The sequence below is a fragment of the Labrus bergylta genome, chromosome 10, assembly GCF_963930695.1.
Source record: "Labrus bergylta chromosome 10, fLabBer1.1, whole genome shotgun sequence".
Taxonomy (NCBI): domain Eukaryota; kingdom Metazoa; phylum Chordata; class Actinopteri; order Labriformes; family Labridae; genus Labrus; species Labrus bergylta.
In genome coordinates, this window is record NC_089204.1 from 18,262,308 (window position 1) to 18,406,486 (window position 144,179).

The following is a 144,179-nucleotide window of genomic DNA, read 5'->3' on the forward strand; positions in this document are numbered from 1 at the left end:
AAAAAAAAGAAAAGAACTGAAGTCGCTAAATTGGAGAAGGCGATGCTTTTGAGGATTTTAGATGTCAATGCAAGAAGAAAGAGAAAAAATAGAAAATCTTTCCAAAAAAAAAGTTTTTCAAGGCAAAAAAAAGACCCAATACTTATTTGGTATCCATATGACCCATAACTCTGTGTTTGAGCTGTTAAAAATACACATTCAATGAAAATGTCAAACCTAGATCTCAGCACAGTGTAGGTTTATGAATGAACCCACCAGAGTCTGACTCACCACCTCTTCTGTTGAAAAACGTGTGTCGCAAAAATGAAAAGTACAGCCATGGCTCATTCAGCAGGAAGTAATCTGTTGTTGTGAAATAGGAAGAGGGTGTATCCATGGTTACCTTTTGTTTGACCCTTTTGTAAGCAGCTGCCAACATAGATCTGAGATACACTCATCCTCTGAACAGAAAACACTGAATAACTCTGTCATTCAAAAAACTCCCCAAGAGTCTTTGTCATTTTTGACTGGAACTGTTGCACAGTGTGTACTTGTAGTGAACCTGTTTAAGAGGAAAAATCTCAAACTAAATCTACTTTATATCGAGTATTTTCTTGTTTATACATGAACTCTGTTTCTCGTTACACACTACAGTATAGAAATTATCAACTCATCTAATTTAATAATGGTGACCCCTTATAGTTTTACGAAATCCACAATATTTTGAAATCAAACTATGTTTTAACTGATGACCACTGTGTTCAATTATATTCTCAGTCACTTATTTACATCTTAAGTGCCCTTATATATTTACAATTACTTCCTAGTGGGTATTAAATTCTTTATTAACAAATTATAAACTGTGCCTAAATAGGACTCTGTCTGCAGTTTCACAAAACATCTCCTATTTAGGAACGACAAACTTTTTCTGAGTAATACCACAAGCAATCATCTAGTTGTTAGCAATCAGATCATTGTGTGAAATTCTGTGCACACATGGCGGATTGCTGTTCAAAGATGACTCACTGACCTGCTAAAATAGGAAAAGAGAAATGAAAGTCCTGGCCAAGCAGATCACAGCACACTGGTGCAAAACAGCTAGGACATCAAGTGATCTGTAAACCCATAGCTACAGGACTCTGACATATCTTTGTTTGTGGTCATCACACACATCTCTGTTTTAGCAGCCAGATATATTGCATTTTTATTTTTGTATGTGCTACAATCTATTTTTTGCTGAAGCAATAACTTCCCTATTAAAGTCAGTAATGTTTATCTTGAACTAAATGAAACTCAATAACTCCCAGTACATTTCGATGCAAATACTCAAGTACATTTTCTTTGAATGCAGGGATTGTTCTTGTTATAGAGTATTTGTGGTATAACTCAGGTTAAGTATAAGATCAGGCCCATAAAAAAATGTTGTCAGTTGCTTCAACAACCGCATAAGCAGATAACATTTTATCATGGACTGGGATGTTTCGTAAGCTTAACTTGAACTTGCATTTTCTTTGCCCTGCCTCAGATAAGAGGATTGGTGAGAACAAACTGAGGGGTCAATGCTGGTTGATATTCCTTGATATGTTGGGTAAACATGCCACTCTTTCAAGTGCATTTATAATTCAGCCAGGGTTTTAATTATAACATATTTTTTAGATGAGCTTAAAAATAAACATGAAGCATAGAAATGATAATGTTCATGTTAGTGAGGCAATATCAGGAACACGTTTTTGTGTTAGCATCATTGACATCTTTTAAAACACTTCTTAAATCTCACTTTTATAGACTTGATTATATGTGATGTCATCCTCTTATTTTTTTTACTTTTTCTAGCATCTTTTTATTTTCACCATGTGTACAACAGCCAATACTTTGAAATAAACATGCAAACACAACTGTACACTGGGCATCACCAAACTCTCACTCCATTAAATAAAAAGCCTACGGCAAAAAATACACATAAATAATCAAATAAAAACATTAAATTAAATTGAATTAAATTAAATTGAATCAAATACAAATCAGGCACCTACTGCCCATTTTCAGTTCATAAAAATATAATGAAAACAAACATGTACAAAAACCTGAATTGACAGAGAGGGGGTTGATGCATAAATGTTCCTTCTCAAATCTTTGACAGTTTGGTGAATATTAATATATTTTTATTCTTTAATAGTGTTAGAGTCGATACATACATTTAAAATTAGTTACCTTAATTTTGTTACTTGTAAGTTTTTTCGACAATTATTTTTATTACTTTCATACTTTCCATCAGTCAAACTGACAAATTTTTATCAACCAAAATAATACCATAACACTTTTCAAGAGTGAAATCAGGATCATGAGATATTTACCTTTATATCCCAAGTGTCAGGAAGGGGGATTGGGACGCAAGTGCGGACCCAGGTGTCTCAAAGTTATCCCAGAAGGATAACCACAAAATCGCAATAGCAATAGATTGGAAAGGGGGGAAGAAACAACAAAACTGTTTAGAGCCACAACAGGCTTCCTAACCTAAATAAGGCACTGAAAAGGATTAAATAAACCACTGCTGCCAAGTAGCTGACTCAAATACAAAATTGTCCAGGAGACCCAGAAAACACGAAACAAAAAGCAAAGGCTGCCAGGGAGACCTTTGATAACAGGAGTAGGACTGGAGTAGACACAAAACTATCCAGCACCCCAAGTTAAACACTGGGAGACCGGCAACGGAAACCTTATGTAGAAAGTTCTTAGTTGGTGTTTATACGTAGATACACACAACCACTTGAGAAACCACAGGGAGAACCACTCACTACCTCTGAAGGTGAGATAATGAGTCAGCACAGAGCACTGGAGACTCAGGGTATATGAAAACTCCCCACACCTTAATCAAAGCCAATTAGTGCCACACACACCTGATTGCAATGAGTTGATTCTCTCACCACTCTCACTGAGCAGAAAGAGTGAGTGCCCTCACACCAAGACACAACAGAGAAAACACATAAAATAAAACAAAAAAAATATATATGAAAACAAACAAAAAGTTTATATATATATATATATATATATATATATATATATATATATATATATATAAAAAACATATAATACGTTTTTTAATCCCCAGATGTTTTCTCCAAACCTTAATGAATGACAGAAAATTGCGTCTGGATAATATTTCATAGAATTCCACAAATTTTACCTTTAGTTTTTAATGAGCACAGCTATACATCTTCTACTTGAGACAAATAAAACTTCAACTTATTTTTCATTTTTCATTGATAAGTGCAAGGACAGAATTTTGAATTTGATATTAGAAGAAATCTGCATTAGGATTATTTTACTGTTTTTAATTCAATGAATGAGATGCAGTTGTCTTGTTGCCATTTCATGATTTAATTTTTAAATTGCGTCTTATTTCTTTTATATCATTTTTGCTTTATCTCCTTTTTTTTAATCCCTTTTTCGATTTTTTTTCTTTTTTTCTTTCTCATTCATTTGTTTCAAAATAGCTGTTTATTGTTTTTTACTTCTTCCTGCTTATTTATTTGACTGCTTTTAATTACTTCTACCCGTTCTCCTCTGTAAATTAGACTATATAATTGCACGTATTCACCATTAAGTGGCTGACGTGAAACTGAAGATGACTACAACTCCCAGCATCTCGCTGGTTAACGGAAGCGGGGATCTTTGGCAGATGGTTGCCTCGTTTGATAATCGCGTTGCACACCGACTGAAGACCGAGACGGGCGGTCATATAGGCTACAGTTTAAATTCAGGTTGTAAAAAAAAAAAGAACACCGCCCTCCGGGAAGTGCAGTGACGTCGAGTTAACGTAACGTGTTACTGTTGACGACCAACCACCGTGTCGACGTGCGAGTTGTCATGGTTGTTTTGTGGCTGTTGAACATAGCTTAGCATAGTTAGTTTATAATAAAGCGGGATTTAACGTGTCCTACGCATCAATGAAACCTCTTGACTCAGACGAGGAGGAAGAGGAGCAGCTGGGTGCTTATCATAAGGAGCTGAGACGTACGTTAATGTTCTACACTGCTACATTTGCTAACTAGAGAGTCAAGCATACAATGGATAAACGTGTAATATAAATGCGAGGTTCAACTTTGATGTTTTCAAAGTACTTGAGTTTTAACCATTGAGTTGTGTCTTTGAATCTGGGATACCCAAGAGGAAAGGGCAGGACATGTCACTTCCACCTGTTGCTCAGTCAGCCTGTCCTGCAAATGAATCCTGATAGGCTACTTCTTCAGAATAAGTCATTCTTTGGTGTCAAACTCAAATTTCAGATTGCTGACACAACTCATAATCTCTGACGTATTTCCAAAAGCAAAAGCCAGAACAGTTTTCCTGTACTTGAAGCCAACTGCATGACTTCAGAAGTGACATTAAACACACCTTTTTCACATCACACGTTTAGTTTTTTTTCTTATAATAATAATAATAATAATAATAATAATAATAATAATAATAACTTTATTTATATAGCACCTTTTAAAAACACAGGTTTACAAAGTGCTTTGACAAACAGCAAGAACAAAGCAAACTAAACCAAACACAGAAAAACATTAACAACAGTAAGAATATAACAGATGCAAAACACCAAAAATAATTAAATACAATTCAACAGAAAAGAACCCAAAGTGCACGATACACAACCAGTCACCTAATACACCTGTGCTTCCTTCACAGTGTCTTGCCATGATACCGGCTTTGAATTAAAAATAATAATTGAACAGGCATTTTGATTTGTGTTAATTGTGTTTTTGCCTGCACAAAGCTGATATCGATTTGATGTTAATTATTTGATAACTTCTGCATTAATAATATTAGAGAATGAAATATAATATGAAATATATTTGATTAATATTTACAGTCTATGGTCTCCACTAATTCAGTTTTATTAATTTGTTGTTTTTGGAAAAGTTGGTTGTCCAATCTTTTAATTGTTTAATTTAGCAAAAATCAACGTCCTGCATCTTTATCTGTCATGGGCCGCAGCAATAATATATACTGTTGGACACTGGTGTCTTATCTGTGTTGCTTTCAGAGCGAGCCAACCAGAGCATACAGCAGCTAAGCAGTACTTTAGATCAGCTGTCACCCGATGGAGAAGAGGTGGAAGGACCCAGAGGCAGCGATGGCAAAGTCTTCACCGCCATGTCCGAAGACGAAAAGGTTGCATGGAGCCAAAAGACACAGAGTGAAGCAGGTGACTTAGCAACAAAGCTGTTTGACTTCTGTCTGAAAAAGATTATGTATTGCAGTACCTGAGGATTTCCTTACTCATTATCTTGTCCTATGTAAAATGCTCATGTTGTGTGTGTGTGTGTGTGTGTCCGTGTCATTTGCAATTTTTAGTTAATCAGCTGAAGAGCATCTTACTGAAGCAGTGCAAAGATAGTCCTTCTTCTCTCTCACCTTCAAAGAAACATTCTCCATCCAAGGTAGAGCATGCAAGCCAATATTTGGCTAAATATAAAGTAGACCTACATTTTTTATGATATCATTCATTTGCCTCTCATTCTGCTGCTTTTTGCCACATTTTTAATTATCACTCTACTTTCTTCTGTTAGAGGACACAGCAGGAAGGAAGGGGCAGTTTACCTGCCTTTCAGGATCTGGTCCCAATTCACAACCAGTCAGAGTACATCCAGCACCTGGAAGCTGAGGTCAAATTCTGCCAGGTATGTAAGCAAATTAACGTGTGTCTGTGTGTTCTTGTATTGATTTTTATTTATTTATGTGGGGCTGATTTGGATAGATTTGAAATATTTCCTCATCTAACTTTAGGAGGAGCTGCAGGGTCTGAAACAGCGGATCAGAGTGGTGGTGGTGGAGAATGAGAAGTTGCATTCAGAACTCAAATCCAAAGCTGTGAATGATTCTCTGAAAGACTATACCATTGGAAACGCCACGGTAATGTCTGTGTGTGAATATCAGATGTTTTGAGTTGTATTGGTTGTGGTACTGTTTGTAATGTATATACATTTGAACAATTCTACAATTCACTTAGCGGACGCTTTTATCCAAAGCGAGATTTAACATCATACATTAGGATAAAGAGCATTATTCATGTATAATGAATTGATAGGACAGCTGCCGAGAGACAGGGAATGTGGGAAGGAGAGAGTGGAGCAGAAATGCATCATAGGGCCAAGACTGGGAGTCGAAACATTGGTCGAGCTAGAGCCCCTGAAAAAGGGGCACCTGCTCTACAGACTGACCTAAAACTGCACCCTAAAACTTACATTGTTTAAATGAATGATCTTCTTGGGAAAAGTGGCTCAGAATCTGTCCTGATGTGTTCTTTAGATGAACGAGAGTTTGGCAGCCAATACAGCCCACAGTGTGCTGCAGAAAGCAGAACACACCACATTGAAAAACGAACTGGTAAGGATGATGGATTTGTTCTCTCCTCTACTCTTGTTACTGCCCCCTTCTCCCCCTCCATCTCCAATCCTCATGGTTCAAAGCAGCCATCACATTTTTTCAACATCATAGGTTTTTGTGTTGTGTGTTTCTAGACAAGAAAAGCTAGACTGATTCTCTGTAGAAAATATGAAATAGTTTTTGTTTTTCGGTTGTTAAAGGAATACCATTTGGATCATAATGTACTATGCATTTAGCTGCAGTTTACTTCCAGTGAAATACTGATATTTTAAGATGCAAAAAAACCACCAAACCAAAAGCAATGTATACATGAATGTCTCCAACATATTTTTATGGAAAACTGTACTGATTCACTGTTTTTCTAAAGTTCTTACCCTGTTGTTAAATGTATTTGTTCACCAGGAACAATTGAAAGTGATCTACCAGGCCCAGATTGAGAGCTTAGAGGCTCAAGTCATCTCCCTCAGGTCAGTGTCACTACCATCTTTTTTTAAACTCAATTTTATGCGTCAGCATGAGAAGAGCAATGCTTCTTTCCCTCCCTGACCCATTTTCTCTGTTTTTTTTTTCATTTCCATCTTTTGCTTCCATCCTCAGGAAGGATCTGTCGATCAGTCAGAAGGAGTGTGAAGAGGTCAGGGTTCGTCTGAGACACAGGGAGAAACAGGCTGCAGATAAACAGAGATCTGACAGGGCCCCACATGTTGAAGGACTGTGTCTGAAATGTGCACAGCATGAGGCTGTGTTGGCTGGGACTCACACAAATCTGCATTTCCAGGCTATTGACAGGCTCACAAAGTTAGTGATAATATTAACATGTACCCAAATACTTTCACTTTTAAAACCAAGTTAGCCACAGTATTCCTGGTGATATAAAAATAATTACCTTCATGTGATTTTTACACTTGTCGTGCACTCTCTTGTTTGTCAAACTCTTAGGGAGCGTGATGAGTTACTGGTGGCTCTGCGGACCGTGCGGGCTAGTCAGCAGGAGGCGCAACAGAGGGAGTGGTCAGCCTGTCTCCAGGTCAAACAGGCTGTGGAGATGGCGGAAGAAGCAAATCTGTACAAAGCTAGGGTAAGAGAAGCCTTTATACACACCATTCTTCTATTTGCTTAAAATAATATATTTACATTATTTCCACTTGTACATTTTGTTTACACTTCATACTGTGACCTGTTACCTCCTGCACACCCTTTTTTATCTGTCTGTATGCATGCAGGTGGAGGTGCAGTATCAGCAAATTTCAAGGGAGCTCGCTCGCCAGAGGGAACAACGAGAAGAAGAAGCACAGGCTTTGCAGAAGAGACTGGCTGAGGCCAGAGAGGAGGGTCGAGCTGAGGCTCGTAAACAGAAAGAGGAGCTGGCGCATACAGTAAATGATATTATACATATGATGATGATACATCATAATGATACAGTTTGATTTAATCCCTTTCTTAATGTGTAGAGAACTTTTGTATATGTATTTAGATACAGCATTGTACTTAAATGGTGTTTGAGAAAACCATGATTATCGTTCAGAAGTAAAACGTTGATATTACTTTACTTTACGTTGATATTGACATTGTTTCATGAATAGTGGCAGTTCTATTAGAAGCCTTTTAAAGAGTCTGATGTTAGTGATTCAATTTTAGAATCTAAATGCCAAAATAAAACTTGCTTGTGGGTCTGTTCTTTCAGTTGTCCAGCCTCTCCCAGCAAGTTGCGGAGTTGGAAAGCCAGCTCGACAGAGCTCAAAGAGATAAGAGCTCGCTGACCAATCAGCTGGAAGATACTCTTCATAAACTAACCAGTCAGGAACAGGACAATACTAAGGTATACTGTTGCCATTGTGCTACCAAATCTTTCTTTTTTTTTACTCATTGTTGCTTAAGTTACCTTAAGCAATTTGAATAAACATAGTTCAATACAACTTGTTAATAAGGCTTTTTATGGTCTGCATCTTTTAATTGCAATGCATTTTTTAAGCCACTAGATGGCAGCAAAGGTTAATCTATTTATGCTACGGTAAATTCAACATAACTTCCATTTCCCCACATACACCCATAGATTTACAACATAATATTATTTAAACTTGTATAATTCTCTTGAATTGAACATGAAACTCAGTTATTTAATTTAAAGTTAAGTAGTGACAATTTTGCCCTGTAGTCAGCAAAGTTGTGCATGTCCTGCTTAAGTGTCTTGACCACACAGTATTAATAACTTACTGATGATAGTTGGGCCCTGATGTTTGATACATATTGAGGGAAATGACCAAACACATTTTCAGTGTCCCAGAGTCACAACATTTAAATAAGTGGTGTTTTTTTACTTGCTCCAATAAAAAATAAAAAAAAGCACATAGAATAGAAACTTAAATTACTTTCAGTTCTAATAGAGATAGTAGAATAGTATTTTATTCACTTATTTGAGTGCTTTCAGGAGGAAGGTGTTACTCATATACTGTATTTAGATCATTCAAATATTAAGTGAATAGCACAGTCTGACTACATTTAAATACCTGCCAAGATAAGGAAAGGGAAAGGTGATAAAAAATATGTTCTCATGGTGAAGGAAAAGGGAAAAGACAGAATTAACTTTTGGTTTATCAAAGGACTTTCTGTTTTTAATTGTTGCTCATCATCTTTAGGTGTGTGTGGATCTACGTTATCTGCTCAGCCAAGCCCAGCTGAAGAAAGAGGAGACAGAGAGAGAACTCAGAGAGATCAAAACCAAGACCAGCAGACAAATGGAAAAGGCTGCACAGGTACAGTATATCAGCTTTACATCCATTGGTTAGTGTCAATTTTTCAGATCCATTGGACTATATCAGTTGTTTTCTTAGATAGCGAGTTGTACTGTCAGAAAAGTATTTTTTCTTAGGATCCCCATTAGCACCAGCTTGTGCATTATTCTTCCTGGGTTCCAAACCACATACAATCATACTTACTTATACACAAATCATTTAGTGGGAAGTCAGAATTTTGTACTGAAGTTTAAGAAATAAAATCAAGAACTCCTAAAATATTTTTTTATCATTAACAGTTCGACCAAGCATCAGTTGTCTGATAAAAATAGTAAGTAAATATGCTGTGCAATAGAGAAAGACATCACAGTTACACTTTTAAATTACACACGGTCTGTAGAGTGCCTCATAAATTGTTTTCAGACTTGCACTCCTTAAAATTTCATAGAAAAATTTGGACAGCTTGTCGCTGAAATCTTCCTGTGTGTTCACACATATCCTTCAAAGCGGGAGACTTTAATGTCAGACGGAGTTAGTTTCTCTAAGCGCATAAGGTGGGTTGTTTTGAAAGATTTCCTCACCTCCTCTTCGCTCTCTCTGACCATCTCTGCGGGACAGGAAGTGGAAAGGCTGAGCTCAGAGCTGGTTGGCTGTCAGAGGCATCTGGAGGCTGTCCAAAAGGACGGGAGCCAATGGCAGGCTGAAGTCCTGAGCCTAGCAGAACAGCTGGCAAATGCCCAGCGCCAACTGCACCTCACCAGGTAGTACCTAATCCTATTATACATGCCACCACACTCACATGTACACACACATGAACACACACACACACAGCACTCCCCTCTGCCCAGCTCCTGCCCAGCTCAGCCCAGTCCTGTCCAGTTCAGACCAGCACACCAACTGTACCGCACCAGGTAACACCTAATCCTATTATACAAACCACACACACACATAAACACACATAAACACACATGCGCACCGCTGTGCCATGGTCCCGGTACCAACTGGACCTCACCAGGTCACCTCTAATCCTGTTAAGCATGCCACAACATAATGCAACAAACACACTAGCACACTTACACACACAAACACAGTGCCTGGTCTTTGCCACCAGGCCAGTGCCCAGCCCAGCAACAGCTCCAGCAGAGCCAAAATGACGCCAGAGCCCTTCTTCTGTCACACACACACACACACACACATATATAAAAAGGGTGGCTGATGGTCACTGGACAGCCTGGCCTCGGTGCCACCTGCCAGTGCCCTGCACCCCTTCTCACGACAGGCGCTACCGGCTACCCTCCCTCCTACCTCCATATTCTTTCCTTTTCATTCTATGTCTGCATCTTTCTATCTTTTCCTCTCAGTTTTCTATATCACTTGGTATGCTCTTCTATTTATCCCACCTGTTCATACACTCCACTATGATATATTTTGCGTGCAATTCTCACCTCTAGCACTTAGCCGTCCATCCTTTTATCCTCTTAACATTTCCTTTCCCCTTTTTTTCCTTCCTCTCTTTGCCGTAATTTTCCTTTTTTCCTTCCACTCTTTGCCGTATTTCTCCTTTTTTCCTTCCTCTCTTTGGCGTAATTCTCCTTTTTTTCCTCACTTTTCTTTTACATTCCTCCCTTTTTTTTCCTTCCCTTTCCCTGCCATCCGCTGGCTGCAGGTCCCCTCAACACCAGCCACTGCCACACTGCCAGGGCCATGCCAGCCCATGCCAGCCGCCCAGGGCACTGTCTCACCCCCGCTGCCCTCAGCCGAGGTGTCTGAGATGGGCACAGATGTGGCGGTGGTGCCCTGTGGTGCTTGAGGCTGCGGGGATGCAAGTTTGTGTAATCGGCATGTGTGTGTTTGTCCGTTGGCTTGGCAATGTGTGTGTATGTGTCCACTGCAGCCCCTGGCTTGATCTGTGTTTAAGTGTGTTTGTCTATCAGCTGGCCAGCGCTAATACAGAAGCTGCAAGCCGAGCAGTCGTGTGTTTTAGGGGATGAGGCTAGGGCTGTGTGTGTGTGTGTGTGTGTGTGTGTGTGTGTTCGCAGCCAGCTGTGGAGAATGACATGCATATTAATATGGCAACATGATGACTTTGACCTGTACGAGAGGAGCCACTGGACGAAACCATTTAACTGCCATGTGTGCGGGTGTATGTGCATGAAAGAGTTTATAGTTTTATCTCTCTGCAGATGCTTACTGGGTGTTTGACAGCTGTTGACTTGGCCGAGCATGTAGCCATTCAAATTCAATTTTTGGCATTTATTGGTAAAACCATTTCTGACACTGATATTTTATCCGTAGTTTCCTGCTTCAGAGAAAAGTGAAGTCTGAGTTTTATAAAATCAAATTTAACGTCAAACTTAGGGTTTAAACTTTTTTTAAATCACAGTTGTGTTCAATAAATTAAACAGCAGATACAGCACAGGAACTACTTTTAAAGGCTTGCATATTGTGTTCCAGGGAGAGCCTGTAATATTTTATAAAATAGAGTCTGCAGGCCTCCATTTCTATGGCGCTTATTTTGCTAAGTGGAAGGGTTGCATTAAGTTTAAAAAACAAACGAACATATCTTTAAGTGTCTGAAAAAATATCTTTAAATCACAGATTTAAAGATACTTTAGGCATTGTACTATTGGTACATGAAGACACAGGAAGGAATTCCTGATTTAGGTCCACCTTAAGCGATATGCATATAGACACATCTCTGAATACAAAGGTATGGTTGCAATATTAGTGCAAAACTAAGTGAATTTACAAAAGGGAAATTGCATGACTATTACTTCCAGTCTTGATTAAGTATTTCTGAGCATTTCAAAGTGGAGATGACTTTAATAGATTATGTATGACTCACGATTTGGGTTGGCATTTTAGATTAGTTAGAACACTTTCGGAAATGTGAAAATTGCTTAAAAACCCACATCATTGATTGTGAAAGCAAAGAGTCCTCACACATCAAGGATCCATGTTGATGTTTGTCTTTAAACATAAAGAACGTAGATATAAAAATCATACATTAAAACCCAGCACTGTGTCATCAAACGTTTTGAATATCATAGGAAAAGGACAGTTTCAGCTGGTCAGGTTACCAGTTAACTCAAAGTCCAGCAGTTGTTAATACTGAACAGACAATTTTTATCACTCAGGGTTAAACCGTTCAACTATTTTACCCACCAATGTGTGTTTGCAGGGATTAAAAGATCCAACTTTACAGTATGTTTTTGATAATGAAGGAGGACGTCTCACAAAACAGGACAACTTTTATTTTTGGAGCAGCTTGTAAAGCAAGCATCAACTTAAAACACCCACAACCACACACATCCACATGTCACATACACACCTGCTGAGCTTTGGTCACAGCCTTTGGACGGCCTCAGGTCAGGGCTACGTTTAGAATTTTTCCCTTTTTTCCTCACTCGTCATGTTCTTTTTTCCTTTTTTTCCCCCCTGCTGTTACAAACTTAACAAATAAAACATTGAGTGAGTCTCCCTATGCTCTCTCTCCCTCTCTCTCTCCCTCTCTCTCTCTCTATCTGTTGTCCTTCTGGGGTTATTCCGAGCTACATGTAGTTCATTCGTAGTCATGCCTCTGTTTGCCCTCTCTTGTTCTATACTACAGAGCCATGCAAAGTCTTTGTAGTTGCTGTGTTCTGCTCTGTGTTACCGTTTGTGTGTGTTGATAGAAAGAGTGTGAGATTCACAGTAGCGAGGCTGGAAGGCGTTTGTATGACCAGCCTTGGAAGGCAGCTCTTTGATTTTGTCCCTGCAACTTGCTTACTCCCCTCTTTCATTCTGTCCTCCTCTTGTGGCCCAAATGATCACAGCCCACCTTCAAACAGGGGACATGAAGCACAAATAGCCTCTGCTTGATTTTGGATAGCCCTACCTTCCTTCTGATTAACACATACGTCGTATGCACACATACACACACACACACACACACACCCACACTTGTTTGTACAACTGCACGATTGGAAATGTGCACAGTGATACTCACATCAGTCCAATCCACATGCCTGTACACACAGGCACAAACACACACTCACACACACAGATGCATCCACGCATCCGGGGTCCCATGGCGGCTGGTGTGCTGCGCTGCGCTCCAGGATTGGATCATCAGCCAGCTGTGAGTTGGACAGCCCAGGATCCGTCCTAATCCCCACCACTCTGTTCACATCCCTCTCATGCACACACACACAAACACACATACACACTACAGTCCCGGCCCCAGCCCAGCAGAGGGCTTTACCAAGTTTGTTTGTTTGTTTGCTCCTGTCTTTCTTCACTTTCTTTCTTTTCTTCTTTCCTTGTCTCCATCCGGCCTCATCTCTCCCTGTGTTTTGATCACAGATCCCAAAGGCCACAGTGAAAACTGCCCAGCATAACTTCTGTCTCGATACATGCCAGATAGGCGTGAATGGGTAGATGTGTGTTTGCATGTGTTATTGTATCTGTGGATTGTTGAGACCTGCGTGCCTGCTCTCCAGTTTGGACGAGTCTGTCTGGTCTGTGATTGACCAAATCTTCCATCACTTCTATTATCCCTATGAAATCAAATATCCATGTTCATGAGGATGCTTGCCTGAAGCTGAAGATATTTGTTAACTGAAAACAGTTACTCTGAAAAGTTAACTTGCTGTCTTTCGCTCTCCTAGAACTTGAGACTGTCCATGTCCAAGCCATAAAATCTGTTGATTGATATGAGGTTTTACTTTACACACATGTAAAATAGGTATAGGTAAAATATTTTTTCTAGAGGTAGAGGTAGATAGTTTAAGCTAGTATTCAACAATATGTTTGATGTTGTTGATATTAAATTATTATCTAAATATATTTTTTCGGGGCGGGGGGGGAGAACAGTGTCCTTCTTCTGCATGATCTTCAGAACCATAGTTGTGAGAATAATTGTTTCTTTAGGCTTAGCCTTAGTCTAGGGTTAGGGTTAGCTTTAACCTGGCTCATAGATGCTAAGTAGTTGACTATCTACTGACTATATGAACCATAGTTATGTATTGTGATAAAAATTGCATTACGCTTTTCTCAACCACTGCAGCAGTTCTGGAACCCAATACAGGTATCATTATGCTTTGCTCTGGATTTAATCACATGCTTGTAGGTGCATGAGAAGCAGCAGACAGTTGCAGAGATTATTTTGAGTCAAGCTGTAGAGGAAGCTATTGGTCCAGTAAAGGTCTTAAGTTTGAGGTTAGCCCAAGGGGACTGCTCCCCCATCTTCCACTGAAGGCAGAGTCTAAAATTGACCAAATTATGTTTATTTTTTTATTTTTATGAACATATTTTTATATATATTTATAACATTTTATAAGGTTTCGGAACACATAACAATACAATGGCATCCTACAAGTTTCCGATTAAGCCACCCATCCAACCCCTCCCCCTGCCTACTCCATCCCCACAATGACCAAATGATGGGTTTAAATTCAACTTCTCCTATGAATCAGAAAAAAGCCAATTAAAGAGGTACAGGTATTTGATTTAAAAGATAGAGGTATTCAGAAAGTATCCAACGTTTGAGATACCAGAAAATATCTAGAACATGTCCTCTTTCTGATCTGTGGGTGAGGAAGTTGAGACTGCAGCCTAACAGGTTAATCATTGTAATAGATGTGTTACATTGTTTAAGAACTGATTACATCAGATTCTGAAACAGTTCTATTGGCCATGTATGTAGGCACATGCAAGGAATTTGAGTCCGGGTTTTACATTCCTGTCAATGAACAGGCCAACAGAATTTTACATTACACAGAATATACAGAGACCATCAATACAGTACTAAATGGGGCCATCAGTTCAAGAAAAACAGTTATTGACTGATTACTAATGTATATGTCTATGTTGATAAGTCAGTGGGTGAAAAAGAGGCAGGCAGAGACAACAAGGGCATTCTGATGTCTTTCTGTGACCCTGAAATTAGAAGATGGATGCTGAGAAGCGGAGAATTAAAAAGCTCAAGACCAACCGCTGTGACTTTTAAATACAAAGTTTCCCAAACTCTATTAAACATGTCACGCTGCTGCTCCCTATCTCTGTACGTCTACCTAGCTCTCTCTCTCTCTTTTTCCTCCCCGCAGTTGTCGATTGTGATAGCAAGGTCTGGAAAGGCGGTGAACGGAATCTGTGTGTGTGTGTCAGGGCGGAGAAGTGTAAATGAGGAAGGTGAGGCAACAGATGCCGCGTCCCGCCAGAGGCTCGCTTTGAGCAGGGAGTGAAATCTGGGCGCGACAAAACTGCTGCAAACCAACTCGGCGGGAGGCCCTTGTCCAATCACGGCCCGGAATAAAAGGGCCGGGGCGCCATGCAGGCTGAAGTCACTCAGGAGAGGTGGGGGCCGTAATGAACCTTCAAGTGCTGCCAGCGAGCACACACTCACACACACTTTAGCACAGCATCTTTCTTTCTACCTGGCATTAGCAGTGTCACAACTGTCACCGCACACATGCACGCACACAACCTCTAAAGCAACTGTGTGCACGACTTTTTGTGTGTTTGTGAACACATCCATGAAGCAGGCTTGTGTCATGACGTTTGCGAGCGTGCGGTTAGATGAGTCTGTGTGCATGCCTTTGTGTTAAGTGTTGATACCTTTGGGCTACACCTGTGTCTGTGAAGTTTGATGTGTGTGTCTCTGTGTGGCAGCAGCGGGGCAGTGCCAGGTATGAGGCTTGCTGTGTGATTTTGTGTCTTTGCGCTTGTGTTTGTGTGTGTGTGTGCTCGTCTGGTCGGCAGCCATGTTGTTGGGTAGCAGATGGCACCATGGTTGGCAGGGGAGGGGCTGCTTAGCACAACTAATCAGACAGTTACGGATAGGGCAGCTGGGAGGGCCGTTGGCCAGCCATGTGTGTTTGTGTGCGCGTGTCGATGTGTGTGTGTATGTGTGTACCACAGAGTGCCATGATGTTGACAGTGGTGGGCCTGTTGGCCCGGTGACGAGACCTTGCCGCGTTCTTCTCTCCTCGCTGTCGGAGTGCCCTATCTGCCATCCTGCCTTCTCACCTCTCTCTCTCTTGCACTCTTGCTGTCTCTCTTGCTCAATCTGTTGAGATCTTCCCCGTCTTTTATCTTTCTTCAGTTCCTTTGACTCTCCGTCTTCTTTTGTCTGTCTGTCAAACTCTATGACTCTCTGCTGCATCTCTACTTCTCCAGTCTTTAATTGTTCATTTTCGAAGTTTCAGTTGTTGTGACTGTAATTAAAAGGAATGTGTATGTGTACAGACATAGAGTAATGGAAGTTATTTTAGTAAAGTTTATAAGCCTCCTAGTAATATGTCTGCAAGAGGTTGTAGTGAGCAGGTATGTTAACAGAGTGGGGAAATAGTGCAGAACATTTACCTCAGTGAATTACAGAGTACAGAAATGAAGTGTAAAACTTGACGTCAAGACAACAACAAAAAAGTAAACTGTGCCACTTTGAACATGAAGATCACCGTGGCAAATAAAAAACAGCAGCAGTAAATAAAGAGGTGGTGTGTAAACCCAGAATCCGACACCCAGAAAGACTCCACAATGGTGACTCAGTGAGAGCATCATTGCAAGAGATAATCTCCCTCTGTGTGGTGCACATGTGAAATGCAAGTACCTTAAAACATCAGGTCCTGAATATCCTGATAAGAGTGCTTAAGATACAGGCCTTAAATTGTGTGTTGCCTTGTAAGCAGATAAGACTTCTATTCTGGAACTGTAATTTTTTTTCTTTTCTTTTTTTTTTTACAATTTACCGTACCCGTTATACTTACACTGTACCTATCAAGATGTCTTTACCTCTTTTGATGACGAGTAAGTAAAACTGTACTTTTATACATTTTTGTGGCATCTCCCCATGATGAGCTATCAATGTCAATTGTCCTCTACTATTTCCTCTGGATGGTAAAGGCAGAAAGCTGCAAGGAGACAAGAAACTTTTTATTTCTCAAAGTCCATCACCCATTTGTCTATCATATCACAACCTGGAACATCCTAAACTCACTTATTGTCTTTAGAAATATAATAGAGAATGAAGTATGCATAGTATGAATACAACAGTGGAGAATCCCACACAATAAGTACTGGGATTATTAGACAGAGCTGTATATTCTGTCCGTCCTGCAGGCTGGAAAAGGGTAGAATAGACAGATCGCTGACTGGGAGACCCCAGGCAAGATGGAGGCAAATCTGTCGGCTACAACTGTTGTCACCCCAGCCAAGTGTGCCCTGGGACACTGGCCTACATACACACACTACTCCTGCTGGAGAACAGAGAATGAACGGGCGAGCACCAAGCCTCTGCCATCACTCGACAAAACAACTCTTCACCTCTTCTACAGAACGCTTGTCTTTTCGTACCTCTAATAGAGTACACACATCAGTCCACATCTTCTAACTATGCACATACCCGATGGATTTTGGAATATCATAAGATAATAGAACATGTTGGAGCACCTGCTTGTTTGAGTTTTGGACAACAGTTTTACATCAGTTTTATTTAAGGGGGACTGCATTGTTTGTTTTTGTGACCAAATTTGTGTGTGTTTCGTGTCAGTCATTCATCTGGTCAACTTTTGTGCCTTCACAAACCCCTGCTGTGAGGGTGGCACTCTACATTGTGCCCACTGCCCATCAGGCACAGCTTTTATCCAACATGACAGAACCTCTCTCTGCTCTGCCTTTACCCCCATTTCTCTCTTTTACCTGATTGATCTGTTCTTTTTATCTTGTCGTCCTCTTCATGTTTAGCCTTCATATAGCTTCTCTTTGTTCTCTTTTTTTTCCACTCTTGCCTTCAATCCATCCCCTTTTTCCCTGTCTGTGTGGGCACAGCAGAACCAAACAGCGTCACAAAAGGTAGAACAGCAGTGCCCCCATCAGTAGATTGTTTCAGGAGGTGAACACAGAGGCAGGAGCACAAGACAGCAGGGAGGGGGAAAAGATGCGTAAAGGTGGCAGCAGAGTAGAGATGCTTTTGAAGGTACTGGAGTAATATCAAAAAAGAGTTAAAGGGCAGTTATGGAGAAAACTGTTTTATTTTAGAAAAAGATGTGATTACAGATGGAGAGAGGGTCTTTAAAGGCTTGTATAGACTTGTACATAAAGCAATTCAGTGGTAAGGATTCAAGTTGGATTTTATTATTTTTAGGGCATATGATTACTTTTTTAACCTGCTGCATTTTGTTATATTCATGCACATTGTTTTACATATAAACTGCAAAGCTATAGTTATGCATATTAATGTGCTACTCATTCCAAATGAAGGGCTGTGTTAACCGGTTTGAAAGACACTAGCTATGTTTACATGGACACAAATAATTGGAATAAAAACCTAATGAGAATGAAAATCCTTCATGTACACACGTAGATCAGAAGAGACTGATCCGATCCAGCTCATTCGGAAAGCACTTTAAGTCTGAATGAGACGGGTGGTTTATGGTGATCTTTGTTCAGATAAATATCCATGTTACACCCTTTGATCTGATTGTGTTTTACTGGTTGGGGTAAAATTGTTCTTACTGCGCATTCTTCCCCTTTCGTCAATTGCACATGTCTGAGGGTCCTGCAGACTTGCACTCTCCCCTGTTTATTGGTAAAGAGCAATTATTTACTGCTAAACTTGAAGCTTAATTAGGAAGAGAAGATGTAAACAATGTGAGAAAAGGATGAAACACGCATTCAAAAATCCCAGACACGAGAGAGGAGAATGAAAACGATGGCGCGCAGCGAGCGGGAGAGTAGAGGAGCAACATGTGGAGACGTGCAGCCGGAGTCAACTTGCATGGCCACTCTGGCATGCTTACCAAAAAACTTGACCGGAAATAATAACAGAGGAATCAATACACAGAGAAGGGCTTGAATTCTGCATAAGTAAGAATTTTTCTCCGGAGAAAAGCTGTGACACACACCCTTTGACAGAAACACGTGCCTGACGTGCGTGACGTGCCTAAGAACCGAGATCAATTTCAAGTTAAAACACATTTGTATTGATCTTAACAAGAAGTAACAGCTTTTTTGTGGCTGCTATTTCAGGTCACTTTAGACAGGCCAGACAGCTCTACGCATGTCAAAATGGTTTTATTCTGATTAAATGCATGATGCATGGACATGCACGTCATAATCGGATCACTTTATTTAGCTTCCATGTAAACTGTGAAGTTGGAATCACCATTCATTATGTTTTTAATCGGATTGAAGAAAAATTGGCACATTTGTAAACATAGCTACTGACATGACCCTGATGGTGGTACTATAAGACTAGCCTGTTGGTAAGTTGATGTGATTGAAGACACAGAAGAAAAAAAAAAGGAAAGAGAAGGGGGAATATGACAGTTGTGGATAGAAGCGTGTTTAAGAGAGAAGAGCAGGAAGTTTAAGTTGCAGAAACAAGTTTGTAGCTATGACATTCAGGCGGCAGATCAGGGCAGAGGACAAAAGCAGGGAGGCCGGTATGTATATGAAGGCCAGCACCGGATGGGCACAAGCCCCCCTACAGTCCCATCTCCATCCCGAGTCCCCCCACCCTGCTGAGTTAAAAAAATGCCTCTCTTTGTTATCAACCTCAATAGCTAGCTACCTCTCTCTCTAGGCATCTGATCTGATGGCCCAGGAGCCAAAAGAGGAGAGGAGAGGACTGCAGAGGGTCTGTGAGAGATTAAAAAAAAAAAAACAGAGCTTGGGAAGTTAAGTTTAGTTGTAATGGACGATTTCACAGAAGATGACTTGGGCGAGTTAGGAGACGAGAGAGAGATGCTGCTTGTTTCTTCCTGCCAGTTGCCCGAAAGCTCATAACAATGTGTGAAGGCTGAGGGGCATTTTGAACGACATCAGGTGTGTCTTATGTGTTAAGTGAATTCAAACACAGGTGACAGAACACTCCCTATGGTACCAGCTATTAGTTTGCACACCTTTATTTCACTGCTTTGCTTTGATCCTCATCTGAAACTAACTCTGAAAGCCCTCCGTTTTTGTTTTTTTAAGAACAAATGCATGCAAGTCAAAATATTTGATTGCACTCTGAGCATTTTTTTTTTTTTTTAACTTATTATGAAACAGACGCTCCCCTGCGGACAAAGAACGTTTTTTGTTTTTGAATTGAATTGAAGTAAAAACGGATGCATCTATGTGACATACAGAAGCAAGAAGAGCCACTGAAAGAATATTCAATATGTCTTTATAGTTGGTAAATGCCTGTCAATGCTGCTACCTGTCCTACATAGCATTTTACAGCACGCTGTCGCACAAGCTTTTTAAAAATTTCCACAGCAAATGTAGACATCGAAGCATTGAGTTAAAATCAAAAAGATTTTACATTAAAGAATACTGAACAAGCATATACAGTGAAGAGATAAGACTCTTGTTCCACAGGGACCACCAGTGTAGACACAAAGTAAAATGTTCTTACACTTTGATTACAATTAGAATTTTAAACCTTTTTTAATTATTTAGTTGTGTTTTTTTTCCCCAGATCCTTCTTTCATGTTTCAATAATATAAATGTATCTGATGTCCAATTAGACACAACTGAAGGCTGGTATTCTGATTGAAATAATTAATTTCAGGCAATCATTTACCTTCACAGCTGAAATCGAATCGACCCCCGGCACTGCCACATATGCTACCCACAACTATTTCTGTAGGGCACAGATTTGACTCTGACGTCGGGTCCTGGGTTTCTGGATAGGGTCAGTATGGGAGCATATTGTACGTATGCTGTGTGTTTATTTTTAAAAATCACAGATGCCTGCGCTGCCAGTCTGCTCTTCCTGTGTTAAGACCATCAGTCATCTGTGCCAATTAAGACTTTTAAATTACTTTCACTCTGTGTTGTTAGCAGAAAGGAGATGACAGAGGCCAATCGGCAGCTAATTACTTAAATTACTAAATCTAGAGCTGGATTTTTGTCTGAGGGAATGTGTGATGTGGCAACATTTTGTTCTCGCTGAGGTTTGAGCATTTGTAGCTGTCTGTCTGTTCTTGCATGCCTTTATTGGTATGTTGTTGAATATGATATTTCAGGAGAGTTATTGTCCATACTTTTCATGTCTGTGTTAAAGGAGGGGGTAAATTACATTTTCTTTAATTTAACAGTTGCAGTATTTTAGTTTGTTTCACGGCATGATTGGCTCACCACTGACCTTGGTGGCAGTGGGTTGGGGGGGGCTTAAGCGCTCCTTGAAGAAGAAAAGAGGCTTGGGCCGCCCGCTGTAAACAAAGTTGACTTGCCGACAGATGGATTGAATGACAGAGGGGCGAACTGAGCCAGGAACGGGCCTGGCAGCATTGCACTGAGCAGAGAGAGGGAGGGAGGGAGAGATAGGGAGAGATAGGGGGAGGGGGGGGGGAGAGAGAGAAGAGGTGGCCAACAGGAGAGGAGGTGTGAACAGGTGCAGGGCCGCTGAAGGAAGAACCAGCAGATGGAGAGAGACACAGCCAGTTTAGTTACAGGAAAAAGGGTGGGAGGGAAAAAAGGAGGGAGGAGGGTGAGATGGAAACAGCAGAAAAAAAGAATCGGAGCAGAGATGAGAGCGCTCTGGACGGATGGATGGACAGACCGAAAGGAAGATGCGCTGGGAATGGAGTTAAAGAGCGGTGTGGCTGCATCAGGCCGCCTCTGTGTTTGATGTGTTTTGTTTTTTTTTCCGTAAAGCGGAGCAGCAAGATGAAGGGAGGGGGTGTCAGAAGAAAAGTGTGGGGGCAGAGTGATTAACTTACATCACCCCGAGGTTCAATAAAAATGTGCTAAAACACATTGAGGTGCGTGGTACGGAAAATTGTGTGATGTCTGAAACAATTCAGATGTTTATTGTACGCAGCGTCAATAATATGTGGAACAGCAAATATTCAATATGTCACTTTATTTTCTCTTTGGTGCACTCATCTTTAGTTGGCAGTGGCAGTAAGACGGGCCTACACAAGGCCTCAGTCTCGCTGCCCTTCAGCCTCACACACACACACACACACACACACACACACACACACACAAGCAGGAATCTTCTTTATATTTCTGCGAATCAAACTGTTGAATATTAATGTAACCTGATTGATGCAGTCTATCATAAATAGCCGTGGATCCACTGGAAATCCTCCACAAATATGAATCATCACGAGTGTCACCATTTTTCAGAGATAAGTATATCGTAGTAATTATACAGCAAAGATTCAGTTCATCTCAGTAATATACTATTAACATCAAGTCCCAACATGTTATAGTTTGAGCTAAGAGGCATCTGTCAAAGGAATTGTGATTTGAATTAGTTTTTTCAAAATTATTTTAAAAATATAATTCTGTGCTAACAACAATTATTTAACATTTAAACTCTTAAATTGAGCTTACTCGCAGTCATTCTCAGGCAATACAGAAATATACAATTGAGTGCCGATATAAATGTTACATTCAAAACAACGTTCTATGAATTATCTGATTATTATTAAGCTATATAGAGAAAATCCTCGGGTAGAACAATAGGTGCAGATGGTGCGCTGTGATAGAAATAGTAATATTTGTCTCCTCCGCAACTCTTTGCAGGGATCATCAATGTCTCGAAACCATCAGTTGAACAAAGCTTGTGTGTTTGTGTGTTTGTGCTATAGGCTGCGTTTACAATCTGTTCACCTGTTTATTGCTTTCACACCTGTTATTTTGTAACACAGAAACGTTGAGAATGATTATGAATATGCATTGGTTTGAGAATGTTGTCTCAAGTTTTTTCATATAGTTTTTGGTACCAAATTCATATAAAAAGATTTAACCCTTTAAAAAAACTGAATGCTTTCATAGTCACACAAGTTGAGGAGAGCGTCAGTCATGTTAATGTTTGCTAGTCGTTTGAAATGAAGAAATATAAAGTCCTATATATTTTCTGTGTTGTGTGTGTGTGTGTGTGTGTGCGTGCGGGCCTGTGTGTGTGTTCATATAATCAAGACTTAAGTTTGTGAGCATGTGTATCTTTGGTGATACTGTGTTTATTGGGAGAGAGTATGGTCTCCTTTAGTTTAGTCCAAACAGTGGTCAGTAGTGTCTGGCGTTGGCGAATGTCTCCAATTCCTCCAAGTCCACCGTCTGACTCCAATTTGTGCTCGTTCTCTGATAAACCGCGGCATTTGGTGGTTCTGGCGTGGGATGGCGGGTGCACCATGGGGTGCTGCAAACTCCGTGCTTGGTCAGGCCCTGGCACCCCACATCTAATGGGCAACAGCTTGAATAGTGCCCACTTAGGCAGGCAGTGCCGACTGGGCCCCCTCTTCTTCCTTGCCGCTCCAGCCAGCTAGCCAGCCAGCCACCGCCTCTGCCACCTCCCACTTACCCAGCAGCCACTGTACCTGGCCGCAGCCCCAGAGCCATTCCAGCCTACCTTAGGCCGCTGGCCCATGCCGCTCTCGCCATACTTACCAAGCTGTCCTACACTGCATCAGGCCAGGCATATACAAACAGGCCCAGCTATCCGCTAACTGGACATTCAGTCAATTGCCTCCTAGGCCCAAACAAGAGTTCCTGCCACAGGCAGCAACCCAGAGTCCATTCCCCAATTAGCTGGAAGGCAGATTATTGTCCGGGGAGAATTATCCAGCTCCAGACCCACATATTCAGCCTCTGCTCTGCCCGTTGTCCTTACCGCTTGCTCCAGGGCTTGGCTCTCCACTGACATCTCTCTTTTCTCTTTTTTTATATTGAAATTTGACAGCGCTCATCAGCAGCCATTTTGTGACAGCATTTTGAAAGTAAACAAGTTACATTGGATTGATGATACAAAATGGAAAGAGGGACACAACTTAGCCTGACATGTAGCTTCAGTTTGATCATTGATGAAGCATTCAGGATCTTCTCCTTAGGATTTGAACTGTCAGGCCTCGGTCATTGAGTTGAAACTGGTTAACACTGGAAGGTCCAGAGCCTAGTCTGTTGTTTTTAACTTTATTAGGTTGTTCTTGTATATTGTTGGTTAAGTAGAGCAGCGAGACCTCACAGATGCCAAATGTGTAGCTCTCTGTGCTTTTTGCTTTTCTGTCCTCTCCTGTTTTCTTCACTCTCCTCTTCCTCACCACCTCTCTATTGCTGACTGCTGGAACTTTCTGGCGATCTGTCTGATGCTAATTGGTGGGTAAACAGGTCTGGTGTGAGTCCCCCCCCTCCATCGCACACACACACACACACACACATAGACATACACAAATACACACGGCCCCCTGGAACCTCTTGCAGGACCAAATGGCTGGCAACGCCTGCCCGCCATCTCCCGCTGAGCCCTGGTGTGCGCTTTGGTGGCTCAGGCTGCTGTTCAAGCCCAGCGGGGGTTCATTCACTCACACACACACACGCACACACTCATATGCGTACAGACACACACAGTCTCCTTGTGTCCCCTGCACACCCGCCACCCGCTTTCACACCCCAGACAGCAGGACAGCAGGAGAACACACACACACACGAAGGAACAGACAGACGCGGTCACTTTAGAGATGCAGGCCAAGCGCTGTAGGGGAGAAAAGTTTTCACTTAAACTGGAGAATTCTCTCTTCATTAGCGCCTTTGGACTTCAGGAAGAGTTCTGTTTATTTGTTCGCTTTTTCCTGTCTTTGTAGTTTTTTCTTTTCTTTCCTTCTTTGTCTCTTCCTCTGTTGTTTGGGTACATTTGGACTTAGCTGAGTTAGAAAAGTTTGGCTCGAACAGGAGTTGAATGCATGTTTTTTAAAGACCACAGGGAGAAGCACCTACGTTTGCATCATACCTGCACAGTTTCTGTTTTAAGACAAATTAAAGTGCAGAAAAAAGTGATCCAATTACAAGTCGGCATTGTTGTCGAGCTAAGAATTTGTGTCATGCAGTCATCAATATGTAGACCCTGTTTATGTACATTTCTCATGTTAAAGATACGATCAACTGATTTAGCCTTGCTGTAGTGTCATGTGTTCCAGCTTTAGTTTATTTTATTTAGATATAAACTGTACAGGAAACACACAGGACAACAAGAGGCTTCAGTTGAACAATGTCACAGAGCAGATTGATCTTTGTCTTTTATTTAAGTCTCAGAAACCAATTCTTCAGTTTTGTCCATACAGCTAAAGTGTGAAGCGTTAAGATTTTAGAAACTGCTGTGCCATTAACTATTGGTGCATTAGTGCTTGTGTGTGTTTCATAGACAGCTGCAGTATCACTCAGGGGTCTTGAAGCTTACACTGTCCCAACACTCTAACCCCCCCCCACACGCACTCCCCCGAGCCTTTCTTGTCATTGTGCTTTCTTTAATTCTGTTATTGTTAAGTGTGCACTCTCCTTCTGAGTTCTCTCTCACCTCTGTGTTCACTTCCGTCACATGCATCGAAGCTGTCTAATTTCTTTTCTGGAAGCGTGTTCTGGTGGGAAGTATTAGCAGCACACTGATCTATCGTACGCTGATCTCACCGGAGATTTTACTGTAAACCGTTAAAGCACTGATGGCCTTTCATACTAATATGGAAATAGACACAATCTTGAACATCTCACTCTGTGTCAGTGTGCATGAGCAGGTTTTTAAAGCATCTCTTAGATTTACTGTTTGTGATGTGTTTATTTTTGTGATTACCTGTTTAATTATTTACATCACATATTTCACCTCTAATAGAAACCCTGACAATAGCAAATGCTTCAATTTACATACAATTACAAACAGTTAATCCACATGATCCCATTATTTTTATACAAGTTTGTATGAGTTAAGCCTAAACTGCCAATAAAGATGACATAAAATGATTTGTTTTTAGACTGCAGTTGTTTCCCATGGGACTTAACTCTGAAATGTTTTTTTTCATGCTTCCCCGTCAACAGAAGATTAGCTATCAGTCATCTGAAGCACCAGCTGACATTTATATTCTAGATCAGGGGTTCCCACATTTTCGGCCTGCATCTCCAAAAATAGCATTGTAAGACATGTATAAATCTCACTCGAGGACTCTAGTTTTATTTTGAATTGAACTACTTTGTATACATTTAACAAAAATAATGGATAAAATATGCTATTTTGAATCAATCTAAAATGTTATTAGTGTTTTGGGAGGAATCTCGAGCCCCACCTCTCGGTGTCTCCTGAACCCCCGGTGGGCCCCGATCCCCCCTGATGGAACTACTGCTCTAGAGGATTACTGATTGTACACATACTGTCCGTACTTGTGCATATAAAAAAGCAGCATGCTATCAAATTGCAATGGTTACACTTTTTCCTAGTTACATTTTTTTTTAATACTTATAAACATAAGATGGATGGTTGTGTTTTAAATGTTTGTCTTACAAACCGTTGCTTCTCCACAGACAGGACAGAGAGAGCGCAGAACGGGCTCATGGGGAGGAAATGGCGTCTGTAACTCTGGCGGCGCGGGAAAAGGAGAGAGAGCTAAATGTGCTGCTGGAGAAAACGGAGGCTGAACACCAGCTGAGAGGTCAGTTCTCCACCCACGGAGGTGCCACCAGGCTGGCTACAGCTGTAGACTGTGCCAACAATTTCTGTCCACATTTATAAAGGCCTACTGACTTCTTTCCACCTCCCTGACTTTTAAAGAGAGTCAAGGATCTTCTGTGATGTTTATGGATGATATCAGTTTTTTTGAAAGCCTTCCTTTCCCCCTCCAAAAAGAGGAACGTTTCATTAAGAGTCTAGTGTTGTGGAACATCACCCCTGATGTCCACTCGATGGAGATGCTTCAGTTGTACCTCAATTTGCTCACATCTTTTCACTTTCCAAATAATCACTGGAAAAGTTAAGACACGGTTCACCTTCAAACCTGTCAGTCATTATCCACATGTCATTTAGAGTTGCTTTGTCAGTTTCCTTTATTTTACAAGACAAATTAATATTTGTAGGTAATTTATGAACAATTGGAAAACATAAACTCTTTGTCAGAGTTGCTCCTCTCCCTGTCTTATCTTCATGTTCGCTCTGATTTAAAAATACATTAATGTCATTTGATAATCAATTCAAAATGTATCCTAAAAGAGATGATCCACTCCTGGTGTGGTGGCCACCCAATTACATGGAGACCAAACAGATAATATAACGAAACAATCATAACTGAACAGGCTTAAATATAAACGAAGAGTGTCTTTATGTTACTTCAGCGGGGTGGATTTCTGCTCGAACCAGGTCATGAACCGGCATCGTCCAGTTAAAAGCATAATTTTCCTTTCCGTTTTGCCACCTTTCTATCCTGAGTTAGAGGTGATGGGCAGGAACAGAAATCATTTTAGCCGAAGAAGATTGAACCGCAGTGACCTCCAAAGTGCAGAACAGAGCAAAAAGAGCATGAAGAGGAGACGGGAGAATAACAGGGCAGAGCAGAGGGGAGGTGATGGGAGCAGAGCGAGGGACCCCGCTCAGAGCTCCCTGTCTGTCTGCACAGCAGAGCTGCTGCTGCTAGCACATCTGTTGCACCATCTGGATCCCCCCCTCACACACCCTCCTCACCCACACTCAACCACCCTCCCTTCTCCTATCTTTTTATTTACCTGTGGTTCCCTTCAACAACCAGGGAGCCTGCTGGTACGTAGAACAAAGATGGAGGGTATAGAGGGAGGAATGGATGGAGGGAGGGGTGTGAAGGGGGGGTAAACAAAGGGTTTGTTTCTGGCGTGTGTCGGAAGCACACATGTTGTCTAAAGAGAGCTGACATCAGAGCACAGCAGGAAACTGTGGATGGGGAGGGGATGGAGGGGTGGACGTCCTTTAGTAGCTCGCATCACTTCCTCTCCCCGTGCAACCCAACAGACGAGCTGGATAATTAGCTTTCTTGCTCTCCAAATCCCGCCTCTCTGTCCATCCGTTTGTCCTTCCATCCATCCGTCCCCCCCTCTCCCTTCTTCTCAGCTCCCTCCCACCTTTTTTTTTTTTCATGTTTCTTTTTTGAGTAAACGCGTACAGAGCAGCCTCTAGATGATATCAGATATTTGCTTCTCTCCATCCCTCCCTCCCCGCCATGCTTCTTCTCTCCATCCCTCCCCTCCCTCGTTTTTTTTCTGTTTGTTTCCAGTGCCAGTTCTGCTGTGTTTCTGTGTCCCAGGGTTCTTTTTGGCCTACGCACGGCCAGACGCATTCAAAGCCTGTTCAGCTAATTAGCATTCTTCATGCAACTTTTCCAGCACTGACCAAACTTTGTTGAGTGTACGCATGTGTGAACGTCTGTGAGTTTTGTGTTGTTTACTTTCACACTCTGTAGCACCCAGTTTCTGCCCTCCATGCATTACATATGGCAGTAATCTGGAGACAGAGACTGGAAGACAAAGGTTAGTGGTGTCTTACTTTAGAGACAGTAACAAGTGAATCATAACACCCTTCAAGATACTTCCCCAAGTCATGTACTTTACACATTTTATTCATGTTACTGTTAAACAAAAATCCCCAAATTGTTAATTTCTAATTTCTGCTAGTGAAAATGTTTTAATGTCCTCGATCAGTTCTCTTCCTCCACTTTTAAAAATCTCCACCTATACCTACTGTATGCATAAAAAAAACAACTCTTGACAAGTCTGAGCTACTTTTCAAAGACTGCGAGTCCTTGTTGTTTTTTTGGTTTCAGTTGACTGTAACAGAATGCCGGAGCAGGTGGATCATTCCCTCCATCCAAAACGGCAGCCATTGTTATTTTAAAAGAGCAGACATATGTTGGAGAGTGGAACGTGGATCATTTCAAAGGAATGATGAAAGCCCAGTGTTGGATTGTTCAGAAAGAGCCCCCCATGAGCGGATGAGGACGTGGCAGGAAGGGTGGAAAAGGAGAAAGAAAGCTCTTTTCAAACAACAATCCCCCTCTTTTTCCTCCATCTCGTTTTACCCTCCGCACACTTTTCATATTTCTATTGTCTCTCTGTACTTCTGTTTTTTTTTTCCTCTGTACATTTCCGCCTGCTGTTTGAACACTTTTGATTTTCATGTGAATGTCTGTTGACAAAAGCATTTTTGGGAAGACATTCATAAAGACATGTGTCTCAAATTTTCTGAACAGTATTAATTACAATACATTTTGTTGTTCAGATTTCACATTTACAAAGATGTTTTCCTCTGGTATGGGAAGATTCTGGTTGCTTTGCTCTTGGAAATGTACTCTTCTGAGTTCATAGATGTAGCCATGATGCTTAGAAAGCAATATTACTCACCATTAATAAAGTATTTCAGTTAGTGTGTTGGACCATCGTAGCATGAAACTGACAATGTATCTGTTTTAATCATAGACTGGACACGTGACTGACATTCTTAACCTGAAACTGCAAACTCAGCTGGTGTCATACTTTGTTTTCTGCACTGACATTCATCAAACACAAAGATAACAATATAATATGTTTTTATTTTTATATTTTTTAATGGTTGTTTCTTTGGTCAGACTTCAAATGGTCAGATTTTATTATTCTCATGCAGCATGTAATGGTTTGATTTCTTTCCACGCGTAAGGCCCTGTAGCTTAATGAAGGTTAAGTGTTGTTGAAGTGTCCTTTTTCTTTTGGCTGACGGTTGAGGACGCAGTGTCATGACCTTTAATATAATTATCATTTTTCACACTACCTCAAAACCTTTTCAATGTTGCTTTTTACACTGAGCTGTCTGTGTCAATTGGAACAGAAGCTAATTTCCAGATGTGAAGAAAAAGGTCAAATAAACAGCAGCCAGCTCAGTTTTAGATCAAGTTTGAACAAAGTTAGCTGAATAATTTAATATTAAGTTGTTTCAAAAAAGTTTGTATACTTTGGGTTTGGCTCAGTTTTTTTAAGGAGTGAGTGTTAACTAAAGATAGAAGAAGAGCTAGAGGGCACATTTACTGTAAAAACAAACAAACAGAGATTCTAAAGGCAGAAGAAGAAGAAGTTATACTTTATTTATCCCTGAGGATCCTATGGACATGCATTAAGATGTCCGGTGTCTCTCCAGAGACGGAGAGTGAGGGGACTACACACCGACGACTGCCCTGGAGAAGTTGGGGGTTTAGTCCCTGGCTCTCTGCAGTGCTCAGGACTGGCTTTTTAACTTTGCTGCTAGTTGATCTTTAGTGTTGGTTCCTGGGCCTGGGTCTTATGTGTATCCAGGATACATGACAGAAACTTAAAGTGCACAAAATCACCGCCCGGTTGTTGTTGTTGTTGTTGTTGATTGCAGTTGGAGAGTTGGATGGTCTGCTGAGTTCCCAGAATTCCTTGATCAGGAAACTGAAGGAGGAGTGTTGCTCGCTTGGAGTCGGATTGGAAGAAGTGACAGAAAACAATAGGTCTGTATTTTCTCTTTCATTCTTTCATCAACTCTCTTTTTTTGTTTGCTTATTATTTCACTCTACTTTTTTCTGCGTTTGAATTGACCTAATACCTCTTGTTCTAGTTATTTTTTGAATTACTCACTTGTTTATTCGCGTTGTGGGACGTCCGTGTCATCATGTTATGAAGCCTCATCTCTCAGGCTGTTTGGACAGAGCATGTCAACACACTACACACTGCCTTTCAGTCTGACCTGTTTTCTTGTTAACCTGATGCTACAGTAGTCACAGCAGGCCTGCACAGCTCTCCATCTGGGCTGCCTGTATTTCTGTGTGTATTTGTGTGTTTGTATATTTGAGTGTGTGTGTCGTATGTGTGTGAGAGTGACCCTGGGCCCAGTGTCCTGTCAGCTGTTGTAGCTGTGCTGCACATTAGTCACATGACAGCCCCCAATCTGGCCCTGCCAGACCTCGCCGGCCTCAGCAGCCACACAATATACACACAACAAAGTACCCTTTTTGTTATGGATGGAAATCAATATCAGATATACATTTACGTGTGCAGTTATAGATACAGTCCCACCTTCAAAAGCTTTTTAAAAGGTAGCATTTCATGTACATTCTAACATACTGGCATGAATGCTCGTCCCCTGCCTCTGCCGCCTGGGTGTGTAATGTAGTTTAGCAGCAGTGTGGCGTTGGTGTGTTTTGTACCTCAGGCTGTTTGAGCTCCTGGAGTCTAACCCAGTGTAGCGGTTAAAATCCTGCTGGACGGCCTCAGTCAGGCTAAGTGAGGTTACACACATAGTTTCAGCAAGATAAATGAGAAAAGTGTGCTCAAGTGTTTTTCAGCTTTTAGTCTGACTGTACATTTTATGTGGCGCTCTACGAGTAACAGTGTAATGTTGTTTATCATAAAGTGGAAATAAAGTAAATTAGCGCTATCGGTGGTCAAAGGGATTGATGACAGAATTCATCTTATCATTCTCTATCCTGGGGAAGTATAAAGGGTGAGCTGCAGTTTCTGACCATGGAAAACTAAAGGCTTTTATTGTTTGGATTTCTATTTTCTGCCTTTGCTTGAATTGCTAACTAGCTACAGTACAATTTACGACAAACAGCAAAAATGGCATCCAAAAATCTAAGTGTAGAGGGTGTTAGTTTCTTACCATTTCATTGTTTTGTATTTATCCTTGATCACACTCGTGAATAACTCCTGAAGTTTTTGTAATGATTGTGTGATCACAAACAGTTTCTCACTCAGGCTTTATCTCCTGTTCCTGAGTTTCTCCTGTCGGCCACCTGGTGTATTTTTTATATAAAACGTCACAGTGAGCTGATGTGAGAACACAGCATGATGTGATCCAGAGAATTCTCCTCTAGCGAGTGGGAGCAGTTGATGACTGTTATTCCCTGTGATTGGTGAACGACGACCACAGACTGTTTGAACATGCCCATTGCGATCTCTGTGCACATAAAGAAAACTGCTGCATTACGTTTTCTGTCCGCTCGTTTGTTCGCCACTTTTTTTGTGAATATTGTGATTCTGTCGAGCTACACAAAGCACTGATATATTTATCAAGTATTCTCATTATAGCGCCGTATAGCGGACTCTCTGGACTCTTGTCGTCTGCCATTTCTGCGTCGCTGTCCAACATGGATAGTTTTCTGCTGTGGGGTGCATGTGTGAACGACCAGATCAGGAGAATTTCAGAAACAATGCTCCTGAAATTCTCTAGAAATTCTAAGGAGTGCATTTTGAAAACATCTTTTTCCTCACAACGTGATTGTTTGTTCTGTTATTTCCTCCCATATTGTGAATTATATTCTATGAAGATGTTATACGTTTGAATGTATTTAGTATAATTACTTTTTTTTACATCTACTTGCATGGCTGTGGTACACTTACAGTATATGGAATGTGTTAAATCTGTTGAAACAATGCTGATGTGTGTATGTGCAGAGGTAAGATGGAGCAGCTCGCCCTGGAGAAACAGCACCTCGAGGAGACAGTGAAGAGTCTGAGAGCTCGCTGCTCAGACATGGAGGAACAGTGTGTCCAACACGGCCGCATGCACCAGCGCATGAAGGACAGGTAAGAAAAAACTGCACATCCTCTGTATACATGTTACAAATCACCCCTTTAAAAAAACAGACAATTTGTTCCTTTGTGAGGAAATGTACGAGCTGCACTACGGCAAACATTACATAAGATTTAAACAAGTTTCAATTTTAATTTAGTCAAGAAGGTAATGGTTTCAGTATTTTTCTTTCTTTCCCCCCAAAACCTTTTGGACTTAAAAAAAGAAAAAAAAAATTGTCATGTGTTTAAAGATTTTCCTTCAACGTGTGAGTTTCAATCAATTCTGGATTAGAATTTCCAAACTGCTTAATAGTTTGCATCTGGCTGCAGGTTGTACAAATAAAACCGTTTAATTCACAATCGTTTAAAACCCCCTAGCAGGTGACCCTTCTCTCTCTGTGCATCAGCAACATTTTCTACGAAATCACACTTTACATTCAATTGTTCTCACATTAAATAACAGAACATCTCTCCTTTAATGCATTTAAAACAACACAAGGATTAACTTGTCATACATTGTCATCATTTATTGAGAATGATTGACACTGGGTGGTCACTTTGTGAACATTTTCTAGCTTTCCAAGTACAACCTGCACATTTTAAAGCACATGAAAAGGTTTAAATTGTTTAAAATTAAAGGTTCAATTTATATAAATGTTCAGTATCCACCAGCTCCATCACTAACTGTTGAGAAGGATCACATATATTCAATATAATAATCAACAAGCTGTACAAAGTCTTTCTAGCTACATCCACAGTACACGTCCAACTCGGTCTCACATTTTTTTCTTCTTTTGTAGAGTAGGGCTTTTTTGGTATAGAACTGAAACAACAAGCCAATTAATTAGCCGATCAAGAGATCATATTCCGTGCAGTCTGAGTCATTTGAACATTTGAAAACTGCTGGATATTTAATTTGTTTACAACTCACGCAGCAGATTATTAACAGGCTGTGTGTCACAACCTTTGCTAAACACTTTCGAATGAGCCTGTTTTGAATGTTTTGAATATTCAAAATGATCCATGCCATCATGAACATCTCTAATTTGACTGAAATTGAACATACTTGTTGTTAAAAAGGATTGGTTGAATTTAGAATATTTATACTTTTCAACACGACTCAATCTAAAGGATGATAATATCATGGTTTGAAACATAATGTCAAAGAAGAGTGGGCTTAATGCATTGATTGAGTTATAAAAGCTGCAGTAAAAAGTGGGTCCATCTTAGTCTTGAGCCCTGTGTGTGTGTGTGTGTGTGTGTGTGTGTGTGAGAGATGTCGGGGTCTCTTTGTCCCTAAGTGTGGAGCCCAGTTGGTGTGTGCGTCTCCACAGGACGCCTGGCATACAGCCTGGCTTTCCCTACGTGGGCGAGGATGTGTGGGCGTTGTTGCCCCACTCTGCAGGATCCCTACCCCGCTGCCCTCCCACCTCCCCTCCAAACTCAACCTCCTTCTTACGCAAAACCAAACACACACACACTTACTTGCTCAACCTCTTTCTCCTGCTCCATCATTGACACTACATATTGTCTACCACCCACCGGTGTTAACCTGTTGGCAGTCAGACGCTGCCAAAAAAAAAACAAAGTTTACCAAGTCACAGCTGTCCCCTGCTTGTGTGTGACTCTCTTTGCTCTTTGTGTGTTTCAGAGAAAGAAAAATAATCTAGGTTGTCACGGAGTGTGAATCATATGAATATTCTGTATGTTTGTGCACATATGTTATAGCGGTATTTGTGTGTCTATGTGTATGTGTATGTGTATGTGTGTGTGTGTGTGCTTTTGCGTGTGTGTATGGGCTGCTATTGCATGTTCTCAGGAGGTTTAGCAGAGTAGGAATCTGGCTGCCAAAAGTGGATTGGCTGGGAAGTTGGCATCTAACTTCTCTCTTTTCCCAACTGAACCACGATAATCACTCTTGGCATTTAGTGAGTTTTATTTTCTGCTTTGACACTTACTTGGTTGATGAATCCTCCTGATATTTAAAAATCTCCTGAGTTCAGTTCTACATGAGGTCACTTTTGAATGACTGTTGACCGCTGCCGCTTGACCACATGTTTGTGTTAAATATTTTTGGAGATGATTTTGATAGAAAGCGAGTTTGCTCAGGAATGCATCTATGAGTTCTGAGCATTAAGTGAATGTATTCTTGGATTGTAAGTGTCATATTTGAGGTGATTTGTTGTAAAGAGGCCGAGTGCAGAGATGAGGGAGAGACGAGGAGGCGAGAGAGGAATGACTCATGTTTACGGTAATCCACATTGCAGCTGGTGCTTGGTTTTAGTATGTATATCTGGTACTGATCGTACTCCAGGGGCAAAAGTAAAAAACTTGAAATCTGCCACATATATTTTCTTATCAGAGTAGTTTTAGCTTTCAGAAATAAAAAAAATAGATCTCACAGCATTTAGGACATTTAGGCCAAGCTGTTTTACAGCCATGTATGGCAGTATGTGCTGTCTGAATTCAGCTCTAGAGGCAGGACTGAACTTTGTAGATCTCTATTTGTGTGTGTGCGTGTGCAGTAAATGTTTCTAATGTGTGCATATTGGTTGTAGAAGCGGCTACGTCAGTCTCTCTACATATGGTACTCTTCTCAAATCGCATTGCACGCATGTTCTTTGTAATCCTCATCGTGTGTGTTTGTGTGTCTGTTTTCATACATAGGGTATATGTTAGTTGGTCCCTGCAGGCCCTGAGCACTCGGTGTGCGCCCTGCTATACCACTTGGGGGTTAAGGTGTACGTGTTAACAAGCTGGTGCAAGTGGGTTCAATATCCAGCGCCCGCCCCTCCCCACAGCCTCTCCATCGGCCTGCAATCTGTGCTGCGAAGAGTGGCAACAGCGCACCACGCACAAAACATTTGGAAAATCAGCTTGATTTATTTTTACATGGGCAAGCTGAATGCCAAACTACACAGGGGTTTTAGCACACAATGTTTTGCCTTCAACACTTAATTATTTATTTCACTATGTCTGTGTGTTGTTTTTTCCTTTTTTTTGCCTGAAAATGAAGGAAAAGAACAGAAGGTGGGGAGATGGAGCGGGAAAGCACATAGTAAGGGAAGAGCTCCACTTTATGTAAATGATTCATTTAAAGGCAGTTTAAAACAATCGTATTCAATATGTAATGATTAAGTAATAATCTTTTAGTTTAGCATCTATTTAACGTAATGAAGACAACAGACACTGCTCACTCATTTTATTTTAACTTAAGAGATCTACTACTTTCTTTTTAAGAATTAGTATGTTATATTTGATTCAGTTATGACACATCTTTGAATCATCAAAAATAGGAATTCTCTTTTACCTTTAGTAAGGTGAACAGAGTTTGTTTCCTGGTGAGGGCAGGTTGTGTTATGTTATAAAAGCAATTAATATACAGAAGTTGAAAGACAGATTTAATTGATGGATGAGTTTTATCACGATTCATCCGAAGCAGAATACAGAGATGTCAGAATGCCAGTACAAAAATAATCTGAAATGTTCAAAAAATCAAATTAAAAAAAGGCTGTTGTCATGGGATCTGTTTGAGTAGACCGACATCTTCACCAAATCAGACAAAAGGAAAAAGCTGAGTGGTGGGCATTTAAGAAAGAAACACATCAACGTTTATTGTTGTAATTAATGTTTGAAGTGTTGTAAAGGTCTTGTTAAGTATTTTCTGGCTCGTTCACATTGTTGAGTCGATGTGAACAAAATCTTCAGTCATAAGTTTTAAAACCGGATCTTTGTGATGAAGTGTCTGTGATAACAAAGTTACACCTTTAATGAAAATAACAACATTTATCCTCAGGCCTCAGCTTAAAAAAAAAAGAACATTTAAAGCATCTTTCTTTTTATATAATAGTAATCTCTGTATATACAGGAAACAAGACTTGAAGATATTAACCCTGGTATTAAGAAATGATTTTCTTTTCCACAATATATTCTGGGAGAAATAGAGAGAAAAGTTTCACTCTTGATTACATTTTCCTTGTCTCTGAAATGTAACTGTCTCCTCTTTTGCTCATCTCTCTCTTTTCTTCTCCCTCTCTTCATCTCTTTTCCTCTGTATTCCACTTTCCATTTTGTCTTTCTTCTTTTATTCTTAACTTTCCTCCTCTTTCTCACTGTCCTCCTTCTCCCCTCTGCATTCTGTACTAAACACCAAGCAACCTTTTTTCACCTCACAGCTGCTCGCAGGCTGTTTTACCAATTATCACTATGCATGTACGAACTGAGGTCACACACACACACACACACATGCACGCACACACTATCGACAGACCGATATAACACCAACATTTGCTTAACCACACACATTGACAGCAGAGTGTGTTTGTCAGCCCAAGGTTTGTGTGTGTGTGTGTGTGTGTGCGTGTACTGTGTGTATGTGTGAGTGTTCATATGAGCTCCCAGCTCACTCTGCAACCCTTTAAGGCGAGCAGCAACATATACGCAGATGTGCCTGTAGATCCACAGGCTTCACTGGGCCATATGGCCTCCACCAAGAAAGATGGTGCGTGCGTCTGGAGGAAGGAGGGAGGGATGGAGCGAAGGATGGAGGGCCATGTGTGGTATGAGCTGTGCAAGCAGTTGTTGAAGTATGTATGCCTGTGGATGTGTGTGTGTGTTTGCACCAGAGGCTCCAGGAGATTGGTTAATGGAACAAATGGTCGCGGCGGGCCGGGGAAGAAGGAACAGGCTTGCTGCTACCGCGGGCGGACAGCGAGCCCCAGGCGAGGGCTGCTTCATCTGGGCTCATGCCACACGCACAACGCGCACACACACACACACACACACACACACACACACACACACACACACACACACACACACACACACACACACACACCCTCTGTCAAACCCTCCTCTCACCCCCATCCCCACCCCCCATACACACAGTGTGCTGCCATGCCCCAGAAGCAAAAGGACGCTCGTTGCAAAAACTTTTCATTTGCAAATGAAGCTGGCAAAGGCTGGGCAGAAGAAACAGGACAGCTTTCATTTGTGGTGTGTGTGTGAGAGTGTGTGTGCGTGTGTGTGTGTGTGTGAGTGTGTGTGTGTGTGTGTTTACTGAGTTACAACTGTGTGTGTGATGAGACATACTGAAGGATAAAGGGAGGATGGCTATGTGAAAAAAGACAATGAAGGAGTCACAAACAATCATAGACTTCAAAAATTAATATTTTTCTATCACTCTCTTTTCCTCGTCCACACAGATACATTTCTACTAATGATATAATAATACACATGTGCTGTTTTAACTATGAGACATTTTCCATAAAACAGCGGACATGACTTGTTGGCCTTTTTCTTTTAGAGGGAGTGAATGTGTCACAGAAATGGCAGTATAGAACAATAAGATCTTAACGTGTGTGAGAGCTTCCTGAGCTTCTTTACATTTTCTGAGCGATCTTAAAATTTGGATGTTTAACTTGAAGTTGTGCATTAATAGTTTTTGAAGTGAACTACTTCATGACTGCAAATGTAGGGGCATCTCAAAAACAGAGTAACGGTTTCGTCCGCTGATTATTCTTTTCATTTCCCTCTCTCACTCTTGTTCTCACCTCTGGATGGCGCTGATCAGTCGTTCTCGCTTCACCTTCATCTTCTTCTCCTCCTCTTCTCATCGTCCCTGTCTCTGCGTTGCCCAGCTGGCTTCTGTAGCCAGAAGCGACTGCAGGGCGGCCTGCTGAAAGAGCATTGTCAAACGGTGGCTTTACAGCTCTATCAAACACACACACAAACACACACACAGACGCACAGATTTGCAGCTCAGATGTCGGGCTGTAGCCAGAGGCTTGCAAGCTGGAGCGTTAACTGTGCAAAGCGTCACATCTCTAGCCCCAGTCAGTGACACTTGCTAACACTACTTTATAAAAGTACAACCAGAGAACGAGTGCAGAAACACCTGCCTCTTCTTTGGAAAAATGTTGAAAGTCACAACAGTTAAATCACTTTGATGCCGGGAAAGCAAAGGCGAGACTTAAAGGAGGTCTTGCGGCAGCAAACTCGTAGGCATTGAGAACTGAAAAAAAAAAAACAGCCTTCAGCTGAAGGAAAAACCTCTGTTACCCCAGTGATGAATGACACTTCATCATCCAATGTTTTTTAAAGGTCAAATACAATTCTCATATCCCTCTTTGATACTTTAAAGAGGGATTTCTTAATAGAAATATATGCTCAGGTTTTTTAATTGCCTGTGTTTATTTTGCTTGAGTTCAGTTTGAACTTTTCCAACCCTCACACTGATGTTCAGTAACCCCGTCATAGAAAAACAAAAAATCATAAAACTCAAAACTGCGTGAAGAAGTCTCGTCAGACCAAAATCCAACTCATTTTTACTTTCTTTTGGCTCTTAGGTTCACATTGTTTATTTACAGAGGAGAACAAACAGACCTGCGTGGAGCCTAATGAGACAAAACCAGTCTGTGGCTTCTAGATAAATGGTGGAGTTACATTTTTACCAATATGAAAAAAACAATCATTTAAAAAAAAAACAATTTGAATTATTATTTTTTTTTTTTACAAGAAACCACATCCCACAGTTTTTCATTAATTTGTATTTGACATTTTTTTGAATTTGGGTTCCTGTTATCTCACTTAGTGTAAACTTTCAAAGACAATATTCACTCCGGACGCATCCTCCCAAATCAGTGAAAACAATGAACCTGATGATTATTCTGATGAATTGTTGATTAAGCAGGTTTTTAGTTCCGATACACTTTCAAATAGGAAATGTTTCAGTTTACAATTTTACAATAAAATCACTGAGTATAAAATATCAAAAATCAGAGTAACAAAATAGAACTCATTAATAAAAAAAAAAAAAGATCGTCCTTTTAAATCGGACAAAGATCTTATTTAGAAGCCCTTTGTTTTTAATTGAAGGGGAGAACAGTTGCTGTTGTCCCTCGTTTCATTTTGAGCTGAGCCCCGGGAACAAGCAGTCAGTGCTGACCTCAAATTGACTAAACAGGCTCAATAAGACAGATATGTTCCAGGTAAGTCATACTAAAATACGTACTGATTTGATCTTCAATCTAATATTGTCTTTTGTACTTTTCCCCTCTCACCACTGCGCTCAGCTCTGCAGAAGAGCAGCAGGCAGAGACAAAAAAAGACAAAAGAGGTTGTCACACAGGGAGCATCACAGATGATTTTTAAATATTGATTTATCAGTTGAATGATTGATAATCTTCATGTTGTGTTTGCCTGCTGTGATGTGGCACTGGGAGGTTACTAAGCCCCCCTTCAGTCGGCCAACATTTGTCTCAGGACGGGAATTCTTTAGTGTGAATTTAATCTTTTATCAGAAATGAAAATCCAACCAATGCTGCCTGTTTAAAAAAAAACAACAAAAAAAAAAACAGTCCTTCCAGTTTAGAGAGATTCAGTTTTCCTGATTGAAAACGTAATCTGATGTCATGACATTCAGAATTGAATGCTTAAATTGATTTGAAGAAATAACCCTGAACAACCGTGTTAGATTTTTTTCATCAAGGCCAACATCACAACCAAAAATTTAAAACAATAAAAAAAATTCTTATGCTTTAGAATTAATGATGACATTTGCAATTTAATCTGTCTCAACAAGATACCTTTTTACAAATGGAACTATACTGTATCTCTTATCAGTTTCTAGGACATTAGGTTGCTGGACTTTTTTGTGTCTTGTATTTCTTGATGTGTTTTACTTACAGAAATGTTAACGTGTCCTGAAGAGGAACATTTACCGTCAATAAAAAGTCTCTTTGGGTCATTTTCAGACCGAATTTAAAAGAGAGCATAAGCGGAGAGTTCCAGCATGGACAAAGTCAGTTAAATGAAAAGACAGGTATCCAAAAAAAAACAAAAAAAACCAGCATGAGCAAATCAAATAACTACGAGGAGTCGTCAATCAGTCTCTTCCTGATCAAAACACACAGTGTCACCGATCGTGTTCTCATGTCAAACGTTCATGTTAGCAAAAGCAACAACTGGCATGACAGGTTGGTGAACGAGAGAGGAGCATGGCCTTAAGGCACACACACACACACACACACACACACACACACACACACACACACACACACACACACACACACATTCTTGAGTTCAGTTGTGTGCAAGCCAAGTTTTAGCTAGAGTGCTAGGGTGTGAGGGTGGTGGTGGGCCTGGGATTGGGGCGAAATATGGTTTTGTGTGTGTGTGTGTGTGTGTGTGTGTGTGTGTGTGTGTGTGTGTGTGTGTGTGTGTGTGTGTGTGTGTGTGTGTGTGTGTGTGTGTGTGTGTGTGTGTGTGTGTGTGTGTGTGTGTGTGTGTGTGCGCGTGTGTGTATGCGTGTATGCATGTGTGTGGCAGCTGCGGCCTTCATGCCCCTGGCAGTGTTGTTGTAACCAGGCAAGCCAAGGCCGTCTGCCTGCATTCTTCACCCCCTAGGCCCCCTGCTTGCTACCCACAATCACACTCACACACACATGGACAGGCATGCAAGTTCACTTTGTCAAATGTTTTTTTTTTTTTTTTTGGATAATGTGTTGAGGTTGACATTTTTCATTTACTTTTATGCTTTCTATTTTCCATGATTTAAAGCAGATTTGAATGTGATTTCCCATATTTTTCCTGTTTGTGCGAGTCTACTTACACATTCACTTACATCACAGCCAGTCAAAAAATATATATTTATATATTTTTTTCCACAAATGAATAGAAGCTCTCCATAGTTAGCTGGATGTGAATCATGCGGAGCAGTTATTTTTAGAAATACATGCGTAATGTCGTTTGATAATGTATGCACCGACCAATAAATATTGTCTTTAAAGTGACACACTCCACTAGCTGATTTGTTTAGTAATAAAACCGCACACATACATAAAGGGCTTTCAATGACAGGGCTGAAAGCTGCTTCCAGATCTTCTCTATCTATTACCGTCTCTCCGTTCCTCTTATGTGACGTTAGCACTATCCCTTTGGACTGAGCCTTTAGGACATATGCTGCCACCTGTAAATAAATATGCAAACACAGACAAACACACACAACAGAGTTTAGACACTAGCTGTGGGCTACGACTGATGTATACCACAGAGAGGTAACTGTGTCTGTGTGTGTGTTGTAATTAATCTCCTCAGTAGCTGCAGTCAATAGAGAATGCGGCGGTTTGAGGTGCAGATTGTGAGCAGAGTTTGATTATTGGGCTGTCAGGGGAAATTACTGCAAACTGCCTCGCAGCAAAACTTGCTTTTTTATTATGTCTGCTGCTGGAGAGCAAAAAAACACGCTCACAGCCATGTCTGCTCTGGAGGCAGGTATTTTTTTTTTTTAGAGGAGTTATTTCAGGGAAGATGTGTTTGTGGTGGGATCCAGCAGGTGGTGTCCTTTCACTGGGTCAGTGGGGAGGCTCGCCTTCTTTAACACCACCGCCACCACCCTCCTGTCAAACAGTAGGTAGCAGCAGCAGTGCGCGGTAGGCGGCTGGGAGTGAGATGACGGCTGTAGCCTCTTTGTTTCTCCGTCCCCGACCTGCACCTCACACCGCAAACTGTCAGCTCCCATTTTTCACCCGCTGCAGATCCTCTTCACCTCCACATCCATTTATCTGTCTCAGCCGTCAGTCCATCCATGAATCCAGCCAAGCTTCCTTCTTTGCTCACCATTTCCAGGCAGCGGGGCAGAGGCCAGCCAGTCTGCAGTGTGTATGTGTGAGTGTGTATGTGTGAGTGTGTGTGTCAGTGCCCGAGCATTAAGCCGTATTAAGCCCTAATTAATGAGTGTGCCAGCTGATAGAGGCCAGTTATTGGATTTGCTGCTTTAGCTGCTGGAAGGAGCGCTGCCGCAATCACACCACAGACACACACACACACACACACTCACACACACACACACACACACACACACACACACACACACACACACACACACACACACACACAGTCGTCTAATCACACCCACACACATCCCCCCTTTCGAGGCAGGGTGTGCAAGGTGAGACAAGGGTTGGATTAGAGTGTGCGTGTGTGTGTGTGTGTGTGTGTGTGTGTGTGTGTGTGTGTGTGTGTGTGTGTGTGTGTGTGTGTGTGTGTGTGTGTGTGTGTGTGTGTGTGTGTGTGTGTGTGTGTGTGTGTGTGTGTGTGTGTGTGTGTGTGTGTGTGTGTGTGTGTGTGTGTGCTGTATAAGAAGGCCAGAGGTTGGCCGCTCTCTGGCCAGACTGGTGTGTGTGTGTGTGTGTGTGTGTGTGTGTGTGTGTGTGTGTGTGTGTGTGTGTGTGTGTGCCAGGGTTCAAGCTTTACTTACTGCATTACATAAAACTGCAGCTTTATACATCTCGGGCCACGACCCGACACACTGATTTACTGGCTGTAAATCCTGTTCGGCTCACTCACCGTCAGACGTGTGCAAGTCTGTTGGCTTTAAGCGGCTGAGTTTGGACTGAGAAGACAGGAATGTGTTTAATTTGCAGTAAAAATGTTGTACAGTTGGAGCCGTTTCTCCTAAATAATTACAGCGTACTCATTTTCTCTCTGCAAATTGAGAACACATTTTTGCAGTAAGTTCTCATTAAGATCAAAAGTTGTCTCTCAGATGTGATGAAAATCCAAATAGCCTTGTTCTGAATGTAAACTCCATCAATTCTACAAAATCTAAAGGTTGTTTGGACTGAGGCTGTGAAGGAGTTTTGCAAAGTCTGAAAATCACCCTGGTGACATCATCAGTTATTGTGGATTAAGTGGACATACCTGTGTTAAAAAAAATTGGGATGTAAAGTTAAAAAAATACATGAATGTTTCCCATGATGCATCTTACTTTCATTACACTCTCCACATAGTTAGCTGAGAGTGTGAATTTTATTCCACACACGTTGGACACTAAAGGAAAACATTTTGAATATGAAGTGTCTACCCCATTAATCAAACCCATCTCTGAAATGATATACTAACTTATATTTGAAACGTTGGCGATTAACAGATGAGTTTGGCCAGATAACAGGAAACATTTTCTCACATTTACCTCAAATTGGAATCTCATCATGTTGATCATTTGGATTTTGGTAACGGATCAGCAAGGACGTGGTTCTTGGAAAGTGATGTTTGTGGTACATTTTTGGAGTGTAAATTAAAAAAATTTCTTCTCAACATAATGAAACGGACGGACATCCTGTGACAGATTTCTGAAAACCATGTTGAGTAAAGCCAAATCGATTTACAGTCATTAATAAATGTAGATTATAAGCGCGCATTTCTTTTCATCATCAGTGTTCGATGTCTGTAACGATCGGGATGTGTGAATCAATAATAAAATGAATCCTCTCTGAGATGTCACATCAGTCTCCACCAGCAGTGTAGGTGTAAAACTTCTGTTGGCAAACGCTGTTGATGTATCTCCTGTTTTACAAATGTGGAGTAGATTTCAGCGCTGGCCTGTTGTTAGCATGTAATATATATTCTTTATGGAGAAGCTTTTTTTTTGTAGGTGCTTCTGAATGTGTCAAAATCAAAATCACAGGTTGTGATTTGAAAACAAAGCATTTTCTCAGCAGTACTCAGATGATTTAGGTGGTGTGGAGCTAACAGCATTCAGTCAACACTTTATCAACACTTCCCTCATCAAACATTTACAGCTTCAGGACAACAGGCTCTGCTTCTGACCTTTAGCTCCTCTCCTGTGTGTGTGTGTGTGTGTGTGTGTGTGTGTGTGTGTGTGTGTGTGTGTGTGTGTGTGTGTGTCTTGTGCTCACCACTGCGGCTCTCTTTCTGTGTTACTGTGACGTGGCGACGGCCTGCTGTGCCGTGCTGTGCTTCTGGCGTAGGAGGGCGAGGGAGAAGTGGAAGGGGAGAGAGAGAGGGACGTTGGATGCTCAGGAATATGAAGCGGGGAGGGGGGGGAGTCTTTGCTCTCGGCGTCCAGGACTGGACAGCGTGTCTGAAACAAATCCCAAGCAGGGTCCTCATACAGGAGAGAAGAGAGTGAATGGTTATAACTGGGCCTGAGCAGGGACGACGGATAGTAATGTCGAAGTTATTGAAGATCATCTTGGCGATAGAGGAGGGGGGGAGTTCCTGAAGATGTGGGACAGTTAGGAGCAGGATCAAACCGTGTGGTGGGGAATGAAGCAGTGCGGGGTGGAGTGAGGACAGAGTGGGGGAGGTGGGGAGCAGATTGTGGAGGAGAGTTGGGATGTTCGCCTCCCCCGTCTGTCACACACAGGCAGCCCTGCCACTGCCAACATGACCAGCAGGGCAGGGGCATCTGTCTCCGCCCCCCAGCTACCTCTCTCTGTCTCCCCCTGCCCCGAGCCTCAACAACCCCCCCTTTCTTCATCCTCTTTATCACACTCTGTGTTCCTGCCCTACTTGTCGCCTTCTGAACCTGTTGAAACAGAGACGGAGAAATAATAACTCTTAACAAAGTGAAGGAGCGAGAAACTTTTTCTCGTCCTCTCAGGCTGCACACGAGCTTTCAGCAGTTCAACAAATGGTTGGTAGCCGCGCCTCCGGCCGTTTCGTTTTGATTGTTATTGACGGTAAACTCCTCAGTACTTCACTGAAAAATGTTTGTAAGACATGATCCTTACTAATATAATTTCATGACTTGAAAGATGTTTGAATGGAAACCACTCTACTGTCCTATCATGGGCCCGTAAGACAATGATGGAAAATCGAAAAGATTGAAACTATTCCCCAAATAGGAAAGACATGCATGTTGTATCCTTTCTGAGCAAAGGTAGAGAAGTGATATCAGGAAAATGCACTTAAAAGGATCACAGCATTAAGTTGTTATATGCAGAAGAAATGCCTTTTCATGAGTATGTGTATTATACATTCTTTCATACAAATGCATTCATGTGTAAACAGCATTTTACTGTTGAAGTAAAAAAGGCGGAGCTTCTTTCTCTTGTTTATGAAGTGTAAAAATCTGTTGATTCCACTTTCCATCTCCGCCCCTGAAACTCATTAAACACGCTCACTATTTATACAGCACAACCCCCAACAACCCCCTGAGCCTCTCAAATATTACGACTGAAATGAATGTGAAGGGAGGGGAAATTGACAAATACTCAACAAAGGGTAAATATTGGAGCGATCTCTCACCAAAGAATAGATGTTGCAGCACCCATTTCTCCGTCAAACCTCATCAGTCATCCTTCAACTGAACTTCCTATTAGTATCTAAACTAGTGAAATCTAACCACACATGCATTAATGTTAAAATATTTTAATGTATCAATGGTTTGTCAGAGGACCTACTCATTTGGATTTAGAAATGTAAAGCACATTGGCCAGAAATCATTACTTACCAATTTATACTTCGACCGAAACTTTGTGAATTATTTATGCTTACACTATTTTCCAGCGATTCAATGATTTTAGGCAGGTGAAAAAAAGTCATGGATTTCAGAGCTAGCCAAGATCTCTAACGTTGTGCCTTAGATCATGGACACATTCAAAGTACTCACTATTTCAGGTTATTCCCGGGTTAATTCATAAATGAGTCTTTCTTCTGTTTGTTTTTAATGTGTTTTAAATGTACATTATTTAGGTTTAAACATTATACTGTGACTGCAGGTTCCTGTTTCTAATCCATCGCCTTTCTAAAAAAAAAAAAAAAGAAATCAGGATCTCTGTGATTTTCGCCTGTGAAGCTGTTAAAAATCATAAATGACATCTTTCATCATTTAGGGATAATCTTATATATTTGATTTAATCTAAATCCGCAGATTCATTGATAATGATTGTACGGTGCTGCTGACCTAATCAGACGGATACATTAGCCAGTAGTTTACTGTCCACTGTCAGTTTAGTGTTTCACTGTTTTCCAGCTCCTCGTCTTGCGCTCTAAATCCAAAAAGCACACTGCTGTCACACTCCTGTAAACACCGCTGATCAACACAAAGTCCGGTGATATTAAAAGCTTTTTGTGGATCCAGCTCTCTTTCAATATTTACAACATTTGGTTTTATATCAACCAGGAGGGAACGTTCCTCACACAGTTTCAGTCAATATTGTGTGTTCCGTGTGCGTGCGTGTGTGTGTGTGTGCGTGCGTGTGCGTGTGTATCTTGCAGACTGCAGCAGTTGGACCGTCACTGTCAGAGCAGCGCCCAGCAGGTGTGTGAGCTGCTGGCCAAACAGAACCAGCTGATGCAGGAGAGAAACACACTCAGCGAGGAGATGCAGAGCCTACACACAGAGGTACACACACACACACACACACACACACACACACACACACACACACACACACACACACACACACACACACACACACACACACACACACACACACACACACACACACACACACACACACACACACACACACACACACACACACACACACACACACACACACAAAGCTCACCTCGTACATACCGCGATGAGTGTATGACTCTGTTACTAAATAAATAAGTGATGGTGTCTCTTCTCTTGGTGCACAATATAGCTGAATGATTACTTAAATAAAATCAGTAAGAAGACGTTTGTCCCTCCATGATTCTGTCTGGTTCTGGGTTTACTTATAAACATTTTGTCTGACTTTGGCTCTGATTCATTACCAGAAAGATAATGTGTTTAAAGCGCTTTGATACCACTTTTATTGAGTTGTGTATCTGTCTCTGTGTGTCTTTTTAGCTGCCAAACATGAGATGAGTCGATGGTGTGTCCACCTGAGTCTGTCCCTCCTGTCTTCCTCCTCGGGTCTCAACAAAATGTTCCGTAGGCGAGAAAAATATCAAACTGTGATTGTTTTGGAGCTGGTTGATGTGCACAGAGAGAAGTGTGTTCATCCTTTTTGTATTAGTGTACAGTGTATACACACTTATGTTTACACACATTTGGATCAGTTTGTATGTAAATTTGACAAAACTCTTACTGCATTATATATAGAGCAAACATTCATTCGTTAAATGTTCCTCCAGAATACAAGTGGTGCACTTCTATGAGCTTTGGCAAAGTCCTTAAATATCATTTCAAATGTTTGAGATAAACTTAACCTAAACGGAGGAGTGACTTACATTTTGTAAGATAAACATCATAAATGTTTCATCATGTGGACCGGGCTGATTACAAAACAAGTGGACACTTTGGCAGCAGATTGACATAGTGCTTTATTGAAGCTGTCTGTAAGAAGGAAAATAATGTGCATCCCTATCATATACATTTTATGTGTAAAAATACTAAGGATGTACAGTGTAAAAAACAGCTTCATGTTGATGGTAATTTGTTGTTGTCACATCCTCACGGCCTCACTGGCCAGCAGCACTGCATCCTAACAGCATAAGGGACAGAAAAGGGATGTTTGATCGATCTGCCCGGTTTCACCTCACTGTCTCAGAGTCAACATCCTCTCTGCGGAGCTTACCTCGGCTTTACAGTGATCCAGGGAAACATGGCCCACTCTGTGAACAGCTGGCATCTGTCCAGAAATGTCTTACACAACTGTAAAGCTACAGGAGATGGATGTGAAATAAAATCTGTTACATTTTTGTAATATTTGTACATTTTTGCCATTTTTGTTTGCTGCTTTTAAATAAATGCATCTCATGCTTGTTGATGTAAATGATGGTAGAAGTCTAAGAGAGAAGAGAGGGGAGGAAATCTGTCGCAGTCATGAGGTCAAATACTTTCCGAAATCCTCCCGAACACCAGAGCCGATGAGCGCAGTGTGTGTTTTATGGCTGACACAGATCAATACAGATCAGCCGAGGTCTTTGAAAGGATTTACACATCATTCAAATACTACTGGAGTCAGATCTGTCAGTGCTGCGTCAGATATCTCGCATACTATCAGTACAAAACAGTAAAGCTGTGACAAGGCTAAGACTGAACTCCAGAGTCCGGTATAAAAAAACAAACTGTTTGAGACAGAGGTAAATTACTGACCTATGTGCCAACAGTTGATTGATGATAATACATTTCATTCATGTGGATTTACCTTCATTGACTGAGCCTCAGCTTCTCTGTTAACACTAGTTGGGAGTAAAACTTGTTTGTTTTTTTACTTGGTTATGACCTCAGAATCAGCTTCTACCATTGTTGCTGCCAGTAAATAAACTTGAATGTTGAGGAGGATGTAATAAGTGGAGCTGGAGGCTAACTCAAATAAAAAAACTTTTCAAAACAGAAGCTGAGAAGGAGTCGGATACATCTGAACATTTCTCTTTAAGTAGACTGACCAGTGACTGAGCTGTGCAGTGGTAGCACTGACTCGTCTAGTGTGAGGACACAATCACACAGGTCTTGCCAACTTGTAGCCATCAGAGCAACATCAAAACTTTTGGATGTATGAGAAGGGGAGATGTGCTTTAAAAATCCTCATTTTCTTAAAAACATAAAAAAGCTAAAAATCTTCCTTTAAAGCAAGGCTGAATCAGTTTTATATGAATCATATAAAAAGTGATGGATGTGGAAGTGCTGTGGCCAAAGCTACAAAGCGGTATTTTATGAGCTCTGGTTTCTAATGATTTTGGCGTTAAGCGTGCACATACAACTAGAACTCCTCAGTCACTCGCAGACCTGGGTCAAATCAAAGCTGAAATCCTTCCAAATACTTGGGAGCGTTTGCTTGAGCCTGTCGAGGGTGCCAGCTGGGTGGGATTCGGCTGCTTGGGCTGTGCCAGACAGGCTCAATCGATCACAGAGAAGTACTTTTCATTAGAGTTCTGAGTGCCACTTTGACACAGGACTGGTAGTGCGGACAGAGGAGGACTACAGCATGCAGGCCAGCGCCATCCTTTTGTACTCTGTGCCATAAAGCGCCTTTGCAAGCTAACAGCATTTTAATGGATGTGCAAGAGTAAAGCATATGGACTTCAGAGCAGCAGAAAAACAGGTAATGTGTCGTATGAGACATATCTGCAAAGAAAAAAAAATGGAGGCATTTATTTTAAGAATAAAATCTGACGCCTTATACTGCAGAGTGAAACACCACTACACCCCCTTAGAACAAAATGACACAAAATAAATAAAATAGAAAATAAATTCAAGTTATTCATCATTGATAATAATAAAGACATTCAAATAAATATATTGGAGAACAATTTCCTCTGTAATAAGAGCACATCCCCTGGTGCTCTCTTTCTAATCTGGGTCGGGGAGATATTGAAGGTGAAGTTTTTCCACATGATTTCACTCAATTTAGAATTCACATTTTAAAAATACATTTCTCTTTTTTTGCATTTTTTGGCTTTTGAAGTGCTGGATGTCCAAGTTCATGAATAATTCTGCGCTAAAACCATAAGGCTTACTGGCGATTGAAGACAGAGAAATTGAGGGGATTTTCAATTCTTTTTGGTTTGACTGGAAGACATGACGATGCAAACAGACAAAGTTTAAAGTGGATAACTGACATAACACATTTAAGACAGGGATGGGTCATCCCAAAGCTTTACATTTAGCGGGGGGGGGGAAATGCTCTTCTATATATTATCCAAACTTACAGGAAAACACTGAGCTACCTCACATGATGGCTCTTGTTCAACTCTCTCCTCTTCACCTCCTCTTCACTTACAGGAAACATTTACACTTACAGCTCAGCACTGAATCTCTTCAATCCTTACCTGACTACATTCACTCCTCTGTGCTACACTTGTTTCTTTCTGCTCAACATCCTCTTCCCGTCTTTCTTCCTGAGCTTTCCCTCAGTCTTCCCTCCCACACTGCTGGGGTAAGAGGAAACATGGAGGAAATCGGGGTCAACATCTAATCAGCAGCAGTCAAGGTAAACACCTGTGTACTTGAATAAAGCTGAAGAAGAAATGGTTGATAAATAAAAAGAGTAATCTATTCTGCCTGTCTTTAATGTGTCCTGTCACCTCTCCCCTGTCACATTTTTGGTCACAAAACAACACAAAAAAACATTTAACGAACAATGGAGCAGGAAGGCGCTCTGCTTTCCCTCCTACATTCTTCAGCCATTTTTGTTTCTTGAGGTTGCCTTCTTTTCCTCTCAGCCCTAAGAAATTATTTTTTTTGTTTTCTGTAATAATGTAATAACAATAGAAAATGTTAAATATAAAACCAATGAGTAGAACAATAAATAGAACATATATATATATATAGCCTTTGTCATAATTGGTGTAAACCAATAACTGTTGATGCGTACCTCACCTCCTAATAATAATGTATTTTTTTTATCCTTCATAAGAATCTCACAGGAAACAGGAAATCAGCTGTTACCTCACTCATCAGTACATCTTAAATTACCACATTATAAATAATTCATATCATTCTTGGAGATTTGTCACCTGTACTCTCTCTCCTGTCATTACAATGCCCAACCTGCCATCCTGGACTTCTGCTTTCACTCTGGTGAATCTGTTCCTGCTGCAGTTTCCTATTTCCTGCACACAGACAGAGAGGTACAGCTGTGTGGTTTCTAAAGCCATGACGACAATATGTCACAGTAAAGCTTTCTGTCATTGACACAAAGTATCGTTTCCTTTTAGGACAGAAGACATTTAAACGGGACTGGGGAAGTAAATCAAATAAAATAAAATAAAAACTCTGGGGTGGAACATTCAAACGATCTGTTTTCCTCTTATTTTCACCTCTTCATTCATTGATATATTAACCACCTTGCACTGCATTTTGGAATATGAAGTAAAGCTTATGGTGAGGAGCTACATTCCCCTTGAACTGCTATGCTTTGAGGTGCAGTCTTAAGCACAAACCCACACACATGCATGACACCCTATCATCATGTCACGCTACAGTGCTTATATGCATGAGCTGTACATTGGGAGCAACACTTGTTCTGCAGCTGTACAAGCATAGATGTTAATACAGGTGTTTGATGTGTTGCTGGCGCATGTAAGATGATCTGCAGCATTAAGCTAAAAGTGTAGCACCAGGTTGTAGTAGTAGCAGTAGTATAGAAGTAGCAGTAGTAGTACCTGTATTAGTTGTAGTTGAAATAGCAGCAACAACAATAATGAATTGCACTGAGCAAAACCTGAGTCAAATCCTGCTTGACAACATGAGGTGTTTAAGGTTCTGCTCACTGATGACAACTGTTTCCTCCATTCCCGGCAGCCCCAATCAATCCCAGAATCATTTCTAGGAGTATCTGTCGGTTTGTAAAGCCTGATATTCATCCCATACTTGCAGTTAGGGTTTGAATGACTTAAAGTGTGGCTGTATGCCACAGAAATGCCTCCCTAAATATGCATCAGTTGCTGCCTCACTTCATCAAAAATGTTGTTTTCTTTAAGAGGGGGACTGGCAACATGTCAAAGCACAGCAGGCCAGAGGTTATGCTCCTGTCTTTAAAGGGACATTACTGAGTAAATGATCACAACACAGTCCAGATCATCTTGGGGTTGCAGTGCAAGACTATTGAGAAACATAGTCAGAAAATCTCTCTAAAGGGGGATAAAAAAAAAAAAAAAAAGGTAGACTGGAGAGGTGAAAAAGAGAGGAGGGGGAAGAGAGGGAAGGAAAAAACCCTTCAATTCAGGGTCATTCAGGGTCAGTCCATAGCTGTGGGTCTTTATGTCCCACACTGATGACCTCAGAGACCAGCTGTGATGATGTCAATGTGATGGACAGTTCATTCCCGCCCACTGGCAGAGTATGAGAACTGAGGAAAGTGCGGCCTTCTCTCGTTGTCCAGACAGTCCATCCCGTCCTCGTCAACTAAAGGAAAATGAGATCATTAACGACTTGATTTCTCTCCATTTGTAGTCACTTTTATGACAATAACAACGCAACTAAGAAAATGTATGACTTCCGATGTTTTTTTTTTTTTTAAGATTTATTTTGGGCTTTTCGTGCCTTTAATGCAGAGGGAGGACAGTGGATAGAGTCAGAAACCAGGGAGAGAGAGCAGGGAATGACATGCGGAAAGGGGCCACAAGTAAACCCGGGCCTACCGCTCGAGACGAGAGTCTCAACACATGGGACGCGCACCCTAACCATTGCGCCACCAGCGCGCCCCATGACTTCCAATGCTAATTGAATTAATTTAAAAGCATTATCAAACAAACCAAACCACAACATTACTGTGCTTTAGATTTAAACAGAAAATGATGCAATTAACAAGTGCCTCTTTGATGAGCCAATCTCCCGCTAACTGACTGATGTGCGACCTTCAAAACAAGTGGAACCTCACGTTAGCGCAGAGAAACACGTCGCTTCTACTCATGCATAATTCAGTGCCGAAGCATTTTAAAAAGTGGCATCTTTTTTTCAAAAGCCTGTGAAGTGCTGCATGTGCCCCGAGGACTATTACAGACACTTGAATAAACAGACAACGGCACTTTTGAGTGTTTGTTTCACCGGCTAAATCAAGTGGAAATGTCTCACCTGAACAAAGAGGCAGATCACCGATAATTTGTTTAAACTTGCTAATTTAGCTTTATTTGATATGCATCCAAACAATATTGTTGTAACTTGTTATCAAAACATTTATATTTACATCACGATCTTCTACAGACAAAAAGCCTACATTATTTTTTTGTTGCTTTGTTCCTGATTATTTCTATTTTAGTCTTTTCACTAAAGAGTAATTTCAGCCATGATTTAAAAGAAGTAAGAAGTTTTTTGCACCTAAACCTGAACGTGTGTGTGCGCGTGCATAAAAGTGCTAGTAAGAGAGACAGTTGGGGAAACTCACATTTCTCTGGGGGCGTGATGGTAATGGTCTGTGCTGTAAACTCCTCATCAAAGTATCTGGTGTCGGTCTCTGAAGTCACCTGAGGCTTGAAAGGAGGGACCATCTGAGGCCAAGATGTGAGGAGAAAATGAAAAATGAGTTAAGATTAAGATAACCAAACCTTTTATTTGAAATAACACAAGAAAAGAGGGACAAGAGAGGAGAGAAGAGGTGAGGAGAGAGATTAGAGAGAAAGAGGAACTGTCAGGAAAAGTAGAAGGAGAGGAAAGAATAGGTAAAGGGAAAGAAAAGAAGAGATGACAGAGGAGAGGTAAGAAACAAGGAAAAGTGGAAAAATAGTGAAGAGGAAATGAAAAGTGGGATGAAAAAAGGGACAACGTGGAAATGAATGGAAGGAGAGGAAAAGAGAGGAGAGAGGAATAAAGGAACATTTTCCAGAGATAGGAGAGGAGGAGTCATCCAGAGAGGAGACAAGTAAATGGAAAGAAGCTGAGCACCTGTAAAACATGCTGTAGGTGTGTCCTCATAGGATTTAACTTAGACTTTCTGATTAACGTCCCAGTTAACTCGAATAAATCCCAGGAAACAGGATCTGACCTCATATTGCCCTGTGCTTTACACAGATTCCAGCCCTGCCTTCATAGGTTAGATCAGTGAATGTCTGCGTAATACAATTAAGCAAACATTCACAATCACTAAACCTTTAACTTGCAGGAAGTAAAATAAATCTTAAAAAGTGAGTTACTTTCTTTCATCCTATTAGACTTTAGAGATCAAAAATCAATGGCACAGTTCACTCATGTAGTACATATTCACTATCATGTTACCTTTTTATCATAGACATCCTGCCAGTCAACACCAGAGAAGTAACTGTGTCTCATTATTTCTTTAGCATCATCTGGTCCTCCACCAAGCCTGCAGGAGAGAGGAGAGGTTTGTTTTGTAATCAAAACTAAGATCAGAAGCCAACAAAACCAAACACAAAGTTGTCAAATTAACCAAAGTAATCCAAGGTGAGCAAGAGATAGTCACTACTTTCTTGAATGAAAGTTTAAAAAAATCCTCTTTTGTATTTGATATACAGAGAGATTTTATATTCTGTACCTTTTTATACACCATATCTTTAAGAGCTCATAGTTCAGTATTACCCCTCTAGAACATTAGGCTGCAGGAATGCAGGCCTGCTCATAATCCCCACAGCCTCCATATTGTAAGTAGTATTAGAGGTAGAGCTTTCAATTACCAGGCCCCTCTCCTTTAGAATCATCAGTCAGGGACCAGGAGGCGGACACCCTCTCTATTTCTAAGAGTAGGCTCAAAACGTTCCTTTTTGATAAAGTTTAAAAGTAAGGGCTGGCTAAAGAATGGACCAGCCCCTCCTTATGCTGCTACAGGCTTAGATTGCGCAGTTTAGACTTGCTCTTTTTGTAAAGTGCCTTGAGATAGATAACGTTCATTGTGAATTATCGCTACACAAATAAAAACTGATTAAGGGCTTCAATGTAGCCATTTAAATGTTTATAGATGTCTTTTTTTCCCTAATGTCACTTCTGTTGACAGCACTACTTTTTCAAACACAGTTTCCTTCCCTAGACCTCGTACGCACCGTTTGTTTGGGTCTTTGATGAGCAGGCCAGACAGCAAGGACTTGGCGTCGGCCGACAGAGTGCGCGGGAACTTGATGTCCTCCATGAGGATGAGCTCAAACAGCTTCTCATGGTCCTGGTTGTAGAACGGTAGGCGGCCACACATCATCTCGTATGTCACCACACCCAAACCCCACCAGTCCACCGCCCGGCCGTAGTCGTTGTCCTCCAGGACCTGAAGAGGGAAAGACAGAAACAGATTAATTTCTCACTTTTTTATGCCTTTATTATAGAGGAGGACAGTGGATAGAGTCAGAAACAGGGATGAGAAAGTGAGAAATGACGTGAGGGAAAGTGGCCAAAGATCAGACTCGAACCCAGGCCGCAAACTTGGCGGATTATCGCATCTGCACATGGGTGACCTACTAGGCCAGGGGTAGGCAACCTTTTCTATCAAAAGAGCCATATTTGCCCGCAGCCCCCCCCCTCCCCCCAAACAAATTGGTCTGGAGCCGTAAAACATTATTGAACCTTTACTCACTGCTTCAACCACCTCCTCCTCCACCCTCCGATCTGTTCACACCAGACATGTTTGCCTCGTATTTTACTGAAAAGGTTGCAACCATCAGGAACCAGTTTTCTGAGCCTGACCAACTCAGCCCAAAGGCACCAACCACAAGTGCCTCACTCGACTCATTCTCCTCTCTGACTGAGGACGAAGTCTCTAAGCTTGTGCTAGACTCTCGGCCCACCACCTGTCCTCTGGACCCAATACCATCAAGCTTCCTGCAGACCATTTCCTCTCCGCTTAATGCTGCACTTAAGCATATCATCAACTCCTCTCTGTCAACGGGTGTGTTCCCCACCGCATTCAAGGTCACCCCTCTGCTCAAAAAACCCACACTAAACCCAGCCCAGGTTGAAAACTACAGACCGGTTTCTCGTCTGCCCTTTCTGTCAAAAAAACTTGAGCGCACAGTCCCTCTGCACCTTTAAGAAAAAGCTAAAGACCCAGCTCTTTCATGATGACTACTAACTTAATGATGATGGTCTTGATATAATTGATGATGATGATGGTAATGACGATGGTATTTGTTTGATAACGACAACTTATAAGATGGCTTCTATACTGATTAGAGCTCTCAAGAACTGCCGTCAATGTTGTGCTTTGCCTCTGTGCAATGCCTGTCAGCACCTGTGTGTCCAATCGGACTCAAAGCTGATCGTTTGCTCTTACTGACATTGTTCCCTTTTTTCTTGATCCTTGCTTGTGTTGTACTTACTCTCTGATGTACATCGCTTTGGATAAAAGCCTCTGCTAAGTGAATTGTAGAATTGTAATGACTTGTATGCAGCCTAACATCTTACTGACAGCCCCAGAAAATTTTAAGCAGCTTACATTTTTCTGCATTCTGCTCAGTTTCGATACACCAATTTGTGTCTTTACTGCAGAACTGTATGATTCTTATCAAGTCTTTTTGTCCTGATTGTGTCTTATACACAATAATGAATGTATTCAATGAATACTTTTGTCACTTGTTTCTGCACTATTCCAGCCCTGCAAAGTTTCTTTAGCCTATTTATTTATTTGTAAATTTATTTAATTCATCTACCAAACAATACAATTAAATAAACATACAATCTCAAATCTTGAATGAAAAGGCGCAGAAAGAAGAGTAAAACTTATATAATCTGCCCGTCTTTCACAAGACATTAATTAATAAACCACTTAATTCAAAAATCTAATTTAGAATGACATTATTTATTTTTTGTTTGGGCACTAAGAACAGTGCATAAACCACGAGGCGTCTTACTCTCTCTTTTATTGATAGTAAGAGCATCTCCTGTACCTGAGCGCTCTGTCACCTCAACTGCTGTTATCAGGGTCGGACAGAGCTGAGTGCGTGATTGGTCAAGCAACGGAGAGAGAGGGGGCGCTGAATGAGAGCGTAGCAGAGCAGGCATGTTGACAATCCTATGCTTACCTTTCACATCATATAAGGGGCTACATTAAAAACTTTGTTAAAAGCAGTACCCTCCAGATCTGTGTGTACAACTTTTTCTTAAGTGAGCGATGATCTTCATTTTGTGTTTGAGGTCTGAGATCTGAGGCTCTCTGATATTATTCAATGTTTCTTTCACGTTCTCTCGGTCTGTGAACGGCTTTGGATTTCAAATACAAATACCTCTTAACATCACTTTTTGTTGTTTTTCAAATTACTGACAACAGTTTGCCCACAGGCAAAGGGTCCTTCAGATAGGACGCAGTGCGCGCTGAGCAAAAGGGAAAGGAACCATTGCGCGCAACGCATGTCGAGGCAGGGCATGACGAACATTTGCGTGGAGGAAATATTAAAGAATAAAAGGCTAAAAGTAGCATTTTCCACAGCTAGAGAATGTAGGCAATTTGGAACAACAATAATACATATTCAAAATTGTAGACTTTTCATTATATAGAACCATCAGCATTAATTTTATTGACACTGTCCTCTGTATTCAGTGAAAAGACAGATTGACAAGGGGAAAAAACTGGGGCAGCCTTCTGCTCAAGAATAAAAAACAAAAATTAAACTTTTCAGAGATGAACAGTGTCTGCAAAGATAACAAAGACTGAGGTGTAGACAGAGACCCCCTCCAAACATACAGACACACACATACAGAGGCAAACATCATGGGATGGCAGGTCTTCAGAGGCCCCTGTTACAGTATAGGGAGTCAGTGTGCTGGCGTGGCCCACCAGATGCCCCTTCCGGTCCCTGCCAGCTCTCTCTGGCACACTGATGCTCTCCTGGCAGAGACAGAGAGGACTGTCCCTGGATGGAAAAGGCATAAGCAGCCCACAACATGGGTCAGGGCCGGTCAAACCTCCAAGCTGGCCTGCACAGGTACTGTACTCTGAGCTGCTGTGTTGTGAAAGAGTGTGTGAAGGGGAAAGAGGTTCTGTGAAAGAAGTCGCTTCCGGATCAAAGTCTTGTGTCTGGGCTGCCTTCCTACTTCTATTTCCTGCCTGCTCTCCTTATGTCTCCTCTCTCAGTCTTGTCTTATCCTGCCTTCTTCGTCCTCTAATCAATTCTTCCCTTGCTCGTTTCTTCTCTTTCATCCTCTCACGGCCTGTTCCCTCACCTCAGGAAAAAAAGAGGAAAAGAACGCTGATGTAGGAAGGTAGGTATTTAAGGTGTTTTTGCAGCCCTCATTTACATTATAGTCTTATTAACATGGTGTGTATATGTGTGCATGCATGCTTTGATTGAATGTGTGTGTGTGTGTGTGTGTGTGTGTGTGTGTGTGTGTGTGTGTGTGTGTGTGTGTGTGTGTGTGTGTGTGTGTGTGTGACTGACAGACAGACAGGCAGAGCTGGAGAGCAGCCAGAACAGCATATGTTGTACATCTCGCCAATAATAATAACATCTCACTCACTGTTAATAATGGACCAGGCAGAGTGGACGTGTGTGCATGCTAACAAACACAATAACAAACACAATGAGAACATGTGACATAAAAACATTTTTTTTTTACATAATTATTTAAAAATGTAAAAATCTGCAAATGCAATTTTATGAAAAGATTCAGAAATACACTTTATGTGAGCTAATATGTGCTAGTAATAACGGTGAGATTCTGCAGATCCAGATGCTCGTATTTGATAGATGCAAAAACAGCTTGGATTGATTAAAATATATGCTTCATCGTCCAAATTGTATACTGATAGGACTACAAAAATATATATCCAATAATGTAATATAATGCAATGTAATGCATTTTGAAATTCTACCTTAGCCTGAAGCACTGTGCTCAGACTTTACACAGTAAAAAAAAAGTTAAATAAATACGTCAAAGGATGAGAAGGAATCCAAATTATTAGTTTAAGAGTTGTGAATATCTTTATGAATGATACACATTTTTTCATAATCTAACCCTGTATTACAAAAGTGATATCATTAGCATCCCAGATCAGGAATCCTGCACCTTAAAGCCAACAGTTTTAGTTCAGTTGTTATCATTAACAGTTATAATAAAGGGTTCTTAATGTAGGCTGGAACTTTTTATTTTTCTGATATTAAGTTTCTGATGAAACAAAAGATGAGGATCTCATGTACAACTCCATCTGTAAAGGATGTTTACAGTAATGGGATTGTTCAATGAGACCAGGTGAGAAGAAACTACAAACAGCTGCCTGTGAGTTTCCACAGCAGCTAAATACCACAGAAAGCTGGTCATTAACTGACTAAGCTCACACACTCGGCACTTAACTACTAATGATGGAGGCGGCTGCTTCAGAGAGTGCAAGTCAACATGTGCGTGGAAGTGAATAAGAGAGATATGAGTGCTATTTTATGTGTGATTCTGTGTATGTGTGTGTGAATTTGAGCATTAAGCCGGTCACCCCCATTGGCAGATGCAGAGAGGAGCTCGGGGAAGGCATCGTGCCGCCAGCTCCAGATATACTATTGATTGGTACGGCTGGAGGGATAACACTGGCTTAGACTGCTGGGAGACTGTCAGGCACACACACACGCACAGCAGATGGAATATTTATCCATCCTCTTCAAATTCATAAAGTTGTGTGAGTGATGCCATCTAGGAGACGTTTGGTGTTGTTTCAGTCCCTGCACCTTGAGGAGGGACACACACATACACATCACATACACACACTCACACAAAGTATATGCTTGTCCCCCTTTTGAAATTCAAAGGAGGCTCCTTTTCGATGCTCATCAACAGGGTGGATCACGAGTCTTTCCAAAGAAAGGTACAGAAATACATAATCAGAGCTGTCCAGTTGGTTATGTATATGTATGCTCATGTCAGTATGTGCGATGATGTATGTGTGTGTGTGTGTGTGTGTGTGTGTGTGTGTGTGTGTGTGTGTGTGTGTGTGTGTGTGTGTGTGTGTGTGTGTGTGTGTGTCCTGGGACCAAAGAAAGTGGTGGCAGCTCGGTTGCAGGCAGGGAGCAGATTAATCCACACAGAGCCAGAATGCTGCCCCACAGCCCAAGGCATGGAGGCATTGGAGTGTGTTTTTGTGTACATTGCAATATGTGTGGTTATGTGTGTATATTTTAGAGAAACACAGGATAAATAAATAAATAGGACAAGACTTAAGAAGCTACGAATGATATAAATCAGCAGTAGAGAAGTGAGGAGACGAGCACTGATGTAAAGCAGCCGTAAGGGAGAAGGTCTTGTCTTGTCCTGGTCCCTGATGGGGCAGCCATGTGGCAGATAGATTCTGCTTGCGGGACGGGGTTTTGGCAGCCTGGACAGGACTAGATGGGTTGGGACGGGCACACACAGCCTGTGGCTGTACCAGCTCAGATACCCAGCAGGCTACAGGGAACACAAACACACAACACACACACACCTCACATACTCGGCACAGTGAACACAAACTCACACATTGTTGGTGTCACACAGAGACCTTCTATCTCAAGAGTGTCATCATGTGGAAGTCAATTTATGTTGACACTGTTCCATTTTTTCCATGTTTAACCAATGGCTAACAAAACAGTGTCAAATAAATACAACAAAAAAAAGAAAATAAAAACAGAGACAAATACATGGAAATCGTCCAAGTCCATCCCCTATAACACTTAAGAAAATATTGAAATGTGTCAATCACAAAAATTATGAGAAAAATATGAAAAAAAACAGAGAAAAACACTCTCCATGTGTTTTTTTCTGATCCTGTTCCATCCCTTTGAGAGGACCTTACACTGCTCATTGTTCATTCATCTCACACTAATCTTATTTTCAACTGTCCTCAAAACGGAGAATAACACTTCAATCTGATGTTTTTCAAATTCAGATGAAGAATAGCTGACTTACAGTACAGTGTAGCTGAGTATCTATGTGTGAGTTACTTTAGACGCACAGCAGACACAAACCTTTTTTTTCTTCACTTCTCATCTGCCCTATTCACTGACGGCAAACACCGTAACTGTCTGAATTTCACTTCCGTAACCCTGATATATTTCCTCTCCTTTCTCATCTTCCTCTGTCTTCAACCCCACCTCCCCCTTTCTCTTTTTAATCCCGGCTACTTTGCATCTCTGAAACTTGGCTCCGAGCAAACTGTGTTATTTTTACACGCGGGCGGGCAAGCAGAGCGTGCGGGCGGGTGAGTGGCGGTGGCGGCGGTGGTGTAGATTTCCAGGTTTTTTCCGAGCACCTTCCTCCAACCTCGCCCATCTGCCGCCATCTGCCTCGCTTTAGCCCGCACTTTCTACTGAAATGACACACACAGCATACACGCGCGCACACACGTAAATGCACATAGACGCACATCCTGTGAAAAATAACCAACAGCTTCCAATCAGCTTTTGGCACGCAAAGGAAGGGACTCTAAAAAAAAGCACAAAATGCTTGGCCAAATTGTCCCCCATACTTTTTTCAAGTAGGATATACACTATGCTTCTACTCTCGTGCCTTCATCTCCACATCACCACTGCTCGGTCTACAACACCCACAGTCCTACACACTCTTGCCAGTTGATCTGCTGGCCTTCCAGTGAAGAAGTGCTGATGGCTGGACAGCGGATGACTGCAAAATTAAAAAAAAACTCTTACAAGATTGTAGTTGTGTGAGTTTGTGTGTGTTAGCTCGGTGCTGTGCCTTTCTTTAATTCAACCAACACCCTCATTCACACGCATGAGCTGCATATTTACAGTTCATCATCATTTTATGGAAATTATCTTCCTGTGAAATCTGAAAATGAAAATGTACATACATAAAATCCACTAAAAGAAGGTTTCAAACATCTTTACGTAAAGCAGGGTATTATGTGTAAGGGATTCACATCATGTTTAAAGGTTGAAGTGTATGTGTGTAGATGCCTTCACGTACTTTGAAGCCTGTACATGAAAGTCGGCTCATGCAAATCTGCACAATTTACACAACTTACCATATAGTTCTTGAACGTATGTCATTTTAAAATTGATATCTGCAATGTCATCTGTAATACACTGTAGGTAGAGCAGGACATCATTGTGTCTAGTGTGGCTGAATGTTTAGGTTAGACGGATGGTAACAGACATGACAAACTAACAGACATGACAGCTTATGATTGTACCTGCATATGATGGAGAAATGGCAGGGAAGTGAAGAGATTCTAAGAAATCTGCCTTTTGATTTATAATTGAATGCAAAATACATAACAGCAAAAAAAAAAAAAAAAAAATCGTATAGCAGCTCCTCCTGTCTCTTACTACTTCTCCTAGGATAGTCGAGGGAAATGTGTTGCATCAAACAAACAAAATTCTGGTAGAAAATGGTGTGACATTAAATATAACTTTTAAAAATAGCTATAAAATAAACAGTAAAGTATGAAGCATTATGAACATGACCTAAGAATTGTAAGCGTATGCTGCAGGTGTACCCTTAATTTTCTACATAATAGGTAATCATTATACAAAAAAAAGTACATGATGGTGAAGATCAAAGCATGAAGGGACAGAGTTATGCTGAGAAGAATTGGAAACACACTTTTCATGACTTAACTTGGGTAATGAAAGAATTATTGTATAATATTTGAATAAGAAAAAAGAGGGTGTAGAAGTTCAAGGTATGAGAGAAAAATAAGAAAATAAGATTTCCAAGAAAACCGGAGATAATAGAAAACAGATAAGACCAAAACAAAGAAGTTACCTCAGGTGCCAGGTACTCTGGCGTGCCACAGAAGGTCTTCATGGTAGCAGCGTCTGTAATGCCCTCTTTGCACAGGCCAAAGTCAGTGATCTTGATATGGCCGTCTTTGTCCAGCATCAAGTTTTCCAACTGAAAGAAAACACAAAAATTGCTGAGATCCAACTTTCCCTGTGAGAATATAAAAAAAAATCTGTGAAATATAAAACTGTAATCCTAACAATGCGGAGTGTAGGGTTGAATTAAGAATTGAAGAAACTGGAATTCAAGAGATGTTTTGTCAAATGTTTTTGAAGACTTTTTAATTATTCATAATTCATAACTGAGAATCAAAAAAACGTTCCTGCTTCTGCTTTGTTTACTGACTGAAATACTTTCTCTGTGCAGTGGAGTCAAGGTCTCACCACTCTAAAGAGGTGAGCAGGGACAGACAAGATGAGAAATACGTATTGCATCACCCCACATAATGGCAGTACACACACGCAGACACACAAACTCTAAGCAGAGGAGGGAAATAAACTTCAGGCATGTAGTGAAGCCACTCAACCTTTTAATTTTAATGGCTGAAGTGTTTTTCTCGCTCTCAATCTGCTTTTTCCTCCTTTCTGTTTTCTTGGCTGCTGTGAGCAGGGCCGGGGCCAAGGCTGCCAGGCAGACTCTCAGACAGAGCCATCTACCTCTCTACCTCTGTGGCATCAGCACCCCCTTCCTCCCCACCCTCATCCACCTCCAATGCATTTTTACTGCTTCATGTCTGTGTGAGCTTGTCTCTGTCCTTCTCTTTAATTACTACATGTCCTGAGCTACTTCTCTCCTCCTGGCGGAAGGGCGCTTAAAAAAAAGTTTTTCCTATATCTTCTCATCACTCTCATCCATGCCCCCCAACCAGCCTCCACTCTGTGTTTCTGTTTACCTTGAGGTCCCGGTACACAATCTTGGCTGAATGCAGGTAGTCAAGAGCTGAAACAATCTCGGCGCCGTAGAAGCGTGTGCGCTCCTCTGAGAACACCCGCTCTCTGGACAAATGGAAAAACAGCTGCGGGAGAAGGAGAGAGGCAAAGAGAGGGTGAGAGGGAGAGAGGATGGGAGGGAGGGAGAGAGAGACAGAGAGGGGAGAGACAGCAGGGACGGCACAGCAATAATTACTGATTTATTGGAGGAAATTAGCACAACACAAACTGGCTGCCCGCACCATATTGAGATGATAGATAGCGGAGGGGAGGGTGAGCTGTGGGTGTATGTGGAGATGGGGTTGAGTGGGGGGTGGGATGGTTGCCTCGGTGGAAGGCGGGTGGAGGCGCTCGGCAGCTGGCGCCTCATCTAGAAGTCCCCCCCCCCCCCCCCCTCAGCACACACACACACTGTCATACCTCTTCCACGTTACCCTCTGGGCTTGGTTGGCACAGTGCTGGCATGGAGTTTGGTGACGGGGGCCAAATCAAGGGTTTAATCAATACACCAGTCTAGTTAAAGACAGGCCGACCGCCGCTGCCGGCACCACTACCACCAACCCCTCCCTATCCTCTCCCATCCCAACAGCCTCCAGTGCAGAACTAAAAAGTGGCCTTGCTGGCCTTTCCCCTTGAGCCTCCATCTTCATTGAATACATTCTCATATCTTTTTTGAGCAAGAAGCTCATTTTCATACTTTAAGGAGTACACAAGTTGTTTTTTTCCCAGGTGGCTATTCCCCAATCTTCTTGTTCTTCCGCTCACCTCAAAATTCCTTCATGTCTCTCTCTCTTTCTCTCTCTCTCTCTTTCTGTTTCTCCCTCCTTCCCTGCCCCTTAGTTGTCAACTTATCACAAAGCTACACATGTGGCACCAAAATTACACCAGCCTGCTGCGGCACACCAGTCAAGTCGTACAAATTACCCATGAGGCCAAGGGGCACACATCCCTCCATTAATTGCTCAGGGAGGTTTGCATATGGCCGCTGGAGTGATGCTCATAGACCACCTTGCTCAAATTTTGTCTGTGTGTAATGTGTGTGTGTGTGTGTGTGTGTGTGTGTGGTGGGGGTTGTGGTGAGACGGGGTAACACGACAGGTGGGCCTTCATCAGTGTACTGGCAGCTGTGACTGTGGCAGGTTTGTAATGGGTTGTGTATGTGTGTACATATGTGTGTGTGTGACTGTATGTGAGGCATCTTTGGTCACAATTTGTCCACTGAGAGAAAATGTTGATGTGTGTGTTGCTCTAAGTAAGCGTGTGTCTGCTTGAGTTTAGTGTGTGTGTACGTGTGAGTGTGTGTGTGTGTGTGTGTGTGTGTGTGTGTGTGTGTGTGTGTGTGTGTGTGTGTGTGTGTGTGTGTGTGTGTACGTGTGCTCAGGCCTGGCACTGGCTGAACTTCCTAACTAACTGGGAGGGGAGCAGGTGACAGTTACACTGAGGGAATGAACCAAGATTGCAAAAAACTGCCCGATTAAAAATCTGAGAAGTGGAGAAGTGGTGGAATCCAAACTCATTTCATCTCCGACTGTCATTCTGGCTATATCTGCCCCATAGGTGTGTTCATAAATAGACACGAGCAGGAGACGGATGGAACAGGAAAGAGAGACGAGGAAGCGAGCCAGAGGCCAGTTGGTTGGCAAATTAAATGTGTTACACAGCAATCGAACAGTCAAACTTTATCAGCTCTTTGAGTCTTTGCACGTTTCATAATTCTTTTGCTGAATTGCTGTTGCAAAATCACACATCGCCAATCAAATGTAATTGTGAAAAAACTGTATAAACCTGTAGCCATTTGCACTCCTGAAAATTTCAGAACGGGCTGCTCCTTTGGTTTATGTTTAACACTGGTATCTAAAACAATGGGCAGTTTTAAAAAATCTTGTAAAGTCCCAGACAAAAAAAACAACTATTCCCTGCTAATCAATTCTGTTCAAAAGCTACTCAGCTGTCAGTTAGTGAGGTGAGACTGTGGTTTAACTGGTATTTACAAGTAGTTCTCCAAAGACATCTGTGTGTGTGTGTGTGTGTGTGTGTGTCTTACTTCTCCTCCGTTCACATACTCCATAACGAAACAGAGGCGGTCTTTTGTCTGGAATGAATACTTCAGTGACTGCAAAGAGAAGCACACACATGAACATAGACAGATATTTGTGTCTAAATAGTTGTATCACCTTTTCAGTCCATTGATTTTTATGCCTGTCATTCTGTCTAATTGTGAACTTGCAATCGTGCTGTCACATGTATTCAATCTTACAGTACTAGCCAGAGGTCTGGTCCTTTCTAGTTAAAACAGCAGGAGGAACAAAACATGATCATTTATGTCTGTCTTTACTCTTTCAAAGAATGAAGGTTTGTGTGTTTTTCTTTGGAGGGAGAAAGCTGCTAAACAAAAGAACAGTTGCTCGGTATCTCTTTGTGGCTGCAGGTGCAACACGGGTAAACTCAAATATGAACTGTGATTGCTCTCACAACAGTGTGTGTATGAATATTGTGTAATAAAAATGAGTAGCTGCTAAGGTGTGGATGTTTACATCAAAGGCTAAGTGTATAGTTAACAGATGCACCCGTTAATGTAGAACAATATGGTTCCACACTCATAATTAGCCTCAAGAGACTTAGTTATGTATGGGATCAATATGCTGTGTGAGTTTGTGTGTGTGTGTGTGTGTGTGTGTGTGTGTGTGTGTGTGTGTGTGTGTGTGTGTGTGTGTGTGTGTGTGTGTGTGTGTGTGTGTGTATGTGTGTGTGTGTACGTGCATGTGCATGTGGCATTCACTTCTGCATATGTCAGTTAATTTGCATACATAAATAAGTCTAAATTTAAACAGTGTGTGTTTTGTGTACATGAGGTACTTACAGTGAGAAAGGGGTGTCTGGTGTTTTTAAGCACTCTGCTCTCTGTGAGTGTGTGAGCCACTTCATCCTGCACAGAGAGGGTAAAAACATTTTCATTTAAACAAATACATGAGATGGCAGCTGAAGAGAACTCCATGAAATGCATTAAATACACAAGATAATGACAGCAAACACTGGATTAACAATTGAAAGTAGTGAGAAAAGAAAACTTGGATATAAAAGTTGACCAACAGATGAACAGCCTCTGTACTAACCTTGGCTATGATGACTTCTTTTTTGAGGATTTTCATTGCGTAGTACTTCCCGCTCGCCTTTTCTCGGACAAGAATCACTTTGCCGAAGGTTCCCTTCCCGAGAAGCTTCAAGTAATCAAAGTCACTCATTGTCTAAAGATATAAAAAGAAGATTGATGTCAGGGATTCATCCATGCTTCAGGTTTATTGGTTCCTGTTATTGCCTTATGTCACCAACAGTTTAGCTGTATCATTTTAACCTATTGCCAATGCAGTGCCTGAAATTGACAAGCAAAACCTTGTCCAATAGCTTTCTTGGAGGAACATTATCATGTTTTAAAAAACACATTTTCGAACTAACAAAAAGAAAATAAAAAAACATTTTTTAATATTATATTTTACCATAAGCAGCCTTCATATAATTCAATTTACAACATGGAATATTTTACAAAATAAAGTTAATTAAGTGAATTGTTTTACTGTGCCTGTTGAATGGCACCTGTCACTCTCCATGGTCCAATCATTTTTTATCTAAAACACAGTCAGGTGTGAACCTCCCCCTGACCACCTGATATTTCTGACATCAATGTACTGACCCAGAGTTACATCATTCAAAACCTTTGTATTATGGGATATAATGCACTGTAAGGGGATCTAAGTTTACTTTAGGTTGTGTGGTTAATTTGTGTATTGTACTGTGCATTAAATCCACTTGTATCATACAACTGTGACACAAACTACAATTACAGAAGTCATTTTGTACGACTACTTTTACTTTCCAGAGCTCTTTAAATTACGTAAAACACTTAACAGTCCTGGTTGTTCCAGGGGCGATTCAGTGCTAACACAGAGCTTCTCTGTGAAGACCATTTCCAAAAGGAAGGTAGTCAAAAGGTGGTCACCTATTACATGACAATCAACACTTATTGTACAGCAGCAAATACATATTTTGTGTTCAGTCTGTTAGAGCAAGTATGTGTTTGTGTGTCTGAGTGAGTGTCTGTTGCTGTGTGTCACCTTTCGTTTGTGGTGTGTAGTGGAGATGTCCATCTCCTCCTCGACCATGTTGTCGATGTTGGAGGTGGGGCTGCACTGGATCCTTTCCTCCTCTTGTCTCTGCAGCTTGTCAGCCACCATCTGGATGGCCTCCGTCCACTCATCTCTGAGTTCACAACACAAAACAGGACAAAAATATAAACTAACTTTAGATACAGATTTCTTTGATGTTAGCATAGTCATGGTTACACATGAAACAGTAAGTTGTTTGATATTGTGTTTGGCAACTGTTACATTATCAACTTATAATTCCAATAACTAGGCTATCAGGCGCCCCAACTTAAAGACTTTATGAGCAAAACCAAACAAAACATAAATAAAAAACAGGTTCCAGCTTCTAAGTAAGATTTTTTCATTTTTTTAGCGATTATGGTAATTCAAAAACTTTAGGGGGGTTTAACTTGGGACAAAATTATGTCGCTTCGGCCTCAGGGAAAATATAAAAGGGTCTTACAGTACTTTCGGGCATTTTACTGAACAAATGATTACTTGAGAATTGACATGGACTTTGAAGTCAAAACATTTTAAAAACACAGTTCCAAACCAGTTCCAAAAGTGACAATTGTGGTACTTAATAAAGAGAAAGTGTAGAACGTAGTCTTTATAATTAAAGAATCAGTATAACAATTACCTGCAGTCCTAGTCATAATGCTGTTACTCATTAAATCAACATATTATCCAGATACAGACTCAATACTGATTATACCAAAAGGTTTCAAAGGGCTGTGTGTCAAAATTCAAACTGGCCATAAACTGTCCAATGGGATGTCTGGTACACTTAATGAAGCAGGTATTTAAAGGCACTAAAATGTTTTCAATTAACATAAACACCTTTTTGTTTAACAGAGAGGAAACATGGTCAACTAGAGAATCAACCAAATGAGCAATGATCATGGAGCAGAACTAATGCCTACCAGTCTGTGCATGTGTGAGAAAGTGTGTGTGTGATGAGGATGAGCTAGTGTGAGCACAAACACACACCCATGTATTAGATGGAACAATGCAGTGTTGTTTGGTAACATTGTTCCTCCCCATTGACTTTCCATTAGCGGTGTTGTTCAACATCTGTTGAGATAAAATCTGTGTGAATGTGTGTGCTCAAGTGCTTGTGTGTATGTGTGTGGTCATCATATGTAGCAGAAGGCCAGCCATGCATCAGGATGTGTAGAAATGTTAACTCCTTAATGATGATGAATATAATTGAATGCTTATATACAGTGCAGAGCATCCCTCTGCACGGAGAGGAGAGGAGAGGAGAGACTTTTATTGAGTTTATAATTGTAAATCCCCTTGAGTTTATTTTAGCAACATTTATCGACTTTATTTGATCAATATAAGGTTACGTTTTTGAACACAAAGTGAAAATCTTTTTGCCTAAAGTCAAAAGTGGGCTAAGATAGGAGTTCTTCTTTGATTTAGTTCCCCACTGATCTTCACTCAAACAGTCTTAATCTTGTGCTACATGCAGGGGCTACATGTTAGCATAAAACACTGCAGAGCTTGAACTGAGGTGAACCAAAGATGATATTCAAATATTCAGAAATCCTCGGGACTCTGGAGAAGCAAGTGAGGATTTACAAGTGCTCCCTTTCAAATACACTTACCCAGTGTAAGCTGTGAGGAGATCATAATAATGAAACCTGTTTGACTCCCAAACGATCACCCTGGTGTCTTTTGTTTTGTTTTGAGTTAGATGCCCATATGTTTCCTTGAGGGATCTGGAAGAACATCCATCTGAACTTAAACAGAGCAGTGTGTGTTTGTGTTTTTTAAGATCTGAATCCCTTTCTACTGCAAAGACTTCTGAGCCTAACCTACACACAGCAAAACAAGGGCAAACTCAAGTTACACTCCTCGTACAACAATGGAGCACTCAATTTGTGGCACCCATGATGTGTGTGTGTGTGTGCGTGTAGCTACATGAAAAGCAATGGGAACTCTCTCAAGGTCAGGCGGCAGATAAATGCTCCCTCTCTTGGTTTCAATGTTTTTTGTATAATGAGGTTTTTTTTTTTTTTTTTTTTGCTAATGAGAGATAATGGGCCTGCCTACAGTCGGGCGCCTTGCCAACACGTGCCACCCTCCCTGCTCACGGCTGGGACTGTGGTAGCTGGAGCTCTGCCAGCTCTGGTACAGTATAACAGTTACAGTAACACACACACACACACACACACACAACACAAACACACAGAAGAACAGACACCCAGTTGTGGCAAACATACTTCTTTTGAAGATTTTTAAACTTTAATGATGCACACAGTTCCACAGTGAGCACACATCTGGAGCGTTCAAAATATAGATCTGCATATTCTTTAAAACATATTTAAAAAAAATCAATTTAAAGTTATTTACTGTACGTAAACTTCTAAATGTTTTTTTGTTGTGTAGAGGCAAAACTATTATAAAGCAATATAACAAAGACAGAGTTGGACAGACAGCTGTAGCACTCACACACACATAAAAAAACACACAAACTCAAAGGATGCACAGAAGCATCTGTGGTCTTCTGGGCAAAGCTGTTCATTTTCTGGAGATAAACACCTCAGCTCCTCAGAAAGGAACTGAGCAGCTGGAGAATTTATGCCAACGCTACTTGAAAGGTCTCCTTTCCACTCGGTCTCTCTCACCCTCTCTCTTTCCCTCAGACACACACACCAAAAATACACATAGACTCTTTACAGTACACACCTCCTCAAACATGCCTCTGCCCTTGATGACACTTTTATCCAAATCATTTCTATATCTGGATTAAGTATGTTTTATCAATGTATAGCCTAGTGTCATGGTATTTTTAAAGCTTACAAGTTATTTTACTTTCTTTGACTTGAGCAGAACTTGAACATAGTCTTTCAATATTCTTCCTTAATACATACATAAATTCTAGTTTGGCAAACCCAGGCACAGTGTGTCTACTGCTTTTTATGATTCTAGCTCACATCGGATGGAGTTAGAAAACACTGTTATTGAAATACAGTATTTACTTTTTTACTGACCAGCAACGACTTGAAGACAGGTGAATGCTGTGGACCATTAAAAAAAACTGACCTCTCATCAGGCGAGTCCACGTGAAAGGTCCTCTCTATGACAGTGGTCCACTGGAGGCAGCGTATAATGAAGGTGTTTGGCTTCGGCCTCTCTGTTTTCATAAGCTGACATTCTGAAAACAGACAGCCAGAGGTTTAGTGTTGCGATTAATGTACAGTAACAACAATGTCTTTACAGTTGAAAGCTCTAATGTGGTTTGGTTTTGCACTGATGAGCTGATATCTTGTGGCTTCATATGAACTGCAATCTTATTAGAATTTTGTAAATCACTGTCTTCTCTTCCCTCAAGTAAATTTTCAATTTGGTTTGAATGCATTGCCGCAAGCCCTCTTACAATACCTTTTTCTGTCCTCTTTTACGTGTCAAAGTAGGAAAAGCACAGATTTATAAAAGATGAAATGCTCAATTCAGGGTCCTTGTATTATGCCTGTTGGTTCAATTTAGGTCTGAAAGTGGCAATTATTGTTATTTTGGAGTGATCTGTCAATTACCTTGATTAGTTGATTAGTAGTTTGTATCTTTAAAATATCAGACAGTTCTGAGAAATGTTGAAAGACCAAGATGACAAAGTTCTTGTTTAGACTACATCGTAAAGATATTTGGTTTATAGCAGCTGAATCTAAGCATCCTGGTTTCTTAAATACATATAGACTGATCTAGACTGATCTCAATAACGTCAAACACTGATGCTTATAATGAAGGTGCTTTCTTGTGCCAAGGGACATTATTTGTTGCAGCACATACGCATCTGGTGAAAATCTGGAGTGACACTTTTCTGTGGAAATGGGAAATACAGTAGGCCGTTATTACACAAATGCATAATACAGTACACAAACGCAGAAAAGTACGCACACAAAGCCAGATGGGGCTGTGAGATGGCTGTGGGAAGGAATGCATCTTCATTGTCCCTCAGCAGTGTCTCTGCTTATGGGGGACAAGAGCTGTTGTAAAAGAACATAATGATCCATCTTCTGACCCCTCATCTTGCCCACTTCTTATTTGTTAAACATAAATCAGCCTCTGTTCTCCTTCTCCTGTTTTCACCTCCCTCCTGTTCTCCTGTTGTCTCCCGCCATTTTCTCCTCACCCTCATCTGTCCTCCACTATGTTCCTCTCCTCTTCCCTCCTCTCGTCCTCGGCCTACACATTCTTCCAATTACTTTCTGTTTAAGAGTGGTACAGCACAGCACGTCACGGCTCAGCCTAAATTTAGACAGGAAGGTTAATGACAACACGGCTTGGGTCGTACTCGCTGCACAGTTTTAATGTAAATTCAAACACTCACACACACACACACATATAACTTTCTACCTGGCTTGTGAACATTGCATGCTGTGCTGCCAGACACAAGGTCATGCTATGGTTGATGTCAAATAAACACTCACATCCACACATGGACACACACATAAACTCACACCCACACACACACACACACACACACACACACACACATGCTAAAGTGATATTGAAGTTTAACTGTTAGCTGAAAATGGGTTGTTTGCCACAGCAGGCAATTGTGAAATCTTTGTGGCAGTTCAGTGAGTGAATGTGAGTTCATGCTTCTGTGTGTGTGTGTGTGTGTGTGTGTGTGTGTGTGTGTGTGTGTGTGTGTGAGTGAGCGAGTGAGTGAGTGAGAGAGAGATAGAGCGACAGGCTTGTATGTATGAGTCCCTCTGCAGGGAACAGGGCTGTACCATCTCTGTTCCATCTGACCACTTCTGCTGTTCATGCACACATAAACACTCACACACACACATAAACAAACACACACACACATAGGAGTATACACACACACACACACATGTAGACACACACGCCACCTGGCCTCCCAGCTTTGGGCAACAGATGTGGCAATGCCAGTGCTGTGCCAAGCAGCCGGGCCGGATGTATGGCCTGGCTTGTCCTCTTCACAAACTATTTTCCTCTCCCCTCTTTTTCCTCATTCCTCCGATCCTGTCTTCATCTCCTCCTCCCTGTCTGTTCAGCACTGATGATCCTCCTCTCCCCCCTCCTTTCTTTTCCCCATATTTCTACGAAAGTCTAACACACAAATCCCTCCATCTCTATGTCTCTTCTGTTTCTCTCCACCCTAATCATCCATCCATCTCTGTCTTCTCTTACGCTATTTCTGTGAAGGGTGGATTCTACCATTGATCATTTAACTGCTTTAGTCCGCATTCTCACTTATTACTAACCCTCATCCCTGCCACCAACAGCCCTCACAACACTATTCTGCAGATATCTTTCACAAAGCTAGTCAACTTAAACTTATAAAAGGGTTAACTTGTACCACCTATGCACTATATTCCTATCTAGCTAATTGATTATAAATCAATGAAATACCCATCACTGATGGCAAGTCAACAACAGGACAACTGATGTGCAGCATTACATCATTAACTCTGAAAACATGCAAGTAAATACGTCGACATCTGCATCAGGCCTTGTGCCAAGTTGTGAACACCAGTTTACCACCAATCAGATTATGTTTAGTAAATTCATATTAATGAACATGTAATAGAGTATACAACTTAACAACATGTATTCGTTTAGTAATTAAGCGACGTATGCTGTATCGTATACTGAATAGTGTTTTTATCTGTCCAGCACAAAGGTGGATGCAGCTGTAACAATATGACATTGTTCTTTTCAATTGTCCTATAATCAAACTAGATCATGTTTACTTTTTCAAATATAAGCAATCATAAGAGTTCAACAATGCCTTAACTATATTGTATAAAATTGATGGTAAGACTATTTAATAAGTGATCAAATTTCCCCTAACCTGGCTTTGTACTTTAAGGCAGATGTTGACAGATTTGCATACTGTATGTGTTCACATTGTTTCTATTGACAGAGTAACAAAATCATAATTTCACTTTGGGTCTTGCAGCCCAAACAGGATTATCATGTCTTGGATAATCAACACCTTGTCACAAAGCTTTATATTACAAAATAATTATTACCTCTTTTATTATTGACATATTTTAATGTCACATCTGAATGTTAGGTCTGAATCTGTAGACTGAGTATATCATATTAAACCCATAAAGAGAATAAAAAACACAATTGAGTTGATTTTGCCTGAAGTGTCATGTTGCTGTTAGCTTTAGCCGGTCAGATTTAATGTCAAAGACCATCCTGTGAGTGGGTTAGAGTCATTATGGGACACTGTTTAAGGCTGAACCATTTTAAACCCAGCAGTTTGAACACCTGGAAAGTTTAACTGCCAATTTGCATTTATGAATGAACAATGAGGGGTGATTGTGGTCGTAATGAGACTGAGATACATTAAAATTAATCTTGTTAACTCATTAGCTGGTTAATTAAACATGTCAATGACGATACAGAGCTTGTTAACCAGGTGCAGACAGATGATATACTGATAAATGGTTAATTAGAGCCTTCAGTGAATTCTGTAAAGCACAGTGATGCTGTGAAGTCTGATGAATGACAAGGTGCTTTGACACATCCTGACACAGCTGATGCAATAAAACTGTTGTGCCATTTAACTGTGACTCCCTGTGATGAAGGCACGTGAACATTTTAGTAAGTACTTTACAAGACAGAAGTGTTTTGAAACAGCACTAAATAAATCACCAAGAGATCAAAGGCTAATATATCTTTATCAACTGAAGATATGGGTTCAAATCTCTGCTCAAGTATCCTAAAGAAGAACAACAGGACTGAAACCACTGAAAAATGTTTTCCTCCCAACAGATATGCTCCCTGCAGGGGTTAAATACAGCAGGTGTTCCAGTACTATCATCATCACTATTATTGATGACACACCATAGAAGTGTGCAGAGTACATTTGTGCCGTGTATACCAAAAATAGGCAGGTACTTGCTTGTCCCTGAACTACATAATAATGATCAAGATAAAACCTAATGAATCACCATTAAGGGCACCAGCTAACTAAAATCTGCTGCCAAGATTGGGAACTATAACCAGACATGAGTGGACTTTCCAACTTAACATTGTGGTTCTGTACACATACATTGATGCAGATACAGATACAGGAGGATTAGGGGTAGTTGATTTTGATATATGTATGGCAGGTGACATACTTGCTACAGAGAAGTTATTTAGGGGGTAGGGCAGGTCTGCGTCCTGAGGTTTCTCTTTGTAGCCGATGAAAGAGCCGTCTGTCTTCAGCAGGAAGTAACGTGGCCGCCAGTTCTTTATGTATTCACCTGAAAATAAGATGGACACAAAGACAGGGAGGCAAATGTAAGTCAAATGTGTTTATTCAACAGAAAATGGTGATTTTAAGGGAACACCGCAAAAAGTGTTAATGGTGATTATGATGATGATATAATATTAATACATATCAGTAATGATGATGATATTAATAACAGATTTTATTCCCTTGACAGATGATAAGTCTGCCTGCTCAACTCTCATCTATCCAAAGTGAATCACACACATGTTGTACACAATCTAGTATACATAGACACACACACACACACACACATACACACAGCAGCTCTATGACTCCCATAATGCTTGCCAGATTCAGATCGGATTATCATGTAAAAAATGACAAAAACATGTTTACCACACAACAACCAAACTGTCTCTGCCAGAAACATCATCTGGCTGATACATGGGCAGGTGTCGAGGTGATGACCTTTCTAGCTAACACACACAAGCGCACATATACACATGAACACTTGTGCACAAACCGATGGTCGCCAGGAAAGGAATAAGATGGAAGGAGGGATGCGATATGATGAGAGCAGATGACATGAGATGAGATAAGATTACACATACAAAATGACACGTCTTAGACCGCAGTGAAAAAATAACATCTGCTGAGCAGCTGGTGGCAGAGTATTACCCAACTGGCTGGCACAGACTGGCACAAAGGTGGCACCACAGCTTTATCAGATGACCCGCTGCAGGATTACATGAGTGTCAAACATTTCCACACCACAGAGGCAGATAACACCTACTGGAAACAGTAGATGTGCACACGGATTACAGTATACGCGTGTGTTGGTTCACACTTAGTAGGAAAGAACAATGAGTACCAATATTGGGATGAAACTGCACACATGCACAAAGGTGCTAAAGCAATACTGAGACGCACGACTCTGCTGAAAGAAAGTGACAATCTCAACACTTACAAAGCCTGTGTAAACATTTCACTTTCTCTTTCGACTGAAATAAGCACAGAAGGGCACAAATGTTCCTTACATCTCAACCTCTTTTAATCAACCGGTAATTCCTTGACATGCACTCAGACATATACACACATTGGCACCTTGTGAAGACTGAAAAACAAAAATGCAAATATGCACACACACACACACACACACACACACACACACACACACACACACACACACACACACACACCTTTCCACACAGTGCTCGGTAACAGCTCTGATCACCTTTCTTAGGCTATTTCGCTAGGAGATGAGGCTAGGCTGCGTGTGTTATGTGTGTGTGTTCTATTTATGACATCCATTTAAAGCGGAAATGACAGCAGGCCGTGCTCGTTAACACGTCGCAGAAAAACACCTGCTCCGCCGAAGGGACCGTGCGACTGCGGGGCCTGCCGGTACCTCTTGGTGGTGCTGGTAGTAGAGGTGTGTGTGTCTGTGATGTGTGGTGATTGGGGGTAGCAGCTGATTTGAACCACCACACAGGAACAGAGGGAGACACAGATAGACAGAAAAGAAAAAGCTGTTGGGTTCCGGTGCTTCACAAGGATTGCCAGATCACACCTTTCCTCTATCAGTCTCTATTTTCCTCTTTCTCACAAATCCACCCACTCTACCCTCCACTCCCGTTTCTTCTTCTGTTCTCTCAGAAACAAAGCATCTTCTTTGGAGGACTCGATACTGATAAACAGAGTGCTGTGAGAGGGACTGGATGGGAGGGGTGGGAGTAGGGAAGGGGGGGAGGCATAAGAGGAAGAGGAAGGAACACATTTCTGAAAAATAAAAAGCCCAAAAAATGAAAATGTTAAGATGAAAGGAATTATGATGAAACAGTGTGCATTTAAAACGAGAAAATAGGTTTGCATGCTACTGTAGTAGTTCAACATCTTTGGTGTGATTTTGGGGTTTTTCCTGTCTTTCAGAGAATTAATTTTAACAAATTACAAACTCTACAAAACCTCAAACCAAAGGTGTGAAGGAGAGTTTAAAGACACGTTGTGTAAGGCAGTATTCAGTTGTTCATTGCTTGTAAAATATTTGATCTGCTTTGTAAGCACATAAACATTTTGTTGCTTTGATTTATTTGTTTTGCTCCTTTTCTCTTTTTTTTTTTTTTTTTTTTTTACTTCATATGTCCATTATTAATGTCATTATTTCTTGATTTTGTACCCATGTGTCAAACAGAGAGGAAGGAGTTCATTGGAGGGGGAAAAGAAGATGAATGTATGTATCTCCATTAATGAAAATAGAAATGTTTGATCATTAACAAATCTACTGATAATAAATTCAGTTTTTATACACAGCAGAGGACAGACACAATATATTTAAATCTGTATGGTGAAAGACAATAATAACTATATAAAACGTGGATTATAGTAAGGGTTTGCAAATATTGTGACAAAACTCTCGAGACTTAACTTCTCAAAATTGTTTCAGGCAGTAGTTTGAGGTGTTGGTGAACTTGATTTCAGTATTGTACAGCTGTTCCTGTAATTGTGTTTAGTATCTGTAAGAACCATCTCAGGACAACCTTTTTACCTTCACAGTGGACGGGAGGAGGAGATGTATTGACTGACAAAATGGATGAGCATAAACAGAAAGTTAAACTGATAAAACTATTATAAACTGGCAGTGATGACTGGCTTGCTGGTCCAAGTCCAGTCATTTCTCTGAGTCAGTTTCTAGATGAAGTGTCCAACCAATGGAAGCCTGTGGTTGGCCACTTCACCGCTCAGCTGTCCAGTACAACTGAAAACATTTAAGCAATCCTTCTGGCCAGGCGAGACAGTGTGTATATGTGTGAGTGTCTGTGTTTGTGTGAGTGTGTGTAGACGTCCACTGGGGGGCGGGGGAGGGGGCAGCCAGGGGTGGCACAGACGGAGAGAGGAGATGGACAGTTGTCCACACATGGCGTTCCAAACAAACACAGGCATGCGCACAGACACACATGCACGCACACACCCCAGCACAATTCAGTTTCAACTGTTCCAATCCTCCGAATGATCCAATGGTGTTCTGTCAAGCTATCCCGTCTTGGCCCTGCCTGTAATGAGTCCAGCGAGCTCTCCCACTCTGGACAGCTTGTCTGGGGAGCCACATGTCTCTAGTTTGGACTGCTGGAGAGAACAGAACAGCCGGTCTCCTTCCCACACCATCTCTCTCGGACTACTCACTTCAGTTTCATTTAGTTCTCTGCACAACTTTACTTTTCCCTTAAGGCCAATTAGTAAAAACTACACTACACAGCCCTTAAGACAACAGGAGTCTGTTGTTTCTTGTTAGAACGACGGGATATCAGAAGAACATGACAACGAGGGTGATCTGAAAGATGTAACAAAAAGAAGGCATTTAGGTGGATAACATAATATGTTTTGAAGTGTATTTAACATCTGTGCCGAATGTGTAAAAAACACAGATTTCTAAAGAGTTTCTTTTAGTTTAAAATAGTAAACATTTAAGGACACACCTAAAGTATTGCCTTTGTCAAATGTTTGCCTAAAAATGGGTCTATTAAAAGCAAAAACCCAAGTTAAGGTGGCAAAATCTTCCAAGTCTCTACCCCTCATGACCTTGTTATGTGCTTTTTATGTATAGGCAACAAATTCAGGACTGAGAAGAAAACTAGACTTCCTTTAAAAGTTATTTTGAAATCTTCTAGAAGTCATAAATCTTGCTGGCACATCCTCCAGTTGCAGCTTGTGGATTAAGCAGTTAGAGACAGAGATGAATCAGCTGTGACTGTGTCCGTTCCAAGCTTTCTGATTGGACAATTACAACAACACACCGACTAACTGCCACTCAATTAGCAGACTGATTAACCATTCATTTCAGGACAGAGGGGGAAAAGGTAGAGAATGAGAGAGAGGAATGCGGAGAGGATAAATGAGATAGGTACAAATAGTAAGGCTGAACCTCAGCCGGGAGAAGAGAAATGAGACGCACTTGCACAAACTTTACTTTCTCTCTCCATCTCTCTGTCTGACACATGCTCCTTTAGGATCATAGCACACCTCTACTCCTCTGTTTTGCAGGGAAGCCACATTTCAGCACAGAGCAAGACTGACAAAAGGAAGGAAGGAAAAACCTTAATGAAAATTTAAAAGATAACTCCATAACTATGTGAGCTCACCAGCCATTTGTTAATCAACCCAAACAGGGATTTAATTTAATGCTTTGGCCAAGGCTGGAGCTGATATGCAGATGGCGCAGGGACGGGGCTGTGTGACTGGCACTCTGGGAGCTGGAGGGGAGGCGGAGGGGGAGGATGTGTAGGAGGGGAAAGAGGATGAAGAGGGTGGAAGGGAGGTTCTTCTTCATTCCTGCACATACACAGCAGCTCACCGACAGTGAGTGGAATGTGTCGCCTGGCCACCTAACAAACATGTATGCTCTAAAATACACATACACACATTCAGTGTTCAATAGAGTAACAGAGACAGATTGGCTCACATGGAACAAAATAAAAAACAAGTTTATAAAAGTTTGCTGAGGGAAGTACAACATGCTTTGGCACTGAAAAGCATAGATCATTTGATAAACAGCAAAGGTTTTGATCACAGATAAACCAAGTACGTCATTTAAAATCTAAAAAATGCCAAACATTTTTCTTGATGCTGTCTCTTGATGTAACAATATGTCTCTGTTTTTAATCATCATAACTTGATTTGAGCTTCCAGTAGGTCAAATAGGAACTATGGCAACGTCACCTTGGGCTCGTAGAGCTCGTAGTAGGCAATTCTTAATTGTTCTCTGACATATTAAACAGATTGCTCTGTTGTAATAATAATCTTATACTGCCAGCGTGTCGTAAAAAACTTTTTCAACTATTTTACTTGTACCGCATAGCTTTATTTAAGTGAACGTGAAGTTATAACTACGGAAATAAATGTTATAAGTCTTTATAGACAAAGTCCAATGACATGCAGATTACTAATGCACAGCAGTACAGAGTAGCACTAAGAACAACAGCAGACTACAGTCAGCTTAACTGACTGGCTGTTTGAGCTCATCTCATTGTAAACAAAGGTCATTGCACATCCAGACACAACAGTCAGATAAGTGTTTTGTGTGTTTGTGTAAGTGAGCATTAGCTGCTAAAATTTGAGTAAAAGCAGTAATGCATAGAGAGGAGACAGAAAGATTAACTAAACATCACACATCAGGAAAGTAATCAAAGGAAATGAAGAGATGGGGGAGGTGAGTGTGTGCAGCAGAGGGGACAATAGGGGCTAAGAAAGTCCGAAGTAGTGTAGTAAAGCTTGAGGAAAAATCTGTCTCAGAGTCTGTCCATGACAATGCAGGCCAGCAGTGACTCTTACAGGTTATGAACAATGTTTAAAAAAACAAATAAGGGAAAAACCTATTCACCAATTTTTTTAGTTTGCAGTCTATTTTGTTGGATGGTTTATTCGCATGACACGTATTTATAAGGATACGTTTTTGTGCATAACCCCGACCCCAGCAGTTCTAACTCCAGTCTTCTCAGACATCTTAAGGCGAATCCTGGCTCTACCAAGCCAATCCAATTACAGTGAATTAGTCTCATTAGCACATCGGGACTGGACTGTTGTTACTTTTGGTGTGTGTATGTGTGGCTGTGGGTGCTTAAAATACCACTGACTGACGACATAACAGAGTTCCTGTTTGTGCTACCTGCAAAAGTTCACTCTGCCTTTTCTGGCACTTGTGAAATGGTCATGAAAGACTTAAACCAGGGGTATAAAGAAAATTCAGTGTTGAGAAAGAAAAACACCAAAGAGTTCAATTTAGTCCAATGGCTGTATTTAACAGTTTAGTGCTGGAGTAATTTTGCATGGCCTTGGCTGTGGAAGGAGACTTTTAGAAGCAGCCGAAAAGAAAGAGAGAGGATACTAGAGAAAATGAAAAGAAGAACACGAACGAGAGAGTGAGTGGAGGCCTCGGCGTGGCTATGGCAGTGACAGAGACTTGGGACAGGGCAGGGCAACCAGGCAGCCAGATTGAGTGGAAACCCATGGGAGTGTGGCCATCCCTTGGGGGCTACTCAAGAGATTTTGTCCAGCCAGCTGCACACACACGCACACATGCATGCATGCACACACGCACGCGCATACACACACACACATACACACACACACACACACACACACACACACACACACACACACACACACACACAGCCCTGGTGCCCCTCTGCTCCAGCTGGTATAGTAAAGGAATGTGCACATACAGAAAATGCATTTATATATGTTCCTTGTTTTTATGCTCTGTTGTGAAATGTAAAATAATTCACACTATAACCCCTCTATTCTGCTTTATTTTTGTAAACTCTTGTAATTTGTCAATTGCACTTAATCTAAATCCACTCCACTCCTGTAGTACCACTACAGTCCAGTAGATGGTGGTGGCTCCCTGGAGCAAGGTAGCACTGCTGTGACAGAGCTGGACAGTGAGACAGTGACTGACAGACACAACAGCTAAGACGCCACTCATCCTAATCCCTTTAAAAACACAATACAGGATTGGTGGTGTGGGTGTGTGTATGCATTATTTATATGTATACGTATCTATGTGTGTAGATATACAAGAACATGAAGGATCTCTCTCTCTCTCTCTCTCTCTCTCTCTCTCTCTGTATATATACTGTATATATTTACACACACAGGTGTCTGTTTGGGAGGAGACAGGGTCCATTGCTTCCTAAACCACACTAGGATTAGTGCAGTGTTAGCATGTTAGAATCTTTGCTGGAGGGCTGCTGATCACCACCACCTGTGCAAGACAGGAGGCTGTGGCTACCCAGCCACCCCCAGCCACATACACTTACATATGTAAACATATATGTGTAGTAGGTGGGTGAAGGTTACTAAACTACAGCAGCTTCAATTTTACTGTTTTCTGTCAGATAAGTACAATTATTTATTCCATTTTTTCCAACTTATTTTGAAGGCCACAGTCCAGCACGTTATGTGTGTGACATCACCAAGTGACGGGAGACTTGGCCAAGTACAAGAACATATTTACTGCATAGCACATCAGGCATAAACATAAGGAAGTACAGTGTGAAAATAAAGTCATATAGAAAAAAACAAAAGTAATGATCTTGTGGAAGCTGGTTAGGTCCATCTAACTACATTATGCCTCAAAGAACAAAATGGACACTGTGAGATTTATGCCTCGACTACTTCAGATTATTTTTTTTACGCTATATGAGACTGCTGCACTTTGGGAATTCAGGTCAAAACAAATCACAGCAGCCAACTCCACTGATGTAAATATTCTGGTAGAAATAGAGTATCATTTGTTTAGTTTCATTACATGTTTAACATAATGATTACTTTTGAAACAATGCCAGAGAAGCAAATCTCTACAGATGCACTGTTAACTCAACAGCAATTAACCTCATGCACACTTCATGCAAATTGAGGCCCTGTTTAATAACCAAATATTAAGCCATTTCATTGTATTTCAAAAGAAAAGAAGAAGATATTTAACAACAGAGTGTAAAATAAGACCCAAGGATATTATTCAAAGATTGAAATGTATGTGTCTGCCCTGCTTGAAGCTTTCCTGCTCTGTGCTCTGCTGTTCTGAGGCATCTCTTGTGAGGAAGGACTATTAGTAGCAGGAGACACACCTGGGCCCCGTATGGCCCCGTGTACAGTGCACAGGGCTGGGTCATGTCCAGTTTGTTAAGAACTCACTGTTCTCGTTTTCTTGATGGATTCTGTTTTAGGGTTTGCCAAGGTAAGAGCATCATTTTTATCAAACCGTTGAAGCGTATTTCCAATATGTATATCATTTCTTAATTTAAAGTGGCTATATGTAACTTTCAATAATACTGCGTTTGTAGGGATACCACATTAGGTTGGTGCAGTCCATGTTAGGTGAACTGCACCAGTAACCTGTTGCTCGCTCTCCCTCGCGTGCTCGTCATACGAGCTCGTACGTACACAAACGAGCATCATTATCAGCCTCGAAACAATGGATATTTACCGGCAGAATGTTTACAGAGGAGGTAAGTGGTCATACACATGTGAAAGTCTGATAAGGAGTCTGTGTGTCTGTATTCATTCTCCATCCTACAAACGACAGTCTCTGCAGGCACTGGCTGAGAGCAGGAGTGTGTGATGAGTTTGTCCGACTTTGAGAGCTCCTAGGGCGGATAGAAGTGTGTGGAAGGCGGCCTCTGGCTATAACGGGAGTGTGTGATGAGTTTGTACTGTTGATCTCTGTAAGCGGAGCGGAGTGAGGAGGACGTTGAGAAAGTGCATAAAATGTCACTTCCTTGAGCTTTCAAAATACGACCCAGGGAAACATTTTGTAAAGGCAACACAGATAGACAGTTAACATCTACAGTTAACCATTCGCTTATTAATGGGCGATGAAAAATGATTTATACATGTAAAAAGTTACATATAGCCCCTTTAACTGTTTGTTTAAATTACATAAAAACACCAACATGTCATCTCTAAAAAACTAAGAATTCAGCAGAATGGCCGAGTAATAATGAAAGTTTGGTGTGACGATGCTTAGTAAGATACAAGACTTACATTCCAATATATTGTAAAAATGTAAACTAGCAGTCATTTTGCAATGAATCTTAGTAAGAAAATTCACCTTATGCAATAAGAACAAGGGGGCTCTGTACGGGGGGTCTTGCATTCATACCGGTAGCAGTGCCTGTAAGACACATACCATGGCCCTACTTTTTGCATAGTCTGAGCAAAGGAACTCAATTTTCCCATTTTGTTTCTGAGAATTCATACAGTTTCACAAACCATAAAACCCTTTATATTAAGCTCCTGTGAGGGACTGTTATTCGATCTACATGACCCTTACACATAAAGCGGTACATCTTAATTCTTAGCTGATTAGGGTCTGTACAGGCGTAGTGCTTTCTTAAGAAAAGTCTAATTTTCAGTCACTTTTGATCTTTCTGGTAGAAAACGTAAAATTCTATTCTGCTGCACATCAACCTGGTGGCAGAGCTAAAAGCATTGACTTTACAACTAGTAACTATATACAACTACAGTCAGTGTCTTCGTTAATGGTCTCCTTTCAAATTTTAGTTTCTACAGAGGTATAAATCTCAATTGCAGTTTTTTTTTCATAACCAGCTAAAATCTCCTCACACAAGCTTTAAGTCTATACATATTTTCTGATATATCTTATGTGTTTATTAATATTTAATTCAAGTAACTATTACAATTTGTGAGATTTTGTGATGAAATAAACTAGCAAGAACTACCTGACATTTCATTGACTTCTTTTTTCATTCAGTCGCTGTCTATATTCAGATTTTTCATTCATAATGACACAGACGAGTTGGTCTCTTAGAGAACGCTCATTTAAGTCCCTTATTCATATTCAAATTGTTTTTATGTCCTTCACCTCATTGGATGTAAAACCATCCAATCAAAGGAAGAGAGTAAGGCAGCTGGACCAATCAGTCAATTAGAATAGCTGTTGATCAGAACAAGAAGGGAAGGGCCAGGAGAAAACACAGCTGTCTAACTGTTGCCTAACAGACAGGCAACAAGGAGTATATGCATGCGTGATAGTGTGTATGTGTGTGCGTGTGTGAGGGGGAACTTAACCATTTCAGCCCTGTCCAGTTGAGCAGTAGTAAACAGGTGCAAAGCTTTGTACATTAATGTGTATGTGTGTGTTAGTCATTATTATTCCAGAGTGGTTGGCTCTGTATTATTAATTCAGATATGCTGGGCGGCAGCTGGCGTTATGGTGTGTGGTTGTTTGTGTGTGTGCGGACAACAGAAGACTGCCCTGATCCTTTGTTAACCCCCCTCCACACACACACACACACACACACACACACACACACACACACACACACACACACACACACACACACACACACACACACACACACACACACACACACACACACACCAGAGAAGCATTGTGCTGCACAGTTTTTCCCCTGCCTTTAAACTTGTATACATACAAACGCTCAGACACAATACTACACACGACATACACACAAACACTCAAGCACCTAACCCAGCAGGCAAGAGTAAACAATTAAGTACGATAGCACAACTACTGTCAAGTGCATCCCCGCCCCTACCACCCTCCTATACACACACACACACACACACACACACACACACACACACACACACACACACACACACACACACACACACACACACACACACACACACACACACACACACACACACACACACACACACACACACACACACACACACACACACACACACACACACACACACACACACACACACACACACACACACACACACACACACACACACACGTCCAGCCGTGCCTCATTCTAAAGGTTGCATTGGTGCACTGAAGGGCCGACAGTAAGTACTCTCCAAACTCACTAACTGCTGCTCCCTGCTCCCTGCTCTCCCCTCTGTCCTGTCTGCCTTTCTGTCTCTCAACCTGGACAAGTGTTTGCCCATCTGTCCATCCAGCTGCATTCACAAAAGGCATGCTTGAAGTGATAAATTCAAACGCTATATAATATACTACTAAGCTTATGCTGAACGCATGCACAAACTCCTGAAAACCTCCTGAAGTTTTCAAGGTGAGCAGCATGTGCAAACGCAAACAGTGTCAGGGTAACCTATGGAGCCCAAGGTGACATATACATATATATATATATATATATATATATATATAAATAAATGTATATATTTCTAAATGCATGCAGGCTTTCTATTTTTGGTCTGTTTTTATAAATAGCACACGTGACATCTTTATTAAAATTAACCTGTTTTATACATCTTAATTATTTAAAGAAATCAAACATATAATATGACATATTCCCACGGTGGCCATGTCACAAGTCCAAAAGCTGTTGTTGTGTTTTACTGTTGCAGGTGTAAATCATATTAACCTCGCAAATCTGAGCAACTGTATTTCAAAGCTTCCCAATTGATGAGAAAGTACAAAGCAATTGACACTGAAAATCCAGAGACACAATGGGCCATTTTATAAGTTAAAAAAAAAAAAATTTTAATTTGATAAACCATTAGCGTTAACATACAACCACTTTCAGGTTAAGAGTAAGGAGTTTATTAATTCTAGATACTGATGCTGATTTAAAGCAAATTATCTTAAATCCGGAAGATGTAAGGGGCCACCTGCCAGAAATTTCCAGGAGTGGATGTGTGAAAACAGCTTATGTGAACAAGTGTGATCAAAATCAACAAGTATTGCATCCAGATACGACTGATACCTATAGTCGTACTCATCTTCATGAACTACTGTCCTGTTGTCAAATTTACTGATTTATATATATGTGAAATCTGCAATAATTTTGGTTCTCTCTGAACTTGCCTGTCTAGCCCTGGCCATTTCCCAGGTCTATTCAAACTCATGATATTGTGTAGAAACACTCAAACCACGAAGCAATATAAGAATATGGCAGATGTTCATCCTTTTGTTCTTCTCCATTCTCCCTCTCCAACTCTTCCCATATAGCAGCCTGCCATTGAACCTCGCGTTCCTGCCTCTGTGCTACAAGACATCTGCACCTCACTCACTGTTTCTTTCTTTGTCTTTCCTCTCATCTTTCCTGTCTCCACACAAGCATGCACAGATAGAAGTCTTTTATTGATGACAGATGGCAAGTCAACAATTGTACACCATCAGACTCTCAAAACATACACACACACAACACACTTGCACACACACAAACATCACCTCCTTATCCTCCTGTCCCTTTTGTGCCCAATCCCCTGTCAGATGTCTTGGTTCGTTTCTTCAGCTGAGTGTATGCAATTGTGTTGTGTGTGTGTGTGTGTGTGTGTGTGTGTGTGTCCTTCTTTACCTTGCTATTAAGCCCCAATTTAATGAGAACTTGGTTAGGTACAGGCCCCAGCCAGTGGACCATATGGGGGACATTTAGCCCCCTCAGATCGTTGAGCCAAGCCTCACTGACATGATTACCACTGCAGTCCGCTGCTCTACACTCGTGTCAGATTGGGGATGGGGAATGTTGTCATGAACAGCTAATTAGTAACTGGAGATTGGCAACTAGAGACAGAGGGGGCTGAGGAGGGTTGGAAAATTTCTGTCACAGTTTGGTCTCTTCTTATTTTTTTGACAGATAATGTAAAACATGTAAACATAAAAGAAAACATCCATGCCAAACTGCATCATGCTTGTACACACACATAGCATTGTTATACAGTGAGTTTATGGATGGTTAAAGACAGATACACATTTGTCCACGCCTTCCTCTGTTGGATCATTTGCTGTGTGTGTACTCTTCACTCTGTAGTTACAGTAACCCTCAGTGAATGTATGCATTTATTCACGGCTCACATTTGCAGTGTGTCTGTGTGGCACGACAGGCTGAAGCTAGTGGCTTAGTTAATCCTGTAAAAGACAGATTACAGGTGGGAAGTTATAAATAGACTAATTGTCCCTTTAACCTGGCCACTTGACAACGGCATGTAGCTCAACCATTAAGTCCAGTATAATAGTAGTAAAGCAAAACTAGAAGAAGCGGCACATATTTACTGTTTATAGTCTCAAAAAACAACCAGCTGTTTTAACAGGTTGTCACGGATTTAAAAAAATAAAAGTTCACTGTATCTTTACTTCATATCTGGGTGCTAGAGAAATGGCAACTTCAACATCCTCATCACTATTTATTACTTGTAGTTACAGCAACAACTATACGTTTTGCAGTTGGGAAAGCAATATAATTGCTGTAATAGCACTATACTTAAGCAAACATAATAACATGTAAGGTTACATTAATTCCATACACGTATTAATTCTTCAGGAGTGAAATATTACCCACAGAAGCTTTTTTCAAAAACATATTTAACTGCCTTTTTACACAGACCCGCGGGTCGGGTAGATATTTCACGACACTGTCCTCGGGCCGGGCCCTTGATCATGCATGTTTGTTTGAGCCGAGCGGACCGAACCAAGAAACGGAGAGTGTGGAGAGAGAGAAATACATACACACAAGTTCAACACAGGGAAACGGTCACATGTAGCAGCTGATAGGGGACGTGTTCCCAAAAGCAGCAGGTTCGGCAAAAGGGAAGCAGTTCTTATCAGCAAAGTATCAGACAGAGAAAGGCAGAAGCCAGGTCGGAACCAGGCGGAGGGTCGGAAAGACAGACGCTGTGCAGACAGTCCAAAACTCTTCAAGTCCAAAACCGAACACAACACTCTGAAACAGTTTGTCTAAGTTTAGAGCAATCGAAGCTTCTGATTGTTGTCACAAACAGCCAATAACTGATACCTGCATGAAAGCAGATGGGTTGAGAGTGAACAGATCAAAGACAAAGCAGCGTTTGAGATGGAGAAACCTTACACAATTCAACTTGTTTCTGTGGCAAAGTCCACAAAAGAAATAAAGTATATTTCAAAAGACTGTAATTCCTATTTGTAGAACGGGTCTCCATAGCACCCCTTAAACGCTGCCTTCTTTTCCCTGAGACTCTGAACAGGGATTTAGCAGTATTTATCAGGAAACACTATGTTCTAATTTTTCAATCGATCTGCGGCTCATGTGCGGCCCGAACCATGGGGGGTGGTCATAACGGATCACTGATCAAGCGTGATAGAAATTGTCATTTGTTTTAGAACATATGAGCTTGGATAGTCTGCCTCTATTTAACACACAACTAAACTAATTAACAATGGTTGGTGGATTCCCAAATCTCTGCTCACCTTTGCTTAATAATCAAGCAGGTAAGCACTGTAAACATGAGTTGTTGGCTCTGGTTTACATTACTGATCACCAAGCACTATCTGCCTGCAGCAGCCTTGAACAGCTGCCGCCTTCATGCTCTCCACATCATCTTCTGTTACAGAGGCAGCTCTCTGAAACTGATTCTGTTCTATACGTCAAGCAATACAGAGCTTTGTGCTACAGTAGCAGAGTGAAGAGAAGAAAGGACATCAATGATGTAACTGATGTTTCAGTGCACACAATTGTTCTCCAGATGCCATTGGAAACCAGATGTAGCCCACTATCGACCATGGAAGGCATGATAGCCCCCGCTCAAAACCATTGTTCATGTACAAAAAAAAACGAGAATAACTCTGGCTACACTAACTCTTGCTGTTATTTGTTTGCCTGCTCCTGCACAAGTCAAGTCAAGTCACATTTATTTATAAAGCACATTTAAAAACAGCAATAGCTGACCAAAGTGTTGTACAATGCATTAAAGAAACAACATACAGGAGTTCACAACATCCACAAGAAAGAGAGAAATATATATATATATACATACATATACATAAATAAAGAAAATATATATACAAGAATAAAGAAAAATAAAGAAAGCAACAAAATAAAGAAAGCAACAAAGGGAACTTGAAAGAAACGGTCTATTCAGGACCAGAGGACTCAATTGCTAACATGTAAAAATATGTCTTGAAACAGGACTTAACAGAGTAAAAAGGCCAAAAAGAACAGCTTTGGTTTTTGACTCATTTAATTGGAGGAAGTTATGGGCTATCCAGTCTTTTATGTCTTCAATGCATTGTGTAAGAGAGGTGAGTTCTGCAAGATTGTTTGGTTTGACCTGTAGATAAAGCTGAGTGTCATCTGCATAGAAGTGGTATGACGGGTTGTGCTTCTGGATAATTTGACCCGATGGGGGCATGTATACAGAGAAAAGTAAAGGGCCTAGGATGGATCCCTGTGGTATCCCAGATTGGGAGGATTTGGTGTTGATTAAGTTTACAGAGAAGGTTCTGTTTTTCAGATAAGGTTGAAAACCAAGTCAGGGCTGTGATTTGGTTTAGCTCACTAGCAGGAACCAGGTGTTTTCTTCAGCTTGGTGGTGGGCACCAGCAGCGACGGAGCTGGACCAGGGGATTGTGGTGTCAAAATCCACCGGGACCGGGCTACCAGTCTTTTCACAAACCACCGAACTGGAAGAGCTCAGGAGAGCTAGCTTTTTAGCCTGAGTATAAGCTACCTCCCAAAAATCCCAGACAAGTTTGTCTCTCTGTTTGACTTGAGCCTCGAGGCGTGAGATATTGTTTTTCAACTTTATGACGGTAAGATTGCAAGATTTGAGGCACACCGCCATACCTGTAGTAGGATCAGTCCATAAAACAGCATAAAGTCAACATCAGATTACTAAAATCCTTTGATCTGCTGACAGATAGGAATGTAACTAGACAGCACAGGTGCAGATTTTCTGTGAAATGCGATTAAAAAAAGGAATAAAAACCTTAGTTAATAGTCAATGTCTGGCGGACCTGCTACCGGGTACGACACAATGGCATGCATGCGTGTATCATGTTTTACAAAATGAAAAGGGTTCAACAAGTTAGATAACAAAATAACGAATCATACAATCAGCATCACAGGGCTCAACATTATAACTGGCCCGCTGGCCCGGATGAATGATTGATAGAGTCCGGGCCAGCTGATTGCACGTTCAGCTGGCCCGCTCCGGCCAGTTAAAATACTGCCTGAAAAACAACATACTGCCTGAAAGAAAAAAACAGACTTTCTCTGATAAAAAACACGTTTGGTAAAATGGTTTTAAAACCATCAGATCCCAACAAAAGCTGGGCTAAAATCTGCATTCAAAGGGAAAAAATCATCGGAAGAGTCGAGAGTGACAGCAGGGCATGAAGAAAACTGAAGGGAGAAATGTTTCAGTCACAGTGACAGACAGCTGGAGGAGCTGGAACACGCTGCAGCTTAATTTCCCCTTAAAGTTAAAGACTAGATCCTGGTAAAGAAAAAAGTTATTCACGAAGCATCTTAGCCCTTAAGAGAGCTCCTAAAGTAAAGACCTAAGGATGAAGAGTTTCTCACAGAAGAAAGAAGGAGAGAAAGATGATCATAACAATTCCAGCTCTATCACAGCCTCATATTAATATCAATCAGATTAAGTAGACTCTTACAGTTACCAGCATGGTGAATAAACATGAGGACATAAATATAAGAAAATACAAAATATTTTTACAATTACAGCTCAATTAATTAAATAAAAGTTGTAATTTACTTTTGCATCAGAATGGTTCAAGAGTAGCCTAAATTGGTGACTGTTATTCTTCGAATCAAAAGTAATGTTCCTTGGCCAGCGGTTACAATGGTCGGGCCAGTGATCTTTGAAAACCAGTGGCCCGGAGGGTAAATTTAGCTTAATGTCAACCCCTGCATCACATAATAAATATCTGCCAAAATGTAAGACTGAGCAATTTCTATTCAAGAGATTCTAATTTTCAGCTATTACTGGAATATAATTAATTATGTCACCTTTGGTATTTACCTGGTTGTCAACTGATGCCTGTTGTAAGTCTGAAGAAATAAGTTTTTATTTCACTATAATAAAGTGCATCATACTAGAGGAAAAAACAGTTTGGAACAGGCCTTTGTACAACTTAAAGTAGCAATTCCCAGTACACTGCCTTTTTTTTAGTTCGTAGCTTTTGGAAACAACCATTTATTTTATTTTATTTCTCTTACAGAAAATACTGTAGTTGATGTGCATCCAAGTGCTTACACACAGGGATCCCTTCTGACAGCCAACACTGTTAACCACTAGGCACTAATCTGTTGGCCTAAATCAGCAAAACCAACCCCCACTCTAACCTGCCTCCTCTAATCAGCCCAAAGCCTTGTCCAACCAGCCCACAATACCTCAAGATGTTAGACTACACACTACCCCCTGGTCTGATCTGTATATCAACACCTTACACAAAGAAATACGTTTCAGCTTTTACTCAAATTTCTTTGTAAAGTAATGACAGCCACTGAGTATCTGAAAACCGGAAATAAACAAAGAATTGTATATTATTATTATTCTTATATCATTATTTCTGGTTATCAATTATTGACTACAAATGCCTTAATCATACAATGAAATTCTAAAATTGTATTATATACAGTACAGTATTTTAAAATTATAGGTAATAATGGGGGGCGGCAGTAGCTCAGTCTGTAGGGACTTGGGGTTGGCAATCGGAGGGTCGCCGGGCCAAGTCTGGAAATTGGTCTGGTAGCTGGAGAGGTGCCAGTCCACTTCCTGAGCACTGCCGAGGTGCCCTTGAGCAAGGTACCGAACGCCAAAAACTGCTCTGGAGCGCTCGCTGTGGGCAGCCCTCTCACTCTGAGACCTCTCCAATAATGCATGTCCATAGGATCCTGTCTGTGCATGTGTGTGTATTTCGGCCTGTGTGTGTTCATGTTCATTAGACAGAGTGTAAAAATTGAATTTCCCCTCGCAGGATTAATAAAGGATAAATTTATTGTTATTGTTAAATTATTATTATTATATTGATAACTAGAAAGCAGTGAATAAGCAAATGAAGGCGAACACGATAAACCTGTGATTTTTAGGCTTTCAAAGAAGTACAGCCCTACAGTAGGGGTGTGCATCTTACTTTACAAGACAATCAGATGTAAACTCAATACATAGGTTTAAAATTTGATTTACGGATGATTTAATATAAGATAAGATTATTATTGATCCATAATTTGGGGAGATTTTGTTCTTGTTTTTTGTTTTGCTCAAAAAAAAACAGGAATATAATCAGCAAAAATGGCAAAGAATGCTAGTTATATACACTATGTACACTTTCACTTGTGGAAAGACAGTTATTATTAAAAACACACACAGCATGTAGCATTATTGATTGTGATGAACATATGATACAGAGTCACTTGGTGGTGGTGCTGTTAAACAGTGTGACTGCAGATGGGATGAACGACCTGCGGTAGTGCTCTTTCTGTGGATGTCTGTGGAGTCTGCTGCTGAAGGAGCTGCTCAGAGCCCCCACAGTGTCATTCAGGGGTGAGAGGGGTTGTCCATGATGGATGCTTTTCTAACATCCCCTCTCACCCACCTCCTCTACCGAGTCCAGAGGACAGTCTAAGACAGAACTGGCCCTGCTGACCAGTTTGTTTAGTCTCTTCCTGTCTCTCGCTGTGCTCCCTCCTCCCCAGCAGACTACTGCATTGGAAAGTGCAGACGCAACCACAGTGTCATAAAATGTTCGTAACAGAGTCCTGCACACTCCAAAGGACCTCAGTCGCCTCAGCAGGTGCAGTCGACTTTGGCCCTTCTTGTAAACGACATCAGTGATGGGTGACCAGTCCCGTTTATTGTTGAGTTGAACACCCAGGTTTTTGTACGTCTCCACCATCTCATTGTCCAAGCCCTGGATGTTCACCGGTGCAGTCTGGGGTGTCTGTCTGCGGAAGTCAATCACCATCTCCTTTGTCTTGCTGGCGTTGAGCTGAAGGTGGTTGAGCTCACTCCAGTTGACAGAATCCATGATGACCTGCCTGTACTTCTGTTCGTTCTCCTTAAACACACATCCCACAATGGCTGTGTCATCGGAGAACTTCTGCAGGTGGCAGCTCCCAGAGTTGTAACTGAAGTCAGAGGTGTACGGGATGAAGAGAAAGGGGGAGAGCACTGTCCCCTGTGGGGCCCCCTGTACGGCAGACCAACATGTGAGACTCACAGCCCTAGAGCCTCACATACTGTGGTCTGTTGGTGAGGTAGTCCGTTGTCCACGCAGCCAGGTGACATTCTACTCCTGCTCTTTCTAGCTTCCCCCTGAGCAGTGCAGGCTGGATGGTGTTGAAGGCACTGGAGAATTCAAAGAACATGACCCTTACAGTGCAGTCAGTGTTCGCCAGGTGAGTCAAAGGTCTGTGCATCAGGTAGATGACGTGTCATCAAGCACGATATGACCGAAGTTGCACTGATTGTCATTTCTTTGGCAGATTTACATTTTTTTTTTTAAGGTCTGACTTGCTAGTAACAATTTTGGTGGATTGCGATTTTCTTTCTTTAAACGGGGTTCATACACATTTCAGTCAGACAACTCACGGTTAGTATTTGTTAAAAATATTCATTGTAACAGCAGAACATAGTTTGTGTTTGGCGTCTAGGACTCCGACCTCACTCCTCCCAGTTTTATTTTACATGCAGAAATTTGAGGAGTGATGGGATGATAAATTAAACCCACCAATCAGACCCTACAGGTGGATGCTGGGTGGTGGTGGTAGTGAGAAAGAGTGCAGTTCTACTGGTGCAGGTCAGAGCAGTTGATAATGATGCACGTAACGTTTGAAATCAGTGCAGTTTGAGTTGATTGCATGAACTAGCTTGCAGAAGTCGGCTCATTTTTGCCAATAATATTCCATGACTTTTCCAAGACTTTGAGGCACTGAAAACGTCTGGGTATACGTAGAAAATAAGTATAGAAATTAAATGTCAAAGTTTCCCTTATTATATTTTATTGAAGACAATCTAGGTGTCATAGCACGCCAGCTCGTGTCTCTCTGTTGCTCTGCTTTACTCACATGCAAACACAAACCTCTCTGCTTGGCAGCACACATACACCCCTCATCTCTTCTGCTTGTCTTTTGACTGACAGAGTAGACGCACAGCGGGGGGGAAATAGAATTGATTTTGTTTCAAAACCATTCTTTAATGTTTTAATAAAATAATCAAAGCCTATAGTATTCAAGTATTATTCAAGTTGTTTTATGAAGGGAAATGATTCAATGATTTACATTATTGATATATATATATAAATACCGACATGGTCTTTGTCAGAAAGGCTTGTTAGAGTCTTCACTATGTTCTCAAAGGCTGATTTAGCTGCAACCATAGACCTCAACTGACAGGAAAGATATGTTTTAAAGTCTATGGGCTCATAAGAGGAGAGTCATTACAATCAAAGGTTTCTGCCGAGTTTCTTTTTGTGATCGCCCTTCTGGGTTAAGGTGAGGCTAATGTTAGCCTCTTCCTACTTCCACATCCAATGTGTAGCTCAGAGGATGAAACGGGCATGTGCTGCACGGATATGACGGATTATGAAGCATCAGGAGCCATTTAGAACTATGTCTTATAGCTGTCCACTTCCTCGTTTGAGCACGGTCGCGTTCACATCTCCCGTGGACCGAACTCGAGCACACGTGAATTGTGCCGGAGACCACCTCTTCACCTTGGCACTCGAGTACAGTACATTTGTATTCACACTGATCAAATTAACCAGACTTTGGGGTCAAGCGTACTCAGATACGGGCCCGGGTCCCATATGTGAAACCACCCTTACAGTTGATTCCATTTTCATTTTAAAATTCTGTAATTCAGTCCATGTTTCCGCTTCGCTGAAATCATACGGCCCTAAAATAACATGCATATTTAAATCTTAACTATTTTCTTGTCATAAGGCTCAAGTCCAAGTGAAGTCACGGGTCATTGGTGTTTAAGTCCAATTCAAGTTATTAGTCCTTTGTGATATCAAGTTCAGTGTTTTCCCTAGGTTTACAGCGTTGGGGGGGTGGGGACAAGCCGACGTGCCGACACGTCAACACGGCGACCGGGGGGGGGGGGGGGGGGGGTCTCTTCCTTTACTCTGCACAGAGATGAGCTTTTCATGCAGAATTTGTCCACACAAAGATGATGAGCTTGGAGGAGAGGGGAAACTTTTTCAGGGTTTATATTGGTGCCTGACTTGAAAAATATAAAATGAGTTTCACGTTTTGGACCAAAGCTTCCTCTCTGAATCAAGCAAGCATTTCCCTGGAAATTGCAGTCAATTGTACTTGAGTTAAACTCATGGTCTGACACTGATATAGTGGCAGTGATGACAAACATTAAAAAACAGAAATAATCAATATTATTCTGAGAGCAGCGTTCCTACAAATAGACGATACCTTGACGGGGCCGCCCAAGTATATTTATGGCTGCCCAAGTACATCTCCAACCTGTTTTTATTTATTTTTTCATTTATTCATGTCATTTCTGCATGCACAAGATTGAGAAAGAGCAGGGGAGAGAGAGAGTGCAGGCGCGTGCCCTCTTGTAAATGAAGCATCTCATGGCTTCGTTTTAACAATTTTAATGTACAGCTGCTGAATCTGTGCTGAATTCCTATAAATAACGGAATATCAAGTGGAACTTTAAAACGCGAGGCGCTCCTTGTGTTTGTGTCTATGCCCTGTGATCTGTGTGCGTGCATGGACGGATTGAGCAGATTAAAGTTGTTTGTTGCAAAAACTAAATAAGTTTAGAGGGAAAAACACATATGATATATATACAAACCTAATATCAAAACAAAAATCCTAAGATAAGAGTAAAAATAAAAAGTTGATCCCCTGTACCTAAACCAAATCAAAAGCTGCAGATTAAAGTATTATAGATTAGTTGAATAATAATATTACTAGTATACAGATTTTTTTCAGATTTTTTCCATTACACTCTGTTAACAATGCAACGTCATAATGGCAGCATATCATTGGCCTTTTTATTTTTTCTGTCTGTGCATCAGATAGGACAAGTTTACTTTTAACCATTTTACCAGGTGTAGCTTCTATTTGAGTTGAAAATCATTTCAATGTTTTATTATGTTCATTTTCTGCTCAATAAATTTGCAAAAGAAAGAAAAATATTCTTATTGAATATAAAGGTGATACAATCTCAGCTGTTCGTCTGGGCATGTTACTCCTCTGTCTTTCTTCTGATTTCAATGCCTACTGGTTGCAGGTCAACCTGTATTGGCAGGTTGTCTCCCTCTGTCACAAGCTATCTGTCTCTTTGCCTGTCTTTCACTATTTGTCTGTGGGCTCTGCATGCTAGTCGGTCTGTTTGCGTCGTGCTGTCGGTCTGTCTGACCGTCTGGCTTACTGCCATTATCTGCAGTGTAGAGTGAGTCATTCTTAGGACAATGGAGACAGTTTGTAAAGCCACACTGGAGCGTACACTTCCTCCGGATGTGCAAGAGGATGCCATTCATAACAAAGCCTGTACTGTCTGCCTGTCTGCTACGGCCCTGTGTATGCATGTGAGTTGAGAAACAGAAGGGATTGAAAGAGGAAGGCAGAGAGATGGACGGACATAAAAGAGTGAATTTCAATAAAAGGGCTGAGAACAGGCTCTACAGCAGAGGAAGAACAGAGGAGGAGGAAGAGATGGAGGAGAGAAGAGCGGAAGGGCAACACAACATTCAGTAGCGGCAGCAGCAGCGGCTTGTGATTGATATCAGAGATCTGGCACTGCCACCTGATCCAGCCAGCCAGCCAGCCAGCCTCCAGCAACACTGAACTCACTGAACCCACTGAGCAAGGATGGCTGCCTCAATGCACCGCACCCGATGAACCTCACAGTAGTCTAAGCCATACAGCATAGCAGGTACAATTCCCAAAGGCATCCAAGTCATAGAGAATGAAAGTACAGAGAAACCAGAACAGTGTGCTGCTTTCCTTTACAGTCTAATGTATATAATTCAATCATCCCAGATAAATCAAGTTTCAGATATAGGCACATTTAACAATTTCATTGAGTTAGATTCTGAAACCTTGCAGTGACTTCCTGACAGTTTTGTTGGACTTTGGGAGCCCCATTCCAAAGGATCTTAGGATAGACAGATAGTAGAACGTTGCGTGGATATACTGTAAATGTGCCCATAGCTACCAAAAACCCCTTGGTTTCTAATTTACAAAATTATAGAAGTGCAAGAGAAGGAAAAAAGAACACTCTGTGTAACTTTGATTTCGATTCTAGTAGTAAGAATTGACTATGTAAGACAGAACATGGTAGGTTTTATTTCACTGATTTCGCAATATGAGTGATTTTCATTGCATTACTTTGCCAACAGGAATGGCATAAGATAGTTCAGATTTAAAACTTTTACAGCAAAAGATTTTTTGATAATTTCTCACAACATCAAGTGATACTCTTTGTGACAGCTGAGATGTTCCCCTACATCGTTTTGCCGTACACGTGGGCCAAGATACATAGGCACTGCATACTTCTGTAGAAAATGTATGAGAAATTTCAGCAAAGACTGCCGCCCCAGCTTCTTCTCATGTTAAGCTACTGTGTTCCCCCTCAGGCCTATGCAGCCTTTTTTTAAGCTCAAGGCAAGCTTCATCTCCTTGATTCTATCTTGACTATGCCAGACCTCCAGTTATGGGTTGAGATGGACGCTTCAGATGCTACCAACGTTTTCTGATTTAGAACAAATTTCATCCCTGTGCCTTCCTTTACGGAAAGTTCTCTTCAGCGGAGAGAAACATGTTTGGAAAGACCACAAGAACCTCAAACCTCCTACAAACCTGGCTCTAAGGATGTAAAACCCGAGGCCCTGTCCGGACAGTTTGACTCAGACTCTGCCCTGAAGGCTCCCACCCCCATGCTGCTTGCTTCCTCTTTTGAGGGTGTTATCACATGGGGCATTGAAACGAAAGTGAAAGATGCTAATTTTGGTAATCACCTGTTTCTCCCTGTGCCTTTTCGCTCTCAAGTCATTCATTGGGCCCACACCTCTCACATCACCTGCCACCCTGGTGTCTGCCAAACAATGGAGTAGTTAGAAGTTATGGAGTATGTGTCAGCCTGCAGTGTGTGAACCTGGAAGAAGTCTTCCCAACAGGCTTCTTCCCGACCTCTTGTGTCCTCTTCCAGTGTCTCAGTGCCCTCGGTCAGACCAGTTCAATTCATTCCTCTACCTATGCTGCCCTCCCCCAAGAACACAGAGAATGTAAAGTTACTTCACATTTTCTGTCTCCATGGATGTGTGAGCTGTGCGTTTTACTAGTTTTTATTTCTGTGCAATTAAAAAAATTAATTAATATGCAGAAAATGTACTTTTGTTTGTCAAAGCCTTCTAAACAAACCAGACATTTTTGGAAAAAAAATTCTTATAGCTTATATTCATTAAGTAGATGACAAATCCCCCCAAAATTATCTGAATCATTTAAAATGAGAAGTGCATTAACTTATTATATATTACCTTATTTATCTCTTGTGAATTCTAAAACCCTCCAGGGAGACAAAGGATCATTGATCTTAGAAGATTTCAGAAGTGTTTCCACTTTGACACAACGATGTCTCTTCTGATTTGAAGACAGAAACTTCAGGGAGACACAAAAAGGTCAAAGGAAAGACGATGGTGCTCTCCCTGTCTCCTTCAGCATTTCTCCTCCTTTCCTCCCTCCTGGCCATCTGTTGTGCTGACTGCTGTGTGGGCTGATGCTGGTGGAGGTAACAGTATCCTCTATTACGGTGCCTGACTGTGACCTCTGTGGCCTCACATGGGCTGACAGAAGGTAAACTCCTGGCCGAGGCCAAATTAAAGAAAAATGTACCACAAATTTGATGTTTACAGCTCAAGAAACCAACCTAGTAACATCTGTTGACTGGAAGGACAAAAACAACTTATTTTAACCCCAAATAAAACACACTTTCTTTACTAAGCTACAGCTGTAATATCATCTGTGATCTGTCATCCTTAATAGGGTTTTCTTGATGTGTTGCCTAGTACCTTGCATCAGACTCTGTGACAGATTCTAGTATGCCCTGTTCATTATTTCCAAAGATAAATAAGTGATGCAGCTGAATGCACTCCCAACTTTGATTTAATGAAAGGAGGAAGGAAATCATTGCCATGGCAGTAAGAGTGAGTACTGAAAGCCTTGGTCATCTGAGGACATAGTGTACTGTACTTTGCAGGGGTGTCTCTGTGTTCCAAGATGAGGAGAGCTCTTCATGTTCATGCAGGATAGAAGATAGATATGTTTGCTTTAATGCTTTTTTCTTACATACAAGTAAGGCTTGATTTAACTTAATTTTCAAGATTTTTTGTATCATCTGTTCTGATTTTGTGTTACATCTGTAAATGATGTTTTGTGACATGTAAAACACATTTAAATCAGAGGTGGACTGATGATTGACTATGGGCAGTAAGGGATTAAACAGGAGTATCCTTAAAGGCAGAATATGCGTTTTTTTCACACTTAAATGTAGCAGAAATCAAATATATCCTCTGAAAATAACTCTGTGAGTCATGACTGTCTACAATGAGTGTGACACCCGAGTCCCGCTGTCTGTGATGCTTTCCGAGTCATATCTTCACTTTGTTTACATCGTCGGGACGGTCGGCCAGCTCATCCCCCGGCGTATAAAAGTTGTTTAATTGAGGGACTAGAGAAAAGAAGAATAACATACTGTACTCACTGCTTAACTGCATTTGTAGAACACGGTCATTTCGGGTAAATTTACATGGAGTGTGAAGATACGAGCATAATAAAGATTGCAATAAAAATCGCATATTCTGCCTTTAAGTTTTTGTAATGTTACAGTACAATTCACATGATGGGTTAGGGTTAGGATTGAAAGCTTTCACCCAACAGCTCAAATTAGACAACAGTTGTGACTAATGCTACTTAATCAGTTTTTTTTATATTTTCTTTTAAACAGAAAATTGTGGCAGTCCCTCTGGATTTTTTTCTACTCTTTGCTTTTTAGTTGCTGAAAAAGTCAAATGAAAATTATTTGTGAGATGCCCCAAATTTATACTCGTAAGTCTGGACACAGCAGCACAACAGAATAACAGGAATACAATAAAATAAATGTATTTGGCTAAATCACTATTATCAGACATAATATGAATAAACTTATAAAGTACACTTTTGATTGCCACATACAAAGTAAAAAACATCCTGTGCTGAGTAACATATGACTAGTACTCTAAAGCAACATCAACATCAAAAGCATGGGCCTGATTCTGCCCTTCCGACCAAAGTCAGCAAAGGCCTGATTATCTGATGGTTGCAGAGATTCTTTTACCAGATTTTCCTGTGATGTGAGGTGTGTTAGGAGTGAATTGACCCCCCACTATCTGCTCTGAAGATGATCGGGGGCACCCAGATTCAGAAATCTTGGAAGAAAATGGGAAGGAATGGGAAGAACCCCTAGGACGGCCGAGTATCCGCAGAGTTGTGGATTGTTACGTGGAACAGAAAAATAGCCAATCGGGAAGCAAGCTGACTGAATCAGGAAGCACAACAAACACAGCCATGGCAACAACAGCTACCACGAAACATAAAGATAGATGGACTTCAGAAATGGAGGACCAACTTATTGATTTGTGGCAACAACACAAGTGTTTTATACAACATGTCCTATAAAAAATACCACCATCGAACTGACAAGGAAAGGAGTTGCACAAAAATTGTTACCCCAATGGATGTACCAGGTAGCTAACAGCTAGCCACATTTAGCTTGACCGTCATAAAGTATCATACCATAACATCATCAATTCTGGCTTGCCATTTGTTTACTCTTAAATAGCGTTTGACCACTGGAGACTACAAGTTTTGAGAGTCGAGACTCTGGTTGTTGAGTCTGTGTGTGGTGTGCCGAGTTGGTAATCTTCTTGCACACCACACACTTTGAGAACACAACTGTTACATCTGTCGGTATGATTTGCCAACTGTTTGGGCTCCCACGTTTTCAAAATATTTTTGTGTGTGCCAGGCTTTAGATATGTTGCATGACTGCTTACTATTTCTTACAAACCTCTGCATAATTGGAACTGGTCAATGATAATATTAATTATCTTTATAATCATCCAGAACATACGTAACATTTTCATTTCAGAATGTTCCTGTATACACAACACAATTGATCAAATGTATTGCCCTAACTTACTCCAACACTAACAAGGAAAGAGTTAGATCCATCACCACTCATACACATTTTAAATGTAAATCAATACACAAGAAGTCAGCAGTTTTGTAGGTGCTCCTCTGATACACATTTTATGAAATATTAACTTTTAAGGATTGAAAAGCCTTACACAAATCCAAGGAGGAAATAAACTTTCATACAGACTTATTTCCAAACTCATCTGTGTTCTCTTTCAATCAATTTTACCAGTCCATCTTTGTACTTTTTCACTCATTCATTGGTAGACAACCTACCAGTACTAAGTACCAGAGACTTTCAAACAGGCAAATAACACCCAAATGTAATGGTATTATTAATACATAAAGTTAGTATGTGTTTGTATGTCTGTGATGGTAGAGGTTTCACTACCCTTCTCTGTCTCCCCCTCCCTCTCTGTCGTTTCAGTAAAAAGGTGTCTAATGACTAAGACTGCAGTCTATGCTGTATCACGACCTGAACAGTGAGTCAGCACCCCGACCCTGCTCCTCTCCACACACACACACACACACACACACAGACACAACAATACCGACAATAATTTAGCATATGATGCAGACAAACATTCATATTCCTGACACAAACATACACCCCCTGCTTCCCTGCAATCTCTCTCACACACTGACAATCACTGGTAGCACTGCGTCGTGACTGGGGGCGATGTGTTCCTCTTAATATGCACAGACGACTGAGGATCACACAGGCATGCTGGCACACGTAGACAAAAATCCCACCCTCCACTTCAGTTGTACAGAGAGTGTGCTGCATCTTTGTGTGACCAAGGAAGCACTCTGTGTAAGAAGCACTCTGTCGTCCAACATGTTCTCCTGCTGTGCAATAGTGCTAGCCTACATTACCCAGAAGCCTGCTGTCTGTTATGCATCCATGTCATTTCCTGTTCAACAGTTTGTGTTACACATTCCTAGACAACCATCACATAGTCAGGAGGGATGATGCTCATTGGCCTGAAAGTCTGGAAATCCCCCCTTGTTCTGTCCTTGGGGTTCTCCCCTTAATCACACACACATATTCACATACACTTGTGTCTGGAGGAAAACGCATCAGCAGACACAAGCGACTATGAAATCCTGGTTCTCATTTCAAACAAATCAAACAAAATCGTGAAACCCAAAAGTGGCTTTAAGTCATCACAAAGCTACTGTATCTCACATTTGAACTCTTAATGGATGAGAGTAGCCCAGCCCCAAACGACTTTACACCTGTTGCAGCATCCACACACTGAACATAAGCTTTGACTGTCTGTGCAATGTCACTTTGCAATATGCTCTTCAACAATTACATTTCTATTTTTCATTCAGTTGTTTGTTGGCAGGATGTGCTGTCAGTCACCCCCCCCCCACCCCACCCCCCAACTTGACTCCACCCAAAACCAACCCCTCAACCACTGTCACGTGACTCTCATAGACACTATTCAGGATTTTATGCAAATTTACAAGTCAACTTGGTTCAATAATACCTAAGAAAGACAACGCTAACTGGATTTCATAGTAGGTAGACGGAACACTATGCACCAACAGTGCATAACGTCAGGCCTGGTAAATGTTATTAACTGCACACACACATGGACACACACTTGTACATAACACATGCACATACCCATGCATGCAGTCTTTTTAAGGCTGACACGTAAAAGCATAAAGAGGCTTAGCAAACAAAAAGTCAGCCAAGCTTGTAATAAAGCCAGACATCCCAATGGGGGAAAATGCATAAATGTATACATCACAAGCTAGACTATCACACATCCATGTGATCACAAACACACACACACAGTTAATCGCAAACACTCACATCCTCCCACCGGCACATGTGGACCGGCACAGCCAGGCCCTCAGTCTAGACAAGAGACAGAGAAGAAGAGGATAGACTATAGAGGTAGAGAGGAGGGTTGTAGAAGAAGAGAGGTACTGGATGTACTTACCCCGTTTCTGGAGCCATCCCTCTCTAACGATGGTGACATCGCTCATGGTTCCTTCACGCCGAGTCTGATGCCGCTACACGCCTGCTCCACAGAGAGAGAGAGGGAGGAGGGGAGGAGAGGAGAGAAAGAGAGGGAGAGGAGGAGAGGAGGAGGAGGAGGGGGGGGCGGCTCTCCCAGCCTCCGCGTCACTCTCCCTCCCTTCCTTCCTTTCCCGTTCACCCTCTCGTTCGCGCAGTCTCCCTTTCAGACACACAAACACGCAGAGTGTATGTGTAAGCGCTGTGTGGTTTTGCTTCCTGTTGTTGATTATCTCCCTCCAATCCCTCCTTTTTTTCTTCGTCTTCTCCCCCTTCTCCTCCACCACCTCCTCCACCTCCTCTCTCGTTCCCTCTCCAGACCTTCCTCCTCACCAGCAGTGACTCAGCCTGGAAGGAAGTGAAAGTAGAAAAAAAGGCATGGATTTTATTTCCTGCTCCTCTGCTGCTCCTTCTTTCCCCTCATCCCCCCTTGAAAACCCTTTTATACAATTTGACAAGACAAACAACCAGTTTATTGTGAGAACTAATGCTTCCTCCACTCTCCCCTCACCGAATCTTACACTCAGTTCCCCTTTCTAGCCAACAATCTCTGATAAACAGGATGAGTAATTGCAGAGCTCTTGATCAAGCAAAAACTGACCTTGATTGCCAAACAAGAATCCCTTTCATTCATTCATAGATCTTTTTCTTTGATGTTCTGGTGACCATGATGTCCTGTGTGCAAAAGGCAATGTATCTCCTTGTGCTTGCTTTATTTCTGCATTATTATTTATTTTATTTTGTTTAACCATGCGTATGTGTAGGCTGATTTGTCTGTCTATATGTGGGAGGTAGGAGAGCATTTCAGGACTGTGGAGTAGGGCTAGGTTATAAATAGCCACATCGGCAGTTAAGGATGCTCTCACACTCTCTTTCTCTCTGCTCAAATCTCTGCACCTCTCTGTCGTCTCACTCTCGCTCGCCCTCACCGCTCTCTCTCTCTCCCTCTGCATAGCTGCCGTGCTCACCTCAAACGCACTCTACTACACTGTATTACACAACACGCAACAACACTACCCTGCTCATCCTGAATGGAGATCAGCACTACAGTGGGTAGGCTAGAAGTCGCAGCTTTCAAATCAAGCTTTCAAATCAGTATTCGGATCAGCAAGTGTCTGCAATGCTGCCGACACTTGGACTGCTTTTTGGGACTGCAGCGTGATAACCAAGGCTGCAACAGGCATGCTCACGTACACACCCAAACAAGTGACACAGAGATTTTTTTTTTTTTTAAATGTTGATTCAGCTGAATGGTGACCAATATGAAACCAGACGAACAAATAAAGGATTAAGACAATTTCAGTTCCTGCTTACAAGGGTTGCAACAATTCTTAGCTCGTGCTTTCATTCGGTTTCCTTTTAAATCATTCAACCTTTTTCAATTCCATTTTTTTTTCTTTACAACAACTACAAGATACATAAGAAGTGGATAAATTGATTTTGATCCATCCTAACCCTTTACAAAGGATGAAGTGTACTTAAATTGAAGAGATGTTGAAGAGAACTGAACTTTTGACAAATTGTCATTGAAATGTTTTTGAATTTAGTGTAGTTGGAGACAATTTAAGTGTAAAACGACTGTAATCACAAGTAATCACACCACTGTTTGTGTGATTACTTTTTCAATTTAAATGCAACCTCTTTATAAATAAATTGACTGGTTTTTGGTTTATAAAGTGAAAAAATAGTGGAAAAGGTTTGATCAGTATTTCCAAAGCCCAAGCTGATGTACTTAACTGTCTTATTTTATGCACAGCCTAAATATTTTTGTCTTTACTGTCACAGAAGAGAAAAAGAAACCAGAAAAAATTGAAGGCGAAAAAATTTCACATAAATATTGAAATGGATAAATCATTATTTTTACTTTTATATTTTTCTGTATTATTTTTGCCACACTGAGAACGAAGAGAGAAAGATTTTTAAAAAATGACTTCTGCATAAGAGCTGAAAGTTGGCTGCTGTATAAGCACTGATTGAGATTTAAAAAAAATCAAAATAATACTAAGCCTTTGTAATTATATCAAAGGTGATCAAATCCTTTTTATAGGCACAGTACAATAGAGGATTAAGCTCTAAGTCTACAGTGTAATTCAATGAAGCCTCAGATAGCTTTACCCTTAATTAGGACAAGCATGGCAAAAGGAGAGGAGACGAGAGGAAAGGAGAGGAGGGGAGGAGGGGAGGAGGGGAGGAGAGCAGGGAACAAAAGAGAAGAAAAGAAAAGAAAAGGTGGAAAGAAGAGAAGAGAATAGGAAAAGAGAGGCATGGAGAAGAAAATGTCCAGACAGTGGCAACCCCTTGTCACCAGGGCAGCCGTTGCTATGGAGATACTGCCATGATGAACGGACCATGCCAGGGGAAGCACCTGCTAGGCAACATTTATTTCATGGAATTCTGGAGGCAACATGGCATACATTGCTTTTAACCTTTTATTCACCACCAAATTTATCGTGTAAATTAAGGTGATTTGATGTTGTTATCAAAAGATGCAAACGCAGGCCCCATGTGTATTAAAGGTGGCATTTGATCGGTCAAATGTACACATTGAGCGTCTGAGCGGCATGTGTATAATTGCATTATTAGACACTCTAAGAAGCTTTGATACCAAATCATCCTCTCTTACAGGACAAAAACAGTCTATTAAAAATAACTATAAATGCATTAGTATACGTAGGGGAGGAGTTTACTACAATATAATGGACTTGAAGAAATGTTCCCAAAAGGCCCTCCCATCAGCCCACCACAGTTCATCTCATTTTGCCTCAACTTAGTACAACCACAAATCACTCATTTCCAAATCTTAACATCAAGCTGCTGGCCCAAGAAAAGGTTTATCTCAGGCATGTAGGCCTAGTCCAAAAATATGGAAATAAAAACACAAGAGACAAGGTACACTTTCCTTTCCTTGGCTAATGAAATTGATTAGGTTTCGTTGAATCATAAAAACGGCAGAGCAACATATTTCTATATGAGTCTGGTTCTGCTCGAGGTTTCTGCCTCTTAAAGGCAGCTTTTCATGCCCCTGTTACTTTGCTAACTGTTGCTTAGTGCTGGGCTAAAGATGGATTAATGTTGGGTCTTTATAAATAAAGTAAATAAGAGTACTGCCTAGACCTGCACTTTTCGTAAAGTGTCTTGAGATAACATTTGTTATGAATTGCTACACAAATAAAGATTGTTTGATGCTGTTCAAAAATATGTTTCTTATATGACTAATTTATTTAAGAAATACAGACCTGTTATTTTCCTACAAACCCTCTTTCATTTCTCAAATGCAAATAACTCTGACATATGAGAACAACTCAAATGAGTTTAAAATGTATTTAATTCAACTAAAAACTAAGCCTGGTATACAGTTTCCTCAAACAGAACTTGTGGAATGACAGTGAACGTATTAAGCTGTTAGGATATATGTGACCGTGTAAAAGTTTTAGTAAATCTGAAGAACCATGAATGAGTAAGCAGCACTGCATCATCTACGTCACTGACAAACTGACGCATGTTGCATGCAGCATGGGAGGAACACACGTATGGATGTTAAACATTAAAAGACCGAATAAAATGTATTTCCTATATGAAAATACATTGAAGTGACTTCTAACGTGATGCTTAAGACGCAACCTTAACCGAGTTTTAAACATGAACTATTATTAATACCCAAGTGACCCGTCAAACACGGCACCGCCCCCCCGCCCCCTCCACCTTACGTCTTCACAGCATAAATACACATTATCTATCGAGCTTTAGAGGGATTATGTAGTTTTCATTATCACGATAGTGTTTCTAGCCAGCTAACAGTATTACCTGTAGCGGCAGGTGTTGCGGTATCCCCGTGCACCTGCTGTTAAACCGCACGAGTTAATTTCCTCCTGCATGAGTGGGGTAACGTAACGCTATGCTGAGCTAACCCCTCGTCAGCGCCGTAACGCAACAGGGAAGAAATAACCGTGAAGAATTACATCAAAACGGATTTCCGACAAAACACGAAAGCAATCCGGTACCGCAGCCAAACGTGTTGTTGTGACTTTCAGGAAAACTCGTGACGTCACACAGAGAAACGGCAATCCCCCCCCCCCCTCTCTCTGTCGTGCACGGGCTCCCGAGCACACACACACACACACACACACACACACACACACACACACACCCTACCGTCACGTCTTGTCCTCCCGTTTTCGGTTTGAACGGTGTCAGGTTGGTGTGTGGTACTCCTCCACCGTGGAGCTCTCATCATCCCATTCCAACATCCCGTGTGTGTATCCGCCGTCTATTAAGCCAAGCATCGCGAGAGTAAGTGAGGGCTGTTTATGCATGAGAGCCAGGCTGTTAGGCCTGGGTCTGATCCCATTTACATCTAAACAGTTATATATTAATCAACTAAAAGTCACAAAGTCAATCAATGAGGGGTTTTTTTTGCTACCAAAAGAAGACGACCCTCATCTCCAGAGACAGAGAAGAGGAGGGGAGTAAATAGAGGTTGGTAAAAGTCTGTGTACTAAAGACTTTAATTAACTTTAACTTTAATTGTAAAGGAGTGCTCTGTACACTTTCTTTGATGTGGACCTATTTTCAGTCATATACACTACGGCCATTGGCAACCAGGGAAAACAAAGAACCGCAGGACTACAATGGTGTTGCTATTTGAAGAACAGCCAAATTAGCCCATATAGGCCAACCAACTACACTAAAAGTCTACATAACATGCACTTGTCCAGGCAATCTACTGACTCAGTGAGTGGTGTGTGGGGCCAAAAATACTGTATTAAAGGAATATGGAATTCCTTTCCATTCGTTAAGATATTTAAAGTGCATTGTGTACACAGAAAAATAGTTGTTTCTCTGCAAAGAACATACAGTTAAGTAAAGGTCAGGGTCAGTACACAGACTAAACTTTAGAATCCTAAAACATCTTCATTGTTTTTTTACAGCTGTAAAACAGATCTCAAAAGCTAATCATGAATGTTAAGACTTTGAGGTGGTTGATAAAAAGCTTTTTTTTTTAAATAATGTGCAGGATGTTGCATCCTTTGGGTCAGCTGTCAGTCACACTGAACCATTAAAATGAACACAGATACAAGACTCCGAAACAGAGACAAAGTTGGATTAATCAGACAAAAGGTCGATTCACAGAAAATCCACAATCCTAGTCAAATAACACAACAGGATTTTTTTGTAAGTGCACTTACTCTACAGAGGCAAAGGGGAAGGTGCTCAAGCCCCTTTTAAAGCCAATCTGTCACGTGCATGCTCCATTTCTGGAACAACTGGAATCCACCATCTATCAGCCGCCCTTTTATGATCTTCAGAGTTGCGAAGAAGAATTGGCTGTGGCTTGTTCCCAGTAGTTAGAACTGACCAGAGCCAAAGCTGAGGCAACACTTACCAGAAAAGAGGAGGTTTGCAACCAAACACCTATACACACCATATTAAAAAGACAATTTTGCCAGCAGCGATAAACATGTTTGCCGCCTGGTACAAAAATAATTTTGTATCTTGTCTTTATCGGAACACCCTTTGCAAGGGGTGTGTGTTGTAGCCGTTTTGGATGCTTAAGGCCCACCTCAGATCCTGCCCTTTGCCTGTTACTAGGCTGACCAAAAGTTAGGTTGAGTCAAGATTCCCAAAATGGGGACCAGCAGCCATTGGCTTCTAAAATCCGCTTCAGAAACAATGGATGCTGTCACTGGGACTACATCCATGTTTATACAGTCAGTGGTTTCCAAGCACTGATGGTTGTGGGCTGGGCTAGGTCAGAGTCCAGAGCTGTTAGTCCCAGTGCTTTTTGGAGGGCAGGAAGTGAAGGATAAAACAGGAACATGAGACGTGAAACATGAAGTAACAAAAAGGAACCACCTTTACAGCAGATGTGACATCAGCTGCCTTATATGTACTTTAATGTTGTTAAGGGTAAAAGTGAGTATCCCAGTGTGTCTTTGTGCCTTCGAAAGCATAGGGCGTAGGAATGCATCCTCTCTTTCTTCTATCCCTGCAATATACTTCTTTCTCATCCCCTTATTTTCAACATTTAAATCTTTGGGAGCTATGTTTATATATATATATATATTTATTTATTTATTTGTTTATTTCAAGAGCAGTGCAATGATGCCCTCCCTCATCTGTTATTCTTACTCTGTCTCCCCAGATGGTGCTGAGTGTGGAGCTGGACAGAGGGTGTAGGTATGGGGACATGGCTGGGTACAGAGTGCAGACACAGGTGTACCTAGCGTGTCAGATAATATATGTGTGTACTGTTCTGGCCTCTCTTAACACACATGCACATATTGCCATCAGCTGGCCTTTAGCTCATAGCCCAGTGGAACGGGGGGAGTGTGAGTAGGAACCAGCAGCCAGGCAAGGTGTGTGTGTGTGTGTGTGTGTGTGTGTGTGTGTGTGTGTGTGTGTGTGTGTGTGTGTGTGTGTGTGTGTGTGTGTGTGTGTGTGTGTGTGTGTGTGTGTGTGTGTGTGTGTGTGTGTGTGTGTGTGTGTGTGTGTGTGGGCGGGCAGGAGAGGCAGTGGAGGTGGGGTCATGGAGGTGGGGGTAAAGAGACAGCTTGAAAGGAAAAAAGGCAAAAAGGCAGCACAGGGGAGCCCTTCTGTTACCATTGCTGTGGCCAGACGTGTCCCTGTGACACACACAAAAACACACACCCACACAGACACACATACGCACATAAAAACAACTTGGATTCAGTCGCCAACTTTCTCAGTCGTCCTGCACTGTTACAAAAACATGACTCAAGAATAACCAACAATGTTGTATAAACTATTTAAGATGACGGTCAAATTCAATGCATACGTGTGTAAGCTCAGAAAAAAAAATTGGAAGGTATTCTGATTAGTTATCCTAATTTTGAATAATAGAATGATTTAACAGACATGCTAGATGTTTTTTGAGTCTGTGCTTTTTGTTCTGTGTTGCTTTGAGCTACAGAAGATGCAAAATGTGTTGCAGGTATTCCATTCACTATTTTCGTCTTAGTTTACTGAGCCAACATTTGCTGATAAGCTGAAAAACCAAGCAGCATGGATGATTCTCTCTCAGCCATGATAATAATGCCCCTTCTCAAGGAGCTGAAAGTCAGTATCTGACTTTATAATTTCTTGTTCTGTTCAGGAAAAAACCCCGCTGGAGTCAACAGAAAAATACATATTGTACTGTTATGTTGTTCTCTATATGAACTCCATTTAAAAGGCACTTGTGACACAGACACACACACACACACCCACACATCAACACACACCACTAAACTTTCAGCTATCACAGCATTCCTCCCCCAGTCCCATACCTCCTGTCTCTGCCCTGCTGCCACACACATACCCACCCCCCCGACCCCCATTTGTGACTCCCTTCACCTCCTGCAAAACACCCAACTCTAACTATACAGCTCCCCCCCCCCCCAACTTTAAATCCAGTCCTTTCTCCCCAGCTCCCAAAGCCCAGGGAAGCAGCAGCCGTGCCGGCCGGCCTGGCACCTCGTTCCTCCCCGATCTCTTTGAAGTGGCTTCAGGAGAGAGAGGTCAGCCTCGCCCCGGAGACCCACATAGAGGTAGGGACAGCTGCGGTCAGACAGACTCCTGTGCAGGGGATAGGTACACACATGCAGAGACACATATACATATGTACACACAACAAGAGCAGCTGCAGCCACGGTGTTGAAGGTGTGCTGTGCAGCAGGACAGCTTGGGAGCCAGTATGGTCCAGCATGGCTCTGTTCTGTTCTGGGTCACCTATTTTGCGCTCAGGTGTAAAATCTTGAGTGAACCACATGACCAGATAATATTTTTACATAGTTTCTGACGCCTCGGCTTGTTTTCTTTTATGTTACTGTTGCAATAAAGCCCAAAAATGTGCACATGAGCATTGAACTTTAGTAGTGATACACTGAAAAGTACAGTTTTAGTGTCAAAATGTGTGTGTGGATGCCCTCTGCTCTCATGAGGACAGGTTGCGCTCCTCTAAAAACACCCTATCCCCCAACTGCCGTCACACAAGATACACACTCAAATTGTCGTCCATGCCTAGCCCCACCTTACACACATGCCTCCGCCCATGTGCAATCTGGTTTCTCTGTTTCCTTGCCATGTTCAGCTCCTCTGCCCGAAAAATGAAGAGCTGGAGGACAGATTGGAAACAGATTTTATCTTCACCTCTTCGTCCATGAAATAAACTTCTATCTGCAATTAATTTCACCAAAAACTCTAAACTGAGTAATTTTGGAAAGCTGACAAAAGACAGATTTAAGTAGAAACATAATAAAAAGGTTATTTGTATATATGTCACACAAGAAGGCTAAGCTTACTTCTTCTTTTTCTTTCATTACATACTCAAACAAAGTGTTTTGCCCTGACACATTGGGTTGTATTTCTTTGGGATGCATTTTCAATATCCACCTTAGCAGATGTTCATTATGCAACTCCTGTTTCTGCAAGTTGTATTTCCAGTACCTGTGACGGCATGTGACTGCAGGATTATTTACGAGAGATGGTAAAAGCAATTATGTGATTGACCGTTGCTTAGTCGCAGCTGCTGCAGTAATGTAGGAGTCATTTTGCAGCAAGGTGATAAAGAGAGAGCTGAGCCACAAAATAAAGGCTCTAGATTTACTGTTGGCACTATGGGCAGTGAGCGTAAGAATGAGTCTGCAGTTTAAAGGATCACGTTATATTTGTTTACAAGGTGACAAAAAAGCCTTTGAGGCTTCTGTTCAGGTTTTGTTACTTCTTTTTTTTTATTTTACAGTTTTGACTATTTGGGTGTAAGAACCGTTTTAAATGACTATTAGGTAAGTTGGTCTCTGTATTTTAGGACAGATGTTACCTGGATGAGGCATTTGGGGCAGCCAGAAACCTCATCTATGTGGTGTGGCATGAACACACATATAAATTCTCTGTCTCTGTCTCAAACAATCCAACACACACTCAAACACTTCCTCTGTCACTGCTCTTCCAGTTGCATGCTGGAGATCCTTAGGGTGCCATCAGTGTAGATTCTGATCAGTGCAGAGTCAATGAAGCAGTGAGAGGACGACAGAGAGACAGAGGGAGGGATAACTTTGATCTGTTTTTGTTCAAGAGGAGGGCTGTCATTGATGGAATGTGACCTTGACACAAACACTCATTAAAAAGACCAAAATGAGGAGGTTTACAATATTTAATGTAGAAAATGTTATGTTTTTGAGCTCATTTTATAACTTTTGACGCCGATATTGAAGCTCTTTTTAGGATCTTCTCTATCATGTCCAGTGCAATAAGAAAATGTGCTTTAAGGTAGATATATTTATAGTTATTTATATTTCTTCATTAGCTTCTTCCTGTAAGATGTAGGCCAATAAATAAACCTGTTATTGTCTGACATCATTTAAATCAGTTTGATCATTTTTATCAGAGATTTCTGGATTTGTTTTTTTGTCTGGGTCTTTCTCTCTGTTGAGAAGTAGGTTGGGCTCAGGGTGGAAACTGTTCCATACATGATACATCAACCAGCATTGTTGCAGTCCTGATAATGAAGAACTTTAGCTGAATTTCAACTGTAAAAAAAAAAAGAAAAAAATCTCTTTTTCAATCTTTTAATTCAAAAAATGTGTACTCACAAATATGCAAAGTCTCAGAGATAAACAGTCACCAAAAAGAAGATTGGGTATTAATATGTAGCTATTTTTTATGTCTGAAACAACTGCCAGGGGGCGGGTGTCAGACAAAGTGATAAACAACATTTAACTGTTAAAACAAAGAATAAGTCTTTTTTTTTTAAGAAAGAAAGAAAAAAACTAGGCTACTTACCCCTTTACACGGAAAAACTAGTAAATAGGTAAGAGGTACTGCTTTGTCCACAGAGGGTGTTAGAAATCAACCCAAACTGAAAGTTCCTAAGAGAAGCTGTGGGTAAAGAAATGTGGGATACCTTCAAAAATAATTGTCCTCTTGATATTAGAAACGTTTTTATTAATGTGTGTGAATGTGATTCAAGCTGCTATGGTTACTTCCTCTTTAAAATGCATTGTGTCAGGCTTTTCAAAGGTATGTGATTACCTGACTCTTTTTTTATTTTTTTTATGCATAACAAAAGCAGGACTTGGCTCTATTGGAATGCTGTTCTGGTAACACAGGGCAAGAAAGGACAAATAGAATAATAGAAATTAGAATTAAGTGTAATTATATTGGATCCTATATTGTAACGTGGATTAAACATTACAAGGATAGTGCAGATTAAAATGGGACTGAAGAGGACAGGATGGAAAACAACAGCTGAAACATAACATCAGCACCAGCTCGACCAGTGACGGATGACAACTAAATGTCCCAACACTCCCAGCGTCCCACATCCTCCCTGCATGTGCACAGCTGCATATGCAAGCACCACTCCAGGCCACTAGGGAGGGCTGCATTAGTTACAGTCTTACTGACGGCTCCAGCTGTTACTATATCTGTCTTTCCATCTTTCTCAGAGATTGCATCGCATTAAGTAAACACATCTGGATGAAATTAAATCTGTTTGTTTTAGTTATTAGTAAAACATCTGGAAGAGCACAGTGGATAACAGTCTCCTAATACCACAGCAGCTTAGCACTTGGCCGAGGCTTTAGGAAATATCATAGTATTAGTTGACTATCTCAAACAAGCCAGAAAGTGCATCTCTAGAGAGGAGGGCAGGAAGGATATTGTTGCGCTCTATCAATGTGTTTGTGTTTGTGTGTCATTATTCGCGTGGGTTTCAGAGGAAGTTAGGTTGTACACAACACATCTGTCAACATCTGGGTGCACAGATTGTGTTTGACTTTCCAACAACTGGGTGATATTAACACCAAAAACACACACAGTTTGAGCACAGCCAGAGGACAGCACAGCAGTAACTCCCCTCATACATACAAACACACACTAACACACATCCACTCACCTCAAAAGCCTCCGATGGCCCCTGAGGGCCCCAAGTTTCCAATCCTGCCACTTCCTATTTCTGGTCTGCGCCTCCTTTACAGCCTTTGTAAGACACATTTCTCTCTCACAGTCTCTCCTTCCCTTTTGCCTTCACACACACACACACACACACACACACACACACACACACACACACACACACACACACACACACACACACACACACACACACACACACACACACACACACACACACACGCTCACAGAGACACATTAACACTTTATGTGTAAAAGTGATTCTCCCCAGGCTACTTGGTCCTTGGGGAGGTGTAGAAGGAGCTCGTCGTCTCTTTCTCAGAACAAACTGCAGTGTAACATCTGTGTGCAGGAAGAGAGAGACAGATATCTGTCGTGAGAGGAGATGTCTTTCACTTGTGGTCTTTCAGCGATTTGCATTTCCCAAATGTGTCGTCGCAGTGTTTGATAGAGAATTGTCAGTGCAGACAGACTGATTCACAGCTTCTCAGTAGAGACACATTTTGGTCATTTTTTTCTTTTCTTTTCTTTTTAACAACTCAAAAATAACATTAAACCTGTATTATTGTTTTGGCATTTTTAAGCAGATCAGTCATATCAATAACATCTGACACCTATTAGTCACACATTAATCCCCTGTGAATTGATTTAGAAGTCAAATCTGTTTTCAAAAGCAGCGTGAGATTGTAATGTGTTGACAAAAATTGTTTTCCTTAACAAGAGAAACAGATTTTCGGTTTCACTGAAGCATAAATACTGACATATTAACGAGATAATTCATGTAGGAAACAGATTTTTCTGGTGATGTCTGTGATCTTTCATCTCAGGTTTAGGAGGTAATTCCATTTGCAAAATATAATAATATCCCAATTACTACAACAGCATCTCCCCATGTCCAGTTGTTGTTTACTCGGTCAGTACGAAGGCCGGCTGGAGGTCCCACACAGGGGAGGGCTGCACCGTGTCACCCCTGTGACAGCTCACCATATGGGGGGGAGAGCAGGCATTCTCTAAGCCTTGTGGAAGTCCCCACACATGGATCGCACAAACAGAGCTAAAGTGCCCTGGCAGATGCCACCTCTGTGGTTACTATAGTACACACACACACACACACACACACACACACACACACACACACACACACACACACACACACACACACACACACACACACACACACACACACACACACACACACACACACACACACACACACACTCTCACACACACACACACACACACACAGAGGGTGCAAATCTGCTACAACATCACAGCTAAACCCATCCAGATGATCAGGCTAATTGTGTTGCACTGTTTGATGGTGAATGACCATGTTTTGTTTTTATCTCCGAACTGCTCTCCTGTTTTTAAAGATAATATTTTGGAGGGATTTTTGCATTTTGTTAAGAAAGAGTAGCCATAGAAAGGATAGCGGCCGACCTCGAAATACAGTAACCCTTTTATAATTATTTATGTATTTAATACAGACAGAGCAAATTGGTGAACATTAGTAGAAAAATAAAAGACATAAACAGGGTCAGGGTTAGCAAGACTGCTAATTTATATCCATTGTCCTGAGGAAAGCAACATAAAGATAAACATTTACAAGAAAATATACAAATACAAATGCACAAAAAATGAATACATGGTGCAACATGTACAGATAAAAGTCAACAAAATTGATGTTGATATCTTTTTGGTTATCATAGAACGGACTGCACCCATACTGTGCTGCTTTACTGTAGTTTAGTGTTGAATTAGTTAAGTCTGTTCTCCAACTATTTGACATGTTTATGTTTTTTATGCTAAAAAAAAAGTCAATTCAATAACTTGACACAATGAATTTATCCAAGCCACATTTAGTTTTAGTTTAGGCTATATTAGCTTTGTGAGCATTCTGAAAAGGCTTGTAGTAACAATCACAACTAACACCATCTCTCCCTCTCATCTGTCTCTCTTTACACACCTCTATCTCTCTTACTTCTTCCATGGTGTCGCTCATCCTCTCTCGTGTTTTAAAAAAAAAAAAGTGGATGCAATTTACTACTCCTGAATAATGAGAGTGTGGTTCCCCCTATTTAGCCCGAGGCTTACAGAACTAACATCTGGGCTGTTTGGCAGGCTTGTTGGATAGCCTCTTCAATGCTGCTCCAGATGCAGGCAAGGGAGGACCAGCACACAGATGGAGACACACATACACACCTAGAGCGTACACACACACACACACACACACACACACACACACACACACGTACACAGTACACACACTCATATACACACACTCACATACACAAATAGTGCACATTAGGAACATCAATGTGTGCATAAACACATTTGCACTGCGTGAACACTACACACGAGAGAGGCAGATGTGGGAACAAATACAGATGTGTGAAGACATACAGATACAGTAAGCCACAAACAAACAAATAGACACACGCACACACGCACACAAATCCAATTTTGCACCCAGATGGAGACAGAGCAGCAGCTGATGTGGTGGGCAGAGCTGGCGCATTGTTGGCATAGGTAACATGTTCTCAACAGCTGGCGCAGGTTAGGGATTCCTGGGAATTGGAGCCACAAGGCAAATGTTCCCACTGGCTCGAGGGCCGGTGATGTGGCAGGCAGGATGGCAGGCTGGCATAACGTCAACTGTACACACACACACACTAAGATTTCAAAATGATGAATCCAGTGGTGAAGACACACATGAATACTTTCATGGATATGCAGAAGCACTGAGTTGCATGTTTTAGTGAATATCCATACACACTTGTGGGCCTACAGCAACATGGAGCAACATGTTAATGGTCACAAACACACACACATTTTATTTATTTTTTCTTCTCTACCACTATTCGTCTGCTTTAGTTAGAGTTATTCTTTATGTGTGTGCATGTTTTGTTTTGGTCTGTGTGGAAGTGTACTAGCCTTTTCACTGCCTGGGGGCTCATTTCCTGTCGCAGCTGTTGGCTAGTTCCTCTGACATCTGGACTGAAGAGAGACAGACAGGCAGACAGACACACAGGCAGACAGACAGAACAAAGGCTACAATGACGCTTTATTTCAACAAGATCTCTGGGATCTTACTACAAAGATTTGAGAAGATCACACTACTGTTTGTGCAGTCTTGGCTCTGACTCTGGCTGTTCCTCATCTGCTGTGGCTGTATTTATTTAAAGCTCTGTCCTTGTTAGTGTCTCCCACTCTCCCTCCCTTTCATTGTTTGTGTGTGTATTCTGCCTGAACAGATCCAGCAGCTGTAGCTAGAGAAAATATTTCCATATCTGACTGTTAAGGATCTGTTTATTTTTTGAAGAAGTGTAACTTGCCAACATGTGCAGGTTCACATGTCTTCACTCTACCACACTCTTTACACTTTACTTCAACACCTGCTTTATCTGAAGGAGCTTTGATGGATTGCTGCTACTCCTGTAGTTTCTGTAGATAGCCAGCTTTGGGACTTTCACTTTTTAAAAGGAGATCACCTTCAGCAGAAAACTTCGTTTAAAATAAAAAACTCCAGAAGCAGGCTCACTTGACCTTTAATGGGAATTGCACAGGTTGGTTTGATTCATCAAATACCCACCATTAACTAAGACTAAAGACATCCCTTTTTGGCCTTCCACCTAACTCTGTGCCAAGGTTATGTGCCATTTTACCAGTTAAAAGTGGATTTTCACATAGGAGTTGGAGATATAGACCAAATGGGCGATGCACAGTATATATCTAGATATTTTTCTTCTGTAAAGAAATAACAAAAACAATGTTTGTTTGAAAGTGCATATATCTTTAAAACTTGATATATTTCCCAGCCTTTATTTCACATATCCTAAATGCTCTGGTTCAATGCATTTTAGATTTGTATTTCATAACTGGTGGGATGGGACAAGGGATGGGGATTGAACCAGCTCTTTTCCGCATTTTTCAAAAACCTAAACAGCGATAACGACTGAGCTTATCGAAACTGCTGTCGAGACTTTTCCATCCTGTAACGTAAAACATTATATCTCAAGTCAAGCCACGTCATTTCAATTAAATCATTGGTGCACGAACATACATTGATTGTCAAAGTTTTTGCAAAGGTGTTGGGGGACACAATCTCCATGGCCAAGCACATTGGGCATCAAATGAAACCACAATGCAATACCTTGGACTATCATCGGGTTAAAAGACTCCTTCAAATGATCCCCCTTCCCTAATCGAGACACTAAAAGTGGGTCACTGATATGTGCCTGGGAAAAAAGTTCCAGCAAGAACAACAAGTCTATGATGTGCTGTATTTTGAAGTGCAAGCCATAATGCAAATATGACAGTGAATACATTAAATGTTTTGGTTTTCTTACATTGAGGTCAAAAGTTGACAAGAACATCAGTGTGTTGTGTAGAGCAAGGTGTTGGCAGATGAAAGTGTAAGGCATAAAAACAGAAACAGGATTTAGAAATGAAACGCTCTGCTTCCAAAGACAAACCTGTTGACTGCTTTCAAAGACGACCTTTGCACTGTTGTGTTGTTTGGGGATATTGACATACTGTGATGTTTTATTGCAAGCCAGGTCCAAACAGCACCATTTTCAGTAAATAAATTGGTTGCTTTTAAAATGATGCTCTTTGTCTTTTTATTTGTGTAATTTGTTCTATAGTATATGTACATTTTTGTGATGTTTACAACGTAAAATAATTGTGTGTATTTAAAGGAGTTCTTAAACTGCTGTAGGCTGTTAAAATGACATGGATAAAAATCCTTAAAATAAAAAAAAGCACTTTAATATATCAAGCTGTAATAAAATCCGTTATAACTCTAAAAATGCAAATTGTGGTGACAAGATGAAGCTCAATGGTTCCTCTTAGTTTTTGGGGTATTATATTTAGATTAAGTTTTATGATAAAAGCTTATTAATGTCCAGCAGGGGTGTCTGTCTGTGGCAAGATGACTGGCCAGATGTAGAGTTTCCCCCCTCCCATCCAGCACCACTCCAGCCTACCCCTGCATCACAGACACACATACACACACAAACTCTGCTCAGCGAGGGGACGGCTGGCTGGCTGTTGGCTCGGAGGCGCCATTAACCAATTTAGCTTCCAGATGTCCATCATACAGTCGCCGCCAAAGCTGTGCAGCTCTCTGTGAGCTTCACACGCACGGGTGTGAACAGCCCCCCCCTACACACACACACACACACACACACACACACACACACACACACACACACACACACTGCTGAGCTGTGATGTTCTGATGCTGAGACACAAACAGTTACATATAGGAAGGCAGAGACTTGAGATGTACAAGACGTCTTCACTTTAACACATCACACACCGGGGAATCGACTGCACTGTGTGTAAGAGTGATATTTGATTGACATGCGCAGATCCTGATAAAATTGAGACTCACTTTTTGATCATTCCCAATGATCCTCCCCCATCTGGATAGAAGCAAGTTAAATACACAGTTGTTCCTCCTGATGTCTGGTCCCTCGGAGACACACATAAACATAGATCAGTATGTGTGCACCCACTTGCACGTCTAGAAAGGCAGACTCACACACACACACACACACACAGACACACTCTTGACGCACTTACACAAACACATATTCACTTTCGTCAAATGGACAGATGCTGCACCTCTAGAGGCACAGAGACCCAGCAGCTGTTCCCCAGCCAGTCAGATGGGCTTCCATTGGATGCTCATGAATATTTTACACTCAGTCGAAATGGCTGCATTCCAGACTCCTACAACAGCAGCCACACTGGGCCAGATGATCAGATTATTAAACTGTACGAACTGATTTCCTCCCACTGTCAGCTGGAAATAAAGAAACATGTATTGAATAGTTTTGAAGGATAACAGTGAGTTGCATCTTATGGTAGGAGTCTCTGATGGGATAGTTTGGTTACTAGTTTGAGTTAAAGTTTAATGTCTAATCTTTAAAATCTCCCTCCCTATTCTTGGAACTATAAAAGAAAAACATGGGGGGGAGAAGTCTTCTCAAGCTACAGTTTAATGTCCTTATTATAAAATTTGTGTCACAAAGTGAAAACATTTTAAAATACAGAACTACACAAAGGATAGACAGAAGTACTCTCAAACTGAAGCCTCAAAACACTTCCTTCCATGTTAATATGTTTATACCAATGACTGTCTAAAACACAGACATCGTCTCAGTGACATCACCCATTGGATTCTGAAGAGGGGTCATTAAGCCCAACGATGGCAGACGCCTTATTGGAAAAATAATTCTCCACCTAACAGTGCATCAATTTGGAAACAGGAAAAGAGGTGGAGCTGGGGCGGGATATAAACTTCCTGGTTAACAGCTACAACACAACCACCTATCAGTCAACTCAACAATGACTCAAAACAGATGAGTTGTAAAAAAAAAAAAAAAAAAACTCAATAAAGTTTTCACCAATACAGAAATTAGCTATGGAGGCCAAAATCATTTTTTGCAGGCTGCAAACATTTTTACTTCTGCTGTGAAAATGTGCATTTCCAATATGGGACCTAAAAGGTCCATTCAGCCTCAAGTGGACACTCCGGGAACCTCATTCTTTAACACCAGGTGCATTCTGCTTAGTTTCCCCTGTTTCATTACAACCGAAATGTCACTACTGCACTTTGTCAGTGCATACACAACCCAAGAAAATATTTACACTTGTCCAGGGCTTCAGGCCGTCTGCTGCCCATGCATACTAGCATTGTGGCTGCTGAAGCTGAAGTGAGGCAGATGGACCTTATCTGTTGTAACATCTCTTCGTGGCAACAATGTGTTGTCACCTCGACCAGCTTACTCTGCTCGGTTTCGACATGTCCTCCTTAGAGTCAGATGACAGTTAATATTATATAAATAACTTCCTCCTATAGCTCACAGTGCTAGCATCCTCTTGCACATCTGCCCACCTCAGCTCATCAAGACAGTGCACATCAGGTCAGGGTTTCTGTTACAATTTACATCTATGAATAGTTTGAAAGTTATGCACACAATATATTGTCATTATTTCACCTTTCTCCCATTGTAAGCTTTGTTCAGGAGTACTCAGAGTGCTTAAACCCATTAACAGTTTGGATATACTGCTCGCCTCTGAGTATATAAAGTGATGGATGCAGAAAAGAAAGAGGGAAAGAGGGCAGGCAATTTACCTATTAGAAACTGCTTCCTTTCTCCCTGTTTCTCTCTCTGCCTTGGAGGATGGATTGATCTCATTGGGCCTTAGGCTGAGATTCAAACATCTGTCTGACCCCCCCCCTTCTTCCTCTTCCTCTGTCAGCCAGCCAGAGTCTCCCAGAGTGTCTCCCCTCCTGCATTACCTCTATTACAGACATGATGAGGGAAGCTGTTTGACACACTGTGGAGAATGCTTGCAGCTGCACAATCCGGAGGTTCTTGGATGCAAGGATGGATGCATGGATGGACGAATGGACAGGATGTGTGCTTTTTAAGTGTCTTAGAACAACAAGGGCTGAACAAGTGACTTGGCTAAACCTAAATTAAATCAAATGAATCTACTTACTATCGTCACATTTTTATTACACCTTATATGCAGAGTGGGCTGCACACTGGGGCAGTGGAAGGTACCTGGTGTTATTCTCCATCAGACAGTGCCTCCTGTGTTAAATTTGCATGTTCTCCTTGTGCATTAGTGAGTACCCTACGGATATACTCTGGCTTCCTCCCACAGTCCAGGGACACATTTGTACGGTAAACTGGTGCCTCTGAATTGCCTGTAGGTGTGAGTGTGACTGGTTCTTTGTTTCTGTATGTCAGCTGTGGTTGACTGGTGACCAGTCCAGGGTGTACCCCGCCTCTTGCCCAAAGACAGCTGGGATTGGCTCCAGCCACCCGTGACCCAGAACAGGATAAACGCGATAGATAATGGATAGGTAACATGCAGAGTTTTGAGCTGGTTTTGAATTAGTCCCAACCATTGAATTAATATTAAGATGGATGGATCTTTTGTGATTTCGAGCTATAGACGATGCAGTATCGGTCCGCTGGTAGAGCTGCAGTATTGACCTTCCACCAACCAAAACACGTTTAACTTACCAATAAAATGTCAAAGATTCCTCAGATTGGCCAAGTCCATAGCAGAACAGATTCTTGGGTTGGTTTGACACCCATAGTTATATAAAGGTCCATGACTCTTGTGTTAGTGTTTGTTACATTTCATTTTACTCTACCTCATCTTCTCTGCTAATCTGGTGCATTACACCTTTTTTTATAGCATCAAATAACAAAACTAAACTAAATCAGCATGAGGAATGAATATGGCCCCTCAGGGATCCAGGAAAATATGGCCCCTTAAAAAATGCAAAACTTGAGGCTTCCAGCAGGCAGCTGACAAACTATAGGGTGCTTTAAGTGGCTATGGACATTACTTATGTAGTCTCTGATTGAAAAAAAATTAGCCTTCTCTTTCAGCATTTCTGGGAAATCCAACAGATTGTCTCCTCTGCTGATTTGTGTGTGAAGCATTGATGGGCGGTTTAATGCTGCCATTGCATAATGGTTTCAAAGGTCCCAAAGACATCACCTCTTAATACTGGCTAGAGATGCTGCCAAAGAGAAGTTTGTGTTTGAGAACTTTGAGATTGAAACTTTCAAAAAAGAGTCTAGATTTCAGAAATTCCGTTTTGAGCTTTATAAGCCTCCTTCCTTCATGTGCTTGTTTTTTTTATGGTTTTGGATTATTATTTTGGCTCCCTGCTGCTTTAAAGACCAGCTTAACAATTTAAAATGTGTGAAGATATACTTAAACATTTTTATCCCCGGATTTATTTGTATCATTTATTTATGTAGCTTACAATTAAAGGTCAGATTTAGAGCAAGCTGACAAAACATGATATAATATATCAGTGTCAACAGAAAGAAATATGCAAAAGCAAGCTTAAAAGGGCTGTAACTTTTTAGAAAAGTATTTGTAGTTATATTAATCATATAGTCAAAATATCTTAGCTGTGGCAAGAGGTTTTTCCACCAAAATTCCTTCTGCTAGATTTGAAAGATTTTTTTTCTTTGCTTCTGACATGAAAACCTGCTCTCAGTAAGCAGTCAGCTGACATGAAAACCTGAATATTAGTATATTTCACTCCTAGAAAATACAGCAAACAAGCATGAAAACTTAGTTAACAGTTGCTTAAAAGACAGCAGTATTACACCTGTAAGCAAGTCTGAAATGGGTTTCTTGAACGATATATAGACACAAAATGTTCCCATTTTTTCTGTTTATATAAGCACTTCATCTAAACACCATCTTCTTTGGCCCATACCATGTTAATCCAAACTTGTTTTTATTTAGTTCAATGAATGATTACGTGATAACTTGACAGTATATGCTTCAATGAACTGAACTGAATAGACTTGGAGTGTAAAACATGGTATCTACAGCGACCTCCAGAGGTGGAAAGCAGAAGATCACTTTATACAAATCTGTGTTTATAACATACAAACTCAAATAAAAATATTTGTAAGCTTATGTAATGTTTACTCTATCAATTATATAAAAAAAGGACTAAGTTGTTCAACAATTGTTTAAGTGACAATGAATGAAGATCTGTGGATGGTATAACCGATGGTTCAATTACCTTGAATGCAGAAACAGAGAATAGAAACATAAGAAAAACATTTGCCGTCTAGTTGTATTTCAAACATCAGGCTGGCTCTGCTTAGTCTCTCAGACACATGTGCACACAAACACACTGACGCTCACACATGCCTCTTTAGTGGCAAACAATTTGTGGATCTGAGAGGGGACCACAGCAGTGGTCGAAGAAGTTTAAAATGTTTTGCAGAAATGTTGAAGCATTCAAACAAAAAAATGTAAGAATTTCAATTCATGAAGGGTTATCTAATGTCTCTTTCTGTAAAGTTTACAACAAATAGGACTGTGCTGTGAGTTTCCCATACATCACTGCTTCATCACAACACATTGAAAATAATTTTTAAAAGGGCGATATATTAAGTGAAATTAGCAATTACCTTCAAAACAGTTAGACTACTTTATATGTATTGCTCAATTTAGATAACAGTTTTAAAAATATATTTTTCTTTAAATCCTAATTTCTCTGCACAGGCCTCACGTTGAACTGTTCCTGCTCTGGGGGACTAATTGCATTTTCGTGCATGAACAAGGGGCTCATTGTCATGCACTGGTAACATGGATGCCCAAATTGATAGACACATAACAGGGTCATCATTCATTTGCATTTTAACAATTCCTTCAGCTATGACACCGGATCGTGTGAATTCATTACCATAACAGGGCTGCGGTTCATCCAGCCATCTATTAGTAACGCCAATTAGTTTACTGGGACAGGTTTACAGGATGCAAATAGGCCTGTAGACTCGCACAGGCAGCCAGAGCTGCACAAACTTTTTATATCAAGGCTACGAGAGAGCTTTTTTCCCAGTGACCAACACCAACAGCTCTCTGGGTTTGAAAAAAAATGTTACACACGATTGTCAAAGGGGTTGTTAGTTAAGATGTATTTAGTCCATTGATGTCCACCATTCTTATGAATTTGAACTTGGTTTAACAAAATGTACTTGTTCTGAGACTAATTCAAGTCCCTTGTGTGCACCATGTTTTTAGCTCATGAACATCCTTTTCCTGAAAAATGTGTGAGGACAGGTTTCCCTTTTTTTCTGGACGGGGAGAAACACTGCTGCTGATGTTGCTCTGTGTCCTACATTTGCTGTTCTCTTTTCTTGGATGTCATGTTGAAAACATACAACCTGAATGTCTCCAGTGCTGTACAAAAAATCCTCAGGTAGAAATACAAGAAAAATAGAATCCCAAATAAAGCTTTAGTAAATTGTAATGACCACATTTTAATCATCCGCTATCTGTAAAGTAAAAAAAAATTGTCCAGTGTGATTATATGAACAGGCCACACAAAGGATGGCCAGTCATGAAGTTACTGGAATTCACAATACCCTGTTAATTCATCAGGGCTTTTCTCCATTCCACATATAAGACGATATTTTTTATATTGCTCCTTATTCTTATCATTTTGTGATCTTAGAAAGTTGCAATACCTTTAAATGGAAAAGAAACCACCTCTACCTCTGAGTAGAGGTGGTTTTTTTTTTTTTTAAACACTACTTTTCTCAACAAATATACTTTACTCCTATTGCATTCCTAGTTCCATGCTGTTTGAGAAGTACATGGCATTTTTTTAAAAAGTAGGCTATATCAGTAGTAACCAATGGGCCTTCCACTGAGTGCTACAGTATAGAAAAGTATTTACAGATGGACTAAACAAACACAGAGATGTATTGAGCCCTTAAGTCCATCTGATAAGCAGTTATCATGTTTGTAAGAGGATTATAGTTATTAGAATATAGCAATACATCCTATAGGCTATGTGCCACCACTAGATCTATTTATTGAAATTTCTTTCTTAATTTACACATTTGTTCTCTTTCTAACATTGTGACGTAATGAAACTGCTGCACTACAATTTACATTTGAATTATACAAAATGATCTATTTAATGGTTTTGGACAAGTACGCAACATGTAAAGTTGTGCCACACATTTCAGCATTATAGCCACAGCTAATTTGCAAAGGCCTTTCAATACTTTTTTCTTCTTTCTTTCTTTCTTTCTTTTTTTTTTAACTCAGCAGCAATTATGCACGACTGAAACAAAAGTGCAAAGTGAAACTTTACAATAACTTCAATACATCTGACACAAAACGCAGAACTCGAGTGCAAAATGTAACTGATGTGCTCTCTTGGGTATAGAGAAGAGATTTCAACCAACTTCCCAGTTAAAGAAAGGTATTGTAGCCTACAAAAAAAAAAATCCCACGCATTTTGAACAATGTTTCAAGGACTTTGTTTGCAAAAGCCTGGAGCATATCAGCACCATTTTCCTTTTACTGGCATGTTAACGTCAGTCAAAAGCGAACCCTCAGTGTCATTTTGCGTTTAGTGGTGCACCTGTTCCATAACCTTTTGGTCAAAAGAAAAATAGTTTTACTGTGTAGTTCATAAATGTTGAACCGCTGGAAATAGACCGTGTGTCATTTGCAGTCTGGGCTGTGTAAACCAAGAGGGTTTGTTGTACTGTCAAGGTGGTGCACCTGCTCACGTCTGCTCCGCCCCTCCTCCGGCTTGACTACAGTACCCATGCAGCACCGCGCCGCTCTCCGCTCTCTCGCTCTCCGCTGCGCCAGTCAGTCAGTCCGCCTCACTGACTCGCAGAACCAGTTGGTTTGGCCCGGCTTCTTCTTCTTCTTCTTCTTCTTCTTCTTTCCAGCCTGCTCACTCTGTGTGTGTCTGCTGCTGCTGCTGCTGTTGTTGTTGCTGCTTGGTGTCAACCTACGCCGACGAGAGAAGAAGACATATCCCTCCCTCTCCTCTGTTTGGAGGGCCGCTTCCAATTTGCCTTCACTTTCCTCCTCTGCCGGCACCATTGGCTTCCGCGCCGTGCCAGTCAACTCGCCTCCCCCTTTTCTCAGCTCGCACCGAGTTGAGCAGCAGCAACAGCTCGGAAACATCTGGCCGCCGCAGTAGTGCTACACTCCCCGCACGTCCCCCCTCTCCGCCTGCTCGCCTCAGTCAGCAGCCCTGTTATGGAAATTAGTCCAAAGAAGTCGATCTAGTTTTTTTTTGTCTCGGGACGGAAGAAGAAGAAGAAGATTTTGACGGAGGAAGCGGGGAAGACGTTGGACCGTGTTGTCTTGTAAGTGCTGCTTCTAATACAGGAGTCCGATTAAAGGAAGCTCAGGAGGGAGAGAGAGAGGGAGAGAGGGAGAGAGGGTGGAGGAAAAAAAAGTAGCTAAACCTTCCTTAGCATGACTGTGTTGTCTCCTCGCAATAATAGTTGCCATGTTAGCTCTCCCTCCGCGGTGTTTTAGCAGCTGTTGTCATAGCACCGGGGCCTTCGGAACAACTGTAAATAGCTCAATAATGTAGCCTCTTCGCCTTACTTTTGTTAGCCATTATCGGGCTATAGCTAGCTGCGTGGGTCAGTGTGTCTCTGTTGTGTATTCCGATAGAAATAATAAAACTCTTTTTTTTAGTTGGTTTTTTTCCATTTAAGTTTTCACAGCGTAAAAAAAAAAGCCGAAACATTACTCTTGACTTTTTTTTTTTTTATGGTAATTTCTTTTTGCAAGGCTGCAACAAACTTGTCACCGCCGGTAGTGACTGCTGCTTCAGATTAAAGTTAAAGGGAGAGTTTGTGATATTTAATAACAACAAACTTATTAAAGTTAAATTAAACACTTCTGTGACTTTCCAAGTGTTGAATAAAGCGCTGTCACGGTGTTAAAATTAGTCAAAAAAAATGAAAACAAATTAAAATAAGCACAGCACGACACGACTTTTAAAACATTGTTAATTAATCCTGCAGTGAAAGTCAAATAAATTAATGTCTCTGGGGTTTTTCAAAATAAACTCTTGAAAATCAAGATTTTGCGAGTGTTTGAAGTAGCTTATTTTTAAAGATTTTTCACTGAAACTATTGAAAAAAAGTGTTCTTATATTATCAAGTTATTAATACACATGACGCGTTACTCTTCATTAACCATTGGGCAAAAGAAAAATAACGTAATATTGCTTTTATTTTGTTTAAAGATTCTTATGATAAAAGTCTTATAAGGTTACAAGTGTTTTTCCTCTCTTTTTTTTTTACCTCTTGTGTGATAAGTCAGCGACAATATAGACTGTTTGTTATTCGGTGTGTGTGTGCTTTTATTATTTTTCAAAAGCTCATTAAATATTGTTGCGATGTTAACACAAATAGTTATTGAAAATGCAAGTAGTTTTGTTCATATACTCGAATATAGTACAAGTACATACCTCACGGGGACTCTTTCACTGAAACGAAAGTGAAATAAAGTATAGGCTACTTGTAATAACTTTCTCACCGGCTCATTAGAGGCTTGTATACCTTTTGTCAAGGATTTGCACTCATTAGGATTCTTTCTTTAAGACTTGTTCCCATTGTTTCCTCATTTCTTTTTTTTGTTTCTGTCAGTTGTTCTTGGGGGTCTAAGCAGGAGGGGGTGGGGTTGGGGGGGGGGGGGGGGGGTGCTATGGCTGTTTGAATATAAGGATGGATGAATGAATGAACAAGTGACTGAATGAATGCAAGAGGAGGCAGCAGCGCTGAACCGTAAAGAAGTGGAAAACAATATCAGCTGCGTGCGTCTGTCAGTTGCAAATGTGCTGTGTTGGCCTTTGTTTATGGTTACTGGAAGACAGAGGCATAGAAAGGAAGACAGAGGAGGATTCAAACACTTCAAAATGCTTTAGAAAAGTTTTCACACGTAACCTCTTTTAAATTTAGAAAACTTTCCCCTTCCCGAGATAGTTTTATTAGCAGTATGTGGCTGTGGTGATTCTGTTAGTAAACTCTGTTTTCCACAAGCCAACCCCGGCATCCCACTGCATTAAATAAACCCAGAGTTTATTTCCCAGAGAGAGAACGGGGGAGAAAAGGGAGACAAAGTTGCGTGGTGTTGGTGTTGGTAGAATGAAAGAGGAGTCTGGTGGCAGGAGTGTAGAGGAGGCAGCATATGGCTGTAGAAAGAGCACAGCTGGAGGTAGCATCTCCATCTGAGGATGATGTCAGAGCAGCTGACAGGCTGCCATCCACCCCACCTCCTCCTCCTCCTCCATCCCTCCACTGCCTCCACCCCTCCCCAGTCCTTTATTGTGAGACTCAGCGGCAGCCTGGGAGAGTTAGTGCTGTTTGTGTGTGTGTGTCTGTGTGCACGCTGTGTATGTGTGTGTGTTTGTGGCTGCCGATCAGCGCCAGTTAGGAGGAGGAGGGAGGTGGTATCTCGTTCCCCCTCCAACATCTCCTCCACTTTGCATCTGTCCCTCGCAGTTTGAACAGCGTGTTTTTTTTTTCCGCCTGCCTCCCTCTTCTTCTTCTTCTCTCCTCTTCTACCCACTCATTGATTCAGAGAGAGCGAGCAAGGAAGAGAAAGAGAGAGAGAGAAATACACAGCCGTTCCCAGCCAGAGAGCCCAGCTATTCTGCTACAGTGGAGTTAATCAAGTTGATGCATACTGCTGCAGGTATCGTTCTGTGTGTGTGTGTGTGTGTGTGTGTTTGTGAGTGCAGTGAATAGAGCAGCAGTCTGGGGTAGTGGAGTAGTTATTTTGTTTTATTGTTGTGGGGATCTTCAGCTTGTCAAATCAGTGTGAGCGCTGTGTGAAACTGCTGGTGAGTGCTTCAGTAGTAAACTCGTGTTGGTTGTTGCTGTCTGTCTGAGGGGTAATTGCAGTCCGGGGAAAGCTCCGCTGTGTTATCAGTTTGTCACCTAGCGACTGGCATTTAAAACTAAGTTATTGTTTTTACTTGCTGTTTGTTTAGACATTGATTTTTTTTTTAGACTTTATTGATTGAAAGCAAAGTTGCAGGTCAGGATTTTTTTTCAATTCAGCCTGATTTTCTCTCGTTATTCCTCAAAATTTATGAGGAAATAATTGTTAAAAGTAGTTATTTTTTCCCTCACAAAATTCATATTTAGACATTCTTTAATTAGTTTTAAAAAAAGAGAGGAAAATTATATTCTTTAAGTTAGTAAGGAATGGAAAAAGTATTGCAAAAAAGAAGCCGTTTAATTTTTCAATCCCAATCATCAAATCGTTTTTCTTCAGTTAATACTGACCCGCTGTAAAATTACTTGAAAGCATGTGCGGTCCACTCGAGCCTCTTTTTTTCCCCCTCCTGTCGGCTGGAGTGGAGGAGACTAATTTAGAAGTTGCAGATTTGAGCTGCCTGAATTGGCTAGACAGCTGTAATCGCACTCCCTCCTAGTCTTAATCTCTTTATCTGGCTAGCAGCTGCCATATGGCCCCCGTCAGCTGGATCAGATGTGGGTAAGCCTCCCTCCCCGGCCGTCCCAGCTTCTCTCTCTCTAACCCTCCCTGTCCCTCTATGTCTCTCTCTCTCTCTCTCTCTCTCTCTCTCTCTCTCCTCCTCTGTCAGACCCCTGCCTGCCTCCCTGGGCCGGCCGGCCAGGGTGGCTGACGGGGCTGCTGCCCTCCTGAGCCTCCGCCGACGGCTCCCTCCCACCGCCACCACCGCCGTCTTTATTTTTAGCCATCTTTAAGGATTAGGATTGATGCTGTGACGAGCAGGGCACTTACAGTGATTGTACTGTAAATCTTCTCTTCTGGGTGGTGGTGGGCGGAGGGCTGGGGGAGTTAAGGAAGAGGGCAGTTACTTCTTCGGGCGGATGTGCAGGGGTTTTTTGTAGTAAGATTCAGATGGGAAGGAGTTTGTCAGTGGCGGATGGTGTGTGTTTGGAAGGAGGAGGTGACAGAGGGGTTTGGCTGGACAGAGGGGGGAGGAGGGGTGGGGGGTGGGAGGTGGTACACCCTTGTCCCCGTAAGCCCCCTCATTAAAAGCAGTCTGAACGAGCCGGAGGGCGCACACGCATTTACACATTGCCCAAACACACACACGCACACACAGACATTCTTGGTTTAGCTTCATTCAAATGAGGTGATTTAACTGCTTTGGTTAACACAGTGCAGAGCGGGACTCATGTATTTTCTAAGGCAGGACAAATCGACTTGGTTAAAAGGTGGGAATTAATAATTTTTACGCATTTTTTCCTATTAATTGCCTTCATTTTTTAACTTATTTTATTGACTAGAACATTTTTTGAGCACACCTGAAGAACATTGCCGCAAGTCTTCTCTTCTTTTTTTCGCCTCTCTTCTAATCTTACACCTAAAGCCGCTGCTTGCAGGTTAAAGGAGGGACAATCTCTTTTCGTTTTCAACTGTGCTTTTTTCAATTGGCTAGTTTTCCTGCTCGACTTAGCCTGTGGAGGTGGTTGGTAGGTAGGCTGGTACTAAGTGTGTGTGTGTTGTGTACGTGAGGACAGTGTGTGCAGCTGAAAGCCGGTTACCTAAAAGGGCTGTGCCAGGCCAGGCCAAAGTGGGTTAATAAAAATAACCAGCGTAGGAGCAGCGACAATCCAGTAGTGCAGGCAGAGGAGTAAGAGAGAAATAGAGAGAACAGAGAGACAGAGTGGAAGAATCTGTTGCAAGTGGTTTACCTGATTCTAAGTTTCTCTGTCGGTGAAAACGGAATTTCAGAATCTACTTTAATTGCGTAAAACTTTGATTATTATTTTTCTTAATAGTAATTATCTGTTTTTCTAATTCCCTTTTTTCAATTTTATTTTAAATTCAGTTATTGGAGAAATTAGAAAAGACAAAAGAGTAAAACGTGAGGAAACGTGTGCATGACTGAACAGTTACCGGAATGGATTTTTTGAATCAGAGAATATTTGATGATGTTGAAGTCATTAACTACTGTATAAAACCAGGCACAATTTTGTTTCAATAACTATGCTATATTGTCTGCCCATTTTTTATTTTTTAATATAATTATAATGGGTTCAAACAAGTTCCTTTTCTCACTCGTCAGTCTTTTTGTTTTCATGACCCACCTACTCCTAATTTTTCTTTTCACTGAACTTTCTCTTTTCTGCGGTTTGCCTTCTGCATCTTAAAACCATATTTGTTTGTAGCATTTGTTCCTCTCTCCCTCGCGATTCTGCTTTTATTTTAATTGGCATCGCTCAGGATAATTTTGTTGCGGGAATTGAGGATTTGACATAAAAACGTGAGAGATGACAAAAACAGTGTCATGATCCCTACACTTGAAATGTACAGCACACACATATCATTTAGAAATTATATGAAGTTTGTCTTGCCTCCTTGAAGAATTTGTCTGTTTCTGTCATCACTGAATTTAAATTTTCCTTTTTCCTTTTTTTATTTTATCAGCATTTCTTGGTTTGTCTTTCTTGAGTAATTACCTTTAATGCAAATAATACTTTATTTAAAATGTTGTACTGAATTAAAAACCTTCAGAACTCATATAAAAACTCCACGAGTTAGAAATTGTGTAACATCCCAGATATTAACACCTTTATCAGACGTGTCTAACTTGACTTTGCCTCTGTTTTTCTGTATGGTTTCAGGTTATGAGGACAGCAGGATGGAGTTCCCAGACCACAGTAGACATTTACTCCAGTGTCTGAGCGAGCAGCGGCACCAGGGCTTCCTGTGTGACTCCACAGTGCTGGTGGGAGATTCCCAGTTCCGGGCCCATCGGGCTGTTTTGGCCTCCTGCAGCATGTACTTTCACCTCTTCTACAAGGACCAGCTGGACAAGAGAGACGTGGTGCACCTCAACAGTGACATTGTCACAGCCCCGGCCTTTTCCCTGCTCCTGGAGTTCATGTATGAGGGCAAGCTACAGTTCCAGGACCTTCCTGTAGAGGATGTGCTGGCAGCGGCCAGCTATCTGCACATGTATGACATTGTCAAGGTGTGTAAGAAGCGTTTGAAGCAGAAGGCCACAGCAGAAGCAGACAGCACGCGCAGAGAGGATGACGGAGGGTCCAGCTGCTCAGATAAAGCCGACAGTCTATCAGATGATTCTCCGGGCCGGCCTGCCACAGCCGACCTTCTGCACAGCGACGAAGATGAGGAGGTGAAAACTGAGGGAGGACCGCTGTGGCTGAGGCTGCCGTCTGCAGAGAGACCAGGAACACCAGCCACGGCTACCACCAGCCCAGGGCACGCTGAGGCGGAGATGCAGAGTGGGGAAAGACTGGGGGAAGGAGGGAAACTGCTCTCCCCTGCCGGCAGTCCAACCAGCTCCACAGGAACCCTCTCACAAAGATCCCACCGTTCCGTGAGTTCTCGTGGAGGGCAAAGGGGCAGGAGGGTGTCAAATGATGCGGCTGACTGTGTCCTGGATCTGTCAGTCAAGCCGATTGCTGGTAGCAATCACAGTAACCATCACCAGTCCTATTTCAGCGGGGCAGCTACACCAGACAGCCTCCAAAGCCCAATGGCTGTTAGAGTGAAGGTGGAGAGGGGTGTGGCTTCAGATGAGGAAGAGGAACTGGGAGCTGGGGACTATGACATGGAGCACAGTGGCATCACCAAGGCTACGATTCCGAGCACCAACGGCCTGACCCACCACGGGGTCGGAGGGCCTCTGTCAGCTCAGAGGAGGCTTGGCCTGGAGGCGCACCTGTCCGCTCTGCGAGAAGCTTCTTTGGCCTCAGAGCTGGAGCGGGAGGAGAAGCCTTCGGCCACAGCAGAGGACGATGACATACTCGGTGGAGAAAACGAGCGTGCGCAGGCCGAGGCGGCCAGCATGGATACTTCCCTGCTGCCCTATGTCTCCAACATGCTGTCAGCTCAACACACCCAGATCTTCATGTGCCCGCTGTGTAACAAGGTTTTCCCCTCCCCACACATCCTCCAGCTCCACCTCAGCTCCCACTTCAGGGAGCAGGAGGGCATCCGCTCCAAGCCTGCCGGAGACGTCAATGTGCCCACATGCACCATCTGCAGCAAGACCTTCTCCTGCATGTACACGCTGAAGCGCCACGAGCGGACACACTCTGGTGAGAAACCCTACACCTGCACCACCTGTGGCAAGAGCTTCCAATACTCACACAACCTCAGTCGCCACGCAGTGGTGCACACTCGTGAGAAGCCACATGCTTGCAAGTGGTGCGAACGGCGCTTCACGCAGTCTGGGGACCTTTATCGACATATTCGCAAATTCCACTGCGAACTGGTCAACTCGCTGTCAGTGAAAAGTGAACCGCTGGCACTGCCCAATGTCAGGGATTGGGCAATCGAGGACAGCTCCCAGGAACTGTGGAAGTAGAATCAGACTGCGGGATTTGATAAAGGGAAAGAGAGCAAGAGAGAAAGAAGGGCAGAGAGGTATGGGGAGGTAAAAGGGAGGTGGCAAAATAATATTTTGGTTCAAGTCATGTTCTTGTGTGTCGCAAAATCTCATTCAATTGCACTTTAATAGCACATGAAAATGTTACTACTGAGTTTTTTGTTGTTGCTGTTGGGGTAATTTTATTTCTATTTTTTTCTGAACTCTAATTTTTATTTGACATAAGTTCTTTTTGGTGTATTTAATTGCGTCTGAGGACATGGGAGCATGGTCTCGCCTTTTTGAAGAGTTTTCACTCTGTATTTCATCTCAGACACAACACTCCGATGCCGGCCAGCATATCAGTCCTAGTTCCACAGACAGCAAACACCACTGCAGGAGTTCAGGTCAAACACACTGAAGTGAAAAAGCATTACAATACACTAAACGGGTACTGTGATCATCGCGAGTCAATACCACCACACACACACAACTTAAAAACGTGTGTGCGTGGTGACGCTGCACTACTCTGGCAAATACTTCACCTGACGTGCGTGAGTGTGTGTGAGTGTGTTTTTTTTTTGTGTATTAATTTTATTTTTTACTGGCATGGAGGTGTCGTTGGCGAAGCGCTCCCTGCTTCTTGTTAAGCTCTTTGCTGTTGTGTGTTCAGGGGAAAGCTGACTGACAGACAAACTGATGGCACTCATGCAATGCACAGCCTCCTTTTTTCACTTCCTATCAATCCGAAGTATTTTCTACAAATGAAAAGACCTTTACAAATTATTATAATATTATTATTATTGTTATTAATAGATTTTTTTCTTAAATGTAGCTGGCAGTCTTTAAAACATCTCTTGTTGAAAAGGTATTTAATTTAAAGTTGTTGTATATTGTTCTGCTATAGTTTTAGAACTTTAATCCGTTACAGTTTTTTTTTTTTTTTTTCAATTAATGATTATTATTATTATTATGATTTTTTGTTACTTTTTTTTGTAATGGGACCTGCTATTGTTGCATGAAGTCCAAACCTGTATATTTTAAAATAGAAATGTGAATTTGCTGTATTACTGTACACATTGTAATTGATCAAATATTTGACAATGGGCTTTCTTTTTCTTTTTTTGTGAATACTACTCCAGGGTGCGGTCTGTTGAAAACTGAATTTTATTCCCAAGACTATGGGAAAAATGCATGAAAATTTGATTTTGTCTTAAACTGTTTAAGTTGTGGTTTTTGCATCAGGGGGGAAATGTTTGAACAGAACACTTTTGACAGTGAAAGTTTCTTTTCTATTGTCGTAGGTCTGTCGCTGAGCTCCTAGAAGAATGTTACCGAATGTGTTTCTGTCGGATGTTGAAGCGATAAGATGAAGCATTTTTAAACCTGTGTCTTATGCACTGATGTCTCTGCTGTGTATGTTTGTGTAGTGTGTGTTTGCGTGTGTGTTTATGAGCGTGTGGTTTGGTTATTACCGGTCAATTTAACCTACTGAAGATCAATGTCCATCCAGCACTTCCTCCTGCTCCTCCCTAAGGCGTTGCATTTCTCCACTGCTGAATGTTTGTCCTCCTCCTCTCATGTCTCCGTCCTCTCCAGCTCTAGATGTGGTCGAGCCATTTATAAAAAAAGAAATTGGCATGACTTATTTCAGGTTTGTTGGGCGCAGTTTCATGGCTCTGACTCTGCAACAGAGTGGAGAATAATGAAGAAGAGAGAAAAAAAGGAGAGAGGCTGGAACTTAGCTGTCCTGCTGAAAGTTGAAGGGCCAGAAATCTTTGTCACACATGTTAAGCCAAGCTGTGCTGTGCTTAGTTGAGCTGAGTGAAGGCCATTCTGGAAAAAAAACAACAACCTTACTCTGCACAGTGCATTTCACATTAGGAGTGAATCTGATAACATGCTTGTGTGTGTGTGTTTTCCAACAACCCTTCGATGAGTTAGATGGAAGAGAATTGGCATGCCTGAATGCACCTTTTTAAGCTAAAAGACATGAAATCAGATTTTTTTTTTGCTGAAAAGATGCCTTTATTAATATAACATTTCTGACGCTGTGGAAGTATTTGATACTGTAGAGCATCTGGAAATAGCTGTTTAAAATCATGTATAAATTCATACATTTTATTGGATTTATCTGAAAATGATGTCTTATTATATTTTGATTATGTGATTTGAAGAAATTTATTTGACCTTTTTTGTATGTGAATGTACAATTCAACAGTTCAATTATCTTTCAGATCTCCGTATCTCAAACTTCTTGTCACAATTTCAAATAATGGTTAAGCGTTAAAACAATCCAAAAACATTAGACACGGAGATAAAAGTGAACGCTCCACATTTCCCCTCACTGAGATGTGTGTGTTTGTACATGTGCACGCCCCCGTTGATGTGCATGTGGTGGGTGGGGTGGTTGTATGTGCCGTTCTGTCATCTGGTGGCAACCACACGCTCTGCCAATCCAACAGTGCGCGGCAGTTTGCACCGCATCTACTCATTTTAAAATCTTTTTCCTCCGCAATTTCTTTTTTCTTATACTGGCAGCATCACTGCATATGGACTCACTCAATCCTGCTGTTGTTTTCATCATTACTGCTCTACTGCTGTTATTTTCTTCCTCTGGTTCTTCTTGACCGCCTTAAACTGCTGTAGTCCGGGATGTTTTTTTATTTTATTTTTGAAGTGTGAGTGTGGGGTGGAGTTATGGGAGCAAGATGCTGTGAAGTAGCCACCCTTATGAAAACATCTCCATTTTTTTGCTGTGCTTACTTGAAAACAAAAAGGGGGGGGAGGGGGCTTTTTTAGAAAAAAAGCAAGGTATAAGTTAAAACGTTCAAATTTCCTAAACAATTTATGGAAAGGTGGAAGAGGTGGAGGGTGAAAGGGGGCTTGAAATGACTGAGTCTGTTTGGAAAAAGGACAATCACTGTCAAGGAGGAAAAAAAACGAGCAGATTTCAATTTAAATCTATTTGCTCCCCGTTGAGATTAAAAATTTCCTTTGCTTTTATTTGATGTTCCTTTTTCAGATTTAGTTATTTTTAGCTTTGACAATCATAGTTGGGTTGATTTTTTTTAACTCGAGGGGAGCAAATTCTAATTGTGTTTAGTTTTGTAATTTTTTGGTGTGCTGTTGACATTTTTAAATTGTGTGCAAACTGCAATAAATTATAAGAATCTTGAAATTCAGTCTTCGTGTGAAGTTTTATTTGTATGTTATTCTTTATATCACAATTCATAATTTTACCTCCAATATGACATGATACTTTTCTTATTTTCAGCTCACACGTTTGTTTTTTTTTAGACTTTTGCGTCCGGCTTCCCTGTGACTCGCGGTGTGGGTGGAAGTTGTTTATTTGTTTGCGTGTCTACAACGAGGCGTGCATGGACACAGCATGACGGCCTGTGTCTACTCACTTTGTGCTTGTGCTGTGTGCCATGCCCAACTCCTGATATATCTGCTGCACCGGTTAAGATGTAGGCAGTATTTGAGAAGAAAATGTGAAGCAGCTTGTTGAGATCCTACCCCCTGCAATACACACATATACACACACACACGCACAGCCTTACTCCAAAGCTCCTCAAGTACAGTTTTCCAGTAAAGAAATCAGCTTTAGCTAATGTATTGCTGCTCAGTAAACCTGCTCTTACAGATGTATTATAAGCCTTGCACTCAGAGGCCAAGGAGCAGCGTTCATTAGGCCACAGATGGTCTCTTCAGTAAGCCCCCAACGCACACTCACGCGATAAGCTCACTCCTAATCTTTATAACATTGTCCTCTGTCTGAAGGAGGCCTAATAATGCTTCAAGAAACTTAGAAGTGTTCAAAGGTTTTAGTTTTGTTACAACAGAGTTCAATCTTTTTTTTTTTTTTTTATGTAAGCCCTAACTAGATTTAGATTTATGGAATCTTTGAAAATAATAATTTCAACTATATGTGTTATTTAGCTTCAAAAGTGTTAGACGTCTTCGTTGAAATTGCCCTTTTATTTCCTTCTCAGAGCAGTTGTTTACAGTTGTGATTTTTCTGACAGAGAGCAGACATTATGATAACTGCTGCTGTAAACGTGGAAGCCCCATCCTTTGGTTGTGCACTGCTTGGAGATCATTAATTGCAATCTGCAGTGTTGTAAGTGAACATCTGCTTATAGACAACTGCTCGCTCTCTTTGCGCGAGGAGGCCGTGCAAGGTTCGCTGTGAATGTAGGTCATTAATTTGTTTCTGTCCTTTGTTTACTTAAGGAAGGGGGACAAAGGGGCAGCTGCAGAACCATTTGGCTGTGCCCAAGGCAGGCCAGCTCAACATGTTGGGAGGCTGAGACCAGCTTGGGCTCCTGTCTGGGGCCCGGGCCCCTGCACTCCGCCGCTTTGCATGAGGGAGCGGCCTCTGCCAAGCTGCCAGGGAGGGCTCCCATATACCTCGAGAGGAAGCGGGAAGAAGGGGGGAGGCGGGGGAGATAAAGAGAAGAGTGTCATGTGGACTCAAGGCGTCCTGATGTTTGACTGTTGTGCCATATTTTCAAACCAGTTTCCAGCTCGTCTCTCTAAACTAGCATCTGCAGGTTTGGCTGAGAAAAGAGTCTACACAACTTTGATGCAACTTCCAAAATCAGCTCGAGACAGCTGTTAGCATCTAAAACCTCCTCAGTTTTTAAAGATTACCACACACATTTATATATGCATCATCTTATAATGTATTCATGTATTTTGTGAAGAAAAGTATTAAAGGATGCAGTACTATGTTGAGATGTAGGTTTTTATTGTCATGGATATTCATGTGCATCACAAATGAGGCTAGTTAAATATACAGTAAGAACAAATCTCTGTCACAAAGAACACAACAAACAGGGTTTCAGCTTTTGGCCTTGACAAGTCGGCCGCTTCACAAGGCAACGCAAGCAGCATTCATTTAAAGCTTGCAAGGCTCCGACAGGGAGAAAGCCTTCTGTGTCCTTTTTTTCATGTGAGACTTGTTGATTCTCTGCGAAAAAGAGGAAACACTCCCAGGCCAGGTCTAGACACGGAAGAATTGACGGCGAGAGAAAGAAGAAGGCAGGGACAAGCGCGTGTGTATGTGTGAGTGTGCGAGCGATCGAGAATTGTCTGCATATTTAAAAGAGCTCCTTTGTCAGGCACTCAGCACAGCAGGACAGAAGGCAAGCAACAAGCGGCCCGCCTGCGAGCAGACAATACAGTGGTACTACACTGGCTGGAGGGGGGAGGGAGGGAGGGAGTTTTTGGGGGAGGTGTAGGGTGATGGGGGCAAAGGGGGGGGGGATATTTTTTTTGGGAAAATGGAAGGGCACAGTGTCCCAGCAAACCATCCAGCCATCCAGCCGCCCACTGCACCCTCCGCCCCGTCCCTGATCACAAAAGGCGACGCAACTCGAACTTGAATATCAGTGTGTCTCTGTGAAAGGGGGGGTGGGGGTCTAAATAATACTTACCCATGACCCCCCACTGCTGCTGCAGCCCTGTACACACCCCCCACTCTCAGTCATATACACACACTTACATAAAAACTCAGATAAGAGTGTCACACACTTGCAGGCGCACACACTGTGGCTGCACGAAGAACACTGGTTTAAATAACCTGTCATGCAGCACATACACACACACAGGCGCACACACTCATACACAAACACAAAGGCCTCCAGCTGGTCTGTCTTTAGGGCTGGGCTATGATGGGATTAAACAGTACTTGTCCTTTGTGTGATTCTTGTATGGAAGGAGAGCAGCCATGAACTCTCAACACGGAGAAAGAATAAAGAGGGAAAAAAAGGGAGAAAGGAGAGACATAAATCTTTCAATCAGAAAGATTCATAATGGAGAGGCATCTGGGATAAAAAATCCAACTTAATTGAATTTAAGGTTAAAGCAACAATGAAGCAAAAATAAATGAATCCTCTCTCTCTCACTCTCTACACACTCCTACCATCCTCTCCCCAGCTGTGTGTGTGTGTGTGTGTGTGTGCCAGATAAGGGGCATTACCAGGGCGTGTTCGGGGTGTTGTTAGAAACTGCTGGCACCAGGACACATGTGCACAACTCAGCACTTTATCATCGCCATGGTGACCTGACAGGGGTCACACAGGGAGGGGTCCCTTAGTGTCACTAACTCAACCTGCCGGGCTGCTACTGTAGAGATGTTAACGGCATTAGAATACCTTTATGTGTGTTTGTGTGTTAGGTGTGTATGTACTGGACATCTGCTGCACCTGCATGCTGAGCTGTTCACATGTATAAGCACACACACAAACTGTAGACTCAAGCACAAACACACACAAGAGCACAGCCAGCTGTGGTGTTGAGGAAGAGTCAAGTTCATCCTCCCTGTCATGTCTCTCCTCCTGCTGAAACACAGCGGTGGAGACATGATGAGAGGGACACACACACACACACACACACACACACACACACACACAAGCACAGGTACACACAAGCACAGGTTTAAGTAGTGTTTTACCATCAAATCACACAATTTACAGTAGAATTTGTCTCAGCAAGCCAAGGAGGACTATATTTTAAAAATTAACAAAATAAAAAATAAAAAAGTTTTTTAGCAATCTACATCTTTACAGTATGAAAATAAAATCATGTGCTCACAAAAACAAGCATCATCTTATCTCTATCAATCCAAAGTCTATTCAAGAGTGACAAATAAAAAACTATTTTCTTAATAGCCACTAACACAACTGAGCTAAGGCTCAAAAGCATGACTCAGCAAAAAATAAAAAAAGACTACCACCACATCAGCCATTGGATGGAGATTTGGCACTGAATGATATGAAACAAAAACGACAATATGATACAATAGAAGCCTGCATTATACAATACAATATGATAAAATGCAGGACTCAAGTCTATTATCGCACATAAGATTTATTTGTGGGCTTGTTATGCCTCTATTTTAGAGATAGAGTCTGAAACCAGGGAGACAGCTTTGAGTCCGATTGGACACACAGGTGCTGATAGGCATTGCACAGAGGCAAAGCAAAACATTGACGGCAGTTCTTGAGAGCTCTAATCAGTATAAACCATCTTAAAAGTCACCGTTATCAAACAAATACCATCGTTATTACCATCATCATCATCATCATCATCATCATCAATAATATCGAGCCCATCGTCATCATAATAATCTTGTAAGACAAAACTTACCCTTTACTTAACCCGCCCCTTTATTGCCGAGAGTCTCTGCGTAAGTCCACAACTCTTTTGACTCCTCGGTTAAAGGTGTGATATTAAACATGTGCTTTCAGTGTCTTAAAAAGAAGAACGTTATTCAACATTTTGTTAAGATGTTTACTCAGATTAATCCAAATGTTTCTAACGATGTTTAAACCGAGAGAAATGCCTAATTGTATTCAAGCTAACGCTGCATTGTATTCAATTGCCTGGAAATGGCAATATATCCCCTTTTCCGTGTTTACTTGGGAGACAGTTACAAAAGATAACAACGGTTTACGTCTCCTAGATTGAAACCGCGACATAACTCAACTAAACTATCGTCACATCGGCAAGATAACTGACATTAGCAAACAGAGCAGCCACTTCTCACAAATGAAATGATGCAATGAAAGTTAACGTGACCTTACCGTGAATCACATTCCATAACATGACCTAGTTCTTGAAGATGATTCCTGTCTGAGACACGTTGGCTTACATCATTAATAAGAGACCCTTATTAGAGGCCATTACTGAGAGACTCCTATAGCAGCAGCAATTACAAACTGTGCATTTTAAATATTCATGCACACCGCACATTATTTATCCACTCCAATGATGTTCAAATGCTGCCAAATACCAGCAAGCAAAACATCATTTGTTGTCGTATTGCTGTGCATGTATCAGTTATTAGTATAAGGCTTTATACGTCCCAGCTCACCTTGAATCTACAAACTTTCAATTTTGAAAAGATAATCGTGATTTCAAGGACAATTTGGGAAATTCAGACATAGCATGAATGAGACTCGGCTTACTGAACTATTATCTCAGCATGCCAATGTGGAAAAAAAATAACAAGAGAAGAGAACATAAATTTATGCAAACAATATGTCCAAACATGTTCACCACGGCATCCATTTGTCTATTTATCATATGGTCGACGTTTTCTTGACACGAGGAAAGACATCGAAAACACTCCTGACAGCAGAGAATGTGCATGAGAGGAGTTAACTGGCGCACATGCATGCATACGTGCAGTTATTGTGGGTATTGTGTGTGTGTTTGTGTGTGTGTGTGTTTGTGTGTGTTCTCTCACCCTGTGATGCCAACCTCTCCGCTTCCTCCCAGCTCTGGCCAGGCACGACCCATCTGTCACATTCCTCCTTCCATCTCTTCTTCCATCCCTCCCCCATCCGTCGCATCCATCCCTCCCTCCGTGTACCCATCCCTCGTTTCCGTCCCGCTTTTCACCCAAACGCCGACATCCCTGCATTGCTCTGCCTCCATCACCTTACCTAACTCCTCCATCTCCGCTTTTTCCTGCTCCTATCAGAAAACACCTCACTCCCTGTCCCCGTCTGTTTTTCTTCTTCAAAAAGTTTTTTCTCTCTCTCTTTCTGTTCGTAATGATTCTCTGCTCTTGTGTGCGTCTCAAATGAAATAAATCATATTATTTTATATTATCAAACCTTAAAAATAAAACATGTGGGAACTCCAGCTTGTGTAATAATAACAACAGTCATCATCAAAAGACAACACAATCAAGCCCATGAGCTTTTTTCCACTGTAGCCTGAGATACTTGAAGCCAACGTGGGACCCTGCAGGCCCATGTAGAGCCCTAAGGCCCAGTGTTACTGCTCCATGCTGAACCAAACTGATCCAATCTGGGCTAGAGAGACAGGGGTCCTGCCTAGGGAGCTGGCACTGTCTCAGTGTATGTGTGTGTGAGTCGTGTAGCATCAGGGGTGTAGCCTGGGGTGTACTGGCATGGCTGTGCATTGGATTATTGAAGGCAGCTTGGGACCATCTGTATGGTGGTTGGTAAGAAGAAAAGGAGAAGAGAAGGAGAGGAGAGGACGCTAAAAGAGCGAGAAAGAGTTTTCAAAAGAGACGCTTCTTTTCTTTCTGTTTGCATCATTTGTTTTCCCTGTTTGTTTCTGTGCAAACGAATAGTAAAATAGTTTCAGTAAATATACTGTATATTGTCTTGTCTGCTCATATCTATAAGGCAGTTTTTCCAGAGAAGGAGGTTGAGTTCCTTAAAACCATTTAAGAAGTACAGGATAGTTTTGCTACGAATAACTTTCTACTCCTAGTTTTACAAGGACATTTGTGGGTTTGCAAAGAAACCCAAAGACATCTATCTTTACATTTTATTTACTTTGTTTTCCTGCGATAATGATGTCCGGTTCTTTTCTCGAGATCTCAACTTATTGAGTACAAAACAATCATATAAATAGACTTGACTTTTTGTAGTGTGGCAGCATGGCATGCTGTGGTCACAGTGATACTGTTATCACAGTGAACAGGGTTTTTTTTTTTTTTAATCTCAAGATCATGAGTTAAGCAAGTCTAGATCTTGAACGACAGAAATGACTCATTAGCACATGAAGCTCGAGTAAATAAAATGCATGGATCCATGTCTGCTTAGGGCTTCAGATTATCATACCTCCTGTGTATCTGATTTTCAATCCACTTTTGTGATAGATACTTCATACTGCATCAATGGTGCTAGAGTTATGTATTACACATATACCTATATATAACAGGGTGTGACGGATTGGGTCCTCAAACCTGCAGAGTGAGAATTTTGCACTTCAGTCTCTCATATCTTAAATCACTATCTTTAAAGTTTTTTTGGGGGGGGTTTGATACCTTTAATTAGGTCCATGGGTAACAAAGGCTCAAGAGAATATCATGTTTTAATCTACTAAATAAAAAGCTTCAGTAAATACCCAGCTGGTGAATTTTGAAGCTTTAATGTCACTTCTATATAGTAGTATTTCTACAGTGAATAAATGAGTGGTTGCTGAGGACATTCAAGGTCAATAAACGCTGATATGTTTGAAGCATATCGGTGTCGGGCTGCAGACACAGAGTGCCTTAGAGCCTATCATTAGCTTTGAATTCATCCTAACACTAATTGTGACTACATTTAAAGCAACAACATGTAACTTTTCCACCTTTAAATACCAGTTTCCAAGTCGATCTAATAGTACAATAACAGGGAGAGGAGTGTCTCTCCCATGTCCACAGCTTGCCTGGTCACCTGTTCTTGGCACTATGTAACTTTGGTCGCAGGCCGTGGTCTTCTTGCAATAAGTGTGCGCTAGTTCACTTCAGCCTTATGGGTACTGTTTGTTACAATGGCTGAGGCTAAGAGACAGAAGAGGAGAGTAAGTAAGAAGCCCAACTAGAGTAAAAATTGGACAGGCTTTTACACATTGGAGAGAGCTTCACAAGACATCAGTTAGTTATGCATGAACATAACCTGATAACAGCGTAACATGTTACTAAGTACGGTTGAAAAGTGACACTATTGCCCTGCAAGTAGGTGTTATGATCTGTCTCAGGGGTAATGGGAAAGCAACAATCCAACAGCAGAGTGTACATCCCCGCAGATATGATTTCAAACAGATTGCGTCTCTACGTTAGGCTGTATCGTTGTCATCGTTGTCCCATGTTTAGTAGCTTTACAAGATGC

At 41.3% G+C, this 144,179-nt stretch overlaps 3 protein-coding genes across 17 annotated transcripts; 2 read left to right on the forward strand and 1 right to left on the reverse strand.

Annotated features, from left to right (window-relative positions):
• Positions 1-3,691: 3,691 nt before the first annotated feature.
• sdccag8 (SHH signaling and ciliogenesis regulator sdccag8) lies at positions 3,692-47,809 on the forward strand. Of its 3 annotated transcripts, XM_020650228.3 has the most exons (18): positions 3,700-3,993; positions 5,027-5,188; positions 5,338-5,423; positions 5,553-5,663; positions 5,770-5,895; positions 6,292-6,369; positions 6,772-6,836; positions 6,967-7,167; positions 7,309-7,447; positions 7,593-7,745; positions 8,054-8,188; positions 9,006-9,122; positions 9,720-9,862; positions 26,361-26,488; positions 30,187-30,295; positions 32,241-32,372; positions 46,386-46,512; positions 46,951-47,809. In XM_020650228.3, the coding sequence occupies exons 1-18, from the start codon at positions 3,927-3,929 to the stop codon at positions 46,966-46,968; spliced, it is 2,097 nt and encodes a 698-aa protein (XP_020505884.2). In that variant the 5' UTR covers positions 3,700-3,926; the 3' UTR covers positions 46,969-47,809. The 3 variants fall into 3 exon arrangements, with proteins under 3 accessions (XP_065815370.1, XP_020505884.2, XP_065815369.1); XM_065959297.1 differs by lacking the exon at positions 5,770-5,895; XM_065959298.1 differs by lacking the exons at positions 26,361-26,488; positions 30,187-30,295; positions 32,241-32,372; positions 46,386-46,512; positions 46,951-47,809 and adding an exon at positions 10,768-11,107 and having other exon boundaries at positions 3,692-3,993.
• akt3a (v-akt murine thymoma viral oncogene homolog 3a) lies at positions 47,409-107,211 on the reverse strand. Of its 7 annotated transcripts, none has more exons than XR_010667006.1 (16): positions 106,740-106,986; positions 102,859-103,283; positions 74,374-74,499; positions 70,304-70,415; positions 67,220-67,364; positions 66,224-66,355; positions 65,971-66,036; positions 65,155-65,223; positions 63,074-63,196; positions 62,164-62,292; positions 54,540-54,754; positions 53,761-53,848; positions 52,934-53,036; positions 50,565-51,954; positions 49,878-49,979; positions 47,409-47,765 (listed from the first exon to the last, which is right to left on the reverse strand). XR_010667006.1 is itself a non-coding variant. In XM_065959303.1 (15 exons), the coding sequence occupies exons 5-15, from the start codon at positions 70,402-70,404 to the stop codon at positions 51,869-51,871; spliced, it is 1,257 nt and encodes a 418-aa protein (XP_065815375.1). In that variant the 5' UTR covers positions 70,405-70,415; positions 74,374-74,499; positions 102,729-102,773; positions 102,859-103,283; positions 106,740-106,986; the 3' UTR covers positions 47,409-51,868. The 7 variants fall into 7 exon arrangements, 3 of the variants coding, with proteins under 3 accessions (XP_065815375.1, XP_065815374.1, XP_065815371.1); XR_010667007.1 differs by having other exon boundaries at positions 47,409-47,587; positions 47,681-47,765; positions 49,878-51,954; XR_010667004.1 differs by having other exon boundaries at positions 47,409-49,979.
• Positions 107,212-125,979: 18,768 nt separating this feature from the next.
• Positions 125,980-136,715, forward strand: zbtb18 (zinc finger and BTB domain containing 18). 7 transcript variants are annotated; one of them, XM_065959356.1, is made up of 3 exons: positions 125,980-126,541; positions 128,775-128,888; positions 131,819-136,715. In XM_065959356.1, the coding sequence occupies exons 2-3, from the start codon at positions 128,873-128,875 to the stop codon at positions 133,528-133,530; spliced, it is 1,728 nt and encodes a 575-aa protein (XP_065815428.1). In that variant the 5' UTR covers positions 125,980-126,541; positions 128,775-128,872; the 3' UTR covers positions 133,531-136,715. The 7 variants fall into 7 exon arrangements, with proteins under 7 accessions (XP_065815428.1, XP_020514307.1, XP_020514306.1 ...); XM_020658651.3 differs by lacking the exon at positions 128,775-128,888 and having other exon boundaries at positions 125,981-126,541; XM_020658650.3 differs by lacking the exon at positions 125,980-126,541 and having other exon boundaries at positions 128,731-128,888.
• The last annotated feature ends 7,464 nt before the right edge of the window (positions 136,716-144,179 follow it).

Bases quoted from the DNA above. Each gene is read 5' to 3' on its own strand.
- sdccag8 (XM_020650228.3), top strand. From the start codon at position 3,927: ATGAAACCTCTTGACTCAGACGAGGAGGAAGAGGAGCAGCTGGGTGCT. The intron at 5,424-5,552 runs GTAGAGCATGCA...TTCTTCTGTTAG, and splicing joins AGAAACATTCTCCATCCAAG to AGGACACAGCAGGAAGGAAG. The intron at 6,370-6,771 runs GTAAGGATGATG...TTTGTTCACCAG, and splicing joins CCACATTGAAAAACGAACTG to GAACAATTGAAAGTGATCTA.
- akt3a (XM_065959302.1), bottom strand. From the start codon at position 102,904: ATGAGCGATGTCACCATCGTTAGAGAGGGATGGCTCCAGAAACGGG. The intron at 66,037-66,223 runs GTTAGTACAGAG...CTCTCTGTGCAG, and splicing joins AAGAAGTCATCATAGCCAAG to GATGAAGTGGCTCACACACT. The intron at 63,197-65,154 runs GTAAGACACACA...CTTCTCCCGCAG, and splicing joins AGTATGTGAACGGAGGAGAA to CTGTTTTTCCATTTGTCCAG.
- zbtb18 (XM_020658649.3), top strand. From the start codon at position 130,366: ATGTATTTTCTAAGGCAGGACAAATCGACTTGGTTAAAAG. The intron at 130,406-131,818 runs GTGGGAATTAAT...GTATGGTTTCAG, and splicing joins CAAATCGACTTGGTTAAAAG to GTTATGAGGACAGCAGGATG.